Genomic DNA, 124,276 nt, shown 5'->3' on the forward strand with positions numbered 1-124,276 from the left:
AACTGAATTGTAACTAACAATAAATTCATTTATTTTAGCTTCATTCATTACATACGCATTTTTATACACATTGTATTGTTGATACACTTTTATTTAATTAATGTGTTGAATAAATAAAGCAAAAGCAAACCAAACAAATCAAAATGTCGTGATTTATTTATTTATATGCATTTGTTAATATAACATTTACTCGGTCAGCATGCACCGCTGCATACATGCAATAAATAAACTTTTGTTGAGTTCAGTTTGGAGACGGCAGGGAGGGAGGGGGGATGTTGGGGGGCGTGCCGAGTCCTCTGATGTGTGCGTGTGTGTGTGTTTTGGGGGGTGTCCTATGGAGAGCCAAGGAGCGAAAAAAATCCCGTTGGCACCGCACAGTGCAGCGCGCGCACACACGGGCGAGTTGAGAGAGAGCCGGGCGCGCGGTATGAGTGAATCCGCGCGGATGTGCGTGTGTTAACGGCATGACGGCGGATCGTGCGAGCTGCTGTTGAAGGAGAAGAGCCGGTAAGGAGAGAGAGAGAGAGAGAAAGAGAGAGAGAGAGAGAGAACGCGAGAAAGCGGCGGGGGAATCATGCGGTGTCCTGCGCTCCGGCTGCTGGGTCTCGTGTGCCATCTCTCCGCGCTTTTACGCACCGCGCACACTCACAAACTACACCCGAAACAAGGTAACAACTTACCGGACACATCAATAATACAGACTTACACTTTATAGCAAAAACGCGCGCGCGTTGCGAACGTTTGCAGGCGTTTTAGTTGTAATGTGAATCTAAACCGATTGGCTTGACGTTTAAATAAATAGTGTGTATATATATATATATATATATATATATATATATATATATATATATATATATATATACATACACAATGCATAAAGTGTGTAGATTGTGCATGTTAAATACTATAATGTTTATAAAGGTCTGTACATATTGTGTTTTATATTTATGCATGTTGTGTAGATTGTGCATGATATTCTGTACCTATACAGGGTGTCTTATATTTAAATTCACATTTAAAATGTCATTCTGTCAGTCAAAAAAAGAACACATGGACACTTTTAAACCTGGTTATTTAACAACAAAACAATAGATGTAGTATAAATGTATTGTGACAGTCTGTGGTTGTTACATATTAATGAATCATGTCCATAGTTAATATAGTGATCCACACCTGTGCCTACCTGTGTCAAAACTCACCTGGACATCAGTTGATTAAGTAATTGTAAAAATGCCTCCCAGATGACATAAAGTATGACTAAAGGTTCCAAATGCACTGTAAGCTGAATTATAACTATGCATTGATGTGTCTGAACTCTCTGTCATGCGTTTCAGAGAGCTTCATCCGACAGCTGTCATCATACGAGATCATTACTCCAGTGCGATTGAATGAGTTCGGAGAGTCCATCCCGCACCGGCTGCATTACCGCAGAAGAAAACGCAGCGCCGACACAGAGGTCTCGGATTTGAAGGCTCATTACCGAATCGAGGCGTTCGGTCAGAGGTTTCATCTGAACCTGACTGCTGATTCTGGATTTATCGCTCCGACCTACACGGTGGTTCATCTGGGAGAGGAAGAGCATCAGGCCGCAGACCTTCGGCACTGTTTCTATAAAGGACACGTAAACGCTCTGCAGGAACATCAGGCCGTCTTCAGCCTCTGCACTGGACTCGTGAGTTCATCTTCATACACACATCTTCATCTTCAACAGCATAGAGTATAAAAACATGAGACATCAGGCCTGGTGATCTCCAGAATTCTGTCCACAGATGGGGTGATGGGACCATGTCACAAACAGATATATAAACCGCCCTCTCGGTTATTTTAGATGTACTCTGGCAGAAATGGCAAGGGTGGGACAGATGGATTATTTGGGTGTGATTTGAGTTCACATGATCTCCAGCTGTCCAGCACCATCTAGTCTTTCAAATATAGTCCATTTGCTGTCCAACTTTCTAACTGGTTTAAAGTGTCCTACTGTATGCTGGACAATCCAGTTAAAGCTGATAGCTGTGTTTTTGGATAAGGTTTCCAAACTTAAGCTAGTTTAACTAGATCATTTGATGACCAGCTATCATCATGTTTCCGTCGTAAACCAGCAGGGTTCTGTGAATGGATTTCTCGGAACAGTTTAAACCAGTATCTTCTTGCTGGTTTGCCTCAGGTTCTTGTCTTTATCTGCAGTTTTTTGAGGATGTACTCTTGTCCCATTAGCATACGGTCATTTGTTAATGAGGTATGTTAGATGATGTGATTACTCCAGCAGTCTGTACCCGGGGGTGATTTAATGTCTGATGAGGTCATCAGGTCATGCATCATCACATGGTGGTCTTTAACAGCAGGATCAGACCAGTGCAGTGGTTGTATTATTATAGTTGCACATGAAACATCTTTAAAGGCTTTGTACTACAGTTAGGTTGTTGTAGTGGACACAAATACATTTAGTTATTCATTTCAAGAGCACACCATTGCACTATAAATTCAAGTATTCATTCCCATAGGGCTGGACAATATGGGTAAAATTCCTATCGCAAATATACTTTTACATTTCAGTCGATATGGTATAAATCCAATAACGGTATGAATGTTGAAAAAGCCTTGGGATAAACTGTAAAGAATGTCCACAACGAATGTCTGTACCTACAAACTTCTGAACAAATGACCTGTACTATGGCGTTTTGGTCAGTAAAAAGTCAGAATCATTATGATTCGGAGTCGTTTATAACATGCGTTTAAGCTAAACAAAAAATCATTCAAAATATTCTTTATTATCATGAAAATACCTGAAACAATTTGAAGAATGGCGAAATAAATATTCTTCTATACATTTCCTGGAATAGCGTTTGTAATGCTGCTTCTTCTGTGGCACAATTGGAGTTTTTGCATAAGAGCGCCCTCTGGCTTTTGGATGTGCCCGGATTTCACCGTAATTCATTCAAATTCTTTCATTGAGAAAACACGCATTTGCACGATTAATCGTTACACCCCTAGGTTCTCATCCATAGTTCAGTTTGTGTTCATTTCCGTTCTCTTTTTCTATATGGTGTCACCATTGGAAATTGTGACTTGATGCGAACTAACCCTGCACCTCCTTCTTGTACTTTTGAGTGACACTCCAAAGTCCTTATCAGATGAATTGATCTAATAGTGACAATCCTCGCCGTCCTCATGGTTGCTTAGCTACGAAAGATGCCACGGGAGCACGCTTTGGAAGGAAGAAGCGTCTTGACCTGCATTAAACACACGTTTTTAGATGTGAGATGTGAACAGCCATGGGACGCTGTAATGTAGATCGAAAATGTGTTTGGAAACCATATCACCATTCAGCCCTAGATACCACCATCATATCTGATGTGGTCACATGACTCACGTCAGTCCTTCAGGTGTACAGATGTTACTCTTAATTACTGGACATCAGTCATATATTACAGGTGATGATGTCAGAGATACCTCAGATGATTCTCAGTCTAGATGTTTATAAATCTTTTACTTTAATAGATGCTCCTGTATAAATCAGTGGTGGAGCATTGCATTATCAGTGCAAAAGTCGTGGGTTTGAACCCAAGGAACACACACGCAAAAAAAATTACTGTATACCTTCCTTGTGATGCACTTTACGTCACTTTGAATAAAAACATCTGCAAATGCAAAAATGTAAATGCAAATTATGATCTCAACCTGGATCAGTGTAGACAGAAATTGTATTGTGCTTAATGACTCATATAAGTTACCAGTTACCATTTCATAGCATTGATCAGTGTTGTGGGGAAGCCACCTTAGTAGTTTTTTTTTTGTAAGTCATGTACGAGCACCCGCATGCGCATGTGTGTACATGTCAACCAGTACTGTATTCATAAAGATACACGTGTTAAAGGAAAGTTATGTCATTTTCCATCCCCAAGGCGAGGCTGTACGTGGATGTGTCAGAAACCTGCTGTAATTCTCTCCGTTCTTATTGAAGTTTCCCCGCCTGTAACGTCCAGATAAACTGAGTTTGATGAGTGCTATTGTTGTGTGATGAGTGACGTTATGTCATTATGATGGCTGCAGACTGATGCTTTCATCACTGCTGTCAATCACGTATGCCTGTACCCTGTCAATCATTTCGAAGGGTTTACACGCATCATGTGACCTGGTTCACGCACTCATAAAGCATAATAACAGGATGTTGGGTATTCATTGATGTGATTTAGTAGCTGTTGGCTGACAGATCCTCAACATTAGCTCAATATTTGTAGAGTTTGCTTCATGAAGAGTGTTGAAAGACAATGTTTAACCAGTCAAGGTCACGCTGGGGGAAACATTACAGTGGGCAAAATGAACACCAGGCCGTGGATGTTTGTGATTGACACAGATTGTAATCTAGAGACTCTCAGCGTGTGACATCTTAAGAAAAGCCTTGCATGATATTTCCACTCGTGTCAGGTTTATTGAGCGTAGATTGAAATGAGGGATAGCGGTGGGTCTGTTAGACATGCCTCACGACGTGTGCTACATGCTTTTCTTTGAGGCCAGCAGTGGAAAATTAATTTAGCGCATTTATTTAAAACGTTCTGTTTATAAGACTTCTGTTCTCTTGTAACATTTTTGAATGTATGCAAGTTTTTTCAAGTCTTTTGTAAGTCACTTTGGATAAAATCATCTGTTAAAGGTGCAGTGTGTACATTTTAGCAGGATCTAGTGGTGAGGTAGTGAATTGCAAGGTTGTGAAACATGGCGGCACAAAATGGCAACTTCCATGTAAGGGGACCCTCGGTGTATGTAGATTAAAAGGTCTCGTTCTAAGGTAATAAACACATAACTGGTAAAATCAAGCGGATATGCATACTTCAAATTTCTCTATGTCTGGTTGTGTTAACTAATTACATTTTAGTGAACTCACAAATGCAACCAAAATATAAAACATGAATGTTAAAGGGGACATGTCACAAAAAATGTTTAAGATGTCAAATAAATCTTTGGTGTCCCCAGAGAACATATGTGAAGTTTTAGCTCAAAATACCATACAGATAATTTATTATAACATGTTAAAATTGCCACTTTGTAGGTGTGTGCAAAAATGTGCCGTTTTGGGTGTGTCGTTTAAAATGCAAATGAGCTGATGAAGTGCAAACACTGATCACCATAATGGTGGTTTGATGCAATTCAAACTCAATTGTGCTGTGAATTATTTTTTTCTCTCTGCACTAAATGGCAGTGCTGTGGTTGGATAGTGCAGATTAAGGGGCGGTATTATTATAATAAGAGCTCCTTATGACATCATAAGGAGAGCCAAATTTCAATGACATATTTTTTCACATGCTTGTAGAGAATGGTTTACCAAAACTAAGTTACTGGGATGATCTTTTTTACATTTTCTAGGTTGATAGAAGCACTGGGGACCCAATTATTGCACTTAAACGAAAGGTCAGATTTTTATGCCATGGCCCCTTTAAATTAAACTATTTGGAAATTGCATACCCTGTATAACAACTAGGGGATTTACAACAACAAAAAATACACTTGTTGCATTGCACAGGTGGACAATAATTTCAATAAAGGTCAACAGTAAATAGACTTATTTTATGTGTGGCATCAATGCATCGCATGGTTCAACATTTAACCATTTAATTTCATTGTTACACCCCTACTAATAACCATGAGTTACCAGTTTATTTATGGCAAGCAGTGCTTTGACTGATTGTGTGATTGTGTGTTTGTTCCTGCAGATCGGTACGTTTACGACACAGAGCGGTCAGTTTTTTCTGGAGCCCCTGCTGAGCGCTGATGGAGAATACGAAGAGGAACATAACAAACCTCATCTTGTCTACAAACACGACGCGCACAGAAAATCACCTGACACGCAGCCGTGCACAGCCTCAGGTGAGAGCGTCAGGTGTCCGCTGCGAAGTCTGATGGATATAGACGTGTAAGATACTGTATGTTTTAGGGCTGAGGAAAGAGATGTTAAGCAAACAGGACATTCAGTGCATGCATATTGCAAAATAAAACAAGTTGAGTTGTGTGTAATTCAGTAGTGTTGTCAGATTTGCCAGGGTCAGCGTGTTCCCGTGTCTCAGCTGGATCATTTTAAGTGTCGTTTAGACGTGCTGTGCTCTGGTGTGCGCTTTGGCATCGGTGTTATTGTGAGGATTAGTGTCTTCATTATGAGCCCAGTTATTGAAATTCTTCATTTAATGAAAGTAAATCAAGTCCAGAGACTCGGACGTTCCTCAGCTCTGAGCTACAGGATTCATCGTCTTTACTGTTAAACACATGCAAACCAACAACTTTAGGAAAAACACCAACAGGTTATAAATCTGGTGCTTGTGTTCATTGTGTTTCAGAATCAGATGTGTTTATTATCTGTGAAGGACAGCATGACTCCTCTTAAAATCTCTCTTTATATTTTGCAAGAGTCCATGTGTATTGGCATAAAGTTTGTTCTATTAGGGTTTGAACAGGTTGAGGTCTGTCGACAGTATTTATGCAACAGAAAATAATTGATTTTATAATTCAATCAAATCATGTCTGAGCTATGAAGTGTTTAATAATATTGCTCATTGTCAATGCCAAACCTTTTGCATGCTGGGATGCGTCTTGCATTTGTGACGTTAAATCTGGGTCATGATTCAAAGAGTTGAACAGATATAAAATTGGTGAGGATTAAAAGAGTCACGGCTTCACAGCTTGGATCTGATAAGAGCATGCAATGATACAGATGCTCAGATACTGAACGCTTTGAAGAACCACTGCTATACCTGTAGTGATGGTACGGGTTACGCTTGTTGCCGTTTATGAATAATAATAATAATAAATGTTTTACATTTTCTCTTTTGATTGATTGCTTTCTTGTGCAAACCCTGCTACAATTATAGGGTGTTAGGATTGTTGATGTGGCTAGTTGCTATGGTGTTGCTAGATGTTCTCCAAAGTTGTTATAGTGTTAATAGGTATTCTCAAAAGTTGTTATGGTGTTGCTAGCTGTTCTGGGGGATTGCCATGGCATTTCTAGGTCTTCTGGAGGGTTGGCATGGCATTGTTAGGTGCTCTGGTAGGTTCCTATGGCATTGCTAGGTGCCCTTGGTGAGAGTTAAGGTGTTCCTCTTTGTTCTGGAGGGTTGCCATGACATTTATAGGTGTTATGGAGGGTTGTCATGGGATTGCTAGATGTTCTGAACTTCTGGTAGGTTGCCATGGCATTGCTGGGTGCCCTGAGTGAGAGTTAAGGTGTTGCTTGGTGATCTGGAGGGTTGGCATGGCATTGTTAGGTGCTCTGGTAGGTTGCTATGGCATTGCTAGGTGCCCTGAGTGAGAGTTTAGGTGTTCCCCTGTGTTCTGGAGGGTTGCCATGACATTTATAGGTGTTCTGGAGGGTTACTATGGCATTTCTAGGTGCCCTGGGTGGTAGTTAGGGTTTTGCTAGGTGTTATGGAGGGTTGTCATGGTATTGTTAGGGTTCTGGTGGATGGTAGTTACTGTGTGTTGGTAGTTGTTCTGCAGGGTTACCATGGTGTTGCTAGGGGTTCTGGTGGGTTGCTATGGCATATGTGGCCTGAGTGGTAATTATGGTGTTGCTAGGTGTTCTGGAGGGTTGCTATGGCATTGCTAGGGGCCCTGGGGGTAGTTATGGTGTGTTGGTAGTTGTTCTGCAGGGTTACCATGGTGTTGCTAGAGGCTCTGGTGGGTTGTTATGGCATATGTGGCCTGGGTGGTAGTTATGGTGTTGCTAGGTGTTCTGGAGGGTTGCCATGGCATTGCTAGGCTTTCTGGTGGGTTGCTATGGCATTTCTAGGTGCCCTGGGTGGTAGTTATGTTGTGTTGGTAGGTAATCTGCAGGGTTACCATGGTGTTGCTAGGAATTCTGGTGGGTTGTTATGGCATATGTGGCCTGGATGGTAGTTATGGTGTTGCTAGGTGTTCTGGAGGGTTGCCATGGCATTGCTAGGCCTTCTGGTCAGTTGCTATGGCATTTTTAGGTGCCCTGGGTGGTAGGTATTGTGTCTTGGTAGTTGTTCTGCAGGGTTACCATGGTGTTGCTAGGGGTTCTGGTGGGTTGCTATGGCATATGTGGTCTGAGTGGTAATTATGGTGTTGCTAGGTGTTCTGGAGGGTTGCCAATGCATTGCTAGGTGCCCTGGGTGGTAGTTATGGTGTGTTGGTAAGTGTTCTGCAGGGTTACCATGGTGTTGCTAGGGGTTCTGGTGGGTTGTTATGGCATATGTGGCCTGGGTGGTAGTTATGGTGTTGCTAGATGTTCTGGAGGGTTGTCATGCCATTGCTATGCTTTCTGGTGGGTTGCTATGGCATTTCTAGGTGCCCTGGGTGGTTGGAAAGCCTGTGATGTGGTAGTATCTCAGTAAGCATGGCACTTTAAAACATAATTGGTTAGAAAAGCACATAAAGGTAATGTATTTTAAATCCAGGGTGTTGTCTGAAAATATTTCCAAAGCTTTGCGTGTTATGGCTGGACAAGTGAGTCATGCTTTCTATTCACAGATACGTCTGTTGTTCATCTCAGTTTCTCAAACATCATCTCAGATACTCAAGCTCAGCAGTTTTATTGCTCATAGACTGATCTTTGATAGCTGAATTAGTAAAGTTTTTTGTTATATTGTTAGCTGTTTATCATTCGATTTCATTATTATTATGAATTATATGCAGTTAGACACCTCAACTGATTCCTAATTCTCAACTATTGACATACTTTTAAAATGAATGTGGACAACTTAGCTCAAATAATTTGGACTTGGAAAAATTTGATGAGAGATGTTTGAGCTCATATATCATGATTGTAGACTTTGGTATCTTAGCAAATCTGAGCAAAGCTTTAAACATTGTTGAGATCTTTCATTAAACTGTAGAGAGATGTGTGTGATGAGAAACTTTTTCCTTTATTAATCACCATGTTGCGTAAGAGATTCAGATATTACATTTGTGTGAATTTATGTCTTTCCTATTTGTGCATGTAACAGCCATCTTAAAACAAGTGACATGTCTTTATATAAGCAACATTTAATAATTTATTTATATAATCAGTTATATCATGATAATGCTATTGCATTAGTTTTGCATCGGGATCAAGAGTTTACCGTGAATGGGTCTGGTCTTGTATTCACAAATGAGTCGTGTGTTTGGCTTTGATTCTGTCAGTTTCATCCAGTTAATCGCTGTGTCTTGTTGTAGCAGTGTAATCACCTGTAAGCTGTTACACCTGTCTCCCCGAGCGAATCGCCCGCCCGCCTGCCCGCCCGCTCTCCGCCCCTCCTTCTGCCGCTGGCAGCGTGCGAGTGCCAGAGATCCGAGCCAGAGTCTTTAAGGGCGAGAGTGAGGCGGTGTGGTCACGACACGCACCCATCAGCCCGAGCCAGCGGCGCTTCAATATGGAGCTGCTTAGTATCTGGACTCAATTTTTGGGCCTTCAAAAAGCAATGATGCCAGAAAAGCTCAGTTACAGATTGAAACTGTTTCACATTTGATGTGTGCCAGGACTGCGGATAGACATGGTGATGGCCATGGGATTAACTGTGATCTTGGGTTTTTACATGTTGGTTTGTAATTGTTGCTCTCTATGACATAAAGCTGTCAGATATAATTAAGTTGTGTGTGTTTGAGACAATCCAGAATGAAAACAGCCCGGTGTTAATTGTTTTTAGGAACATTTCCTGCTTGGACTGTTGTGTTTGCGTCATTTATGAGGCGTTCAATACAGAACGATCTGTACAGCTTCAGTGAACATTAAACGTAGCGGGAAGTTTTCATAAAAAAATAAATACTTTTAACTAGTCTCTTATTGCTTTAACCTGTCCTCCTTAACCGTAAACACATTTCAAGTTCAGCAGTGACCCATGTTCATCAAAATCACTCCGTCTTTAACCGATCTCTATCTTTTGCTGATGTCCTTTCAGTGCATATATTTACAGCAAGTGCTGCATTCAAAGTCTTTGTGCCCGGATAACCGAGGGGGCCGAATTTGGGAGATTCCTCCCACTTCAGTTCCCCACAGCAGGTTGTACGGTGACATAAAGGGCGTCTTTGTGAGGGTCAGTGATGTCACGGTCCTGGGACACATGAAAGGGAAGATGGGACGTGTTTGGATTGTGCCAACTGTCCCAGTTTTCTGAACTTGGGGAAATGCCAAGTGGCCTCAAGATCAGACAGCTTTCTCACGAGTGGGTCAGCGTGCAAATGTAATTTACTGGAGATCAAACTAAAATCATATCGCTCCTTTATAGCTCTGCAATAAAACTGGTTTGTTGTACAATAACAATAAATGTACTCTGCATAGCTCAGATACTTTTGGGTTTGGAAAAAACTTTTTATGAGAGGAGTTTGATATCTTGGCAGTCCTGTGTACAATATGTTAAGATTTCTTTTTAATCTTTAAAGGAGACATATGTGAGAAGTTTATTTGGTGTATGATCACATTGTGTTTATCTCTCAAATGCTCGGTATGGGTGAATATTTTCTGCTCTTTAGTGTTTCAGTTTTTGCTCTGAGAAATGATGCTGAAGACATCAACCGCAGATGTTTTGATTATCATGGACATTTCATTTTAATTCACTCCAGAAATTCTGTCGAGATGCCAACAACCTTTCGATTTTGCTCACAAATCATTCCAGTTTTATAATTAACCTCCCCGTCAATAGGAAGTCACGATTGACTTTACTTCCGTATTGAAGTTTTTCTGAGTGAAATGGAAAATTACACAAGGACAATAGAGGGTGTGGTTTGTGTATTCCACTGTAAATTGATTGGATATAAAAAAGTAGGCGTTTCATTTAGAAATGGAACTTGCAACATACTGACACTTGGAGGGGGTGGAGTTAACAGATGCCCCGCCCAAACTGTCTAGTTGACATCATCAGGGAAGTATGTACATTTTTAGATGATTTATGAGGGCACATGAATAAAAAAAAAATATGACCCACACGGATAAATAGTTTATAATGAACCCTGTAATATTTCAGTAACAAATACGAATAGTCAGTTTGGATTTCATGGGGACTTTAAGAAATTAAAAGACTTTTTTAAGATGTCAAATAAATCTTTGGTGTTCCCAGAGTACATATGTGAAGTTTTAGCTCAAAATACCATATAAATAATTTATTATAACATGTTAAAATTGCCACTTTGTAGGTGTGTGCGAAAATGTGCCGTTGTGGGTGTGTACTTAAAAATGCAAATGAGCTGATGATAAAGCAAACACTGATCACAATGATGGTGGTTTGTTGCCATTAAAACTCAATTGTGCTTTTCTCTGCACTAAATGACAGTGCTGTGGTTGGATAGTACAGATTAAGGGGTGGTATTATATCATTACATCATAAGGAGAGCCAAATTTCAATGACCTATTTTTTAATGCGCTTGTAGAGAATGGTTTACCAAAACTAAGTTACTGGGTTGATCTTTTTCACATTTTCTAGGTTGATAAAAGCACTGGGGAACCAATTATAGCACTTAAAGATGGAAAAAGTCAGATTTTCATGCCATGGCCCCTTTAAGCTCTCAGGTGTGCGCTATAATATCGTCACAGCTTAAATTTTTGTTAGGTTCAGGGACTTAACATGCTGGAAGTTACATATGGGACTAAAATATTTCTGCATTGACAGAAAGTAGAAAGTATGCGTGTCCAAATGCATGCAGCATATTAATGGCACTCTTAAAAATAAAGATGCTTAAGGTTCTTACAGATTCTTAGAGAAGTTAAAGTTTCTATATAGGACCATGCATCCAAAAATTGTTCTTTTATGGTTCTTCTTCATGAAGCACCTTTATTTATTCTTTCCTTTATTTCATGAACGGGTTGTTTCCATTACAGCTGTACTGGTGTATTTTTTCATGACCGGATCAGCAATCAGGACTACAGCGATCTGTTTTATAATCAAATAGATATTCAATATTTGAGCCACATGTACAATAAGAGCTTGAAATGGTGATGCGTGTCTGCATTCGTCTGTGGTTTCGTTTTACAGTCCTGAACGCTCTGTCAGTGATCTCAGTTCTGGCTCGTCTCAAGTTGAGAGATGTGTTTCAATAATAAGGGCTGTTACAGTCGATGTCTCGGTTTATCTCAACACCTGCAGGTGGATCCATTTACATCTGTCATTGTACAAAGCACTTCGGTCCTGTTAAGTACCTCCGGTAATGATGTGGACATTTTTGTTATAGTACAGAAACCTCACTGTTGAAGTCTTACAGCTGAATCTCTCAAATCAAATCTGATTTAGACCTCACTTGCCATAGAAATCCATGCCAAAGAATGTCAGTGAAGTATTAAAGAAGAGGGCTGCCCAGACAGCAAACGACTCCAGGCCAGAACCACACTGAAGTCAGCTAAATGCTGGTTAACGCTATATGCTAGCGTTTAGTCTGAAGTTCTACTATTGACGTTGCAGTTACGTTTTGCAGGTCCATACTGAAAAAAACACAAACTTACCACTCAGAAACGTCCATTAACAATCTCCAAACAATTGATTGTTCCTCAAAATCTGATACAGACACAAACATAAGATCTATTTACACACACACAGAGCTACTGAAGGAGAAACAGCCAATCAGAGCAGAGCTCAACATTATTATTCATGACCCTTTTAAATAAGATAATAATAGACCACTTCATTCTAAAGGCAAATCCTATGGTTGTAAATGGACATGTAAAACTGACTCTGGATCATTTTCCGTCTATATAGATATCAGAGAATAATTTACCAGATTATTACAATGCATTCTTTGGCACCTTTAAGGATAATTCTGTCCGTCTTTATATTCTGTAAGTTGTTATGATTTTACCAGCGTGTATGTGTGTGGTGTGTGTCTGTGTTCCTCACGCTCACATGGCAGGTCTCTGAACAGCCGCTAATGACAATGCTGGCGTTTATCTCTTTCTTTTGCTCAGCATGCGTTTGGCTTTGTTGTGCTGGTGGTCAAAGGAAAGAGATGAGGGTTGAGGAGGATACGGGCCACTTCATGTCATTCATCTGAATGTAGATCATCTGTGTGTGTGCGTGCATGTGAAGAACGAGTTTTACAAGCTGAGGTCTCTGTTACCAGGAGAAAGTTTGAACCGATTCATTATTACACTTTCTGACTGCATTGCTCTCTCGAGATCTCAAAGAAATGTCCAGTCACGTGTCCTGGCGCCCAGATCGATTGGACGTGGGGATGCGACTTGTCTTCGTAAAGGTCGAGGTTGTGGTCAGAAAACGGCTTCTTATGAAATCAGCTCACCAAATTCTCGACCTTTCGGCTTTTGTACGAGACAACAGAATTGTGACGGGGCTGTCTCACAGAGAGACGCTTGTACTGATTCATCCACCCACCCACCCACTGTAGAGAGCGCTCAAACTGCGGGTTAATGGTACCAAAGATTTCGGCTAAAGGTTCAAACCCTGGCAGTTTCATGACAGCCAGGGATTTGCTGTGTGTTAGATGAAGAAATCTTGCATTGTGTTGCCGTCCTCCGTTGTTCACCTCTGAATATTGAATGATGTCACGTTATTGAAGTGAAGTTTATTCTTTCCTCTGTGTGAAACTGGAGGGCTGATCCGTCACGTTAAGAGCCTGCTGTCGACCCTCAGAGCTGTTTACTGAAGAACTTCCTGCTCGTATGTTTGCTCAGGGATTTCTGCCTTTCACCACGAGCTAAAGATGTGAACACAACTCAAAGATTCACCAGAAAGAATCGAGTTTCACAAAAAAAACATCCATTCTGTTAAAGACAACAAAAGAGAAGAGTCAGCTGTGTGTTTGTGTGCCACACCTGCAGTGGAGAATAAAGACATTTGTAATAAAATAACATGAATCAATCAATAGTGCTCATTTTTGTGTGATTTATAGTGTTATTTACTGGGGGTTTAATGGTTGTGAAGTGTTGATTTTTAAGTGTTTAGTGTGTTTGGTCTGTACACTGATGAGGTCACAGGTCAAAGGTTATGGAGACACACACTGACAGCTCAGAGTTTATAGTAGGACTGAACACGCTGAAAGAGACATCTGAACGATGCTGTATGTGTGTCAGGGCATTCAACTTTCATCTGTTGTGTTTTTGTGTATGTTAACTTGCTCCTAATAAACTCTGTAGATGTTCGGTGGTCACCTCCACGTCTGTGTGACGTATCTCTGCATAGGACCTGCGTCATAGCCGCCACTTAAACTTCTGCATCGTTGTTCCCATCGACACATGCAGATAGCTAGAAGGCAGTGTCCACGGGGATGTTACACAGGGTGAAAGTTTGTGAATCTGGGGGAAATAATGCAAGGCCCTGGGAAGTGTTTGAAAATATAAATGCATAGATACAGGTCATTGAAAGTGCTTGAATCTATTTTATGCAATATTTTTTTTCCATGTTATTCCCTGTGTATTGTAGGATAATATCATAAAAATGTTAGACTTTTTAAGCACACGTGCTAAACTGTTGGCTTTAAATGCTTATATCTCCTGTATGCCAATGTTGATTCATACCAAAATGCTTTTTTGCATAGTTGTGTTTGACACATGAAAACGTCTCGGGTTACGTATGTAACTGTTGTTCCCTGAGAAGGGAACGAGACGCTGCGTCTCCCTTGCCATACTTCCTGTGTCCCTGTAACGCTGTCTTTGGCAATATTTCAGATAGCGATATACTTCCTGGCTCCCGCGTCACCCTGTCTTTGTCATTAAGCTTCACCATTGGTTAAATTTGATATACACATTCAGACGCACTTACCCCTGGAGGCGTCCCCGAAGTGTCACCGCAGTGACGCAGCACGAGTTCCCTCGAAAGGGAACTGTAACAATGTATCTTTAAAGGTAACACGATGTAACCTTGCTCTCACTTGAAATGTGTCCCAACATTTAATCCTTGAATTTGAGGGTATTGGACATGGAAAGACATTGAAAGGTCCTTGAATTTGAAGTTTTCTAAGGTGTGGGAATCCTGGTTACAGTATAAAGGCAAAAGCACCTTAGTAGACTTTCGTTTTAGATTGAATTGCTAAAAATTATTTTCATAATCGATATTTCAGGCGATTAATCATCGACTAATCAGATAAAAATATGTAAAGAATAATTGATGATGGGCCATTGAATTATAAGAAATAATGCACACCCAAGGTGGTGCGGCACAACGTGAATCAGAATTTTGAATAATTAATTTTGAATAAACCAGAGTCAATTATTCTTTACATATTTTTATCTGATTAGTCGATTAATCGCCTGATACCACGGTTACCAAAAACATTGCTCTGGTGCCTATTTTTAAGACAATTTAAAGGTTAGGTGTGCAGTTATTGAAAAATAATCAACACCCATGCAACATTTCTCAGCCAATCAGAATAAAGTATTCAACAGTCCCGCGGTATAAGATTTGATATATCAATTAGTTATCATTATTTTGTAAAAATGTTTTGCAGACGTGATGTCCAAACCCTCCCACTTAGCCATATCACAGAAATACACATTTACATTAACAATAGGCCCACACAAGTTTTTTTTCACACTATACTTTGAGTAACAAACACTGTACTGAGAAATCATAAATGTGTGCATAAAATGCTCATGAACTAAACAATGCACAGTACTGTAAAATAACTAAACATTGTAAATGTGCAACAGTGAAATTCATTTACAACTTAAAACAGTTTTCAATGTTCAAATGGTTAAAAATGGCCCATAAAGTCGTATCCAAAAAAGCATATACAAAATATTGTATCATCTTTAAGAAGAGAGGAAAAGTATAGATATTATTCACTTCTTATGAAGTAAAGCACGTTTTGTAAGAATTGCTTCAGATGTTGTTTCATTCGATTAAAATAGAAAAAAAACACAGTACTTTCTACATGTGATGTGCAGAAACCGAAATCATTACTAAAACGGCGAATAATATCTAGTTTAAATGTTTGTAAAGCCCTCTCGTGGTCTGAAAGAAATCCCCGGTTTCTACAAATGATCTCAATGTTTAGTTCACAGCAAACTTTGTGTTGAAGTCTGTGTTTGTGTGGTAAAGGTTGTGTCAACATCTTATCATCATTGACCCACTGCTCTCAAACCAAACACATGTGATGATTGTACAGTAGTTTACACTAAAGTTTGCTTGGATTGTGTGCTTGTGTATTAGTGAGAATAAACACACTTACAGATGGCAGCGTTAAGAGTTTGGAAGCCGTTCTTCAGGAAAAGCTTTAGGTCACGGCTTAACCCAACACAAGCGCTGTGTCCTGCGGTTCAAACTGTGTTATTTTAATTTGCCGGAGTTTCCTGTGGTGAATGCTGGGGTTTGTTCAAAGCGCTCGACTTGATGATGCTGATGAGAAATGGCCTGAACCGACCTCAGATGGGACATTAAAGCCAATTTAATCCAGGAGACGTTTGCTCTGTACGGTCTAAAATAAAGACAGACGATGATGTCACATAATTAGCTTATTACTCGCAAGCCTCACATCTTACAATCTGATGCGACAGGATTCTGTGATCTGTGTTAAGAAAACACACAGTTTAGTGTTTAAAGAAAGCCTGTAAACGTTTCACACGATGCACACTGTATGTACCGTGGTATTTTTAAAGTACCTTAAAGTATTTTGTAGCGTGTTATGGTTATGTTACAGTACTGTAAGGGTTTACATTCACCAGCGTTCCTCTGCTGAGGTGGATTTCTGCTGTGGGCTGGAGTTTCGTCACACGTGGCTTTATTCCAGCACGATCCGCTCTGACATAATCCCACATGTGGCTGTATATCAGAGCGCAGACGTGTCTGCAGACAGCTGCGCATGCCAGAGATTACATCAGAACGTTCAATGCATGGATACCCTGCAATGAAACATCTCTCTGTGTTAAAGGATTGGTGCAATTCACCTACAAATGTGCTCTCATGTGTATGAATAAATACGTAAATGTAAATTTTTATGTTTCTATTAAGTATTTTTATGCCAATTTTGGATAACGCATTAAAATAATTCTGAATGGAAACACCAAGACGCGCATTAATACTAAAAATGTGTTTAAAAACTAATTTGCTCAATGGAGTCAGATACATTTCTTATTTGATAAGAAAACGCAAAACTACAATGGGGACAATTTAACCATAGTTTTGTGTAAAAAAAATAATTAAACTAACCAGCGGACTGATCTTATTGCATGGTTATCTAAGTAGTCTAACTTGCTTATTTGACTAGGCTGCATTCTCAAACAGCAGGAATATTCTTCTGAAGCACAAAATAAAAAAAAAAATTGAGCAATTCCAGCGTTATGGATGTGACATTTGCAGTCAAAACTTGATATATAATTTCTCAGAGAATGTATTTATTACCAATATATTAAACCATCTGTTTATATTTCCTCTGATGATAGAGTCCAGACATCAGAAAAATATCCATCTTTACTCATGTATATTTCTCTTATCTAAAATAGAAACCATGTGTTATGGATGTGACAAAGAATAGCACAAGGAGACAACCACTGATCTATATAAATGACTGTGTGCATGATGTCATAATTATGAAGCCACTACGCCGCCATATTGGTATGCCCAAACATTATATTAAATTAATAGGACTTTTAATGATAAATGTCTCCGTTTTTATGTCTGAAGTCTCCCTGTACATTATTACAATGCAAACGTCCTAAGCATGTACATAGGTATTATACGTAATATACATTCATCTTCATTACAATAGCGAACATTATTATTACATTATTAATGGCAATCATTCTGATATGTAAATAATAAATAAATAATCATGCTTTAAGTATCGTATGTGCATGCAATCATTTGCTGGTTAGGGTTACAATGATTTTGTTCTCTTCGACTCACTGGGTGAACTTTCTGCTTTACTGGCAGATATTTTATGCAATATTAAACTTTTGCACATACGCAACTTTGGATAGAAACGTAGCTAATGAATCGTTTATTATTTCCCCACAGAACATCATACCAGCAGACACATCAATCTCCATAGCAACAGAACTTTGAAAGAGGAAGTGACATCAATAGAGGAAACGATGCACAAACGCGTGATTCACACCAAAGATGATTCCAGCGATCCCCATTCCCGTAAGAAGAGGTTCCTGTCGTACCCGCGCTTCGTAGAGCTGATGGTGACGGCCGACACCAAGATGGTGCGACATCACGGACGAAACCTTGAACACTACATACTAACAATCATGTCAGTAGTAAGTGAAGTATTCATTTATTACTTTCTCTATCTTATACAGTCCACTGGGGCGGCAGTGGTTGAGTGGTTCATGTAGGTTGTCTACAAATCGAAAGGTTGGTGGTTCAATCCCCGGCTCCACCTGACCAAGTGTCGAGGTGTCCTTGAGCAAGACACCTAACCCCAGCTGCCTCCGACGAGCTGAATGGCGCCTTGCATGGCTGACACCGCCGTCGGTGTATGAATGTGTGAATGAATGGGTGAATGTGAGGCAAAATTGTAAAGCGCTTTGGATGGCCATTGGTCTATGAAAGCGCTATATAAATGCAGTCCATTTACCAGTCAAGGTTAAACCAGTTAAAGACAGCAATGAGGGTTTGAATAGTGACTTGATCTGTGCTCCTGCATTAGCAGCGCAAAAGTCATGGGTTTGAACCCAGGGAACATGTTTACTAATAAAAAAAAAACATCTGCCAGATGCATAAATGTAATGTAAGTCCTGTTACTCAGATGCTTCCTGAGGAAAAAGCCTCCTGGTTTTCTTCAAGTTTCCAACTGTGCCAAATTGCCTGTAATCCTCTGAAAACAAATTTTGTAATTTGTCATTGTTTTATGTTCTTATGTATAAGCTCATAAAATCTGCTGTTGGTCTTATTAATGTCTCATAAATCTTTCTGAAAGGATTTCAAGGGTTTTATTGCTTGATCAAAAATTAATCCCATGTCTTGTGTGTGATATACTTGTTTACTTCAGCGTAGACTTGGCTGGATTTATACCACATGGCTGATCCATGATATGAAGCATTAGGGGATCTCTATACCGTCTGCATTTCTTCAATTCATTTGTATTGTGGTGCCGTTTTGGGTTCATATTTATTGTAAAATAAATATTTATGTTTTGTTCCATAGGACAGTTATTTCTGTGTAACTATTGCTGTCAGCAGAGAACTAGCATGGTATAATGATGGATGGTTATTGTTCAGAAAAGCATACTAACATACTTACTTAGGAGTAAGTATGCATGCTATAAAAAGATTGCACAATTTGCATGAATATATTTCATAGCAATGCATGCGGAACTATCCCACAATGCAGTGCATTTAGCAGATGCTTTTACAAAAAGCGAGGTAATGAAGTTTGCACGCCGAGTCTGAAATTCTTGTAAAAAATAAATATGACCTCACATTGTTTACACATAGCCCCCAAAACTTTCGTCCATCATAAATGCTGCAGACGCACTTTCGCAACCTGATTCATGAATTTCCATGGGATAGTCACCAAATTTTTTCTTTTTCGTGGCATTCTCACGGATTGTTTACTCAAATGTTTTGTCCTATTTTCTTGTCGCTTTGGTTTAGGGTTAGATTTACATGAAATGACATCCTTACCCAAACCCAACTCTAACCCCAACACCAGACAACAATTTTTTAAAGTTGATAAAAGAATACATCAGAAAAAATAGTATAAACCAATACTTAAAGTTGCATACTACACAAACGCCAAATCTAACTCTAAATCGAAGCGACAATGGTTTGAAAATAGGACAAAACAGTTGAGTAACCAATCCATGAGAATGCCACAGAAAAGAAAGTCTGTGCTAAGGCCATGGAAAAATGTGGAGATCCGTGAGAATGCCACGGAAAAATTAGCAAAAATTCCATGACGGAACTTTGTGAGATCATGTTGCACTTTCGGAAACCCGAGTTCGATTCCCGCTCAAGGTCCTTTGCCGATCCCGTACCCCTCTCATATACATTGTCTGTCAAATAAAGGCTAAATGTCTCAAATAAATAACTTAAAAGAAAAGAGTCTTGATGATGTCATGGTGGTGTGTGTGCTTTAGGCGTGTTTTCTGGGCCAATCAGAAGACTCCATTGGTTTGTTGAACATTGACAGTGAGTTATTGTCAGGATGTCTCATCCTGGCTTCCATATGTGATGCGTCTGGCAGCTGGCTGTCTATCTCGGTGTATCTGCCTCTTTTATAGCAGTCTTGTTGAGCTCGTCCCTTCGGCTTCTTTTAAACACTGAATGTTTATAGTCGCTTAATGACTTCCTGACAGACTTTTAGGGTTTGCCCTTAGGAGTTTAGTGACTGAAGCAACATGTTATAATATTACTGGCATTATGTTGTAGTGAGAGGGATGCACATATGCCAGATGTTGTTGTGTTGTTGTATGATATATAACTAATCTTTGCTTTACTTTTTTTGTGGTTTTAGGTTGCTGCGATCTACAGAGACCCCAGTGTAGGAAATCTCATAAACATCATGATTGTCAAACTCATTGTTGTACATAATGAACAGGTAATCTCACATTTAAAGTCTTCTCAGAAGAGAGCAAGAAACAGAGTCTTTTGAAATTCCTCCACTTTTCCACTCCCAAAAAAACCTTTGGAGGAAACATCTGAGACAAAGTTGCAAAGCATGCGTTATTTCTCCTGAGCTACACCAGAGAAACCTGTGCACATTTTTGTCTTCTCAGGAAGGGCCGAACATAAATTTCTCTGCAACCTCGACGCTGCATAACTTCTGCGTCTGGCAACAAAGTCACAATGTTTTGGACGACAGTCACCCGAATCATCATGACACGGCCCTTCTCATAACCAGGTGACCTCACCTTTGACCTCATGACCAGGCCCAAACGGAATCCGCTCCCACACATTTCTAAGGAAAAATTTAGTGTCCGTCATTGACAAACACACATACCCAGCGCTTGAGTGTGTTTGTAAGCAGTAGCCGTAAAAAGCAATTCCAAATTAACAGCAATTCCAAATTAACAGCAATTCCAAATTAAGGGAAGTGAAGGATGCTATTTTTAAGGATCTGTAAAGAAAATATTTTTTTGACGCCACTACAGACACGTGGTCCAGTACTAATATGACCTTAGTAGGATTGGCTACTATTTAAGGCCTGTTCTGGAATAGTCAGTTTATTTTAATTGCATTTTTATTTTCAGTTATTTTTCAGACACTGTGTGTTTTATTCCTATTAAGAATTTTCCGTTTTTGAAAGATATATTCATGAAATAATTACTTTTAAATATGTGTTATGTGTATTAATATTTACTGCCAGGTAAACCTTGCAAAAACATTTTTTTTTAAATAATCACAAAAATGATTTATTGAACAAAAAAAAAATATATGAAAATTAAATGTCAAAGCAATAAAACAGGCAATTAATCGTCATAATCGTCAAAATTTCATAACCGTGTCAGCCCTGAATATAATTTAATTTTAGGTGTATTGGTCTCCAAATGCAATAAAATATTTTTTTATAAATTTTAATTATTGTTATTGAATGATTGATTTTATTTCTTAAATACGTGGAGGAAAAATTATGAACTGAAGAATATTCATGATGTTATTAAACTATTTGACAGTTTGAGTCCTTTTAATGACAAATTATATTTGTACCACTGTAGTTGAGGTCAAGAAAAATATTCATGACGCTGGTTTGAAACTATATGACCACTTAATGACATTTTGATAACAAATTAAATTACTGTATTACTGTAAATATTGTTTTGGTAATGTCAAGTTGTCATGAAATGTTATGATGTATTGGTTAATGTCAAATTGTCATAACAAAGACATTTCTAGCAATGTCATCTCTGCATTAAAAATGACATAATTGAATGAATGACACTTAATGACAGCTGTCATAAATGTGCATTCAATCTCCTTCATGTTCATAGCACGTGTCATGTCAGTCTTATGAACACCCCTTCAAGTAAAGTGTTACGAAATATGAAATTGTTTTGATACTGTATGTGTGAGAACTAATTAAACACAAGCTTTTTTATTCTGCTATAATATATAAAACTTTAAACAACAATATATGTCATTTAATATACAAATATAATTTTATCTTGACATGCACATTATCTGGTTCATGTTTATCCAGTTTAATTCAGAGGACTCACTGGTTTGATGTATTCATTTTTTATAGTAAGCCTTTAAAAGGTCATTATTTTACATGCACTTTTGTTATATTTACAGCTTAAATTCTCTCTTTTAAAAACATCATTCCACAGATTTTCCCCAAAAAATTTCGCAGAAAATTTGCACAGATTCCGTCTGGCCCTGAGATACGAAAGATGTATTTTTTTACATGCAAGATGCCATTTTGCCGTAGATTGTACGTTGATGTGTGTTTGTGTCGCAGGGAGGATATCTGCCGAGCAAAAGACAAGTGTGAAACGCTAGGTAAATAATCTTCTGGTAGATTTCTGAAGTATGTGAATTTTCTGTGTACAATATTTGCATGATTTATAAAACTGGAGGTGGCTGGACGTACTGTATAACTGTATGATATTGGTTTCAGCCTATATTTAGTTTAACATAAATGAGAACGTGTGCAGGAAAGCTGTCAGCTGTGTCGGCGGTGTAAGAGCAGCTGTGTGTTGGTGAATGACTTCTCTTTAAACGTCAAACCTGCTGACCTGAGCCGGGCCTCTGCGCAGGTGTTCAGAGCTCGTGATCTTTCATCCATGCAATTTTAAAGAGGGCTCAATCAGGGCTAAGAGGGTTAAAGTAGCTCTCAATGTAATAAACTCTCACATGTTTGCGTGTGTGTGTTTGAAGGTTTGGCGGAGTTGGGGACGATGTGCGATCCGTACCGCAGTTGCTCCATCAGCGAGGAGAACGGACTGAGCACTTCCTTCACTATCGCCCATGAGCTCGGACACGTGTAAGTTACTCCAAACTCGCTCATGAGTTGAACGCAGGTGCAGATCGTAATGAAGTCATACCACCGCTGTAATAACAGATCAGAGGTCATACTGTAGCTGCTTTCATTCATAAATAATAACACATGTCTGCTTCTATAGTAGTCTTTTTTGTAGTTCTTGAAATGTTATTTTTTGTAATAATAATTTGGGACAATCATGCCAAAAATGTCACAATTCCAAAAATCATTATCATAACAATTCGCCTCATTCAGTCCACTGCCATGTTGAGGCTGTGAGGGATGGACATCCAGTTTGTATAGATCAAGAGTTTGTTGCATGTTATATTTTTCAAGACATGAACATTCACTTAATAACGTGCGATTGACTTGATTAAAAGCTATGTACGTGATGGTTTGTTGTGCAAGTATTGTTAGAGTTTAATACCAAAGTTGTGTCCAAAAGTTTTTAGTTAGAAATAACTGTTGATTCCGGTCAATGTGCTTAAAAATCTTACTGGAGAGAAGTTTTTAACATACAGTATTCATGCCTTGCGTAGTTTTTTGTAATCTGTATGAATTTGATATATGTACTTAGTTATAGGACTGTGTTTTAATAACACAGTCTCACCCCATGGCGTCAATATTTGACGACACTTGACCATGCGTCAATATGTTGACGCGGAGGGTATACCTTTCGCGTCATTTTTTGACGAACTGGGGACTTCAATACTATTAAGTCCATTGCATTCTCTTTCCTATTTTCTTACCATTTTCGCGTCGGTTTAGGGTTAGATTACGCAAAATTAAACAGTGTACGCGAAATTAAACAGTTGTCACCTGGCGTTGGGGTTAGAGTTAGGTTTGGGTAGGGATGTCATTATGTAAATCTAACCCTAAACCGACGCGAAAATGGTAAGAAAATAGGAAAGAGAATGCAACGGACTTAATAGTATTGAAGTCCCCAGTTCGTCAAAAAATGACGCGAAAGGTATACCCTCCGCGTCAACATATTGACGCATGGTCAAGTGTCGTCAAATATTGACGCCATGGGGTGAGACTGGGTTGGTTTTAAAGAAAAGTAAGCAGGCTTACAACATTAGAAATTAGCGATTAGCCAACAATGCATTGCTCTTATCTCAAAATTAGTTCATATGTCGCTTCTCATTTTAACAATCCATGATTTCTGAGGTCCTTTGTCCTGTGGCAATTTATAAAACGCTATATTTTCTGTGTTTTAATGGCTGAATGACCAGACTTCTGGTACAAAACGCCCAGGACATCCATCCCTCACAGCCTCGGTTTGGAATCAACATGGCGGCGGACTGAATAAGGCTTATAGGGTTTAATGTTGAATCAACAGGTCAGAGTAAAGAACAGATATTGTGCACTGTTTTTATTATGTATAATGGACAATGCAATGCTCAATATGGCGGCGCTGGCAAGGAAAGTCCCGCCTTCTATTTAAAAGAACCGATCATCAATCGGTAAAGACTGATGATTCTATGTGAGGTGTTGACAACTAGGCATGGGCTGGTATGAGATTTTGGCGGTATGATAACCTTAAATAAAAATACCACGGTTTCACAGTATTGCAGTTTTGCCATTGCAGCACTAAAATGTGTTATTTTCAGATACAAACAACAACTTTTTAACTGAACACAATACACTTTATTTTTAAGCAACATACAACATGTATGCTGGGTGAAAATAATGTCTTTAAATTATAATTTTCATACAAAAATATATATTTTATATATATATAATTAAATGTAAATTAAATAACTGTATGATTTATTTAATTTTGTGTAAACCCAGCTCACACCTTGCAAGAAATGTTTACAGAAACCTCGACCGTTTAAAACCTTGGTATACCTTGAAACCGGTAACCGAAAAAAATTTCGTAGTATTTTTGTCTTGTTTTCAGTAAAAATATCTAAAAATTCTTAAATTAAGAAGCTTTTTTCTTGTTAAGCAAAACGACCCAAGAAAATAAGTCTAGTTTTTAGACCAAAAATATCAAATTTAAGTGATTTTGTGCATAAAACAAGCAAAACAATATGCCAATGGGGGTTAGGCAAATTTTTCTTGAATTTAGTGTTTAAGAAAAATGTTCAAGATTTTTTTGCTTACCCCATTGGCAGATTTTTTGCTTGTTTTATGCACAAAATCACTTAAATTTTATATTTTTGGTCTTATTTTCGTGGGTCATTTTGCTCATCAAGAAAAAGCAACTTTAGTTAAGAATTTTTTGATATTTTTACTGAAATGACTACAAAAATACTAATAAATATTTTTCTTGAAAATAATTTTTTGCAGTGTATAACCTTTGTGCATGCACAGTAGCCAAAACAATCTCAAATAAAGGTGTTTTTGCGCAATTTGGTGTAGTTGATGTCAGGTTAATTTCGGTGTTCTTTAATTTATCACATGATTTTAGAGATATCTTTTTTCTATTCAAGTAGATAGGACTTTAGTTTTGCATGGCTAAAATAACTGCCTGGAGGCATTGCAAACATGGCACAAATTCCCTTAAGAGACTTCCCTTTGTTACAGGTTTTACTGGATTTCTCCAGTTAGTTAAGAATGGTAGATTTCCGTCTGTTTTGGTGCTGTATAAATGAGTTCAGTGTGAATCAGTGTATGACAGATATTTCATCCTCCCACCATCCGAGGAAATTCCTTCCACTACACAGTGGGCTGAAGTTTTATGCGTTCATCTCATTGTAAATGAGTTGCTTTCAAATCTATCAAAATTTTTCCAAAACCACCGCCAGCATGCAAAGAAAGCATTTCACGGTCTGTCAAATAACATGCATGTGTTGTTGGTCAGATGCAATTTTGAGGGTTTTTAGACAGAGAGTTTTGACTGTGGTGCCCTTGGGTAAAGCACCTGTTCCCTCCCAATGTTTCTTGGGCGCTGCGGTCCGGGTGTGCGAATGTGTTCATGTTTGATAATGAATCGCACAAAGCTGCTGATGTCTGTAAGTTTTGTGTTGATGTTTTGGTCTGTCTTTGAGGATCAGCATGTGGTTTCAGTCCGACTCCTACGATCGCTGTTGAGGATGCGTAACAGCTGGATTTAGGACTGTGACCTCAGCGGATGTTCAATGCTATTTTGGAAAGATTTATTCCAGTGCAACTCGGCTCAAAGCCGTTTTATTTAACACAAATTAATTTTAGGAAACTTCCACTCTGTCATAAAAGGATGTTTGGTTTTCTTAGATTTTTTTATTGTCTTTTAAAGAATAATTTGATCATTGGTATTGACAGGGTACAGGTAAGGCAGCTGTTAGGGTTTATTGTTGATTTATTTGACATCAATGATCTTTAAGCAGTTTGAAAGCATGCACTGACCTGATCTCCTCTACATGATTGTAGGAAATCAGTCTTATAGGAAACCAACAATCTTGTGTTGTTGTAGGTTTAACATGCCTCACGATGACAGCCCGAAGTGCCGAGAGGCCGGCGTCAAGTACCAGTATCACGTCATGGCTCCGACCCTGAACTACGACACCAGTCCCTGGTCCTGGTCCAAATGTAGCCGAAAACACATCACAGATTTTCTTGAGTAAGTACCGTTTTTTGTGTTTGTAAATTTCAGATGTTTCTAGCAGGTTTAAGCTGTCCAGTTAGGTACAGGTCACGCTCCCTAAGAGTTTAAAATCGCACTTCCCCTTTGTAAAGACGCTCTTTCTGTCTGACTCCTGTCTGCTTGCTCTCGGGGTGCCGGACAAACAGTCATTTAGTCGCCGGCGTGGTTGGGCCCTCGGCAACGCGGCCCATAGCAACGCTTCATTGAGGGCTTCTCAGAGCATCAGCGCAGCTGAAGGGTTCCTTCAAGACAGGAAATGTCATTTCTAATTAGATTTTCTCCGGACGCGACCCTTTGATCTTCTGCTCTAGTAGATCCCGAGTGTTTGACAAAAGAAAGTGTTGTTGGTAAGAGATTCACTGTGGAGTTTGTAGTACATCATGTCCCGTATGAGCAGGTTATGTGGATAGTATGTTTTTATGTTTCGTTACAGAATCTGAAGTCTAATAAAAATACAAATGAATATGTATATATAAAGTGTTATTAATAAGCATCTTAAGCATCATAGGTGCTCAATGGTAGAGCGTTGAGCAGTGCAAAAGGTCATAGGTTTCAACCCAGTGAACACACATACATAAGGATAATAAATAATAATGTGTGTATGCAAAGCCAGGAATTTTGACGCATGTATGTATTAAAGGCCAATAAAGTGGGAAAAATGCTCACGAGCTTAACTTATTCCCCGCCATTGACGATTTATCTCGTCATTAAGAGAAAATGTTTGCATTAAAAAAGGTGTTCCTGATAAGTTTTTATGGAAATCTGTAATACCGCGATTATCCACTAGATGGTTACCCAATTTATAAAAAACTGAAGCAATTTTTTTATTTTAAACTCTGTGTATGTTTTGATAATCATCAAAAATGCAATTATTTTAGCTTTTCCCTCAAAATTTTGTATTCTTTGTAGAGTTTATAAACATAGAAAAAAATTAAGATAGGATGAACATTTTTCCAATTTTGATATATGTGTATGTTTATATATTTTTAGAAGAACATTTTCCTGTAAAGAATTTTGTGAAACTTTTGTGAAAATCACAAAAATGCTGACGTGCAAATAAAAAAAAGGGCTGGCGGTGAATGAGTAAATGAGCAACGGATTTGTGGCTTGCGCGCTCCTCTCACACAGAAGCAGTGCACACATTTAGCACTGTTGTTTGTGTTTCAATGGCTTAAAATCACTGCAGTGCTTAAATATGTGTACAAACGTTACGCACAGCAATGTGACGATAGTCCAAAATCTCTACTGTTCACAAATTTCTTTATCGCCCACCCCATGTCCACTTAAAGATGCAGTTTGTATAATTTTCGCCGCTAGATGGCGCCAGATCAAACAATAACAATGATGTTGTTTACTGACGCTCTGAAGCAGCGTGGAATTATGGGACTTGTAGTCTTTAACTCAACCACTGATGGCCATCAATCAGACGCGAATGAGAAATCACGTAAGGTAATCAAGTCTTATAAATGTTGCGTTTGATGACATCGTTTATTTCATTATGTAAGTTTATATGTGATGTTCAAAACGAAATTGTTAGTCATATTGATATTACAGTATTTGTCCAAATTCGATGGTAAACACAGCACAGAATTAAGTTTTCAACTTACAATCTACAATGATTTTTGACATAATGTATTGACAGTACAAATCTTATTGTGAAGTGTCTTAAAATGACCATTTATATTGCTGTACAATACCTTTGATGTGCATATCGTCCGCGGGAAGACGCGCTGATTACAATCTACACACTAATGTTGTGATCAATATAATAGCATACGTTTTTTGAAGGGTTACGAATCAAAACAACTCACCCATCGCGTAAAACACAAGCAGGATCAGAATCTCGGTCTAGTTAAATGTTGTCGTGAAGCTCTCTCCATCCAGATAATGCAACAAATTGATCCTCCCTTGTTTTGTTCCAAACTCTTCTTGGGTCGTTTGGTTGGCCCGTACGCTTACAGGAGCTGACACAACCAGCGGCAGACGGTACAGAGATATCCATAAGTTCATAAGCAAGCGCGTAGCCCGACAGGCGCTATCGCATAGTTCCGCATTTGTCCACAACACTGGCTCGCTGCGTCCGAAAACTCAAGGCAGTGAGGACTTGTTGCCTCGCTGCCTCATGAGGAAATGACTTCGGCCTCGGAGGCCTGAAGGCCGCTCAGAGAAAGGCTTTCCGACGCACTTCAAAGGCAGCGTGTTTGAAATATAAACAGAGAGCGCCTTTGTGATAACTAATCACATATTTGAAAACTACTATACTAATTTCTCGCCAGAAATGCAATTAAAATGCTTAAAAAGTGAAAATATACGTTTATTTTCACTAAATTTGTGCTCCAGCTGATTCCTTGGCCGCCATTTTATTTGTTCGAGCTCGACCACTGTTGTCATGTGGTTTACGTCAGTAAAGGCGGTGACAAAGGGTCACATGGATATTAACGTCATTGACAGGAGACTGCACTGCCCCGTGTCAATGTTTTGAATGGAAATTTTCTCATGATTTACAAGTAGTTGAAAACATTACAGATATTGATAGTAATCAGCTGGACAAAATATATAACACTGGCCTAGTGGTTTTTGGACATTTTACTGCAAATATCTTACAAATTGCACCTTTAATCCAGTTCCTAAATTCTCAAGTGCTGTTTCCAGCAACTTGTGTTGTGTGATGTAAAATTCTCCTATTGGTCTCATGAATGATCGTGTTTCACTATGCGTGATGGAAACTTCATGTTGTCTTTAAGGAGAACACTTAAATGATTGGTGATGTTTGTGGAGATGTTTTGATTTAGACAAGAGCTCTTGTTCTGCTCTTTTCATTGGTGGAAAGCCTGTTTGAAGTCTCCAGAGCTTGAGAGCTCCTCAATGATGACTGAGACTCTTCACATGTGGAGATGCAGTTAAGTTATTGTGCTTCACTCTCAAGAGCACTTTACAATGCACTCTCCTGTCAGATTAAAGACAAGCAAGCAAGAACACACACAGACTCAAACAGATGCTAATACTATGGCACAAACATACTGGATATGCACAGACCATGCAACTGAATGATTCATACTGTATATTTATATTCAAAATACTTAAAGGATTACTCCACTTTCATAAAAAAATCAGATAATTTACTCAACCCCATGTCATCCAAGTTGTTTATGTCTTTCTTTGTTCACTCGATAAGAAAGGACTTTTCTACATATAGTGGACTTTAGTTTAGAGTTTCAATGCAGCTTCAAAGGGTTTTAAACATTCCCAACCAAGACATAAGGGTTGTGTTTTTTTTTGGTGAAAATGACGATGGTTTGGTTAGATAATGCTGGGTACGCACCACAAGATAATCGGGCTGATTTTGGGCCGATTTCCCCCCTTCCGACAATCCTAGCTATGTCCTTGATGGTTCTACAGGATGATCTTATCAGATTTCCCCTTGGTGTGAGGCGTGTTAAGAGTGTCCAAACTTGATCGGAGGAACGTCAGAGGACTCTCATTAGGACCTCAACACAAGCATCATGCAGATTCGACTTCCTCACACTTAAAACACTTCTTTCATTTTGAAATCTGAAACATACAACATTTTTGCCTTGTTAAAAAGATTTTCCGATAGCTTTGATCCATTGTAATTTTATTTTTTCCAGCAGGAGACGAACATGTCTTAACTACAACAGCAACCAAATCATCTGTGATTGTATGAAACAGGTGTTTTACTTCGCTGCCAAATACAAATTGCACAAGCAAGAACAACGATTGTCATAATTACACATCATGCCGTTTCTCCAGCCGCAGATTTCCTGTGCGCACACGGCAGGCAAACGCAAAACGAACTTTGCTTTGTTGAACGGCTCTCTGGTAGCGTCAACTCAAAGACCTATTGAGGGATTTTAAGCCCGACGATTCAATGAACATTCAATGAGTTCCTCTCAAAACAGCTGTTCTTTTGTGCCTCATATATTTGTTTCAAAGGAAGGGTGTGGTATGATGAGATATACAGTATGTCATTACAGAGCAGGAAAGACCGCTAGCTGAAGGCGTCTTGGGCCAATGTGATAAAGCTGGCGCTGGTTTTTGGCACATGCTTGGAAAGCCACCAGCTTTGTGCATTGTAAAGAAGGAAAAGTGTGTCTTTTCCCACGTTGAAATGCCGCCTTTTGTGGAGTCTGGAGGTCTAAGTCCAGTCAATCATTTATCAGCAGGTAACAAAGCAGACCACCCACCGTTGACTCGACTAGGATCTTACACGGGACCTACACACACACAGGTGAAATTAAAAAGACTGCGTTCGTATTGTCCATTGATAAAAAATGAAACAAAGCAACAGGTGCTATTCAATAAAACCTTGGTTTTTACAGTGCTCCCGAAGGCAAAAAAAACCTTAAATGGCTTAAATAATGCAAAATCCAGTTTGGATATAAATGTATTTTGGCAGTGTGTGAACACAACCACCATACAAATGAAAATCATTAAATCAAAGCAGTCTCATTAGATATGCGTTATCTTGTTAATGTGATGTCACACTGATAAAGCCCCACCCACAGCCACTGACGGACTGGTTTTACCCAAAAGAAATGTTTCTAAATGTGTTTTACAACTATATTAACTTCCCAGACTGTATTCACAGGAATCAGATCTATTTTTGACCGGAACTGTAGCTCATTTGCATTTAAAGGTACAGACACGAAAACAGCGCATTTTTGCTTCCTCCCAAATCGGACATGCTATAATAAATGATCTGTGGGGTATCTTCATAGACACATTCTGGACACACCTGAGACTTGTATTACATCTTGTAAAAATGGCCATAATATTGGTCTACAGCTACAGTATCACTGATAGTTGTCCTACAGTCGTCCGATTATGTGTGTTAATATCTGTTGTTTGTTCTTTACCAGCACCGGTTATGGTGAATGTCTACTGGACGAGCCTCCGGGCAGAACCTATAACCTTCCTGCCCAGCTCCCAGGTCAACTATACAACGCCAACCGACAGTGTGAACTCATGTTTGGTCCCGGCACTCAAGCCTGCCCGTATTTGGTACGACATCTGTCAACGTCAGCTCATAACACCAGTTAGATGAGGATTTCAATGGTTAAGATAATGTAAATGTACGTATAGATCCCTGGCAAGTTTTAATAAGCAACCCGTCTGCCGTGAGGTAACACAGTGGATCCATTCAACCCAAATGTTGTGGTGGTGATGTCATAAACTTAATGACTCATGTCTGTTAATGAGATATCAAGAAACATTGTGGCATTGTGTCCATGTGAGACGTGGTTTGCTAACGTCTGATATCTTCAAAGAACCTATTTGTGGTGAGATTCTCACAACTTCTTCCAAGTTTGTTGTAGCTCATTAAACCGTCCACAAACTTTTCAATGCATCTCTTGTCTTTTTCATTGAATGCAAGCTGCGGTCACAATGATTGATACCCAAGTAATTGAAAAGAAAGCTTTGGTCAGGATTAACCGAGCAGAAGTTTGGACTGAAATGTCTCTTGTGTATTTCAGAATCACTGTAAACGTCTGTGGTGCACCAGCGCTGACCGCGAAGGTTGTCGCACTCAACACATGCCTTTCGCTGATGGGACTAACTGCGGTTATGGGATGGTAAGACGCTTTTCTTAAACCTTAGATCCTTTGTTTGTGTTCGACGGTCAGCCGTGCATTAAACTGAAATGTCAGCGTTGATGAGGGGGAAATTTGAGCTTGCCGTATTCCAGTCTGTGACATTAAATCTTTAACACGGAGTCAAATTAATTTCGTGTCTTTAATCCAACACGATTGTAAAAATGTCACAAGCTGGAACCAAGTGACCTACAGGCCAGCGTGTAAAAGTAAACCCTGAAGTTTGTCAGATACTCCCAGGATACTTGGCAGTACAATAAGAATTCAATATGCTGAGCGTGTAAGTGTTGTACTGTTAGCGTCTGTATCTCAACTCTGAGATGTTAACGTAAATCAGAACCGTTTGAGAAGTGCCTCTTTAAAACTCAGTCTAGTCACCTTGTTTTGAACCCTTGACCCCCAAACCTCTTCACAACACGGGTGAGTGGGTCACTGGTCAGTAACAGCCTTTGGGTTCAGACACAATAGACCCCAGGTTCAGATTCAAAGAAGAGGGTCACTGGCTAGAGAAGGGGGCTTTTTCTCTTTCTTCTCAACCCTTGAAAAACTTCAAAAACGTTGTGTGCGGTATTGGATCACCTCATGCCAACGTTGGAGGCGCATGAAGGGTGGCTGTTCATTGAGTGAACAAACCATTGAGTTAACCGAGGTGGGGAGAATCTTAATCCAACCAAATCAACTGCACTCAGGTTGCTGGGAACACAGAAAACATTTTGGATTTCATTAACCATGCGGGACGTGCAGCCCTGCAGGTGAAGGAGGGCGTGGGGACGGGCGTTTGTTGGCCCATCACTAAAGCCAGAAGAGCATGAAGGAGTTCATCTGTGTTAAACTTATAATCATTAATCATTATGAACAGTTTTACCAGTCATTTGAGGGGAAGGATTTAGTGGTCCCAACCTAATCTCACGATCATTCGTATGAATGTTACGATGTGACATGGGTATGAATTCGTAAGAAATTAATTGTAAGAAAAACAACAAATATTATGGTGCGTTCCCATCAGACGTGAATAAAGCGAATAAATTGTGCTATTTCCGTGTAGTGGGACGCTTGAGCATTTTGAGTTAACTTGTTTCATTTGCGTCATTTACACATGACATTTGCGTCATTAGCATTTAAAAATTGCGTAATTCGCACATGAAATTTGCGTCATTAGCGTGTGAAATTTTCGCCATTCGCGCATGAAATTTGCGTCATTAGCGTGTGAAATTTGCGTCATTCGCGCATGAAATTTGCGTCATTTGCGCATGAAATTTGCGTCATTAGCGTGTGAAATTAACATCATTCGCGCATGAAATTAGTGTCATTCGCGCATAACATTTGTGCCATTTGTGCGTGAAATTTAGATGCAAAGACTTTCTTCCAAGCATGATCCTTTTTATTCCTGTTTTAATAAAATAAAATAAAATAAAATAAAAAAAAAAAAATAAAATAAAATAAAATAAAATAAAATAAAATAAAATAAAATAAAATAAAATAAAGCGTATCGTACAGCTCGGGGTGTCCACATACAGTGACAATGATTTTGTCCTCAATTTGTTGTTTTTTAATTCCTCATTCGCGCGAATCATGCCGCAGGATGCCTATCGCCTCTTTGCATTGACTTAACATGTAAATTACTCGCACTTAATGATTCATTCGTGTCTGGTGGGAACACACCATTTGGAAAAAGCATAAATTAATAAATATAAATATCATAAAATATGTATGAATTGTCATGTGTTGGAAATTTTCCAGCGCATTGTATTTGTTTATTTATTCAATTTAAACTTCTATATTACATTTGAAAGCTATTAAAATACTTTCTTGTTTTTATTTCATCTCATTTTTCTTTCACTGTTTGTAGTTTTGCTCATGGGTTTTGAAGATAAAGAAAATGGCTTGAGAAATGGTGCAGGTCGAATTCAGTCTAATCTTGTACCAGCCAACAGATTACTGGAATTTTGTGCCAGAAAGAGTTTGATTAAACAAGCAGCCTTTGATGTAAACAAAGATGTGCCATACATTTTAAAAGTTGACACGACGATTTATTAATAAAGCCCAATTATACGTCTCGCCTTTCATTATTAACACGAGCGCGGTTTTTTTTTACCCGCTAGCCGAGGCACTTTTATATACCGTGACGAGCAGAATAGTTACTGCGTGAATGTCCGTGACTATTCAACAAAAACAGGGACACAAAGGGTCTTTTTTCTTTGGATTCTCCCCCTCTCGGCCCCTGCACCTTTGTTTGTGGTGCTGAGGGCCGGGTGTCACCTCCTCACGATGCCGTTTGAAGTGGCAGAAGTTAAAAGCAGAAGAGACTCTTGTCTCGACTCACCTGCCCGTCTCCAGCTCTTTAATGTGGGAAAGGTACTCACGAAACATCTCTGTCTCGGTCTTCTCTCTCATCTGTCTCAAAACATCATGCGTTTGATCCCTTTTGAGGTCGGGCTGGTGCATAAATGGGCCGCTATGGTGAGAAATTCCAATGTACTGTTGTTGCACAGTGTTAGTCAGTGAATGTGGAGGGTCAACTTGACAAGACCAAAGTAAGAATCATGAGCGTAATTGCTTTGATTCTTTGTGACCCCCTAAACTATCCCTCCATTATTTTTGGCCTCTGTCCTCAATTCCCTCTCTACCCGTTTCTCTCGTGGGCGCTGGTGCGAGTAATGCGGTCACATGACCCCAGTGGTCGCTCTCTCATTCGGTTCAATAAGTCTGAGATTAACAACAGCATCACGTCACTTGCTGTCTATAAATACAAACATTTACCACCCTGCTCGCAGATTTGTCTTCTCAAGGGTCTGAATACAGCAGGATGGTTTGAGTGGCCTGTAGACCAGCACAAACTGCCATAGACCAGCATTGAAAGGAATGCTGGTCTTTTTAGCCGAGTATCTGCTTCTTTGAAGATAACAGTAAAGTTTGTGTTTATAAGCAGTATAAAGTGAAGTATGTAGTTAATGGAGTCATAAAAGTATTTCAATAAAGATGGTTGTAAATGAGAGAAAATTCAATAAACATCATTTCCACTTGTTTCCTGTAACTTTACGATAAATGATGAGACATTTTATAGTTTTACATCTTGAGAACTTCAGTCCACTTTAACAGAACCAAACCCGACCTCTTAAAATGGACAGAAACCTAATCGACACAACCCCAACTTTGATCCTAGAAAATTTCCATTAAATTATCAGAGAGGCTTCTGTGTGAACATAAACACGTCCCATAATGTTTTGGGATCGCTCCCGCAAAGGTGACTTAGTAACATTGCCGTAACATTTACGGAAAGTGCTGTGTTTGAACAAAGACAGAAAAAATGCTGTAAGGGGCGTGCCATCGCAACAAAAAATATGGTTCAGCTCTTTAAAACAGAGGTTTTTTAAATGCACATTAAAGGGGACAGAGAATGAAAAATCATTTTTACCTTGTCTTTGTTGAATAATGGTAGTCTACCCGCATTCACGAACATACAAAAAGTGCTAGACATGCTAAACATCTCAGTCTCAGAGAAATCCCTCTTTTAGAAATGTCAGCCAGAAAACGGCCCAATCTGAAAAACTGATGCTTATGACATCACAGGCATCTCACTGCCCCTCCACTTTAAAATAATTGGCTACATTTTTTGAGTGGCAGCAAAGTCAGCCAATCAGTAATGAGATTGCAAGTTAAGCCAGTAGGAGGAGCCAAATAGCTGCAAAACCACTTGTTTAAAATCCCCCACCCTAATAGAGCTATCTGAGAGAGGTTTTTAGGAAGCTTCTAAGGCATTACAGACTCAAACAAAAACATTTTTGTCTACATGTCACATCACAGAACAAGGATAAATACTCCGTTCAATCATTCTCTGTCACCTTTAACATTCACAAGAAATGTTTGCAAACTGTCTGATTGGGAACTCCTCACTATCCGCGCTGTCCAAGATGCGTCTCCATCCGCATGCACATCTGACATTTTGGTTTCGGTTTTAAAACGTGCAAAAATAAAAAAAATACATAAATACTAGTGCTGGGAAAATAATACATTTTTTGCATAATATGTGTGTGTGTGTACTGAGTGTAATTATTATGTATATTCAACCACACACACACATATAGTCATTTCAGATTTTTTTATTTATATATAATTTTTATTTATTTATGTATAATATAGAATATATAAAAATTTAAATAAATATATATACAAATGTAAATGTTTCTTAAATACGTACATGAATGTGTGTGTATTTATATATACATAATAATTACACACCACACACACTTATATATTATGTAAAAATCACTTTTATTTTGAATGCGATTAATCACGATTAATCTTTTCCCAGCACTAATAAATACATAAAATTTTACACAAAATAAAATCATTGTTTTTAGCAATGTAATAGGTGCTCTTTAAGAGTAACAAAACTTGAAAATGAATCTTCCTCGCGCTGACTGACACATCTGAAGCAGAATATATATAAACTGTATATATAATCCTATAGATATCGTTTTTGATTTTGTGCGTGTCAAATCTATTACTTTTACAGTGATTTTGTTTTTGAACCTGATGCGATCATTACAGGCGCAGTCTGGAGCCCTAAGCGCGTGTGTTTGTTGAGATGTTGAAGTCTGTCATTAAGATGTAAAGGGATTTACAGAATCAGCAGATACAGTACAGTGATATTTGTTATGTCATTTGTCAACATGCATTGAAGGACTGACAAAAAGCCATCAGGGTATGTGTGTCTTATACTGTTACAGGAGTTTTAGTTTTTAATGCAGTCCCGATTGCTTGGCCAAAGCATTGCATTACACAACCCACTTTTCACAATGCAATGCAGACAGCATGTGAACCGTCCAATCTTTTGTTGTCTTTGTATCACATATGTTTGTGTCAAACCCTCTTGTGAAGTTGAGCTGTGAGCTATCCTGCATGTAATGCGATGAACGGTTTGTAGATGAGCGTGTGAAAATGAGAGAGAGAGAGGTGTTTAAAGCAGTGGTTGTACTCTATCATTCATGCGTTGATGGATGCACGCTGACTGCAGATTTACACAATTACAGGCTGCTTTAACTATACAGCTTCACACAGCAGATGCTAAGAGCATTTTTCTTTCTCGAGCGGTTTTGAGTTTCAAGTCAGGTTCTGTAGGTCAGTGTTTCTCAACCCTGGTCCTCAAGGACCCCCTTCCAGAAAGTTTTAGATGTCTCCCAATTTAAAACACCTGAACTAACTCATCAGCCTCCTTCCAGAATGTCTCCCTAACAAGCTAATAATTTAAATCAGGTGTGTTAATTAAGGAGACATCTAAAACATTCTGGAAGGGGGTCCTTGAGGACCAGGGTTGAGAAACACTGCGTAGGTCACACATACATCAGTGCTAGTTCTCATAGACTTTGTTTTCATTTAGACTAGTGATAGTTTCTGTAATCTATCCTGTGGATATCACAGAAATATGATTTGGATGATTAAGCAGTGTTTTAACTCGTATAACTCAAATGCAGTATAGCCAAATCTACACACACACACAATTCACACTTTTAACAAAAACTTTAAATGTAACTGTAATGATACCTATATTCGCATCCACATCGCCGGGCAATAACGATAACTATATAAGCGTCCACATCACCAGACGATTACGATAACTATATTAGCACCCACATCGACAGACGATAACAATGTTAGCGCCCAAGTCGCCGGACGATGAAGATATTCACGAGAGACAGCTGGTGACACTTGAGTAGCTTATTTGACATGTGCCTCGCGAACTACGTCAATAAAACATAATTTAGCGTCCACATCGCAGGACATTAACGATAACTATATTAGCATCCACATCGCCAAACGATAACTATTATTAGCGTCCACATTGGCAGACGATAACTATATTAGCATCCACATCGCCAAACAATAACTATATTAGCGTCCACATCGGCAGACGATAACTGTATTAGCATCCACATCGCCAAACGATAACTATATTAGCGTCCACATCGGCAGACGATAACTGTATTAGCATCCACATCGCCAAACGATAACTATTATTAGCGTCCACATTGGCAGACGATAACTATATTAGCATCCACATCGCCAAACAATAACTATATTAGCGTCCACATCGGCAGACGATAACTGTATTAGCATCCACATCGCCAAACGATAACTATTATTAGCGTCCACATTGGCAGACGATAACTATATTAGCATCCACATCGCCAAACAATAACTATATTAGCGTCCACATCGGAAGAAGATAACTGTATTAGCATCCACATCGCCAAACGATAACTATATTAGCATCCACGTCGCCAAACAATAACTATATTAGCGTCCACATCGGCAGACGATAACTGTATTAGCATCCACATCGCCAAACGATAACTATATTAGCATCCACATCGCCAAACAATAACTATATTAGCGTCCACATCGGCAGACGATAACTGTATTAGCATCCACATCGCCAAACAATAACTATATTAGCGTCCACATCGGCAGACGATAACTGTATTAGCATCCACATCGCCAAACGATAACTATATTAGCATCCACGTCGCCAAACGATAACTATATTAGCATCCACGTCGCCAAACGATAACTATATTAGCGTCCACATCGGCAGACGATAACTAGATTAGCATCCACATTGCCAAACAATAACTATATTAGCATCCACATTGCCAAACGATAACTATATTAGTGTCCACATCGCCAGACGATAACTTTTGCTATTTGAGTGTCCGGTGATGTGGACACTAATATAGCAAAAGTTATCGTCTGGCGATGTGGAACATAATATAGTTATAGTTATTGTCCGACGATGTGGACACTAATATAGTTATCGTTTGGCAATGTGGATGCTAATATAGTTATTGTTTGGCGATGTGGATGCTAATCTAGTTATCATCTGCCGATGACAATAACATCACATGACAATAACGATAACTATATTAGCGTCCACATCGCCGGACAGTAACTATATTAGCGTCCACATCGCCAGACAATAATGATATTAGTGTCCACATCATTTGACAATACCGATAACTATATTAGCGGCCACATCGCCAGCTATTAAATGGTTTGCAATTGTTTACCTGTCACTGAATGTATAAATATGCTGTTTTGTTGCATTTACAGCAGGTATAACCAGCAGATGTCCTCAACATGCTGAGTTTCGCGTATATCTCTAAACAGTGAATCTAGTAGTTTGTGTAATCTAATATTACCTTTTGGTGTAGTCAATTTCACAGCAACTGTATCAGCGCTGGATACCTGAGGTCATTTTATGTTATAGACTCAGCAATGAGCTTCTCCACAGAGTCATCTGTTTTTTTCAAATGCACGTGCGCTTGAAGTTCAAATAGATTTGATTGGCTGTCAATGGTTTATCCTTCATCAGTTGGAAATTAATTGCTCAGAAAGTGATCCCAACAATATTGTTCTTGTATCTTTATTCTTATAGTTCTTTATTCTTATCCTATTCTTCTTAATATATAAAGCAATTAAAAAAATTTTTTTAAATAGTTTTGTTATTGTTGAATGGCCGTTTATACTTCTGCGCCGGCTGTCACACAGCTTTTCAAAAATGTATTACGTCAAAATATGTCAATTCTACATTGACAGCGAGTGCTATGATTAGTCTACTAGAACCCCTCCCTCAGGTCAAAATATATGCATTGCATTTCCTTATAATGTCTAAACAAAATCGTTGAAGTTGAGGAGCATCAATAATTAAAAACTCAAACTCAAAAGTCACTGTCTGATTACAGCCACCTATGCTGATGCTTCTTCAACAACGTAAACAATAGTTTTTTCTTGATACTGTAACATTCCCCTGACACCGCCTACTAGTGGTCTGCATGTGTAATTGCATGTCGACGCGAACAATGCAAAATTATAAATAAAAACTGACGTGTAGCCTGTGCCATAGAGTCTACTGTGTAGGTTCGACACAGAAGTATAAAATAGCCTTAAATCGCTTTGGATTAAAGCATCTGCCAAATGCATAAATGTACATGTAAATAAATGTGCATCATCAAACCGAGGACATGCGGCAGCTGTCTATACGGCAGTCCAGTCTTTACGCAATACACCTGTTCAGCCAGCTAATGTGTGTATTACAATATAACACAATTTAATTTGATCTAATAATAACATATTATATAAGGACTTCATTACAGGTGCTTTAGCTATAACTCACTTCAGGGCACAACAGACGGTCTATGAGAGCTGATGTTCATCCAGGTTTCAGAAGTGTGTGTGTGTGTGTGTGTGTGTTAATCTCACAAATGTGAAACATGTGTCGGCAGCTTTTTCTCACTCCACCTCAAAATATCTCACTGGATTCTCAATTAAGAGTAAATCTTGACAGTCTCACAGACACCTCAGCATATCTCTGTCTGTCTCTCTGCTTCACCTCGGGCTGTTTCCACACTTTCCAGGGTCTAATTGAAGGTCACGACGGATCCAGATGCTTCTATTGGCTGAACAAACAGTGCATACATATGGCAAATGTGTGTGTGTGTGGTTTGTAACAGCGCACTATTTTTCTTCTTCTTTTCTCTTCTGAGCTCTTTTAAGCTTTTTTCCTTGCTCACTGCACCTTTTCAATCTGAACAAAAGCCCTGTAAACATGTAAATGGCAGCTCCGAGCAGAATGTCAGAGGAACTCGGGTCTCACCGGTGGTCCTGCTCGCTTTTCAAAACCCTTGTACACACATGCATTCACAATTAACCTGACACACACAGACACACATACACACACACTTGCTGAGCTTTCTACCATATACAGCTAATTATAATAATTGTAAACCCAAACTTAAGTTATTTGTTACTTTATTTTAGTACATTGTTCTCAAAGGATCTGGTATACATACACACACAGCAGTTAATGCATGTGTGATATATTTTAACATATCTTCTGTTTGATCTGCATGCTGTGATTTTGTATTCATGCCCCGCGGTGTCAGTGTGTCGAGTTGCTTGCCGTGTTTTTTCCAACTCAAGTGTAAATGGGTTTGTCAGCGCCGGGCCTGTGAGGTCGCTCCAGCCAAGCGTTTGCATTTGTTTAACTGCGACTTGGACCAAATCACCTGCATGTAAGCCGTTCGACTCCATTTTTAGCTCTCCCTTAGAAACATCAGACGAAACCACAGTCGCACCAGACCGGCAATATTCACATCTGCCCACTCTCACAGTGAATCGAGAGGAATAATTCATCTAAACATGATGGATCTGTCAGCATTTCTCACACTTGTGTCCCTCAGGACACACGCATGTCTTCTGTACAACATAAAAGTAGTTAGACCAGCGCTTTTCAAACTTTTTATCAGCCGAACCCCCTTGACCTAAATTAAAATTTTAAGTTAATATTTCAATAATTTAATAGCACATTTGCATGTTAAAACATTTATTTTTCATTCGTTTTGAGTTTTTATGTTACCTTATTACACGGCTCTCTGGAATGCTTGATTCTGATTGGTCAGTTGAGACATTTGCAGGTTCGTTCTTTTCAAATAATAACCGATCCAAAGTAATAACGCATAGCCGGTACTACTTGTACGAGTAAAATTGCTCCGCGCCAATAAAGATCAATGAAGATTACTGTTTGGCGCCATCTTGTGACAAACACTGGACAACCACGACAAGACACAGACAGCTTACTGAGACTGAACTTGACAAAATAGAGCATGACAGCTACGAAGCCAACACACAAAAAAATACAGAATGGGCATTAAAACTTCTCAAAGACTGGCTAAAAGAGAACAAATGGAGACAGACAAGTATGAAGCAGAGGATCTTAATAAGGTATTACGATCATTTTATGCATCTGTGCAAAGTTTCGCGGAAGGATAAAAATGTTAATTTAAAACAAATATGCCAATAAAATGTTTCAAATTCATATTCATGTCCGGTTTTTTTCTTATGTGACAAGTAGTCGTGTAATAAGCGGGATAATGTAGAGGCAGCCGGTAGTTATCGGGAAATAAGCCCCTTCAGTGTGATACAAGACCCTCCGCTTCGCGTCGGGTCCTGATCACGCTGTCGGGGGTTATTTCCCGATAACTACCAGCTGCCTCTACATTATCCCTTACATAACTTAACATTAATTATGTCAACTTATCACAAGTCAAAACTTAAAATATTAAGTTGAATTGACTTAATAAAAGAGTGTCTCTTTTATCATAAACCCCTTTGAAGCGTCTACAGCAGGCATGTATTTTGACATGACACGTGATGCACATAGGTTCACATGACGTGTTGAACACATATTTTGACATGACCATGATGCACATTGGTTCACATGACATACCGAACATATATTTTGACATGAAGCGTGACGCACATAGGTTAACATGACGTGTTGAACACATATTTTGACATGAAGCATGATGCAGATAGGTTCACATGACACGTTGAACACACCTTTTGACATGATGCACATGGTTAACATGATGTGTTGAACACACCTTTTGACATGATGCATGATGCACATGGTTAACATGACGCGTTGAACACATATTTTGACATGACGGATGATGCACATAGGTTCACATGATTCGCCGAACACATTTTGACATGACGTGTGATGCACATAGGTTTACATGACGTGCCTAAACACATATTTTGACATGAAACGTGATGTAAATAGGTTCACATGATGCACCAAACACATATTTTGACACGACGTGTGATGCACATGGTTCACATGACGTGCCTAACACATATTTTGACATGACACGTGATGTAAATAGGTTCACGACGTGCCTAACACATATTTTGACATGAAGCATGATGCAGATAGGTTCACATGACACGTTGAACACATCTTTTGACATGACGGATGATGCACATAGGTTCACATGGCTCGCCGAACACATTTTGACATGACGTGTGATGCACATAGGTTCACATGACGTGCCTAAACACATATTTTGACATGACACGTGATGCAAATAGGTTCACATGACACACCAAACACACATTTTGACACGACGTGTGATGCACATGGTTCACATGACGTGCCTAAACACATATTTTGACATGACACGTGATGCACATAGGTTCACATGACGTGCCTAAACACATATTTTGACATGACACGTGATGCAAATAGGTTCACATGATGTGCCTAACACATATTTTGACATGACACGTGATGTAAATAGGTTCACATGACGTGCCTAACACATATTTTGACATGAAGCATGATGCAGATAGGTTCACATGACACGTTGAACACATATTTTGACATGACGTGTGATGCACATAGGTTCACATGACACACCAAACACACATTTTGACATGATGTGTGATGCACATAGGTTCACATGACGTGCCTAAACACATATTTTGACATGACGTGTGATGCACATAGGTTCACATGACGTGCCTAACACATATTTTGACATGACAAGTAATGCAAATAGGTTCACATGACACACCAAACACATATTTTGACACGACGTATGATGCACATGGTTCACATGACGTGCCTAACACATATTTTGACACGACGTATGATGCACATGGTTCACATGACGTGCCTAACACATATTTTGACATGACGTGTGATGCACATGGTTCACATGACGTGCCTAACACATATTTTGACACGACGGCCCACACATGATGGGGTAAATACATGTTTTGACAAGCTTTGCATCGTGCACCCTCGAAAAATAAGTCACCGGCTGCCACTGGATAACAGTGACCACTTGTTAATATGAATAAAAAATAAATAGAATATTACAAATCTAGTGATTCACGTCCACCATGTTCTGTGTTTATTTTCTGTGTCCGGCTAGCGGCCGCAGGAAAGACGATACTCTAGACTCAGAGACGAGGTCTGTTTTCTTTGTCGTTTTAAAATCCCTTATTCCTTTTTCCCACACTAAGGTGTATCGTGTTCCTCATCACGCTGCCCTTTGAACCCCTGCCCAGCTTTAGGATAATCCTTCTCTTCAGGCCTTTCTACCGCGGAAACACGGGCGAGTTTGTACGGTCATTAGTAAAACATTCAGTCACCGATGAGCAAATAAAGGCTTTTGGTTCAGGACAAATGTTAACCGAGTGAAATGAGCGTAATTGAAAATTCCATTGGAAGAGTGCAGTTCCCTGCCATTATTATTAACAGAGGAAGAGAAACTGTAAACCCAGATGTATATCACAGACTGAGTTTCATGATTTCCTCTAACATTATGAATGACTCTGTGTCTGTGAGACTCTCAGCTGTCAACACACAGATTTATTTTATTTTCTTGTCTAATTTCCTTTCCTGTTTAAAGAAACAAAGACTATAGGTAGGAATACGATCATAGTACTTTACCATGGTACACTGATGATTATATTACAGCATTCAACTTTTATCCATGGCATTTTTAATGATACTTTGGTATTTTTTTTTAAGAGGATGGTTCTGGATGTGTACCATTATAATGTCATGACAGAGGTAGAAACGTGGTGAGAATCTTAAAGAGAGAGAGAGAGTCTGTAATGGGTTCTGTCGCTCTTATCTTCACTCTTGGGTTTCTTATCGCGGTAACACCCGAGTACCTCGGTCTCGTCCGCGTGTGTGTGCCAGCGACAGGCCAGCGCAGCGCTGGGAGACAGACGCCAGGCAGTCGTGCATTCCACCATCGCGAGCGCTTCAGTGCGGAGGGATTTGGTTACGGCACATAGAAAGATTTTGTTCCTGGAGAGCAGTCGAGAGCTGCCAGCAGATCTGGCCATGTTAACACCGATGACAGTGAACAGAGATGAGACTTCAGAGCATGTGTACTGTCAGATACTACGGTAATATTAGCACACGGGCTGATAGTATTATTGCTGGCAAACATTTGTAAGAGAATCATATTCTCACCAGACATTGTAACAGAGATGCTCAAAATACAGTAACACTCATCCAACGTGATCTCCTGAGAATACATGTATATTTTAAAGTAAAGCGTGTATGTACCCCTCATACGATTATATGTTTATTTTTTTTGCATTAAAAGTGTTTGGGTTTAGGGTAAGGTTTGGGTTAGGGTGGTAACATTATAAATAATTATGGTATAAAAGATTTACATTTTGTAACTATAAAAACTTAATAATGCTACGATTAAATGTTGCAAATACATCTAAATTGTGCGCTTCAGCATCTATTTAAACGTAAATAAAAGTATGTTTGGTGTTTTTGAAAGTTGTGCAATAATACTAACTGTGAGACCATGCTGGATGATGACTCTGTCAGAGATATTAATGCTGTCATTTTGAGACTGGTCGTGTTTCAGATTGAAGACATTACAGTGTTTTTACAATGTGTATTGTGTGTTTGTAGCATTGCAGGCATGGGATGTGTGTGAATAAGGAAATAGATCTGAAGCCGGTACACGGTGAATGGGGTCCCTGGGGGCCTTACAGTGTTTGTTCGAGAACCTGCGGTGGAGGGACACGCAGCACAACACGAGACTGCAATAAACCTGAGTAAGGACACACAAACACTTTTACATTCATGTTCATGAGGCTTATCATAGAAATAATACCTTAAAGGCGGAGTGCACAATGTTTGAATGTTGACATTTGAAATCATCTAAACAAACACGCCCCTACCCCAGTAGAATCTGGACCTTCTTTTGATAGACCCGTCCCACACATACGCAAACCAAGCAACAATGTCATTTAGTAGACACGCCCCTTACTGCTGATTGGCTACAAGTGTGTTTTGGTAGTCGGCAGGACTCCCTTTTTAAAAGCATTTTTCAAACATTGTGCACTCCACCTTTAATAATAACTGAATTATATGAAAATTAGGCTTTGTTTTCTGTATAAGATTTTGTCTTTTAAAGTTTTTGTGTGTTATATTATCAAATAAACTATTAAAATTACCACTAACAGTTTTTTTTTCAAAAGTGATCACCTTTTAGGTTTTTTGCATGTAGACATAATTAGTCATTGGGGAGGAAAAAGTTATCTTGTCAATTAAGAGAAAACGCTTCCCTGCCAATGATTTGGGTGCCAGGGTTTTTACTGCAATTTATATTTCCACTATTATCCACTAGGTGTCACTGTTATACAACTTATAAAAGACTGAAGCATCAACTTATCCAAAAACAGTTCAAACTCTGTGTATGTTTTGATCATCGCTCTGTGTACAAAAGCCTCAGTTGTCTTTAAGTTGTCTGAATCTGATCTCTAACAAAAGTCCTTCACAAAAATGCAATTATTTAAACTTTTTGCTCTTTAATTGTTTTTTTTAAGAAACCTACCTATTTGAGAGGTGATAAAAGAGAACAAATAAAGATAGGAGGAAATGTTTTTTTTTAAGCAGAGGTCTGTTCTTTTATGTTTATATATTTAAATAAGAACATTTTTTGGAAGACATTAAACTTTTGTGAAAATTAGAAAAAAAATGCTGGTGCTGGCTCGCAACTTTATTTTTTTAAATCCTGGCGGGGAAAGAGTTAAATGATCCAATATTGAAATCAATATTTAAAGCTGCAATCCAAAACTTTTTGGCTTAAAATGAACTCAAATCAGTTATTGTGCAAGTTAATATCTGTATCTCCTTATCTTACCATGATTCACAACACACTATAAAACCTTTTTGCACTTACATTTTTGAGTTTAATCAACTAGGATTTAAAAGTAATTTCAACTATCTTAAAATGCGATGAGTTGCTGTAACTTATTAAATGAAGTTGAATTTGCTTTAGTTATGTTAACTTTATTTTATAAGTTACTGCAACTCATCACTAGTCAATATAGTTCAAGTTAAGCCCCATTCAGACTGGCAACGACTAACAGTAGCAGAGCGACATGATTTAATTTTATCAATGGAAGCTTGCCGACTTCTGGTGACACGAGCGACAATGACCATTGGCAAAAGGCAGTGGGCGTGTCAATGCAAGAAAGTTAAGAAAATGTAAACTTTATGCAAATGAGGAGCAACTTTCGGGAGCAACTACCAATAAGAGTAAAGCAATTGAGTTCAAGTCATCTCTCATCAGTTACTGCAGTGGACGGTAGACATTTATTGATGACAACCAGAATTAAATACACACCACATTAAAAGAGACGGGTGGTCTAAACGGGGCATTATAAAAATAATTTATTCGTTGAGTTCTTGGGTCGGATTTTGTAGAAATGTTGTTGTTTTTCATTATACTTAAATAAAAATATGAAAAGTAACCAGTAACCTTTTGTGTTTCAAACAAAGATGCCAAAAGAGAGGCAAAAGTTAGGGATTGCTTTCAGAGCTGACAGTGTAGTTGGACGGTGCTCCGACATATGGTGCAGATGCACTTCCCGACATCGAATCCCAGCGTGAGGTCCTTTGCAGATCCCATACCCCTCTCTGCACCTTGTACTTTCCTGTCGTCTCTTAATTACGGTTTATCAAATAAAAGGAAAATGCCCCCCCCCCCAAAAAAAACTTAAAAGTTAAGGATTGCTGCTTTAAGAGCATATATGTAAATCTGTCTGTGAAGTCAAATCAAAGTTAGATTTTTTTCTTTTATCTTACTCAGTCAATATTAAAGGTATATCAAGATTATATTTTTACAGAACTCTACAACTTGACTTCATATGCTTAGGTGATCGATCCACATCTTTTATGCTTTGCTCTTCTCAGGCCGAGGAACGGAGGGCGTTTTTGTGTGGGTCGCAGGATGAAGTTTCGCTCGTGTAATACAGATCCGTGTCCCCGCGGCCAGAGAGACTTCAGAGAGGAGCAGTGTGCGCAGTTTGATGGGAAACACTTCAATATCAATGGACTGCCACCATCTGTCCGCTGGGTACCCAAGTACAGTGGCAGTAAGAGATTTCATCCTACAGTATTGTTCAAAATAATAGCAGTACAATGTGACTAACCAGAATAATCAAGGTTTTTAGTATATTTTTATTGCTACGTGGCAAACAAGTTACCAGTAGGTTCAGTAGATTCTCAGAAAACAAACGAGACCCAGCATTCATGATATGCACGCTCTTAAGGCTGTGCAATTGGGAAATTAGTTGAATTAGTTGAAAGGGTTGTGTTCAAAAAAATAGCAGTGTGGCATTCAATCACTGAGGTCATCAATTTTGTGAAGAAACAGGTGTGAATCAGGTGGCCCCTATTTAAGGATGAAGCCAACACTTGTTGAACATGCATTTGAAAGCTGAGGAAAATGGGTCGTTCAAGACATTGTTCAGAAGAACAGCGTACTTTGATTAAAAAGTTGATTGGAGAGGGGAAAACCTATAAAGAGGTGCAAAAAATGATAGGCTGTTCAGCTAAAATGATCTCCAATGCCTTAAAATGGAGAGCAAAACCAGAGAGACGTGGAAGAAAACGGAAGACAACCATCAAAATGGATAGAAGAATAACCAGAATGGCAAAGGCTCAGCCAATGATCACCTCCAGGATGATCAAAGACAGTCTGGAGTTACCTGTAAGTACTGTAACAGTTAGAAGACGTCTGTGTGAAGCTAATCTATTTTCAAGAATCCCCCGCAAAGTCCCTCTGTTAAAAAAAGGCATGTGCAGAAGAGGTTACAATTTGCCAAAGAACACATCAACTGGCCTAAAGAGAAATGGAGGAACATTTTGTGGACTGATGAGAGTAAAATTGTTCTTTTTGGGTCCAAGGGCCACAGGCAGTTTGTGAGACGACCCCCAAACTCTGAATTCAAGCCACAGTACACAGTGAAGACAGTGAAGCATGGAGCATGATATGGGCATGTTTCTCCTACTATGGTGTTGGGCATATTTATCGCATACCAGGGATCATGGATCAGTTTGCATATGTTAAAATACTTGAAGAGGTCATGTTGCCCTATGCTGAAGAGGACATGTCCTTGAAATGGTTGTTTCAACAAGACAATGACCCAAAACACACTAGTAAACGGGCAAAGTCTTGGTTCCAAACCAACAAAATTAATGTTATGGAGTGGCCAGCCCAATCTCCAGACCTTAATCCAATTGAGAACTTGTGGGGTGATATCAAAAATGCTGTTTCTGAAGCAAAACCAAGAAATGTGAATGAATTGTTAAAGAATCATGGAGTGGAATAACAGCTGAGAGGTGCCACAAGTTGGTTGACTCCATGCCACACAGATGTCAAGCAGTTTTAAAAAACTGTGGTCATACAACTAAATATTAGTTTAGTGATTCACAGGATTGCTAAATCCCAGAAAAAAAAATGTTTGTACAAAATAGTTTTGAGTTTGTACAGTCAAAGTTAGACACTGCTATTTTTTTGAACACACCCCGTTCAACTAATTGCCCAATTGCACAGCCTTAAGAGCGTGCATATCATGAATGCTGGGTCTCGTTTGTTTTCTGAGAATCTACTGAACCTACTGGTAACTTGTTTGCCACGTAGCAATAAAAAATATACTAAAAACCTTGATTATTCTGGTTAGTCACATTGTACTGCTATTATTTTGAACAAGACTGTATGTGTTTTACATGTAAACATCTACCTGAACTTATTATGAACAGTTTGGTTGAATAGCACGCTTATATTGTTTCACAGTTCTGATGAAGGATCGATGTAAGCTCTTCTGTCGCGTCGCCGGGACCATGGCTTACTATCAGCTGAGGGATCGGGTTGTAGACGGAACGCCGTGTGGTCCAGATACATACGACATCTGTGTCCAAGGCCTCTGCCGGGTATGTAAGAACATCATGGTACTTTGATTTGAATAACGCATGCTAAGTTATGATTACCATATTTATATATCCTGCTATGTACGTACTGTAGTAGTCCACAGTACTTCCGAGAACACCATGGTATCCGCTAGGGCTGGGACGATTAATCACGATTCATACTAATAATACCTGTCTGGTATCGATATTATGATATTATGCACAGCTCTTTCACTTATCCCTGCTGAAAAAAACAGCATCAGACCAGCATGGGAATTATGCTGGTCTATGCTGGTTTAGCTGGTGGTCTCAGCATACCAGCACCAAAACACAACATATGCTGGTATGACCAGCATGGGATGCTGGTGCTAATGCTGGTTTGTTGCTGGTTTAGCTGGTGCCAATGCAGGTGCTGATGCTGGTTTGATGCTGGTTTAGCTGGTGTTCACTAGCAAACCAGCACCAAAACACAACATATGCTGGTCTTGCTGGTATGCTGTTTTTTTCAGCAGGGATTATGGCTCTTAGATCAGTAGGAAGTCCTTATCAATCTAAAATCACTTTGAGTCGTTTATAACATGAATTTGAAAAAGCAAACATAATTATTATACTCTTCATTATCATGAAAACACCTAAAAAGGTTTGAAGAAAAGCGATATAAATATGCTCAGAGGCGTTTCCTGGAGCTGCGTGTGTTAATGGTACTGCGGTGCATATGGAGTTTCTGCACGAGAGCGCCCTCTGGCTTTTGGATGTAGTTGCATTTCACCGTAATTCATTAGGAAAGCAAATTGCTCGATTAATCGTCCAAGCCCTAATATCCTCAAAACTTAATGCCTAACTGTATGGTAGTTTTTATTATAATGTTGATGTTTCACGAATGCTCAACTGATCAGCCTTTATTTGAAATGTAAATATACACCATATGTATGTACTGTACTATATCTAAACACGTGTGTGTTTATGTGTGATCTTAGCAAGCAGGTTGTGACCACATTTTGAACTCTAAGGCCAGAAATGATAAATGTGGAGTTTGTGGTGGAGATAATTCCTCATGTAAAACGCTCGCAGGAACCTTCAACAACGCACAATACGGTAAGATTAACTTTCATAGTAGCTATAATTCATTCATGCACCGCAAATCCCATAATGCACTGGTGTTTTATTTACCGCAGGTCAGTTGCATGTAGAAGTGTCCGTGAGAATGAGCTGTTGAAGTTATGTTTGGTTTGAGCTTTAATGATCAATAGCATTTAAAACAGCAGACCAGCAGTGCTGCCCTCTACAGATCAGCAGATCTCTGGTCTCATCTCTTTTCTCATGAGATGATGGATTCTCTGATGAACAGAAGTAACTATTAAGCTTTGTTTTAGTCGCAGCTCGCTCCGTGATGAGGCATTTATACTTGACGCGCTCACTGTTGCAATATTCATTGAAACCATAGGGGGCGACTCGAGTAAACGAGTCCAAAACCAACATAAAGTAAAAGATAGAAGTTTACTAGAAAAACCCTTGCACTTGAGCGAAATATATAAATACGAATCAACACAACAAATAAAAAAATTATTTCATTAATGTGTTTATGAAACAAACAATACAGAAATCATGAGGTCTATTTTTTCATTCCTCATCCAGCGGTACGGTCGATAACCAGCAAACTTTCCAACGTGTCAGAGAAAGATTGTTTCATGTGGATTGATCAAAGAGATAAGGCACAGACATTCCTGTTCGGCCAGAATCGCCTGGAGGTCGGTCAAAGCTGTTAAAAATGCCTTGCACTAGGGATGCACTGATACCACTTTTTTGGAATACGAGTACGAGTACGAGTACTTGCATTTCAGTAATTGCCGATATACCGATACCGAGACCTTAATAAAAAACATGATTTAAATTTACAGGTAACAGCTTTAGTCTTATAATTTAACAAAAAAACAAAGGACTAGTTTTACAGTTTGTTGTAAACTATGCCTCTTTGGACAACATGAGGCATTAACCCCTTACACGCCACTCAAACATAGACATTTCTCAGACCATGGTATCGATTCCAGGTATCGGGAGACTTTTAACGAGAACGAGTACTTTAGAAAATGTGGTATCGAGGCCGATACCCGATACCAGTATCGGTATCGGTGCATCCCTACCTTGCACATTTCCAAAGAAATGCACCCAACCCGAAATGGTCGGAATAATTTTTACCCCAACCCGACGTGCATCATTAAAAAAAAAAGAAAAATTAAGAGACGAACCCTAGAAAATTATACCAGATTCTGACCCAAACTAGTGGAAGTTTTTTTTAATCCGAATGTAAACGGCACTGAACAGTGTGTAGTCTGCAGCCCCACTCGCAACAAATTTGGCCTGCCGCTTCATTTATTTTTATTTGTTATCTGATGACGACACCAAGGTAATCGTGAAAATGTGCATTCAAAATTGATTGACAGGGGTGTCTCAACGTAAATGAACCCACCACCAGCCATGTGATATCGCAAGCGCTCTTGGCAAATAGAGGTTGGAAAAGGACTTGATGCACACACGCAAGATAGTTTGTGTCGTCCCGTGTGCAAAACACTTTCATTTTAATTGACCTGAGACCTGATGCTGCTACTATTATTCCCGAGGTGTCCAAGGCACACGTGAAACTTATAAACCTGAACCCACTCGAGTCTGCGGTCGGACCTCGGGTTCTTTTTTAGATCTAAGTGGACCCTTGAAGACCTCTAGTGCATACTGCCACGCAAATTGGGGTCTTACGCACTTTATGCGCACGACCGCCCACTCCACTATGATGTCATTTTCACCACTCATCCAGACGCGTCAAGTATAAACAAGGCATTACTCTGCACACAATGTCATTTCTCTGCGGCTCATCACTTTTTTGTGTCTTAGGTTATAATGTCGTGGTGCGGATTCCTGCTGGTGCGACTAACATTGAGATTAAACAGGTCAGCTACTCAGGGACACCAGATGACGATAACTACCTCGGTGAGTCATGAACTGTATTTGATCTCAAGCTGAATTTAGATCAAAGCAGAAAATAATATTTTATTGAAGAACTTCTACTTTCCTTAAGTTTCTCTTCATCATTTAATATCTAAGCAAAATACTTTAGTAGAGATGTACTAAAAATGGCCAAAAAGCATCTTTCTCTGAAACTTTTTAAAGACTGTGTAAAGTCATTTCAGAGAATTGTTTCTAAACACATTATAAATGTATTGCTAAAAGACTGTAAACTGTGTAACACTGAATTGTGGAGTCACACCGTTAAACAGTTTTTCCACATTTCTGAGTTCAGGGTTATTTGGGCGGGGCTGAAACTGTGGCTTGATGACACACTGGAGCCACAGAGCATGGCCCCGCCCCTAACACAATCACGAGCATACATTCAGGTGGTAGCGGTATTTGAAAATTAATAGAGATGGCAGCTTTTTCCCCGCTAGGGGGCGTGGTTTCAGCACCGACTGCGGACACGCCCCCTGCGTTTAAGAGCAGAGAATGCAGCTTATCAAATTTGACTGGGTGGTTAATAACACATTTTGTAAGACTTTACACAGATTTTTTGCTGTAGTTTTCTTCTTCATGCTGCTTTGTGTGTTGTTTTGCATGGATCTCGGTTTATTGTTCTGTAAGTGATTCATGGATACTCATTAGGTACGTTTACATGCAACCTAATAATCCGTTTGCAATCGTATTGATGGATTAAAAAGTCTTCATGTAAACACCTTAATCAATATGATTAAGGGTGATCGGAGTCCGATCATCAGGAGAAAAGTACGCATGTAAGCACGTGAATCGTAGTATATTTTCAATCGGATGCCAAAATACCTTGTGCACATGTGCAGAAGAATTGTGCTTAAGTTCTCGTCTTATATTTAACTCTTATTTACATATCACATGATTCTCATCACAGAAAGATGCAATAACAAGGAATGGCAACACTGTTTATTAAGGTAATGAGGTCACACGCTGTATTCTGCAGGGTTTCTGTGTACTTTTATAACATTTAGGGTACATAAAGCAATAAAATAGCATAGTGCCTGTCGAAAATTGTGTTTTCATTGCCTGTATATGAAAACATCCTAAAAACAACTTTCTCCAACTTAACTTTGACTTGACTTTATACATAGTGCATGAACTTGAGTTTCAGATTTGGGCTACTTTTAAACTTTTTCCGCGAGTGGATTTTTTTCTGCGAGATCTATTTCGCTGATTAATTATTGGTATTTGGTTGAATAGTGATTAGTTTTAAATGTCCATTGGGCTGGTTTTAATACACAAATCTGGCAACCCTGGTTGTGCGTTTGTGCAGACGTTTGGTTCGGATTATGTACATGTAAACAAACATTTTAATCAAATTGCAATGTTTAGGTTACATGTAAACTGTATTGTCGTAACCTTCAATCAGATTAAATTCAGTCGGATTGACAAAATTTTGTGCATGTAAACATAGATCTGACGGTTTCATCTTCTCATGTGTTTTCTTTCAGCTCTGTCTGATGGACACTCCAACTCCCTTCTCAACGGGAACTTCGTGGTGTCCATGTTTAAAAGGGAAATTACATTTAAGGGAGTCGAGATCGAGTACAGCGGATCAAACACTACAGTGGAACGCATCAACTGCACGGAGCGCATCGAGGAAGAGCTCGTGCTACAGGCAAGAACAAAAATAAAAAACATTCAGCACGTGTACCTGCATCCACTGAAGTACATGAGATGTCCTGATGGGACAACATCATCTTCAGGGGTTTTAGGGGTTCAGTTTACTACAATTTTTGGGGTGGTTTCCTAGACAGGGCTTAAGTCTAGTCCAAGACTAAAATGCATGTTTGAGATGTCTTAACTGAAACAGCTTTCACTGACATATCTTAAAATATATCAGCGCCATCGTTTTGTGCACACCAGTAATGTTTTTTTGTAAAGGTATGTTTGTAAAAACTACTTAAATGTCCTAATATAACTAAGGCATAGTTCTGGATTAATCTAAACCTTGTCCATGAAACCACTGTTAGCCATCATTTCACTGTCTCGGTTTTTGCTTGCTGGGTTTCATCAGAATGTGCGTTCCCTGGGATCAAACCCATGACACATTTTTACTTTAAAACAAGATGAAAATGACTTGATCTTGTCCAAAACGCCTACTTTAAGAAATATGTGTCACAGGTTCTGTGTGTGGGAAACCTCTACAATCCAGACGTGCGATATTCCTTCAGCATTCCCATTGAACCTGATAGGGAAGCATTTGTGTGGGATGTGTCCGGACCCTGGCAGGAATGCAGTCGCATGTGTCAAGGTGAAATGCCTTTACTGATCTCAGTACAGTCCATTTCTTTGTAAACTGAAGTCTTCAGATGGAAATAACCTGCGTTTTTTGTGTGTGTGTGTGTGTGTATGTACAGGAGAGCGTCGGCGGAAGGCAGTGTGTGTTCGCAAGAGCGACCATTTGGTGGTTTCCGAGCAGAGGTGCGAATATCTGCCTCGGCCCCGGGGCACAACCGAGTCCTGCGAAACAGAATGTGAACTCAGGTACTGATGCACACTTTGTTTGACTTTTTGTAGTATGGGAACTTTATAAATCATGCATGGCATGGCTGTTCTTCATAAACAATACAACAACAAAGTAAACAGTCAAAATGAAAAATTAATTCAATGCACTCATGTGCCTGTCATATAAATCAAACCCAATCTCAAGTCGTGGTATAGTCATGAAATATTTGATTTATTTGTGTTCATAGATGTCACGAATGTCTTTTTCGTTTAACGAGACATTTTTGCTTTTGCCCTTTTCGTCCTGTATCTGTCTCTTTTTTAAACCAGAGTTGAAGGTTATAGAGATTTTTTTATTATGATTGTGTTTTGATTTTTACCGAGCCCCTAAGGTGACATTGGAGTAAAAAAAAACTAAAGTTTAGTTTCATGTGCTCACGTGAAACCTTCATTTGCAGATTTTTTTTGAAGTGTAGTTTCGAGCGCGCACGTGAAAATATTGCGAGTGCGCACGTAACACTTTTGCGTGCACACATGAAACTTTCGCTTTCGCAAAACTAAACGCGATAGTTTCACGTGCCCTTGCGAAACTGAACGTGATAGCTTCACGTGCACACGCGATAGTTTCACATGCATGCGCAAAACTAAACGCGGTAATTTCAAGTGCGCGCGCAAAACTAAACGTGGTAGTTTCATGTTCCCGCGCGTAACTAAACGCGATAGCTTCACGTGCACACGCGATAGCTTCACGTGCACACGCGATAGCTTCACGTGCACACGCGATAGCTTCACGTCCGCACACGATAGTTTCACATGCATGCGCAAAACTAAACGCGGTAGTTTCATGTTCCAGCGCGAAACTAAACGCGATAGTTTCACGTGTGCATGCGAAACTAAACTTTCTTTAATTTTTTCTCCATGTCCCCTTAGGGGCTCCGTAGATTTGACATTTCTTTGATAATTTTTTCCCTATTCTTATCCCAAATATGATGTTTTAAAGTGTACCTGTGCCTGAGCCAGCCTACGAATCATTCAGTTCCCCTAATCTAACCCAAACCCCAAGCGACATAGATTTAAAAATAGAAAAAAAGCAAGAAAACAATACATTAAATGACACGAAAAAGAAAGGAAAATCATGTTGAACACGAATTAATCAATCAAATATTTTGTGACTATACCACTATATCACTGTGTTAACTCTCTTTGTGCCCTCTTCAGGTGGCATATAGCGGGCAGAAGCGATTGCTCTAGTAAATGTGGACCCGGGTACCGTACGCTGGATGTGCTGTGTATGCGCTACAGTCAGAATAAGAGGCATAGCGAACGCGTGGAGACAAGAGCCTGCGCAGACCTGCCCAAACCACAGACACGAGAGGTTTGCCATGGAGACTGTCTCCTGAAAAGCTGGCAGTACAGCGCCTGGTCTCAGGTATCACACACCCCTGTTTACATCTTTTCTTTTAAAGGGTTGATCATAGTCTGCAGCATGTGTGTTGTCATTATGGCAGTGCTCTACGACATGTGGTCACGGCGTCAGGACACGGCAGGCCTTCTGCATGAACAATCTGGGCCGCAGACTTGTGGACCGAGAGTGTAGCGAACAGCAGAGGATTTTGACCGAACCTTGTAATGATGTGTCCTGTCCTGATTGGTCCACCGGCGAGTGGAGTGAGGTAATCACTGGAGCTTAACTCGCACAGAAAACATGACACAAAGATCAAGTAAATCAGGTTGTTCTTTGTGTCTCTGTAGTGTTTGGTGACCTGTGGTAAAGGTGTTAGACACAGGCAGGTGCTATGCATTCTGGGAGATGAGAAACTCAACGAGCAGCGCTGTGATCCAAACACTAAACCTTCATCTGTTGGCAGCTGTGAACTTCCTGAGTGTGCATCCTGGCAAGTCGGAGTCTGGAGTTCGGTACGAATCTGTGTGTTTGTGTCTCTTTAAATGCAAATGAGATGCTGCTTCCCACCCTGTTTACATACACCAAACATACACCATTTTGAATAAGTAAATCACTTTACCTCATTGTTCATAATGAACATGCAGTAATGAATTATGTAAAAACGATTTAAAATGGAAATGAGGATCTAATGGGTCACACCAGCCTCGTTTGAGGCGGCAAAATTGCGTCTACTGCGCCTAGTTTGCCGCTTGAACAGTTTAATTTTTCTCGCTTCATTTGCATGTGAAAGCCGCACATGAAATTGTAGTCATCGAGACATTCACGTGAAAAATTCACGTCATGGGAGGGGCTTCTGCCGCTTTCTGTAATCACGTCACTACTAGAGCAAGCTCCTGATTGGTTAACGCGGCGAGTTTTTCCGCCAAAGTTCAAATTTTTCAACTCAGGCGTTTGGCGCGGCAACGCTCAATTCGCATGAACTAGAGGCGCGAATGAGGCGGAATCGCGTCTACCGCGCCACGAGACTTCCAGACGCGCGTCTTTACATTGACTTAACATTAAATTTCTAGCATATTGAAAGGGGTGGTGTAGTCTTCAAGAGAAAACAACGCGTGAATCGTGGTTTTTTCTTAATCGGATGCAAAAATACCTCGCAGAAGAATTGTGCTTAAGTTCACGACTTATATTTACCACTTATATCACATGATTCTCATCACAAAAACATGCAATGGCAACATGCGTTATTAATGCAATGATGTCACGCGCTGTATTCTGCCACGTTTACTTTCATAACATTACATAAAAGTTAATGTTATGAAGTTAAACGTCAAAACCGTTTTTATGATTAAAAAGATACTCACATTCACAAAATACACGGATTAAGCATGAGATTATACGAGATTATACGAGTATCTGGCAAACGCGAGCGTCTCTTTTATCATAAACCCTTTAGACGCGTCTGCAGCAGGCACTTAATTTGACAAGACACGTGATGCACACAGGTTTACTCAACGCGCTAAACACATATTTTAAAATTACAAGCACACACATGACGGGCTACATATATGTTGTTACGAACTTCGCATCGTGCGCCTCGAAAAATCTGGCAACCCTGGTTGTGCGCTTGCGCAGATGTTTGGTTTGGTTTGGATTATATAGAATGTAAACGAACATTTTAATCAGATTGCAATGTTTAGGGTACATGTAAACTGTATTGTTGTAACCTGCAATTGGATTAAGTCTTTCCCCGCCAGCGTTTAAAAAAAGTTGCCAACCAGCGCCAGCATTTTTTGGATTTTTACAAAAGTTTATTGCTTTCCATAAAATGTTCTTCTTTAAATATATAAACATACAGACCCTCTGCTTTAACAAAAAAAAAAAAACTGTTTCATCCTACCTTTCAAATATGGGTAGGTTTCTTTAAAAATAACAAGTTTTGTGCAAAAAGCTGAGATAATTGCTTTTGTGAAAGACTTCTGATAGAAATCCTATTCAGTGCTATGATCAAAACATACACTGTGTCTGAACAGGTTTGACGTGAGCGGTTGCTTCTGGGTTATATAGATGGTTTCGGCAGTAACAACATAAACAAGCGGCTTTCATGGTCAACACGTAACTTCCGGTAAACTCAGCTAAAAATGAATAACAACAAAGTACTTTAAACGTAGTTTATTTATATAATAAGCAAAATAAACAACACATAGATTACCTAGGAAACCAAAACATTTGTTATTTTCAACGAGGTATTTGTTCAAGAGTTCAGTTTAGCAACTAGTCAGACCATAAAAAAAAACTGAAACCGGAAGTAAAGTTCTGACCAGATGCGTATTGCATCACCGCACGTGTGTCCAATGAAACCGTCTATAAATTGGGTAAGATCTGCCATCTGGTGGATAAAAGCGGTACTGTGGATTGCAGGAAAATTTCGTCTTTGGCATGGAAGCTTTTTTTTCTTAATTGACAAGTTATCTCGTTAATGGCGGGGAAAGAGTAAACAAGTTAAGGATTAACAAAATGTTGTGCATGTAAATATAGCCACTGTGAGGTCTGACAGTTTCCTCTGCTGATGTGTTTTGCTTCAGCTCTGTCTGTGAAAAATAAATTTGTCACATTAGATGTCCTTTAATTGAAAACCGAAATAATCTTCAAACAAAACATCAAACTTTTTTGTAATATCAGTGAGATGTGTGTGTTGTTGTGTAGTGAATGTTTAGCTTGTGTGTGTGTGTTTGTAGTGTACTGTGAGCTGTGGGCAGGGATATCAGATGAGAGCGGTGAGGTGTGTATCAGGAGATTACCCACAGACGGTGGATGACAGGGAGTGTAATGCAGCCGCCAGACCCCGAGACAGCCAGGTAAACATTAACACACACTGCCGACTTCTCCGTTCTTTACCAGACTTGTAATGTTTTCTATACTAACTTGCAGGACTGTGAGATGTCAGCTTGTCCACGCACAGCATCGGTGTTTAACACACCAGGACCACCAGACCACCAGTCAGCTCAAACAAACACACAGTGGAGATTCGGCTCATGGACAACAGTGAGGGACACCCAGACACAACACTCATTTTATATAAAACTAAAGACTAAGCCAAGCGTCCGCTTGATGAACAACTGACAGCCATCTCAGAATAAAAAGAAAATATTTATTTTAGCCTGTGAGTGAGTTCTTCTCTCTCTCGTGTTTGTTTCAGTGCTCTGTGTCGTGTGGCGAGGGCAGAAGAGGACGTTACGTCAGCTGTAGAGATGCTCAGGGGGGCGTGGCCGATGAGTCTTACTGTGCCAATCTGCCTCGACCCCCAGACTCATCGACGTGTTTCAGCTCCTGCGGCCAATGGAGAGAGAGCGAGTGGTCCACAGTGAGTAAAAACACACAAACCAATGTCACTTTATATTATGAACCCTGATCTCAAAAACAGCTGAATGCGAAATTATGCAATTTATGGTAGGTTTGCCTCATAGTGAGATCATCCTATCATCAGCCTGTGAGGTCACGATATACGATAGTATCAGGGGGCGGAGCAATAGTTTACTCATTTATTTATTTGTTCATTTGTTTTTTACTCATTTATGGCAAGCCACTGAATTGGTGAACAAAAAACAGAAGCTGCTTTACTCTAATTGTGCGTTCACACCAGACGTGAATGAAGCGAATAAATCGAATGAATGGACGCTTCAACATTTTGAGTTAACTTCATTTCATGCTTCATTTGCACATGAAATTTATGTCATTCGCTTGTGAAATTCAGACACAAATACACTCAATTTTGGCGGCTTTAGCTATCTTGTAGTCTCAAGTGAGGCATATACAGTGTCGTGGAAAAATAATACTAATACGTAGGATCTGTCCATCAGAGATGATTTATTTACTTGTACAAGGACTCAACACATAACGACAGTGAAACGATATGTGAAGAAGTGAAGAATCTCAAATCCTTCTTTCATTATATACTGACATTGAGTTTGTACCACCCCCCCCCATGCTATTCGATCAAAACAACTCCTTATTAGGTGTAGTTTAGACACTTCTGGGTGGTTATATTTACTCTACTTGTATCCAGGCAGACGATACATATGTTTTTTAAGCACATCATCACACAAACAAAAACCACACTTGCACCTTGCCATACTTCCTATCCCGAGCTCTATCGAGCTAGACTTCCTGTCCTAGACTTCACCCCACGCAGATTAAAATGTCATGACTGACATAAATCATACACTGAAGAGTACAAAAATAATATAAATGCATAAAGAATAAATTTCCATTACAATTCCACCCCAATGTCCAAATGACATTTTTATCCAGACTTCCCTGCAGGCTTTTACGCTGCTCTCAGAAGCCCTTCGTTTAAACATTGATTGTAATACTTTAAGGAACTCAGCCAGTTCAAAATCATCCTTCCCCATTTGATCCTCTTCCTCTAATTTACAGTCATAATTACCATAAAAAGCGATCACCTTGGTTGTTATTAGATTGTTAATGCACTTTAAAACAACATTTTTAAAGTAGCAATTTACTCATCCCTTGTGAGCTTGCCTTAGGTTTTCAACACATTATTAATGCAATAACACAAGTGACAAACCACACATCAAAAAAAACATAGATTTCTAAAAAAACAACATTAAAGATAAAATGATACATCAACACACCAAAGCTTACAGGCTGGCCAGTGTAAACATTTCTATATCATGAATCAGCATTTGAGCAATCTCACTGTGAGTATGTTATGCAAATCACTAGTGAGCTAAACATAGTTAATTACATTCCTATATGTGTATGTGTAAAATTGTGTAAGCATGCAGATCCTCTTCAACCCAGGCAGCCCATCTTTAGCCGTAGAGGGTCGTGTGAGGGGCGAGGTTCCACTAGCACCTCCTCATTTGCAGAGCCCTCCCACAACTATCATCCTCATTTTGCTCCTCAATTTTATTCTCAATTTCCTCCTGTTCAATGCGTTGGTACATCATTTTAGTCATACCTTTATCAATTGTTTTCTCGATGAGACCTCTTAATAAATGGTATGCAACACCATCCACACCAATTCAAAATAGCAATCATTACACCTATTGACAACAACACAGATGAAATCTACACACTCCATTTACCAAACCACTTTTTTAACATGGAATTGAAAGGATGATCTACATACAGTTCCACGCCCTCCAGGAAAATACTCATAGAAATAAAAAAAATAGAAACAGGTGTGGAGGAAGGGAATTGCCCTCGAATGCGCATGCTCAATAGAACATTTTGGCTATTTTGTGTCATTTTACTTAAATTGGTTCAGTTGTGTGAACTTTACGTTTTAACTTATAAACAACAAGTAGCTATTTTAAGCAAACTCAACATTTTAATTAAAAATAAGTAAACAGCATTTTCATAGTAAGGTATACTTTTTGATTTTACAGATTGTGTTCTGAGCTTTACCTTTACCAACATATTGTAACAAAGTCAACCCATCTGGGAGGTTTAGGGTGGACAGGCTTTTTGCCAGGGCTTAGTGGTATATTATAGTACTCACGATAGCCCCGGCAAAGGTTAGTGAACATGAATCTGCGGCTGGCGAACATAAACGCAACCCAAAACTGGCTGTCCAGATGTACTGGCACTGAATAAAACACATTGGAAATGTCCACGGTCATGTAAAATGCGGTGCTCTGTGATATTTGTAACAGGATGGTATAAGGGTTGGGCACGTTCGGAGCCCTTGCTTCTACAGCCGCATTTACTGCCTGTAGATCTTGTACAAATCTCCACTCAGTGGGCTCAACTTTTCCTCTAATTTTCTTTACCGGAAATATTGGTGTATTTTCCGGTTACTACGAGCATGGAATAATAATTCCTTTTGCGAACAACGAATCAAAAACAGGTTTGATACAGTCCTCTGCTTCTTTTTTGAGAGGATCTTATGGTTTTCACTGGCGAAAATCACTCTTTGGTGTGATCTTTACGGACCCACATTATACTTATCTGTGGCCCACTGATGGAGTGGCATCGTGGACCGATCCACCCCATGTGTGCTGCCAACTGTCGCTGCGCTGCTATTCCCTGCGCTTTCGCAGAGAATAGCTCTGGTATGCGGTTCTCCGCACACCTAAGGATGGAAAATAAGACATGTCATCATTTTACATATGCCAATTTGCGGCATTTGTGCATGCACTTACTATAGGGCCCACATACTCCCTTTCATATCAGTAGCTTTGGCCAGTGATATGTAAGGACCAGCATTTGCAACATCATACAACATAGAAGCACATTTAGGAAGCATCACACTCAATGCAGCCCAGGCCCCATTCCAGTACAACCAATTTGTGGTCAACTGATCACCAGACTGCTGTGCCCACGCCGCTTGGTAATCTGCTTCGATTTCCCAGGTGACATGAGCTGTGCAGTGCAAATCTTCTGGTGACATAAAATCTGAGGATGGGCGTGTACATTAGTGTGTTTTCAAACCAGCATCACTCTCAGGCCTCTCCCCCACAAACACACTGAGGCACACTTCCTTACACAGAGTCACATTCAACCCAGTCACTTCATCACACCATACCGTCATGTGCAGTTTACACATGATGTCTTTACCGAGCAAGTTATATGGGCAAGTTCTGCTAATTAGAAAAGAGGTAAAAAAAAGAAGTTTGATTATGTTCATATATACATTGTAAAGGTTGAGAAAAAGTTTCTTTAACAACATGCCCTGTGGCACTGAGGGAACATTTTTCATTTTTTTTTATCATCTGTACAGATTTGGGCATATAATCAGCAATATTGAAGTGGGGGCCCCTGAATCTACAATAAAAAGAATCTTTTTGCCTGAGATAGACAATAAAACATATTGTAAACTTTCAAATGGTTTTCTTGCGAAAGATTATTTAGTATCACAGAGTAAAGTAGGAAAAATACTTCTTACCCCGGCCAAGCATTCTTCATTGCGACAGAGCATAAAAGAACCTACTTCAGTCTCCTCTCCACCGGCCCCCTCCCCGCTATTTAGCACATTTCAGTCTGCATGAGGTTTTTGAACTTTTAGTTCGGGGCATTGATCTTTCCAATGATCCATTGAATCACAGTTGAAACATCCGCGTTGATTCCACCGGCCGTTCCCTCGTCCCCGTCCTCTGCCTTTACCCCTGCCCCTTCCTCTGTGGCCGCCTCTCCCCTGTGGGTTAAGTGTTGGAAAACCGGAGTTACGATCCTGTTGTTGTCGATCGTTAAGGGTGCATTGCATCATGGTGAAATTCATATCTTGTGCCTCCCTGTTCTTTTTGAGGCGTTCTTGTTTAAGTCTCTTCTCGTGGTGTTCCGCATGTCTCACCACTTCCTCCAATGTGGCCATTTTCTCCCCGTCCAGGGTAGCTTTGATAGGTTCAGACAGTTCAATATCTAGATTTCTCATGAAGTACATTGGTAAGTGCCTACTGTACGCTGGGTGGGGTTCATTATTGGGCATTTTTGCAGTTATGCCAGAATGTCTCTCAAAGTCTTTTTCTAATCTTGCCAGGAAATTACTCACGGTCTCTCCATCTTGTTGTTTGCACGTAGGAGTCCCGTGCAGCCACAGCGTTGACATAGAGATCGGCAGGGGGTATCGGTGTAGTTGGCAGCACGGGGCTCCTCCGACTGCTCCATTTTGATGTTCATCGTATGGGGGTGATGTCGGCTTCTGAGGTAATTGATTGTTTTCGGAGAGGGTTTGGGTGTACAGGAGACTGGAAGTGCGACCCACATTGCCAGGTCCACTCAGGTCACATACATCACAGGAGGAAAAAGAAGAAGAGTCACTATAAGGCATTATTTTAAAATATTGCTTATTCAATCTTTCTTCAGATTCTCTAATGAACATATCCATTACTGTTAACGATCTACCTTTATTCTTAGAATGATCTTTCTGTATTATTTTGTCTCTGAGCTCTTTATTTTTTAGTTACACTGAAACTTATTTCCCCATATTTTTGTATCAGAGGTATGGTTTCTATCCATCCTCTCCCATAAGTTCTTATTAAACCGGTTTCATCTCTGACAGACAATCCACTTTCCGTGTTCCATTTCGGACGGGGAGCGCTACTTCCCGTGTTTTCCATTATCTACAGGCGGGTACAATTCCGTCAGTAATTTTAGAAGAGACTTACTCTTCAGTGATTACAATTTCACGCAGTGATTTTCCGGGAGAGACCACTCTCCAGTGTTTACTCACTTAAACCCCTTTCTAGAGGTGATTTTCCGGGAGAGAATTACTCTCCAGTGTTTACTCACTTAAACCCCTTTCTAGAGGTGATTTTCCGGGAGAGAATTACTCTCCAGTGTTTACTCACTTAAACCCCTTTCTAGAGGTGATTTTCCGGGAGAGAATTACTCTCCAGTGTTTACTCACTTAAACCCCTTTCTAGAGGTGATTTTCCGGGAGAGAATTACTCTCCAGTGTTTACTCACTTAAACCCCTTTCTAGATAACGTATTTTTATTTACCGTATTATCTCCACTGGTTCGTCTGGATCCCGTCACCTTCGGATCAGAGTCAACGCCCACGTCCCTTCAGCTGGGGGTTTGGGTCACCTCTCCTATCTATGGTGAGTTGATCAAACCGTTGACCCTTTCCTCGGGTTATTGGGATGCCATCCTCGTCGCCAAATTGTCGTGGAAAAATAATACTAATACGTAGGATCTGTCCATCAGAGATGATTTATTTACTTGTACAAGGACTCAACACATAACGACAGTGAAACGATATGTGAAGAAGTGAAGAATCTCAAATCCTTCTTTCATTATATACTGACATTGAGTTTGTACCACCCCCCCCCATGCTATTCGATCAAAACAACTCCTTATTAGGTGTAGTTTAGACACTTCTGGGTGGTTATATTTACTCTACTTGTATCCAGGCAGACGATACATATGTTTTTTAAGCACATCATCACACAAACAAAAACCACACTTGCACCTTGCCATACTTCCTATCCCGAGCTCTATCGAGCTAGACTTCCTGTCCTAGACTTCACCCCACGCAGATTAAAATGTCATGACTGACATAAATCATACACTGAAGAGTACAAAAATAATATAAATGCATAAAGAATAAATTTCCATTACAACAGATATTGAGTAAAGAGCGTTTTTTACAACATTTGTTTGTGTACTACAATTTTTTTTACAATTGGTTAACGCCACGCGAATATCCACCAAAATTCAGATTTTTCACTTGGTGCAAATCACACGTAACATGTGTCAAATTGATGTCATTCATGCGAAACAATCCACAGGATGTCTAGCGCGTCTTCGTTTTGACTTAACATGTAAATTCGCGTCTGGTGTGAACACACCATAAGGGTAGCTGACAACACTGTCACGACTGCAACCTTCTACGACATATTCTGAGCACCTCAGTGGCTTATCTTTACATGCACAAAATTTTGTCAATCCGACTGAATTTAATCTGATTGAAGGTTACGACGATACAGTTTACATGCACCCTAAACATTGCAATCTGATTTAAATGTTCGTTTACTTGCACATTATATAGAATCCGAACCGATAGTCTGTGCAAGTGCACAGCCAGGGTTGCCAGATTCGCGTATCAAAACCATCCGAATGTATGTTCAAAACTCGCCCAAAAGCATCCCAATGACTATTCAGAGCCCAAATAGCAATAATAAAGCAACAAAATAATTTAATCTTTAACCCGCTTAAAAAAAAACAGCGGGTGGAAACATTTCAAACATGCCAAATCTAACTTGGCAACGCTACAGAACACTATTGTTTTACTTTAAGTAGCCTAATGTTTTAATACTTACATAAACGCTGCTGAATGTACATTTTTTTTCCTTATATGAGGTTGTCTGGGAAAAGAAATCAACACTTTATCTCACCAGTCTTTCTTCTAGTTGCACCAACCTAAAACTTTCCTGAAAAAGTTAAGCATTGTCAGTTTTTGCAAACCATTGCTGAATGTATATTATGATATACCAAAATGATGGAAATGTTGCAAATGCGCAGCTCTTGCTTGCCTAATTTTTGAGTATACATGATACAGTTACGACAAGACGCGTGATTGGTCTAATTACAGTTATGGCAAATTAAACAACCTTTTTTTCTCAATGCATTACGGGTTTTCATTTTCCATTAAACATGCATCCAATGCTGCCTTTTGAATTTTCGTAGAATTGCATCATTTTGCATTTTTAATTTTAATTGCGTACAATAGAATTGCAACATTTTTAGTGTGCTACAGTAAATACAGCAGAGCCTAACTAGTCAGCTTACTACATGTTGAACAAAACTAGTAAGTCTATAGTAGTCTAACAAGTCAGTTAACATGTCACAAATAAATGCATTTCTCTCTAGTGTTCGGTATCGTGTGGCGTGGGTCGGTCAACACGCCAGGTGGTGTGCATGAACTATCACCATCAGCTGGACGATTCCTTCTGTCACCCAGATGAGAAACCCAGCACTGAGCAGGAGTGTACTGCCACCCCTTGTCAATCTTCCTACCAGTGGCCCAACAATCAGCCCCATTTACCCTATGACCCGGGCAGCCACCCCGGACATCACAGCTGGAACGTCCCATCGGCCGACAACCAATGGAGGACGGGACCATGGGGAGGGGTACGTCGTCTAAAGTGTTCCTTTAGTCACGTGACATTTCTGGCTCATGCGATGCATGTATCTGTAACTTCTCCACGGTCCCCTTGAGAAAAGAAAAGATGGCAGCAACTTTGTGTTGTGTGCACATGTTCATGAATGTTTGTTTTCTTTTATATTTTACACTCATCATAAACATTTCTATCATCTGACTGCAATTTACTTCATTAGCACATGTGCCCATTAGCTTTGATCCGTTGCAATAGCACTGATGCATGCTGGGATTGGACGGTTTCCAGACTGTGTGTGTTATTGTAGGTTTAACATACAGGATTTTAATGGTGTATAAATGGATTATATGGGTGAGTGTGTATGTATAGCCGTAACAACACGGGCAGCCAAAAGTGCTGTCAGACTCATGCTGGTCTTTATGTGAGAAAATGAGCTTATTAAAGTTGTTTAATGACTTTCAGTGTAATAAGCAGGTTTATGGTAGTAAAAGTTCACAATACATGATGCACCACTGTAAATGTGTTTTAGTGCATGATGGGTGAATCTCGTGAAATCTCGTTTTAGGTATATTTTCCCTCAAAAATCGAACTAAACATGAAGTTGTGTGTTCGTATGTGTTTACAGTGTTCCAGTACATGTGAAGGAGGCTTTCAGAGGAGAGTGGTTGTCTGTCAGGACGCAGATGGACGCAGCACCAATTACTGCGATGAAAGAGTCAAACCCAGCGAATCAAAGAGCTGCAACTCTGGACCCTGTCCACACTGGAACTACGGCGTCTGGGGAGAGGTGAGACAGACCGAAAGATGGACCGATACGGCGAATTATCGCAATGTTTTTGTATCCATATCCAACCTGTAGTCTCGATACTTTTTGGAGCAGTGGTTCTCAACGTTTTTACTTTAAGGCCTCCTATTGACCACAACAATATTTGAGGCACAAATATTGTGTCCACCAAAAAAGTATAAAATTAACCAAACAATAAGAAAGGTGTTGATTTTTTTTACGCTTGTTGGGTCTTATTATGAATAAACTTGAGTCATCTTAAGGCCCTCTTGGAAATTTGTTGAGGCCCCCTGTTGGCCCCGGCCCCATTTACATTCAAAGAATAAGTGGATAACTATCAAAAATCTGCTTATTATAGAAAACTGTTTACAGTCGTTTACATGCAAATCAATAAATTGGCTATGCAGAAAACTAAATTTACATGGGATTTAGAGATTTGTCAGGTTTCTCGCAGGCAGTGACGTCACCGCCTATAGTATAGTCGTTCAAAAAGCAGACGGAAGTTATTCTGTAAATGTAACATGAGCTTTTATTTTTTGCAATTTCTCTGCCAACCGCATGAGTCAAGACTTTTAACTCTTTCCCTGCCATTGACAAGTTATCTTGTCAATTAAGAGAAAAAAAACTGTTCCTGATAAATTTATATGGTAATCTGTAATACTGCGATTATCCAATAGATGCCGCACTTACCCAGTTTATAAAAAAAACTGAAGCCAAAATGTTATTTATTAATTTTAAACTCTGTGTATGTTTTGATAATCGTTCTGAATCTGATCTCTAACAACATTCCTTCACAATCAGCTTTTTGCTAAAAAATATGTATTTATGAAGAAAACTGTCCATATTTATAAGCAGAGTTAGGATGAAACGTTTTTTCCCCTTTTTTTGTTTGTTTGTTTGTTTGAAAGCAGAGTGTCTGTTCTTTTATTTAATATTTTTGTATGTTTATATATTTTTAGAAGAAAATTTTCCTGGTAGGCATTTTGTAAAACGTTTTTGAAAATCACAAAAAATGCTTGTGGCCAACTTGTCAAAAAAGGCTAGTGGGGAATGAGTTAATACGTTACTTACTTTGCGCTTACTTACTTTGCTCTAAGTACCTTGATGTTTATTTTTCACACGGCGAGAAAGCCTGTTAAGGTGTTTACAGTACATGCAACGCGAAATCAGGGTAATGAGCAAAAAACTATTTATGCTGATAGTTTTTTTGCTTACGCTGTTTATGGGCTTTCCCCAATAAAAGAAAACCGTTAAGCATAATCAGCCTAAGACTGTGCATGTACATAGTGCATACTGACTTTTAAGGTTTTTTGAATCCTCTTTATTTTTTATTTACAACATACTGACTTTCAGTCGTATTACTTTTTTGCACTTTATTTTTATATAATTTTTTGTAGTGTCAGTGACACAATATGCACTTTATGCAAGTTTCAGTGTGTTTACTGTTCAGCGATATTGTGCAACGCAAATACCTTTGCTAATATTGAACTTTTTATTTGCCATCAATATAATGTGATACACATTTCAGAATACCTCAGGTGGTGCACAGTAATTTATTTATTTATTGTAACTTTTAGCATTCCAACAGCGCGATACACAGCAATATGCATTGGCACAACATATTGCAGCATACCATGTAATATGGATAATGATATGTGTTGTATTGTATTGTATCGTGAGGCCCTTGCCATTACACAGCCCTTCAGACAGAAAGACCCCAATGTACTTCACAATTTGTGTAAGACTTGTATAAGACACAGACTTGCTGACTGTCTAATGCATAACATTCTGTCAGTCTGGAGGTTTTAGCACAGACAGACAGATGGACTGATTTTTTCATTGTAATGTAAATGTTGAATGTGTCCCTGTTGTTTGTCAGCATCAGCGTCTAGCGTCTGTAGAGATGATAGTTTGGACCCCCACACTGACATGTTGACAACACTAATAAACAGATGATTAGAGGAGAACAAATGTGTCTCTGTTTAACAGACATGCTGAACTTACATTAAACATCTGTAGGGTTATTTCATCCTATTTTTGTTTCAGACGTTTCATTTATACATGTGGCATATAGGGTATCAGTATGTAAGCTTCCTGGCGATCAAGTCCTTGTGTGCTCCAAGCTCAAGACATCTTAAACATATATTGAATCTGTTCAAATGCTTTTGTTTTTCTGTCCTTCAGTGCTCGCGGTCTTGCGGTGGCGGTCAGCGGACGCGTCTGGTGGTGTGTCAGCGTCCGAACGGGCAGCGGTTAAACCCACATAACTGTGACGTGCTTGAGAAACCGCCCGATGAGGAGCCGTGTAACACCCGACCCTGCCCCGGCTCCGCTTCCTGGCACAGACAAGCGTGGAAGCCGGTACGATAGCCGTTGTCTCTGTCTCTCTGTGTCTGTCCTCACACACGCTTGTCCCATAAGCCACTTGACCTGTTGCCCAGGTTCAAGGCTGGAGACGTTGGTGAATTCAATGCTAGATGCTGTTTTAATGTATTTCAAATATTTTTTTAAACACTGAAAGTCCAAATTGCATCTGGCTGCACTCCGTCGCTGCAGGCAGATCAGGGCAGCTTAGCACCTCAGTCTAAAAAAAAGATGTTTGTCGTTTACAATAATGCGATTTTTCATGTTTGGGTGAAGATCATTTAGCACACAGCTCGAGTGATTGACAGAAAAGATGTCGTAAGGGAACGAATTGTTCGTAAAACAACTCGAGTTTCACCCGCATTTGTGTATATTTGTGCATAAGAGTTGAATATTATAATTATTATGTTATATTTACCCATTATTGTATATGTATCGTTGTACAGAATGATTCTTAGTTGATCAGTCTTATAGCATTAGTATTATTTAAGAATTGGCCTGCGTTGGCTTGTACAGACGAAAATAATTGTATGTGTTGTTTATTTGTATCATTATTTTAATTTGTTGAGTACACCTGACATGCAGTGCGTTCTATATTATATAATATTTATATAATATTATGTAGTATTATAATATTATTTCATTATACATAGTGTGGCTGTCGTGTATAAACATATCAAAAATTACATAACCACACTTTACAGTTTACAATACTTTTGACAAATACCTCATCATAGCTTTGCACTTGGGAAAATACGAAACGTAAATGCAAAAACACCAAAGATTTCAGCACGTCAAAAAGATCAACAACAACGGTTAAATGCTGATAAAGTCAGTCGTCACGATCAGGGTTCACATTAAGTATGGTGCTTATTAGGATTCAATCACTTATTACTTAAACGTTGTGTGAGTGTTATAACATTATTTTTGTATCAAATTTTTTTTAATGCAGTCATTAATAAGAACATGTGTTAAAGTTGCAGCCGATGTCTGTAAACGAGACTTTAAGAGCATTTTAGCTCTTCTGTGATCATTTAAGAGACAAACATCAGTAATAAATGTCTATAAGCTTGTTCAGATTGGAGACATGATGTCATTTCCTCCTCTACAGGTGCTAGTCTGTGTTTTTACTATGAACATTTTAAATGTTTATGTTTTTCTTTCATTACCCAGGAGAAAATCTGGGCTAAACCTACTGTTTTTGTTTTATTACAAACTCCAGGGTCGTGCGGTAATTTAATCATTTTGAAAATGTTTACAAAGAGAACCAATCAGCCGATTATTATAAATGCTGAAAAGTCAACATGATATTATGACAATATAAGCGAATGTAGTAGCTTTGCCCCAAATAAAATTCAGAAATATTTAAAATACATGTTTAGTGTTACTTTAACAGAGGTGTGACCGATCACGTGTGACCAGTGTTTGGGGTAATGCATTACAAGTAATGGGCATTATATAAAAATATTACTTTTCTGAAGTAATGAGTAAAGTAACGCATTACTTTTTAAATGTACACGTTAATATTTAAGTTACTATTTTAAAAAGTAATGCAAGTTACTTTCAGTTTAATTAATTTGATAAAAAAACTAAATGTAGTCACATTATGCACTCTATGCGTACACGCCTGTGTGGGAACCGTTTGTGTAAAAAATTGAGATGGCAGGCCAGAGCTCGACATTTTTGTGATGAAATATGCAATTTCTGAATGCAGAACGTGTCAGCCAAGAAAAAGTAACGCAAAAGTAACTAAAAAGTAACATAGGCATTACTTTCCATGAAAAGTAATTAAGTAACACAATTAGTTACTTTGTAATGCATTACTTTTAAAAGCAACTTTCCCAACACTGCGTGTGACACAAACATGACATAGTTTCTCTTTACTTTTCTTCACTAAATGATTTGCCGTCTGAATGCAAAACTTTTATTTTTGAATCCGTTTTTGTACACGAGGCAATATCTGTCTAAGGGGCTGTTTACACTTGGTATTAAGATGTGTTTTCATCGATCGGATCACAAGTGGACGAGAGAGACACATTGCGTTTACACCTGGTATTTAAATCCGTCTCTTTTGTCCACTTTCGACCGCATCTGTCCTGAATACTGTGAGGGGGTGGTCTGTGAGACGGAGGGCGAGTCTCTCTGCTGTCATTCAAACGCGAGCGGGAGTAATTATGAGTTTATATGGACGCGAACTTATATTATGTCGGAGCCCGCTGCTTGTTTAGTAAGTAAACATGCTGCACAGTGTTTTGTACGTTTATTTGTTGGAGCTTTCTCTGAATTTTCAGCGCAATTGATGAAATAGGATCGCGCAACTTTCACGCTTTCAAAACGAAACTACGGAGAACACCCCGCAGTAGTTTTATCAATGAAAGGCTAAAAATAGCGCTGTTCACCGTATGTTCACGGCAGAAGTCAAAAAAGACGTAAAATTAGTGTTTAATACCTCAGATTAGATAAATGGGCGGAGAGAAGGCGGTCGCATGTGGCAGTTCGAACGCATTCAACCACATTGCGTTCCGCAACTCCAAAGCGATCCGATCGAAAGTGGTTTCGACTACCTCTGAATGTGGTTGAAAGTGGTCGAAAGTGGACGCGTTCAAAACGTTTTGAACACCGTTTACACCTGGCATTAACGTCGTCCACTTGTGATCCGATCGACGAAAACGCATGTTAATGCCAAGTGTAAACAGCCTCTAAATGTGGTCCGTGCTGGCAAAATGAATCTGAATATGCACGGTGTAATTTTGAGCTACAGGCAAATGAAAGTATAAATGTCGATTTTATATCAAACAATATAAGAAAGAAAAAAAGTTGATGTATTTTTTCTATAGTATTGTTTTTGTCGTGTGTGCTAAATCTATTAGTTTTATAATCATTTTGAAGTGATTTCTCTTTTGAACCTTCAAAAATCTTTAACTCGATTTTTCTCAAAACTGACTTTGCCGACTGTATTAACACGTGTTAAAGGAACAGTATGTAGGATTGCGGCCAAAACTGGTACTGCAATCACACAACTGGTGGCTAATACACAAAATGACAACATAAACATCAGTTGAGGGCTGCAAATCCACTTTTTAAATGACAATATCCTGGCCAGACCACTGTTGTGAGTGATATAAGTATTTAACATGAAAATGATTTCTTAATGTCTAGGGACATATCAGGGCCATTTTATGATTAATTGATATCAATTTCTTACATACTGTTCCTTTAATGCAAACTTCAAACACGTGTAGCTCTGTCATTATTTGTCAGATTCCACAAAATTATACATCGTTTTGAAGGTTTTTTTTTAAAGAGAATGACAAAATATCGAGAACTCATTTTTGAAAATGTGCTCATTCCGACTCATTTTTCCAGCATGGGTCACATAAGAGCCCTTATTATTAGAAATGCACCAATATATCGGCCTATAATCTGTTTCGGCAGATTAAAGCTTATTTCCCACTATCAGACATCGGACAATTATCTAAAAATGATCTGGGCAGATTATATTCTGACAATCAAAAGGAACAGAAAACACATCAGAACTCAAACTGTGTGATTCTTTTGAATTGGGTCACGATGACAAAAGTTGCAGTTTGTACGCTCTGCACTTTTAGGATTTTATGACATAATCATTTGAAACAAGGAGTAAAAAGCAAAACTATCTGTATTTATCGCTAAAGTTAGTTGTCATTCTAAGTATTCGAATGTCTGCATCAGCACGTTATTCATATTATTCATTTCATTTGTCATACAGTACACAGTGTAGCTCTTTTCTGCTGGATGTTTGGCTGCTCATTGGGCATTTCTAAATAATTTTGAAGGATTTGCTAGTCCTTACATTTGTATTTATTTGTTTACAACTGAAACGTAATAATATGATGTGTTTTTGTTACATGAAATAATGGCAGTGTATTTGACTCAACATACGTATAAAACTCATCTATCAGTTTGTTTCCCATCCAGCTCATATTCATTCTGATTTCTTTCCTTCTTTTCGTGTTGGCCCTCGTGACTTCATCATCATCATCATCATGTGTTTTTTGTTTTCATTTGTGTTTAATCCCATAAATATTTTCAAATGTGCAACGTTTGTTCCAAACTTATTTCACACTGCAAAAATGATTAAAAGTACATAAAGGTTGTGAAAGTTTGTGTTGTTTTTTTAATCATTTGGCCATGTGAGCCTCATATACAGTACTGTATATATCTAAAACAAAGCTTATTGTAAGCATCCATTGTGTTGACCTTAAAGTGCTTAACATTCAGTGTTTATTATTGTAAAGAAACTGTTTGTAAGATGCAGCTTAAGATTGAGAGATGCAGTCTTGTGTCTCATAACTTTGTTCCTTATACACATACACACGTTTATATTAGAGTAAAACAGACGGCGTCCAAATCAGTGTTTGGCACCAGCTGGTTAGTGCATATGGGAATGATTTGTCTAATGGCTCTGCCGTAATGCATTTGGCCAGAGACTCAAGCATTTTGCTTTTACAACAACATTCACTGATAATAATCAAAGTTGGCAAGAGCTCTTCATTTGAGGAGGCTGTTGAGTTTAAACAGTGTTTATATACGTGAAGAACACTTTGTAATCATTGCTGCGCTTGAAAAATCAAATCCAGGTTTCACATTTCTGCTAAAAGCATCTTTAGATTTTACTCGAGGACTGTCACAGCTGTAAATGTTGCTTTGATGTTTATGAAAACCTCTCTGACAGGTTTTGTGAAGAACTGCATGCATCCTAAAATGCTTCGATAGTCACTATTTATGCAGAATAATAATTGCCAAATTATATTGACATTACAAATATTGAAGCATCTGAGGAAACATAAAAGTGCAAACGCCTCTAATCGACTGTTTCAGGCTTCGTGCGATTGCTCAAATTCATTTCGAGTCGGTCGTCGTGCTTGCATTTGCACGAGTGTTTTTTAGGGTTTATTTGTAAAGGGGAGGGGTGTTACACTGCCTAATAAATCAACATGTCAGCGCTCTTTAACAGTGTATAATATAGCTGAATAATACATCTATTAGCCACAGGCTGCAGATATTTACCCAGCATGCTGTGGGGTAGCACATGAAAACAAACCTCATCACGTCGTCATGATTATTGGAGATTTATGGTCTGTCTGGCACAAGAGGAAATCATTTGGCTTTTGTGTATGTGCTTGTGTAACATAAACTGAGATGTTTGACATGGTGTTGATTTAGAGACCCTTATGGTAGACCCCTGTCCCTTACTGGTTTATAACCTAAACAGTCATGTCATCTTTGTGACAAAGTAAGATTTTTTAAAGACATCAACTCATAGATCCATTGCAGTATTAATATGTTGCTTATAAATACATGGTTTGACAACTTGCACTCCTTAAAATAGAGGTGCTTCAAAGGTTCTTAACAGAGATGCCATAGAAGAACCATTTTTGGTATTGGTTCATAATTATCCAATATATCATTAAAGTGATGCTCTTTCACAATACCACGTTTTAGTTTGATTAGTAAAACTAAGACCTGCTAACATTAAGTCTAATTATAAAAATAAATTGTCTACATTATAGAAGAAAAAACGTTTGCTCAATACATTTTTTTAATAACCAAGACTTACCAGAAAACGCATCAGGCCTTTGTTGTGATCTTGAAGACGTTCCAACATTGTAAACTTAGTTTTATTTGTAATAATAATGTAAATTTATTTTTTAACATTGAATAAAGCAAATAAATCTCATGCTGTGAATGAATCTGACTACTTTATGTGGATTTTTGTTGTGTACAAGTAATTATAACATAACTGAGTGCTTTATGCAGAATGAAATCATTATAATAAAATCCATCTGGTGACTGTGAGAGGTCACATTCCCCAAACGCTCGACCGCAAGGTTACATGACTGCTGACATCATTTCACTTTTGCTTCCTGTTTCTCATCAAATATCAGAAGTTTTAATCAAAACATCATGAAAATAAATAACAGATGTGTAAGAGCCATCAATATTTTTTTTAATGCACACTCTTAAAAATAAATGTGCTTAAAAGTTTGTTCACAGCGATGCCATAGAAGAAACATTTTTGGTTCTTGAAAGAATCATTCAGTCAAAGCTTTTTATAATCTAAAGAACTTTCTGTGAATCAGAAAGGTTGTTCAGATGTTTAAGGTTATTTAGAAATTGTTCTTCAATGACATCATGAAGCACCTTTATTTTGAAGAGTACATATGAAGAGTTTCTTTGCAAAACGAGATAACTCCATTTTTAGCATTTTTGTCAAAACATGTTTATTATTATGTTATCATGTTATTCTTTTGTTTTATGGTGCTTCTAAGCTGTATTTTTTAAGTTATGAAGGTTTAAATCAAAACAAACCAACTGCAGTTGAATTGATATTAATTGTAATGCACAACCAAAAAACGAGATTTCTGAAAAATAAGAAAAAAACGGAGTTATCTCGTTTTGCAACGAAACTCTTCATATTTAGGGAGTTTGTAAACTTTAATAAAGCCAAAGAGACTTTAATGATGTATACTTATTAATTGATTTCCAGTGAAAGTCTTACCTTATTGTAAATTATTCGTCCCCCAAATTTGGTTTTCACTGTGTTGTTTAGTAAAATTCGTCAGACCTGTAACTCCGCTGAATTCGGATTATAAAATAAACAGGTCTATCAGCTCCCGTAGGCCGTTTGTTCAACCCCGCTTCATTTTGAACACTGCCTCTCTTTTCTGCCTCTTTAACTTTCACCTTTCGACACCGTCGAAGCTGTTGTGTTGACTTTCTTTGACTCTTTTGAAACATTATAATAATTCACTGAAATAATGATTGATTGAAGACAATTATGATCCGAGACCTTTGGCACAATCGCAGTCACAGAACTCTGAGGTGAAGTTGGAAAAACAGAGAGAGGCCAGAAGGCAGATAGTTTTTCCCAGACGCTGCATCTGGATATTAACAGCTGGAATGAGAGGAGGAGATGAAGATCTGGATGTGTTTAAGTTCTTTGACCCTTCGATCGACAGCCGGTCTCGAGTGTGTTGCCAAGCATTTCAGGCTTTAGACTAAATCCCCCATTTATCGTTTTACCCCTTGATGATTTCTGTATCAGGACTTCAGATAGGTTGCAGTTGATGGATCAGACATGCACAATGTTCTGGGATCAGTTGACGTCTCTTTTTGTTAAGTTTTATGTGCTTGTGTGTGTTTGTCAGATCTGGGATATGAGATTCAACTAAAGTTCATGATGGGCCATTTATATGAATTCCCTGTTAAAACAATACAAAACACAGCAGTAGTGTAGGGAACTGGAAACAGTGTTAAACATTGACCTGTAAGTGAGATCTAGTGTTCTGTGTGTGAATGTGATCTCTTGTGCTGACGTCAGTCACAGATTTATTCCAGCTGCTTCACAGATGGGAAGGAAATACAAACAGACCTGTCTGAAAACACTCATCTGCTGTCTGTAATGATCTTTGCGAGTCATTAGTGAATGTTTTAATTTAAAAAAATTCAGTCCTCTCACACCATCTGCAAAATGTTTCTATTTAAGAAAAGAGGGATCATACAGAACGCATTTAGTTTTTATTTAGGACCTTCATGAACAAACTACATAACAGATGTTTAGTGTATAGTCCTTTGATACTTAATACTGTATAATGTTACCTGTACAGTCAATGACATTTTTGTTCTTTGATCTGAGTCTTTAACTCATTGCTTGCCAGTGTTTTTTAAAAAAGTTGCCACAACTTGATTTTCACAAAAATTCGAAAAATTTCAGGAAAAATTTCATCTACAGTATAAACATATAAACATAAAAATATATCAAATGAAAGAACAGACCCTCTGCTTTCAAACAAACAAACAAAACATTTGTTTTCTTTTTATAACCTCTTAAATATGGGTAGGTTTCTTCAAAAATACCAAATTTTGAGTAAAAACCTGAAATATTGCATTTATATAAAGGAATTTTGTTAGAGATCAGATTCAGAATGATTATCAAAACATAAATGGAGTTTAAAATTAATTCAATTAGTTTTTGCTTCAGTTTTTAGAAATTGGGTACAATTTTTCTAGTGGATAATAGCGGAATTACAGATTACCGTAAAAACTCATCAGGAAAACTTCATTGGCAGGGAAATGTTTTCTCTTAATTGTCGAGATAATTCATCAATGGCGGGGAAAGAGTCAAACTGTCCCATATGGAAAAAAATTATTTTTAAATATAATTTTAAATATATTTAAAAATATACAAAAAATGGCCGAAAAATATATGTGCTGAAATTCTTTACAAAAATTTATTTTTCACCAATATATTTTTGGGCCATTTTTTGTATGTTTTAAATAAAAAATATTTTAATATATTTAATACATTTTAAAGCATTTATATTCATGTCTCATTTGGGGGGGGGGGGTTGTATGTTACAATAACATTACAGTTGTAAAAAGAAAGTTAAAAATAAATATATTTTCAACAGCAACAATATATTTATAATTTATGTATGTTAAAACTAAATATATATGAACAAATTCAAAAAAGTTATTTAATTAAGCTTAACTTTCTACAAAATGTATTTAGCATATATTTTAAACATATTTTAGGCCAGATGCATTTATTTTTTTGGCTGTATGGGGTTCTCTGGTCTTCAGAACTTCATTATTTGCTTTTCCAGCAGATTTTACACTTTTCAAACAGTGACTACATAATGTTTACATTTATCTTTTCATCCAAAAAAATTAATTGGTGGTGGTTGAGGAGATTCCCCCGTTCATATGGAAAGCGCTTTGAGTACTGAGAAAAGCGCTATATAAATGTAAAGAATTATTATTATTATTGTGTGATCCCTTAGATTTTTTCTTAAATCCTAACATTTTCCAGATTCTGCAGCCGTTATGTAAACTCGTGAGCTCAACTCTATATGTAAATATTTAGATGGTATAAAAATGTTTAGAAGTCTGTCAATAATGCTGATTTTAATATAGGAACATAAACTTGACAAGCTGCAAAAATAACTTGTCTTTTGCACCGACATACAATTTATTCGTCTCTAAACCGAGTCCACATGTAGACTAGATAGATTATGTTACATATAATTGCAACAGAATGGACCGAAAGGAAATTCGTCTCCATACCGTAAACGACTGTGGTCGGGACTTTAAAAACGTAATAAACTCAAGATACACAGATTTTCCCACCGGACAAATAAGGTCGAACAGAAACGGCGTCTTTCTGCTGTCCGGAGACTTTTGTAAAACGGTGAACAGAGAGGCACTGTTGTGTGAATGCATTAATAACACACTGAAGCGACAGGTGTTTGGCTTTAACACGCTTTAATGTCCCACTGTGGTGAAAATCACATTTTACTGTTGTTTATATGTCTATGTGGTGTTTTTTATATGCTTTAAGACAAACCATGTGCAAATTCATTAATCAACACCATTGCCGAGTATTTTATTCATAATATTTTGAGTTTTCCAAAGACATCTCATTCCCATGGTTTGAAATCACTTTGGTTGCTGCGTCACACAGATGTAACCAATCACATTGTCACATTTGATCTCACACGTGCTAAACTAGCTTGCAATGTGTAATAGTCCAATGCTATTTTGTTGCAATTCATACGTATTTTACAAGGTGGATAATTTGTATTAATTCGTACAACCACATTCATTGTACATTGTGTACAATTTGCCTTGACCCATGTGACGTTGGAGTTAGGGGTGGGGTTTCATTTTTGTTATTTTATGATGATTGTAAAAACTCGATCATTGATCTTTGTACAAATTGATACGAATTAGCCAACTCAATATTTTTATGAATTCTCGTGAGATCAGGCTTAACTCATTCGCCGCCAGCCTTTTTTTTTTTAAGTTGCCCACCAGCATTTTTTTGTGATTTTCACAAGTTTCCAAAAAAACTTCCAGGAAAATTGTCATCTAAAAATATATAAACATACAAATGTATCAAATGAAAGACCAGACTCTCTGCTTTCAAACAAACAATAAACAAACAAACAAAACGGGAAAAAAACTTTTCATTCTATCTATATTTTTTCTCTGCTTATAAACTCTTAAATATACGGAGCCCCGACGGGACATCGAGCAAAAATTAAATAAAGTTTAGTTTTGCGTGTGCACGTGATACTTTTGCGTGCGGACGTGAAACTTTCGCTTTCACGTGTGCTCACGATAGTTTCACGTGGGCACGCGATAGTTTCGCGAGAGCACATGAAACGAAACTTTAGATTTTTTTACTCCAATGTCACCTTAGGGGCTCGGTATAAATATGGGTTTTTTTCTTAAAAAAAATAAAAATTGCCAAGAAGCTGAAGTAATTGCATTTTTGTAAAGGAATTTTGTTAGAGATTAGATTTAGAATGATTATCAAAACTTAAACGCAGTGTAAAATTAATACATTTTTTGCTTTAGTTTTTTTTATAAATTAGGGAAGTGCGCCATCTAGTGGTTAATCGCAGTATTACAGATAACCCTAGAACCTCTTCAGTAACACGTTTTTTTACTGCAAATGTTTTCTCTTAAATGACGAGATATCTCGTCAATGGCGGGGAAAGAGTTAATAGTCAGCACAATTAGTAATGCAAACGCGCAGTTCAAGTATGCATTGCGAAACTTGGTAGTTATGTGTCTGAAACTAGCAAAATTAGCATCTATTTATGCGTGGGACTAATTCACATATTTTTAGATATGGTCCGAGCTGTGCGATTGATTAGAGGCGGAGACTAATTTGCATATTCATAGATTCGCATATACTAAATGTGGGAATAAAATCCGAGCTGTAGAAATTAAATCATGCAGAAATTACTGTCACAGGAAAAACATTTACATATTCTATTATGATGCTCAAATATGAGTTAAAAAGTTATAAAATGACCGACCACAAGGAGACTTCAAAACTAGCGATAATGTCAAGGCTATCTCACGACAATTTGTACCTAATTTAGAAAGTGTTTAATTCGTATTAATTCTAATGACCATATTTGTACGTTTTTGTACAATTTGCTTTTGCCCCGTGTTTGTGGGGTTTGGGAATGTTTTTTTTTATGATCTTACGTTTTTGTTTGATTCACTTTGTACGAATTCATACCAACTCATAAAATATGTACAAATTCCCGTGAGATCAAGCTGGATGATGTTTACAGAATAATAATGATTAAGACTTGTCAGTTATGAAGATATGTTGAAAATCTTAGCTCTAAATTGAATGATAAATGATGATTTGAAAGTCTTGTATTAAGTTTTTCGAACAAGTTGAATTTGATGGTACTTACCTCAAAGTTTAACCGTTTAACTGAGAAATAACGAAGTTAACTTGTAAAAGCTTATGAGATAGATTGAATCATATCATGTAGATTGTTTTGAAACTCTTTACGTGAACACAAACTCACAAAATTACCCAGTAACTGGAGCAGATTCTGCCTCACTGTTCCCCCAGACTATTTTATGTGTTTGGTAATTTATTGACTCTTGTCGGCATTCCTGAAGTCCAGATCTGAGCAGCTGTATCCCGGCTGGCATCTGCAGTGAAGATGGACCCTGCAAAAATCCTTGAGAAAGATAAAGAGCGTTTTTAATCAAGTCAAACCTGTACATCTTGTTCTCATTGGATACATTTAGTTTTTCTTTATTAGATGATGATATTTCTGTAATAACTTTGTATTAGTCGGTACTGTGTGTTTGATATGATCATGGCCGTCTTTGTCATTTTTCTGGGTGTTTGTTTGAGGTTCTGCCAGTGTTCATGATTGACGGGTCCAGATCTTTGAAGAGTCCATGTGTTTTCCATAAACAGACGGGGAATGTTATTCAACTTTGACACTTATTCTTAAATGTGGTTTTACTTCAGGGCTGAATTATAATTCTATTGTACTTTATAATGCATTTGTATATTTTGCATTGTGGTATCACTTTACCGTGGTACTGCCACGAGTCACGTCGATTATAAAGCAGTAGATACATCCAGATTTTCTTTTAGTTAAATTCTCCACAGACGCTGTGATCTTACTGTGATCTCAATTGGCAAACACGTGTTTTATGAAATTGTCTGTCAGTCTCATTCTGGGACGGATGTGAATTCCTCTGTCCAGAATCTGAATCTGACACACATCTCTGTTCACACACAAAAGATTCACAACAGATCTTCAGGACCAAAATATTCTAATTCCACTTTAACCAAACATGTTTGCAAAAATCTGATTTTGTTTAAAATCTCAAACCGCAAAAAATGTGTTTTGGATTGGGTTTGTAAAACGTGCGTACGTTTTTTTAGCACAAACATCTGAGTTAGATGTCTGATGTCTGACTAAAACCACACACAGCTGAATTGATTCAAAGTTCAGCAAGTTTACAGAGATGAGATTTTTCCACTCAGTGATTTAGTTTTGTATTAAACAAACTGTTATGTGCTGGTTCGCTTCAGGCAGATGAATGTTTATGTTAAATAATCGAGGTCATGATCCATAAACTTTCTTTAGATCCACGTGTGTTAGTTTGCTTTACATTAGACTTCATCTTACACTCCAATGGATCAAATTACTGCGCAACATAAACCGTATATGTTAAGTGATGTCACAGAAATATTATTCACTTCAATATAAAAAGAAATAAATTACTACCATGAAGAACATGATAAATACAACAACTGACCTTACTTTCAAGATTTCTCAACTTTTTCTCCAAATTCTCCACCCCAATTTTGTTTTTGTTATAATAAGAATGAATTTACAAAATCATTTAGTTAGATAATTAATGCACTTTTGTTTTAAATAGCAGCATATATCTCTACAAACTTTTCAACATTAACAGAGGTCAGTGAGAAATAACTTGTGCATTCAACAAACTCATCATGATTACTGTATCTTATCAAATACATCATCTTAAAATATTATCTCCTACATTACCGCGGTATTTCGCCTTATCCCTCTCAGATTTAAAGTTTAGTCAGCACATCTGTACAGCATCTATCGGTCTTACCTCACTGTAACAGATCTGATGTGTGACGAGATCTCTTCACTTCTCATATCATGTGTGTCCTCTGATGAAGACGACTCGATCAGTTGCGTGTGCTGGTAAAGTTTGACTAACTGTTAACTAGCAGCAGACGTGAGAGTTTAAGATGAATTCTCTCTGTGTTTCTCCTCCTCTTCTGCTCTCGAGGTTTGAGGAGTGGTTTATCCAAATGCATTTCCTCATCCTGTACGACCCTGTGTGTGTGTGTGTGTGTGTGTGTGTGTGTGTGTGTGTGTGTGTGTGTGTGTGTGTGTGTGTACCAGCATGCTGATAGTGGGTGAGTTATCTGTGTCTCTTTGATGTGCGTCTCTGGCAGACTTCAGCCCTGTGTTTAAAATACCTCTGTAATTACTGTGTTTATGACTGCTCATTGTGTGTGTGTGTGTGTAACCTATTGCTTTTATTCTGCATGATGTTCAGAGGTCTCCTGAGAGATTTTTACTGAACTCAGATCAGGAAAGATGAATATCTGTGGGTTTTCATGAGTTGTGTGTGTAATGCATCTGTAGATTAGGATTATTTGTCTTTTAAAATATTTTATAACAAATTAAACATTTCCACATTCAAATTATTAAAGAAAAAGTATTTTTCTTGAAATGCCTTTTTTATTGTTCCATTGTAGGGCTGGGCAAAAAATTGATTTTTCAATTAATCGTTTTTTTTTTTTTGGTCGATTCAAAATCGATTCTTAAAGCCCACAAATCGATTTTTTTCCCATATTTATTTCCGCAGACATTGAAAGTAAGATTAACGTTAATCTAATTACTAGTCTTCACCTTCTTTTTTTCCTTGCACGATGTTACCAAGGAGCGAGAGGCGAGCCTGTCATTCATTCATTCATTCATTCAGTCAGTCAGTCAGTCAGTCAGTCAGTCAGTCAGTCTTTATTCTGATATAATATAATATTATATTATATATAATCTATATTCATTGACTTAAATCGAAAATTGAGTATAAAAATCAGCCCGAGAATTGGAATTGAATTGAGAAGCAAAATCGAATCGATTTGATAGCTTGTGAATCGAAATCGAATCGATCTGGAACATCTGAATCGATACCCAGCCCTATTCCATTGGTCCAAAAATACATAATATATCCAGTAGTTACAGCTACGGTTGTAAAGGGGCAGAGAGTTTTCGATAAATTTCTGGAAACTTTTCATGGTAACTTAATCTGGGGAATTTTGTAAAATTCCAAATTGGAAACTTAAATTCTCATAAATTTCCATTAAGGAAATTATTTACTGGAATTTATGGAAATTATTTGGAAATCATATACAAACATGAATAAACATTTTGTTTGGTCATAAGCAGACATGCATGCAAGTACATACAAATTTTGAAGAATCCTTACGCTCATTAAGATAGGATTTTATTTAATTAAAAACATCATTTTAATATGAACGCACAGCACAAGGAAGTTTAAGCAGATGTATGTAATTTACGTGAATACATGCAAATATGGACATTTTGACATTATTTTATGTGCAGGATTCAAGGAATGAGGAGGAATGTGCAGGGTAGAAATTCAACTTAAATTGCATTGAATCTTGTTGTTTTAAACAAAATTATGCTGCAAGATGTTTTTTAACTACATTTAAGTTCCCTATTATATTTTTTCAATTTCCGGTTTATTCCCATTAATTCCCATATATTACCTATAATTCCCATGGAAAGTTTCCAGCCTTGACAATTCTTGGAATTTTGCAACAGTTACAGCTATGTGTGATCTATGGTAATCCAACCCATGACCTCTTGCGCTGCTAACGCAATGTTTTCTACCAGTTGAGCTACATGAATACAATGCAAAAAAAATGTATTGATCTTAAAATAGACTCTTTTTTTCTTGCTAATTATAATTCCTCATTTCTTTCTTACTGTGGGTTCACACCAGATGCGAGTTCAACGATTTACACGAGTAGATTACATACAAAGTCAATGCAAAGACGCAATCAGACCCTTCTCGCATGGGGCGATATGGGTTGCGCGTTTGCAGAAAAAAAACGCTCTATTCACCTCAAAAACGCGTGCTATTCGCCTTAAAAAAAACGCGCTATTCGCTTTGAAAACAGACGCTATTCGCCTCAAACGCGTCTTTATCCAAGTAAAAAATATTCAACTCCAGCAAAAAATTCGCATGACACAAAGTTAAATCCTGCGAGTAATCTATAGCGAGTAACACGATGCCCCGTGTTTGGTGTGTATGTAGCATTATACCTATTGTTGAGTAAAACACAAACCACACATTTTGTTGTCAGTTCTCTAGCCTTTGAAGAACATCTTTGGTGAATATCTGTAAGCAAAATCTCATCCATACATCAAACTCACAACAATAGACGCGTGAGCTATACGGGTTGTGTGGTTACGTAACATCTCAGGATGGTAATTAATGAACAAAAGCAATATTATGTTTATTATCTGGGCTGGAAAATACACTAGAGCTCCATTCATGCCTTTGAACGTTTGGTTTTGTGGCCCACATCCACAGATGGATCAGATCTAATCATTAATGAGCGTGTCTCATCTCATGAAGGTTCAGGCTGAGGATCTTCATTTGATACGATGTTAAAGTTTCTCAACATAGCGTGTTCATTGATTCCAGATGATTGTGAATGGTTTGAGTTTAAAGCAGAGCCACAAATGTTGTCGTGGCGTTTGCTTCTCCTGGAGGAGATGATAAATAAAACCATAAATAATACGATGAAGTAAACTTGTATGTAATTTTTCCTCATATCTGTGTCTCTGTTTGATCTTCCTGTCACTGGTATGATAATTGTGACATCTGTCTTGTGTCTGTAGTGCTCTGTGTCCTGTGGGAAAGGATTGAAAGAAAGACAGATCGTATGTGTTGACCAGAACCGAACCCAGATTGAAGATGAGCGCTGTGTCCATCTGGACCGACCCAGAACACAGAAGATCTGTAGAGCAGGACCCTGTCCCAGCTGGAGGACCAATCAGTGGACAGCGGTATGTGATGTCATTTCCTGTTGATGTTGTGAATGTTTTTATTCAGATCGGACACTTTTATAAAAAATTTGGGCAGAGAATGGTGGTGCTTTTTGCACTGCTGTTTGTCTGTATGTAATGTCAAAACCCTAACTGTGGGTTTATACCATGTGCAAATTCAACAATTTGTGCAAGTAGATTACATAAAAAAAAATTTGCATGACACGAAGTTGAATCCCGCGAGTAATCTAAAGTGAGCAACGCGTTGCCCCGCGTTTGGTGTGTACGTAGCATAATGAGGCATACACACCAAACGCGAGTTCAACGATTTGCGCGAGTAGATTACATACAAAGTCAATGCAAAGACGCGATCAGATGCGTCCTCTCGCAGGGGCGTTGCGAATGATGCGAATTGGGAAGCGCGATTGCCGCAAAAACATGTGCTATTTGCCTAAAACGCGCCTTTGCGCAAGTTGAAAATATTCAACTCGAGCTAAAAATTTGCAAGCACGAAGTTAAATCCTGCGAGTAATCTAGAGCAAGTAATGGGATGCTGCACGTTTGGTGTGTACGTAGCATAATGGGGCATACACACCAAACACGAGTTTAGCGATTTGCGTGAGTAGATTACATACAAATCAATGCAAAGATGCGATCAGATGCGACCTCGCGCGTGGGAGGAGCATTGCAAATTGGGCAGTGCGATTGCCGCGAAAACGCGCTATTCACCTCAAACGAGCCTTCGCGCAAGTTGAAAATATTAAATTCCATCGAAAAATCACGAAGTTAAATCCTGCGAGTAATCTTGAGCGAGTAACGCGATGCTATGCGTTTGGTGTGTACGTAGCATAAGTGTCATTTATCATATTAACTGACTTAATGTCAGATAGTCAACGAAAAAGTCTATACTTAATCATTTATGAGGTCAATAAAATCTGCAATAATACCATACATTCTATTCTATATATACAATATATTTAATAGGGCTGCATAACGATTAATCACAACTAATAAAAGTTTTGTATATAAATAATATAATATTATAATGTGCATATACATTTTTTATTTTTATATATTATTTACATGTAAATATTTCTTAAAATTATACATGCATGTGTGTATATTTATTTTTACATCATTATTATACACACACACATATAAGATGTAAACTTTTATTCTGCATAGGATTAGTTGCGATTAATCGTTAAGCAGCCCTAATATTTTCCTAATAATTTTCCTGTTTTCTGTGGTGTTTTTTCTTTGTCTTTCATGGGAAGCTGCTTTAAAACAATCCAAAAGTGCTATAAGAATTTAATTTAAGATTATGTCATTGCTTTTAAACAGTGAAATATTATTTCCACTTGTTTTAAAGTATACTGTGAATAATCCTAAAATTGATTTTATGTTTATACAAAATTTCTTTCGATTGTTTGAGATAATTGGGCAGCAAAAAAAAAAAAAACGAAAATCAAGCATTGCTTTTATCAATCAAATCACCAGATTAATCCATGATCAGAATACACTGCAAAAAATGATTTTCAAGAAAAAAAATTCTTAGTATTTTCATGTTTTCAGTAAAAATGTCAAAAAATTCTTAAATGAAGATGCTTTTTCTTGATAAGCAAAAGACCCAAGAAAATAAGTCTAGTTTTTAGACCAAAAATATAAAATTTAAGTGATTTTGTGCATGAAACAAGCAAAAAAATCTGCCAATGGGGTAAGCAAATCAATTCTTGAATAGAATCTTCTGTGTTTAAGAAAAATTTTCAAGATTTTTTGCTTGTTTTATGCACAAAATCACTAAAAATTTATATTTTTTGTCTAAAAACTAGACTTACTTTCTTGGGTCATTTTGCTCATCAAGAAAAAGCATCTTAATTTAAGAATTCTTAGATATTTTTACTGAAAACAAGACAAAAATACTAAGAATTTTTTATCTTAAATATTTTTTTGCAGTGCACATACCTTCATACGACATCAATTCAGACATGTTTTATATCTTAACATCACTGTGTGTGACAACCAAACTGTTTTTAGTCACGTGTGTAGAATATGTTAGAGACTTAAGAACAGCATTTACCGTGGTAAAATTACTGACATGCACTGTATCTCAGGGCTTATTGCAGGGCTTACAGATTAAATTCAGCTCAACCTATCAGACTGTTATCGTCTATGGTGTTTAGTAGTCCGATTGGTCATGAAGTGTCGTGTGTGTGTGTGTTTCAGTGTTCTGCCAGTTGTGGTGTTGGCGTTCAGACCCGTGAGGTGTTCTGCAGAGTAAAGGTCAGAGGTCGAGTCAGCGATGATCTGTGTGACACGCGTGTTCGTCCTGATCAGATCCAGTCCTGCTTGCACACGGAGTGTCAGACGTACAGATGGACGACACACGAGTGGCAGAGAGTAAGTAAAGCCGTTCGTTTCTCTGTCTGTCTGCCTGACTCACCAGTCAGCAGCTGTGGGAACCTTAAGCTCCTCGTGTAGATTTTGGGAGGTCTTTGTGTGGAAATTCCTTCTAAAGGTTTGCATTAAATCTTCACTTTGTATTTTCATTAGCACAAACCTTTAAAGTTCATTAAGTGAGTCGGCATGAATCCACCGTGAGAAACTGAACTTCACACTTTGCTTTTATTGCTGCAGTAAGGAGCAGACGGATCTACTGTACATGTTTAATGAATGAGCCGTCAGGGTGCGGATGAATGAGAGCTTTCAGAGAGAGAGAGAGAGAAAGAGTTATTATAGAGAAAAAGAGGGAGGATTTACAGAAGCTCTTGAAGATGAAAATGTGTTTTATCGTCTTGAAAAAATATTTTTCTTTTGAACCGGATGTGTTTTTTAGTTTTAACGGAGATGAATCTGCGTCTGTGTGTGTGTGTGTGTGTGTGTGTGTGTGTGTACTGTGGAGATGCAGAGGGGTTTCAGTGATATCATCATCATCATCCTCATCATCTCTAGTGACATCACACAACAGTTTAACTCTCATCTCTCTCTTACTGTCTCTCTCTTTTATCCCTGAAAAAAACAGATTTAGTACAAGCGTCTCTTGGCACATTGTTCTCTTGTTTGAAATCTTTTCAGTTCATGCTTTCTGCTTTATTGGTTTGATGTTTTCATCAGAAAGACGGTCTTTAAGATTTGTTTCTCTTTTGTACTTTATCTCTCCAAACATTTAAGCATGTATAAGAAACACAGTCAAATCTGGTTCTTGTTTATGTGTGATGACTCTGATGTCAAACTCTGCCCTCTAATGGCCGTATGTAGACATTGCAGAAATCACTGAAACACAATATTCAGGGTTCCCACACCTTGGTCAACTTCAAAATCAAGGACCTTTCAAGTGCAATCATTTGAATAAAAAATGTGTTTCTGAAGAATTTTTATGTTAATCTGCAATACCGTGATTATCCACTAGAGATTATCGCACTTACCCAATTATGAAATAAAAAACTGAAGCCAAAACATTATTTACTTATTTTAAACTCTGTGTATGTTTTGATAATCGTTCTGAATCTGATCTCTAACAAAATTCCTTCACAAAATGCGATTATTTCAGCTTTTTGCTAAAAATTTTTTACTTTTAAAGAAAAATACCCATATTTAAGAGTTTATAAGCAGAGAAAAAATATAGATAGGATGAAACGTTTTTTTTCTGTTTTGTTTGTTTGTTTGTTTGTTTGAAAGCAGAGGGTCTGTTCTTTCATTTGATATATTTGTATGTTTATATATTTTTAGAAGAACATTTTTTCCTGGAAGGCATTTTGTGAAAATCACAAAAAATGCTGGTGGGCAACTTTTCAAAAAATGGCTGGCGAGGATTGAGTTAATTTGGACCATCATTCCACGTGAGATAAGGAAACAGAAATGTGAACAAATGCGTCAATGACATCTATACAAATTAAACATTTTCTAAAATATAAAATGTTTTGTTTGTAATTGTAAATTGAAATTAAATAATTTTGAAAAAAAGTAGGTACATGCATACTTGAAGGTGTATAGCAGGCATCACGAAACTCAACAAACTCAGGTACTATAAGCTAATAATGGAGAGGTCGAGGCAGTGGCACACAGACAAAAGAATATGTAAAAATTATTATTTTTTTCTCACAACAGTTACCTTTAAAAATAAAACTGCATTAGTTATGCATAAACAGAGTAATGTTTGCTTATTTATTGTTTAAATATTAGAAAATTATACATTTTAATTTTAATATAACACAGCAACATTTACTTTTGGCTCACGGCCCTCAGTTTGGTTTGATTTTTGGCCCTTGATAGGAAAAAGTTTGGGCACCAGACTTTTAATGCCATCATCCTACACTACACAGAGAATAAAATTGATTTTTTTTCCCAGAAAACTTCTTACACAAAATAGATTCAAGCACTTTGAATGACCTGTATCTGTCTATGTTTATTTTTAAAAACCTTCCAGGGCCTTGAATTGTTTTTCCCAGATTCACAGACTTTTGAAGAATTCAAGGACCTGTGGGAACCCTGCATATAAATTTTTTGCATGCACAGCTTTATTTTCATGTAATTTTTAGAGTCTTTTCAAAAAGTTAAAATATTTACTAATATTTTACAACCTCGATAAAATGTACGCAGTAGGGCAGCAACAGTTTTCATAAAAGTAAATATTGGGTGACACGTTTTGTTTGTATGTTTATGTGTAGTGTAACACGACCTGTGGTCAAGGTTTGAGATCCAGAGCCGTCTTCTGTTCGGATAAAGATACGAACGTCGTTTCTGATAGCATGTGTGATGCTTTGAACAAACCTGAGGTGCAACAGATCTGTCACAGCGCCCCCTGTCAGCATATGTGGAGCACTACAGACTGGACTCAGGTACACATACACATACAATCCTTTCTTGCTTGTGTAATGATGATCATTTGTGTTTGTATTTGTAATGATGTGCGTGTGTGTGTTTCAGTGTTCAGTCACCTGTGGTTTTGGACTTCAGCGTCGGATGGTCCTCTGCACTGTTGTGCCCTTTGACCCCAGTCTGGGACCGTTTAATGCACAGTTATATTCTCAGGCTGAATGCCCTGAACCCCGGCCACCCGACACCAGACCGTGCCAACTCTCTGAGTGCCCGTTACCCGTGTACTGGAAAGTGGGACCATGGGGGGAGGTGTGTAGTATGTAGTGTGCTAACATAAGCAGGAATATTTAAAGGTTAAAGTGATAGATTTTTCTCTGGTCTGTTGTCCTTCAGTGTTCTCAGACATGTGGAGCTGGAGTGATGGAGAGAAAGGTGGAGTGTGTAAGCACTGATGATGTCACATCTAATGTGTGTTCACCGTCCACACGACCCGAGTCTCACGCCACCTGCCGCCAGACAGACTGTGAGTCTGAACTGATGCTGGAGATTTACATTAAACATACAGCACATTTTATTCTCATGTTTCTTTTTTTGGAGTAGCACAAAACCTTTGACCCTGTCTGTGAAATCCAGGTTAACTCTGTACCTGCCATTGATGAGTTATCTCGTCAATTAAGAGAAAACACTTCCCTGCCATTGACGAGTTTTTACTGCAATCCATATTTCCGCTATTATTCGCTAGGTGGCGCCCTTACACAACTTATAAAACACTAAAACATCCACTGATCCAGATACAGTAAAAACTCTGTGTATGTTTTGATCATCGCTCTGAATCTGATTTCTAACATTATCTCAGTTTTTGCTCAAAACTCATTCCCCGCCAACTTTTTAAATCATTTTCACAAAAGTTTCACAAAATATTCTTCTTTAAATATATAAACATACAAATATATCAAATGAAAGAACAGACCCTCTGCTTTTAAACAAACAAAACGAAAAAAAAAAACTTTTCATCCTATCTTAATTTGTTCTCTTTTTATAACCTCTTTAATATGGGTAGATTTCTTCAAAAATACATAATTTTGAGTAAAATCCTGAAATAATTGCATTTTTGTAAAGGAATTTTGTTAGAGATCAGATTCAGAACAATTATCAAAACATACACAGAGTTTAAAATGTTAATGATATTAGTTTTTGCTTTAGTTTTTTATAAATTGGGTAATCTAGTGCACTGCAAAAAATACTTTGCTGCCTTAAATTTTTTTGTTAAATCAACTCAAATTTACAAGTCATCTCAACAGAGATGAGTTGTCACAACTTATAAAATTAAGTTGACTTTCTGTAGTTATAACAACTCATCTCTAGTCAAGATAAATAATAGTAAGTTAAAATAACTTGTAAATCTGAGTTGATTCAACAAAATTTTTAAGGGAGCCAAGTATTACTGAAAGTGTGGACAATACAGATTACTGTAAAAACTCGTCAGGAAAGCATCATTGGCAGGGAAATGTTTTCTCTTAATTGATAAGATAACTCATCAATGAAAGGGAAAATCATAAAAAATGTTAAACCTGGCAACTTTTTATTAAATGATGGCAGGTAAAGAGTTAAAGTCTCATAATCTAATGATGAGATTTGGAGCATTAAAGTTTGATTTCAATCTTTGTCATGATCTTACTCAGTCAATATTAAATATATCAAGATGATATTTTCACAGAATGTATGTAGGATGATTTTAACTCTTTCCCTGCCAATGACGAGTTTTTCTTGCAATCCATATTTCCGCTATTATCCACCGGGTGGCGCTCTTACCTAACTTATAAAACCTGGAAGTAGTCCCTTACGCCAAACAGTTCAAACTCTGTGTATGTTTTGATCATCGGTCTGAGTATGTTCTCTATCAAAAGTCTTTCACAAAAATGCAATTATTTCAGCTTTTTGCTCAAAATTGTTTTTGCAGAGGGTCTGTTCTTTCATTTGATATATTGCTTGTCTATATATTTAAAGAAGAAAATTTTCTGGAAGGCATTAAACTTCATAAAAAGTTTTTTTTTAAAGCGCTTGTGTGGAAAGAGTTAAAGTCTCGTAATCTAATGATGAGATGTGGAACTTTGAAGTTTGATTTCAATCTTTGTCATGATCTTACTCAGTCAATAATAAAAATATCATGATAATATTTTTACAGAATGAATGTAGGATGATTTAAACTCTTTCCTCCCAATGACGAGTTTTTCCTGCAATCTATTTTTCTGCTATTATCCACCAGGTGGTGCTCATACCTAACTTATAAAACCTGGAAATATTCCCTATAGGGCAAACAGTTCAAACTCCGTGTATGTTTTGAGGATCGTTCTGAATCTGATCTCTAACAATCTCCTTCATAAAAATGCAATTATTTCAGCTTTTTGCTTTAAAAATTTGGTATTTTTTGAAGAAACCTACCCATATTTAAGAGGTGATAAAAATGAATATGGGATGAAAGTTTTTTGTTTGAGAGCAGAGGGTCTGCTCTTTCATTTCATATGTTGTATGTTTATATATTTAAAGAAGAACATTTTCTGGAAGGCATTAAACTTTTGTGAAGATCATAAAAATTTTAAACCTGGCAACTTTTAAAAAAAAACTCTTGCATGGAAAGAGCTAAAGAGCTAAGCTATTTTTACAGAATATATGTAGGATGATTTGAAGTAGAAAACAGTAAATCACACAAACAACTTCTTCATGTCTCCTAACCAGGTGAACTGTACACGACCTGTAGAGAGGTTCAGATGAAAGGCGGCATTAGAGAAGATGGAGAGCATTATCTCAAAATCCAATCAAAGATCCTGCAGATCTACTGTGCTGAAATGCAGACCGGCAACCCAAAAGAGTACGTGACCCTGCGCAGCGGCCAAACAGACAATTACTCTGAGATCTATGGATACAGGTACAATTCAACACATATACATCTTCATTTAACTTAGAAGTCTGAGCGCTAGTTTAAAAAACGAGTGTTTATGTTGACAGACTTCAGAAGCCATTTGAATGTCCATTTAATGGCAGCAGAAGACAGGACTGTGACTGTAGGAATGATTATTTGGCCGCTGGTTACACCGTCTTTCAGCGGGTACGACTGGATCTTCTGACAATGCGAATCATCAGTGAGTTCACATCATTCTAATAAACATCATTTATTTCTCATTATCACTGCGTGAGAGATGATTTCATGTTGATTATATTTCAGCGACTGATGTGAGGTTTAGTGAAACACTGTTTGGTCGCTCCGTCCCGTTCGCTTCAGCTGGAGATTGTTACAGTGCTGCTAAATGTCCTCAGGTAAGACTCCAAGGTTTATTAAGCTGCTATTGGTTATTATTTTTGTCACTTTTGTGTTATTGTAGTTTTGAAAAATGTTTTATACTTAATGAACGTTCCTGCATTGAAAAATGCTTCAAGTTTTGATTTTACTTGAACTTAACAAATTAAGTTAAACAATTTCAACTTGTTTATAAGTTATTTCAACTAAACACTGAAAAAAATCTGGACATTGGTCGCACATGATTAATTTAGGTTTTCTTAAAATTAAATTAACATTAATAAAAATACATTTCATCTAAAGAAAACTTGATTAAATCAAGTTGAACTGGTGTACATAATAAAATTATGTATTTCAAAAATGTACTTTAAGAAAAATCATTTTAACTTAATTCAATCATGTGCAACCGGATATCTTTAAAAAAAAAAAATTTTTTGTAAAAAGCATGCATGAGGTTTATTTCAATGCACATAGTGTATTTATGTAAAATTTATGCAAATTATAGTGTCATGAATAATTAAGAGATTGTCTTCTCATTGGATAAAAAACTCAGTCTCGTTAATAATTATGAGACAACGATGAGTCATCAAGTTACTATCTGTGCTCTGCCCCGTCACAGCCTGTGACGTGAACTGGATGAAGATTTTAAACCCGGAAGACGAAAATAGCGTATAAAAACTAAAATTTAACCATTTCCCCCCTACTATTAAATCTAACAGCTGCTAACATTGTCTTCAGTGGTGTTCAACACACATACCTCTGTTAAAATCTCAGAAATTTTGGTTCAGGGGTTTCATGACTCTTTAAGACTGAGTGGACCTGAAAATGTCAAATGGTGTAACTACTAATTGTACCAAAAAATGAGAAATATTAAATATGTTATCCACCTTGATGGCATGTAAGTGTAATCATAAAAAAAAAAAAAATTTATTAGTTATTTCTAAATGTAAATTTTAATGCGTTTTTGTAATATTTGTCCTGACATATGCTAAGAACAGCTCTGTTATCTAAATAATCTTTCACAAATTATGTAAAAATGTATGTAAAAAAATTATATTACACTAAACAAGATGATTATATTTTATTCCACATTTTTTATGAATATATTTATATTTATAATACTAGTTACACCAATTGACACAGACCGGTTAAACCACATTGACGTTTTTGCAATTATCCCCCAAATATTCTTTCAAAATAATATAAATGCAGAAATTTTAGACTTGATCCTCAAAAAAGAGAAAGTATGCAAGTAATCTGCATTATTAAAATTTGTTTTAATTTTTTACATTTAATTAAACCATACAGACACAAAATAATTAACGTCATGTCATTGACCCATAAACCGTTTGATTAAAATTTTGTAAAATAAAATAACATGTTTGCCATCATGTGATAAAAATGCAACAATAATAACAAAAATAACGATTGTATTAATGATTTCCGTTTCTTACTGGTTTAGGGTCAGTTTAGTATCAACCTCGCTGGCACCGGGTTAAAGGTTGCAGGTTCGACTAAATGGGTTTCTCAGGGGAATTATGTGACACTTAAAGTTCATCGTTCACAGGTGAGGACAAATGATTTCTGATTTGATTCGACTTTTTCTTCCACTCTATAAATATATTTCATGTTGTGCTTAATTGACAGGATGGCAGCAGAATTTACGGTCGGTGTGGAGGATTTTGTGGTAAATGTCTCCCTCATCCACACACCGGCCTTCTTGTTCACATTTAGTGAGAGAGACTTCAAATAAATCTGTTGAGCTCTTCCAGAGATGTAAACGTCTCTCCATCATGGCAGCAGGTGTGAAACTGATCTTCATGTGAGTCACAAATACTGTGAACGAGGACATTTGGAAAATTAATTTCGTTTATTGGAAAGAATTGTGGGAGAAATGATTGTAATGTTTTTAGGTTCAGCAGGGTAACAGCATGAGGCAAAAGATTTCATCTTGTTCAGTCAGCATCCAATCTCGCCTGTTATACAATCACATTTTTATTTTTACCAAACAATCATACAAAACTACTGGGGTAATAGCATGGTACGGTTATAATATCAGATGGTACCTGAGGTATTGGATAATACCATCATGGTATATACAGTGCATTATGCTGATGGGTAGTTGTAGTACATTTCAAAGAGATTACTGTGGTATTATCATGGTACATTTAAAGTATTGCATTTTTTTATGTAAAAACTATTCAAGCACCAAATGAGATTAACAAAGTAAAACTACTGAAGACGTTTGTCCCAGATGGACATGAACTTCACTATGTATTAAACTTGGGTTGCTAATAGATTTTAGATGAGAGATGAGGTTATGACCACAGCAGGCAGCTGTATATATTTCAGTGTTGTGTATATTTGCATGCTTTAACTCACAGATTAAGGTTGAAAACACTGTACAGTAGATCAGCTTTACTAAAGTCCTGCTGTCTCCGTCAGAAATATTTATCTGTCACACCGTTATAGCAGTTTGATGATGATGATGATGATGATGATGATGATGATATGTGACCCTGAACCACAACACCAGTCATAAGTCACACAGCTATATTTGTAGCAATAGCCAACAATACATTGTATCGGTCAAAATTATACAATTTTATGCAAATATCATTAGGATATTAAGGAAAGATCATATATGGAACTAAGCTTATCCCATCATGCATTATGTTCTGGATGTAAAGATATTTTGTACATTTTCTACCGTACATAATATCAAAACTTTATTTATTATTAGTAATGTGTGCTAAGGATTTCATTTGGACAACGTTAAAGGCGAATTCTAGCAAACCATACATTAATGGAAAGCGTATTTATTAAACTTTCAAGTTAATTTATTTATATAGCACAACTGAAACACAACCATCGTTGATTCAGAGTGCTTTACAATAAAAGGTTACTTAAAAAGCAACAGGGATAAAAAATTTGAGAGAAGGAGATTAAAAAACATATATACACATATAAAAACATCAAAAGTACCGTACACGCCGTCACTCAAATGCAAGGGTGTAAAAATGTGTCTTTAGGTTGGATTTAAAAACACTATACACTAAAGTGATGGAGAAGCCCTGATCTTAATGGCCTAGAGGTTGTATATAAGTTCACAGATATAATCCGAGGTTGACTTTTGCAATGCCTTGTATACAAAAAGAAGGATCTTAAAATCAATGCAGAGCCAATGCAATGAAGCAGGAACAGGTCCATCTTTTTTGTTCCTGTCAGCAATCTGGTTGCTGCATTTTGAACAATTTAAAGTCAAAATTGAGATTTATATATCACCTCAAGGCTCTCTATTAAAAAATAATGACCCTTATGGTTTTGTGGTATAGGGTCACATATATATGCTCATATTTAATAGCATGAGACCATTTACACCGGTTAAAACTACTAAACCATTCATCAAATGTGGATTAGCACTGTTTTTAAAGGGCACATATCATGAAAATCTGTCTTTTCCATATTTAAGTGCTATATTTGGGTCCCCAGTGCTTCTATCCATTCTTGGCAAGCATGGGAAAAAATAGGGCATTAAAATTTGGCTCTCCTTGTGATGTCAGAAGGGGATCTTATTATAATCATACTGCCCCTTAATCTGCACTATCCAACCACAGCACTGCCATTTAGTGCAGAGATCAGATCATTTGCATTTTAAAGGACACACACAAGAACGGCACATTTTTGCTCACACCTACAAAGTGTAAATTTTAACATGCTTTTGGGGCAGTTTCTCGGACAGAGATTAGCTTAAACCAGGACTAGGCCTTAGTTTAATTAGGAAATATAACTAGTTTTAACAAACAGGCTTAATAAAAACATTACTTAGGCAAAACAAAGGGCACTGATGTATTTTAAAATATGTCTGTGCAAGTTGTTTTCGGTTTGGACTGCTCTTACATTTATTTTAGTCTAGGACTAGTCTAATCCCTGTCCGGGAAACCACCCCATAATAAATCATCTATGTGATATTTTGAGATAAAACTTCACATACGTACTCTGGGGACACCAAAGATTTATTTGACATCTTAAAGTACTGTGAAGTATTACAAAATGTCCCCTTTAAAGGTACTAAACTGATAAAAAAAGAAAACGTGAAGCATTACTTGTTAAACTTGGTATTGCTGGTCTTCAGTTAGTCCTGTAACCATTAAGAATTGTGCCCAATATCTCTTTAAAACCACCTGGAGACCAGCTCAGACCAGTACTTTGGTTTATGTTGCTTTAAAATCAGAATACGTCCTGCATTTCACTTAAAATATTTCATTAGTTGCTATTTAAAATGTCAGACAGATGAATACAGTTTTATTAGAAGGGAACATCATAGACGATCAAATTAATGTTTGTCTGACTACCTCTCATACTCGTGTTTGATTCTTTATTATTTATGATTAACAGTATTTATTTTGTAGAAAAATGTGCATACTTCTTACCTGCATTTATTGAGAATCTGTTTTTAAATTAGACATTGATCATTTTGTGTTGGGGTATTAATACTGAAGAGTGTAACGGTGCCTATTTTACTACTAAAATGACTTCTGAAAAACGGTGCTGGATTTAGTTTTTATGTTTTATATGTTGCTTTTACAATTGTTTTGTAAATATCTGAATTATATTTTGAATGTTTGTTGGCATGTGTAATGTAGTATATATGACAAGCTTGAGGATTAATATTTTAACCAATCTAATATTTTCAAACGTCTTTCTGATTTTATATGCCCTCCATTTTCAACCAAAGTAAAGCTATGTTTAATGATTGTTAAGATGACACAACCTGAAGGATATTAAGCCTGTTTTAGGTTTAATGTACAAACTAACAGATAACAAATGTTTTTGACTATCATTGTGTTGATAGATGACTGAACTATAAGGTCTGTATCAGAAATGAACTGAATATTTAATGCACTGTGTGCCGGGAATAATGTAGACATTTAAACCTGTATGTGTTTGTATATTAACATTGAAGCTTTGTGAATGTTTGTTTATAATATTCATACTTGAAGTGAAAAGATTGATTGATTGATCAGAGGTTTTGCATTAATTGGAGTATTACCCAAAGATATTTTATTGAGCTATTTACCCATAAATATCACGTCCAGTGCTTTTTTATAAGACAAAAATGTTCTTTGGTGCTACAATAAAAATATGTTTGTAATGTCAATGAGATACAGCACAATACTAACATTAATCAAAGAATTATAATAAAATGATGGGATTGTATTTGGTTTGGTTTCTTTGGATTTTTATTTTCTAAAATATTTTATGGGAAAATTATTTTGCTTAATTTTGATATTTGTTCTGTCTCTTGATGGATTACTGTTCTGGTACAGTTTGTTTTTATTTGTTTGCTTTTGTCCCGACCACACGGTGGCAGCAGAGATCTTTTGGCATCTTCAAAATTACATTTTTGGTTATCTGTGGGTGCATCCCAATTCGAAGGCTGCGTCCTTTTTTTTATTAAATAACGTCTTTGAATTAAAAAAATCAAATTTTAATGCCACGTAAACAAGATGTAATAATCACAAATGTTTCCAGAGAAGAAAAGAAGAGAGAAAGAGAAAAAAGATTTACAGAAAAATTGAGTACTTACAGTACATGTTATAAATATGACATGTTTTCAGACCTTATTTGTTTTTTACTTTTTCCAAAGGGGTGCTGTATAAGTTAAAATCATTCATAAAATGTGACAGAATTGGTTTACAAAGGGCCTATTTTGTTTTGTATATGGTACTTTCCTAATACAATAAATAACTGCAATATTTTGTTCATAACTATACAAATTATCTCTCTTAAAATAATTAAAAAAAAACACATGGAATACACCAATTTCTTCAGACACATTACACCGTCAACAGACATAGTTTAAATATTAAATTACAAAGAAGTGTAAGGAATTAAACAAATATAAATAATAATTAATCAAACAGAAGAAAAATAAATCATCAATAATAAAATTAAATAAATAATACATTTCAATAAAATATTGATAATATAAAATAGTCCTTCGTTTCCCATAAAATAAAGGATACATCAGAAGGATCCTTCATCATATCCCAACCCTACGAAAATTAACCATAGTTACTGTAGTAAAACTATATGGTTACCACAAAATAACCATGGCTTTGTAAACCATAGTTTTCAAAAATCATAGTTAAACCATGGTTTTGCTAATAGTATTCAATACACCAAAAAACATGGTTACTACACCTTTACCACAAAAAACATGGTTTATTTCCGTAAGGGAAGATTCAATGCCTGTGACATCTGGGTATTTTTAAATAAAACTGTATATTTTGCTAATTAAAGCTCCTTGTTGCAGTTTTACTTTTATAAATGATGTTTTATTGATGTGAATTAATTATATTGATAATACTGTATGCATTTTACTTTTGTATATTTCTAAGGTTGGTAAATTTAATAAACTGTTTTTAATTTGCATCAATGCATCATATTTTCTAAAATGAAGTTAAAAAATATCTCATGCTATCCATAGGCTAGACCAGTGATTCTCAAACTGGGGGCCCTGAGATTGTGCCGGGGGGCCCCAGCTTATGACATTTTAAAAAACATACATTTATCATGAATTCTGTGTAATTAAACCCGAGACAAATAGGGCTACTAACCAACAGCACTACATTGTATATTTTAATACATTTTACAATGTTTTATGGCATACATTTTCTTTGGGGGGAGCACAAGTGGGGGCCACCGTACACCGGCTGCATCTTTTGAAGACAGAGGCCCAGCTTAGGATGCACCTGAAATGTCCTGCGCATGACAGAGATCTTGAGGTGAATGACCAGCAGGTGGTGCTATTGGATCGGTAGAGTCTCTTACACAATAAATCAACAGGTTCTCCAGATGTGTGTCTGCGCATTTATCAACATGACATAACCATGTGTACAATGATCTACTGTATGTACAAATTATGCATTTACATCCATGCATTTGGCATATAGTGCATTACAAGCTATACTATTTTAATCAGTATGTGTGTTCCCTGGGTTCAAACCCATGACCTTTTGCACTGAGCTACACAGGAACAGTAGACGTAATGATGCCAAAAAATGTGTTGTCGTGTTTTGACTTTACACCAAAACAACATGGTGTCTCTTTATAAGCCTGTCTCTCTCCCTTACTCACAGATCAAAGAAACCAAATGCTCGTTTTACCTCCAGCATTCGTGACCTCTTTGAGAATGAATGACAGATGAGCGTAAACAGTTGTGCAATGTCTGCTTACCGCCCGTGAGATCCACAGCATGTGTCAGGTAGCACAGATGTGATGCTTTGAGAAATGTTTGCCAATGCCAATGAAATGCACACACAAAGAAAGCGAGAGATGGGATTTCTGGATCCGGTTGGTATGAGACATCCAGCTGGATATTTGTGGCCAGAATCCAATATCAGAAGATGGATATCAGTAATATCTTTAATCTGTAAAGCCATCGGGATGTGGGAGGTCATTAAACGAAGCTAAATGAGCACCTTGGGATATAATAAAAAAGTTGAAGGAATAAAGTTCACATAAAGTATTTACTCTTATGTTATTCCAGACCCAGACCCTGCTGTTTATTCTGTTGTACACTAAAGAGAAGAAATAAAAACATATTTTCCAGATAACAAGTTTAATGTGACTACAGTATGTCTGTTAAACTTCAAGATAGACAAACACAAAACAGACGTGTCATAAAAGTTGTGTCTCATGCACTAAATCAAGATAATAACTCATACAGTATGGGATTATGGTGCTTTATTTGTTTTTAGGCCTATGTGCAAACTTTTCTAAATGTATTGTTAGTCTCCCACTTTCTCATTTTTAAAGGTGTCATTTTATCAAGAGGATAATCAAGACTCATCTTTGAACACATGACCTACTCTCTTTATAAAAGTCCTGTCAGTTTAACAGCTATAAAAACGCTCAACAGCAGTGAACCAGAACATTACAGTCTGATCTTCAGAGTTAATGCAATCACAGACTATTATATTCCTGTAATCCGTTCCCGTCTCTGTAGAAGATGTCCTAATGTCTTTGTAATGGGTTTGTGAGATTTCACTATGAGACCGGGTCAGTATAATGGCTTTATCAGATGTACGGGACAAAATTAAACTATAATGTTCATGCATAAGTACACGGAGGGTCCTCAATTTTGTCTGCAAGGGTGAAATGAGTTTGAAGAGTGACGGGTGAGGTTATGGCCCGTGTATTCGTGATCTCTTTGTCTTATATGAGACTGTTTGCTTTCATTCAGAGGAGGGAATGTTAAAGGAGCGTCATTAGACGTTAATGACCGGACAGGCTGATGCATTGCATCATGGGAAATTGTTCAGTCTGGGCTAGGCGACATAATTGGAGTTATAAGCTTTGGTAAACATCGGTCACCAATCGTAGCAGGAAAGATTTATGTTATCTCAGTGCTGGGGAAAAGCATTCGCCTTAATGATACATGAAGAGAATTTAAATGTTTCTTACATGAATAAATTATTAAACAGCAAATGAAACCCTAATATCCTACATTCTGTTATTGTTTAAATATATGAAACTCATTGCTTTAAACAGATGTGATCACTTTGAACGATTGTGCGATGGAAAATCACTGAAGAGTCTTTAAAAGGTTTTGTCTTATGGAGAAATAACCGCATACAGGTATAAAGGTAAGGAAGAGTTTGTATTTTTTTAATAATTATTTAAACAAGTCTTTCAGAGTTTTGAATTGCAGATTGTCTCATTAATGTTAAGAAGGTTCATTTGCACATTGACATCATCTGATGAAATAATAACAGATGTCTAGATTGATTATAATGATCTCATATTTATCTTTGTTGATTTGCTCTGCTATTACTGTTAAGTACCATCTGAAAAACACTCATTTCATAAATTATTTTAGTTGAAGAAGCACATAAATAAGATTTTCAGGAGCCACATTGATGTATTTTCTTGGTAATGAATCTTTGGACTGACCTTTGCATTTATGTTTTGCTTTTTTGTGTTGTGTAGGCGTAATTTTGTGCTTCACATGAACAAAATACTGAAGTGTTTTGCATGTGAATATAGTACAGTGCATTTACTGGTAAACACAACAGTGATGTGGTTTTAATGGGAAGTGAGCGTTTCATGAGGTCAACATTTCCTTTGCCATAAAAAAAGTCGTTTTCCTGTTTATTTCACTTCCCCCCTCTCTCTCTCTCTCTCTTCAGGTCACACAGTGTGAATATACATCATCATTTCATCCTGTTTCACAGGTTTAAGAAGTCATTTATTTAAAGGGGAAATCTGACTTTTTTCATGTATAAGTGCTATAATTGGTTCCCCAGTGCTTCTATTAAGCAGTCCTTCCAGAAAAACAGAGAGTTTTTTATGATTGTTGCAAGCAAAAATCCTTGATCTAGTGACACGTTTTTTTTTAAAAATGGGATGGAATATGTGGGATATTTTGCAATTTTATGCAATGAAATTGCGGGAACTGCCAAAATTGCGTGAACTTGCAAAAACTGTTTGCAGCTTTTGCAGCTTTTCATTGATGTTCACGTCACATAATCATATTCCCATGACACCAGGGGAAATGGCTGCACGTGTGTGAAGTAAATGCAACATTTTTCAACTTTCTGCTAAGATATATATGACATTTTGCTACACTGTAAAAAAATACTTTGCTGCTTTAACATTTTTTGTTAAATCAACTCAGATTTACAAGTCATGTCAACAGAGATGAGTTGTCACAACTTATTAAATATAGTTGAGAAAAGTCAACTTAATTTTATAAGTTATAACAACTCACCTGTAGTTATAACAACTCATCTCTAGTCAAGATAAATAATAGTAAGTTGAAATGATTTGTAAATCCCAGTTGATTCAACAAAAATTTATAAAGCAGCAAAGAATTTTTTACAGTGTACAAAAAATGCGGGGATTATGAAATCATGCAAGCCCCACATATTTTTCAAGCAGAAATCTGCAATTTATGCTGCAAAAGTGTGGCGTATTTAAAAAATGCGGACTTTGCTGCTTGTGCATTTAATCATGCACTGTAAAAAAAAACTTTGCTGCCTTAAAATTTTTTGTTAAATCAACTCAGATTTACAAGTCATGTCAACAGAAATTAGTTGTCACAACTTATAAAATATAGTTGAGAAAAGTCAACTTAAATGTATAAGTTATAACAACTCACCTGTAGTTAGCTCATCTCTAGTAAAGATAAATAATAGTAAGTTGATCTGACTTGTAAATCCAAGTTGATTCAACAAAAAATTTTAAGGCAGCAAAGTATTTTTTACAGTGTGTGATTGCATAATCATGTTTTTCTGGAAGGACTGATTAACCTAGAAAATGTGAAAAAGATCAACCCAGTAACTTAGTTTTGCTAAACCATTCTTTGCAAGCATGTGAAAAATATCTCAATTAAATTTGGCTCCCCTTGTGATGTCAGAAGGGGATCTGATTATAATAATCTGGAATATCCAACCACGGCACTGCCATTTATTACAGAGAGAGAGAAAGAGAGAGAGAGAGAGAGGATAATTGACAGCACAATTGAATTTCAATTTCAACAGTTCAATTGACTTGTTAAATCAGCAGCCAAGCTTTGGTTTGAGTTTTTTTTCAGATTTCTTCCAGCTATTTTGGGGTTAGGAAGAACCATAAATATAATAACCAAATGTTTTTCTTTGAACATGAAGCAGTGTATTTGTCCATGTTTGTGTACAACAGCTTTCAGTTACACGAATTAAGTATTATGGTGCACACATCAAAAAAATGTGGACATCCAGGTCTTAGTTGGTTAAAGGTGAAATATTTCACATTGGATGAACAGGACGTGCGGTCAGAAATAACTCTCTTCCAGGCATTGTGTTTATTTTAAACAAAAGAATCTATGGAAGGATGACCTATTAAACATCAATTAAAGTTCATACGGTGCAAACTTTGTCCTGTACGACTTCTGTGATTCTGTTTGAACTTTTAATTGAAAGCTTTTATTATGTATAATCTGTCCATACTCTCTGAACTTGATTATGTGTATTTAATGCTTCAACGAATCTTATGAGAAATGTCTTTTTACTGTTTTTGCTATAGATTACAGCGGTTATGTAAAATATGAATTTATCTAATATTCATCATTGCAGTTCAGTCTGTACTGACTGGATGGTGTCGTTTCTGATCTCAGTAGACTTTACCTCATTCTGGTACGAAATATAAGTTCATGGGGAAAAATTAAACTGTTAAATATTTTAAAGGACTAATTCATTTTTTACAGTTCATGACACAAGGCTAAACTGTGTTTTACTAGATTTATTCTCACTATATGTTAACCCAAATTCATACTGAGATGAAACATCTGCATTTAAACAATAATACAGATGTTTATGAACATAGGTACAAAGATTTTTTATTGGATTTTACAAGTTGGCTAATAAAATAAAGTGATTACTAGAATAATAATAATAATAATAAAGCTTTGCTTTGGTGTGGATCCGGCCCAAAGTTGTCTGAGCAAAATGTACAAATGTGGTTATATTAATATAAATTAGCCAGCTCATAAAATAAAATACAAATTGCCATAAGATTGTATTGGATTTTCATACTTTAAAAGAGATCATTTGTTATTTAAAACTGTGATAAACATTATATTAGAAAAGGGTTTTATAGGAAGAGACAAAGTTTTTGCCCAGAAAAAGCTCATAATTTCCAGAAGAATTTGAGTTTTAAAAGTTAGTGTTTTCATGAACCGTTTGAGTCAGAAAACATTAAGGAAAATGACATTTATCATGATGAAAAGTTGATTTTGTGTTTATGTTAACATGTGTAATTGCTGTTACAAATCACATTTGACTTTATGCTTAATGGGATGTGAATGTGCACAGCTTGGTTTTAGATTACAGTCTGCAAAATTCATAAACAACAACAATATATCGTCTGGTGACTGTAGAGTTGATTCCTGAAAAATGAAATAATCTCACCTCGGGCTATAGCTGTGATTTATAGATGTGTCGTGTGTTTGGGGATCTGTGATTTTAGATTTAGTTTCACATGCAGATGCCGTTTTGCCCGTAGGAAAATGACAGCGGGCACAAGAGAGCTTCTGTTCATCACAGCTGTGCCACGACAAAGTGAGATCCCGTCCACAAAAACCTCTTACTGCAAAACTTCATGTTATTATTTCTCATAGAAAATCAATTCTGAGGATTCATTTTAACAGCAGCTGCTGTGCGTTAACAAACATCTAAATTATTTACAAACAATAATGACTAATTCATTAAATCTGATCTGCTGTGATAGTTTGGTGTCGGATCATCAGATTTTGAAACTGATATATTATCATTTTTCATCAAATGGTGGAGATTTCTTAAGTGAATTTTCTGGATCATCCTCAGTCTATTGAGCCCTTAGAGGTTTTCAAGGGCAAATGCAGTCAATGGAAAAGTTACAAATCTTGATATAAATTGAGACGGACAGATAAACAAAGCCGTGCGTCCTCTCTCATTGAACTGTGTAATGAAACGATGAAGCTCTGATTTTCTCATTCACTATGTTTCCCTTCTTGCTTTACTAATGGGCATGTGAAGAAGCACATAAACCAGCAACACCTGGAAAGGTCAATGTTTCCCATGGAGTCAGCGTGGCATGCTGGGATAGTGTAGATGTGCGGCCATGAATATTAACAACTGCATCTGACAACCATGTGGAGTTCCCAGAATCCCCATCAACAGACTAAAGTAATTCAGACCCAACATCTGCACAATAGTTACCAGCGTTTAAACGTCTACAGATGTGTAAAGAGCCAGAGACAAGTAACTTCAAACTATCTGAAAAACAAAACAGTTAAGGTCAAAATTGAATATAAAGATGAAAACAAAATGTTTCCAAGTGCCATTTTTAATGCATATACATTATGATATCATTATACATATTATAAATACTAAACACATAGACTAAATATATGTGTTTATATCATAGACTGTAAAAATATAGACGCAGTGTTTGTGACGTCACCCATAGGATTGTGAAGATCTTTTTTAAAGGTAATAGTTGGCGGGGGCTTGTCTTCGCCATTTTGGTATTGCGTCTCTCGTGGATAACCAAAAATGGGTAAAGAGGCAGAACGTGGGGAAAGTTGCTGAAACCACCCCTCCCTAGCTCGACTCTAGTGAAAGCAATGGCAATTCACCTGTCATTCAAGTGGCCACGCCCTTAATTATGCAGAACTTTCGGGCTTAACATAATTTAAACAGATGACTTACAAAAAAATGCATCCCCTCACAGTTGTTATGAAGGGTAAAATTACCTATATACAGTGATGGGGGTAACACATTACAAGTAACGTGCATTACATAATAATATTACTTTTCTGAAGTAACGAGTTAAAAAAAAATTGCTGAATTAAGCTATGTGTGCATGCCTGAGCGATAACAGTTTGAGTCAGAAACGAAAATGGTAGGCCAGAACTTGACATTTTCGCAATGAAATATGCCAACTTCTCATTCATAATAAAAAGCATGCAAGTCCTGAAAGAGATCAAGCCTCAGCCAAGTTAGAAAAAGTAACGCAAAAGTAATTTAAAAGTAACGCAAGTATTACTTTCCATTAAAGTAACTAAGTAACGCAAAAGTAATTTGAAAGTAACGCAAGAATTACTTTCCATGAAAAGTTACAAAGTAACGCAAAAGTAATTTGAAAGTAACGCAAGAATTACTTTCCATGAAAAGTTACAAAGTAACGCAAAAGTAATTAAAAGTAACGCAAGTATTACTTTCCATTAAAGTAACTAAGTACCGCAAAAGTAATTTAAAAGTAACGCAAGTATTACTTTCCATGAAAAGTAACTAAGTACCGCAAAAGTAATTTAAAAGTAACGCAAGTATTACTTTCCATGAAAAGTAACTAAGTAACGCAAAAGTAATTTAAAAGTAACGCAAGTATTACTTTCCATTAAAGTAACGCAAAAGTAATTTAAAAGTAACGCAAGTATTACTTTCCATTAAAGTAACGCAAAAGTAATTTAAAAGTAACGCAAGAATTACTTTCCATGAAAAGTTACAAAGTAACGCAAAAGTAATTAAAAGTAACGCAAGTATTACTTTCCATTAAAGTAACTAAGTACCGCAAAAGTAATTTAAAAGTAACGCAAGTATTACTTTCCATGAAAAGTAACTAAGTACCGCAAAAGTAATTTAAAAGTAACGCAAGTATTACTTTCCATGAAAAGTAACTAAGTAACGCAAAAGTAATTTAAAAGTAACGCAAGTATTACTTTCCATTAAAGTAACGCAAAAGTAATTTAAAAGTAACGCAAGTATTACTTTCCATTAAAGTAACGCAAAAGTAATTTAAAAGTAACGCAAGTATTACTTTCCATGAAAAGTAACTAAGTAACGCAAAAGTAATTTAAAAGTAACGCAAGTATTACTTTCCATTAAAGTAACGCAAAAGTAATTTAAAAGTAACGCAAGTATTACTTTCCATTAAAGTAACGCAAAAGTAATTTAAAAGTAACGCAAGTATTACTTTCCATGAAACGTAACTAAGTAACGCAAAAGTAATTTAAAAGTAACGCAAGAATTACTTTCCATGAAAAGTTACAAAGTAACGCAAAAGTAATTTGAAAGTAACGCAAGAATTACTTTCCATGAAAAGTTACAAAGTAATGCAAAAGTAATTAAAAGTAACGCAAGTATTACTTTCCATGAAAAGTAACTAAGTACCGCAAAAGTAATTTAAAAGTAACGCAAGTATTACTTTCCATGAAAAGTAACTAAGTAACGCAAAAGTAATTTAAAAGTAACGCAAGTATTACTTTCCATTAAAGTAACGCAAAAGTAATTTAAAAGTAACGCAAGTATTACTTTCCATTAAAGTAACGCAAAAGTAATTTAAAAGTAACGCAAGTATTACTTTCCATGAAAAGTAACTAAGTAACACAATTAGTTACTTTTTTGGGGAGTAACTTAATATTGTAATGCATTACTTTTAAAAGTAACTTCCCCAACACTGCCTATATAGACAAAAACACTTTTTGTACCAGGCTGTAAACATGCTATTTTCTGCTATAAAGTTTGGCATTTTAACATGGTGGTCTATGGGGATTTACTTCCTTTCGGAGCCTCTAGTGGCCAGTCATGGAATTGCAGTTTAAGTCACTTCCGTGTTGGTTTTAAGATAGAAATCGTAAGGTTGCCCTTTGGTTTATATATGTAATAAATATAGGATGTATGACATTGTGTGTTTTTAATATACAGTAGCTTGATCAATGACATGATGCACTGATGCAGCAGACCATAAATGCATTCATGCACCTGCCAAACATTGATATGGATACAAATATTAATAAAATGGTTTCTTTGTTTCTGCAGGTTATTTTAAAACAGCATTTGTGCAAGACAAAAAAACTTTGTGAATGAATTTTCCTCATCAAAACAAATGTACAATGTGAAAAAATAATAAATTATCACTATTTATAATATAGGCTACTAGACATCATGCAAGTAGGCCTACATAACTTTATCAAGAACCATAATATAATATAAAACAATATGTTCCCAAATATTTAATATAGGCTATAGGGAATTGCATGGAACATACAAGGTTATGAGATGACCTGCGTAGGGCTACCCTAGGTTAACCAATTTTGGTTTTGTCAGCAGACAGGTTTATGAAATCAAGTCAGATGCTTCAACACCATAAACATCTTTACCTTGACAGTCTGGGGATGTTTAAGCATAAAATTACACACGTTGGCTTATTAATCATAAAGTTGAGTTCCTTTGGGAAATTTAAGTATGCAGTCATTTTTCAGTCTGGCTCTCCATTTGTTTGTCAAGATATAATATATGATACTGTTAAAAGTGTGTGCGTGTGTGTGTGTGTGCGTGCGTGCGTGCGTGTGTGTGTGTGTGTGTGTGTGTGTGTGTGTGTGTGTGTGTGTGTGTGTGTGTGTGTGTGTGTGTGTGTGGATTTGCAAATGTGGTTTGTGTGTGTGTGTGTGTGTGTGTTTAAGCATAACAAAATGTTCCTGAGATTGCCTGAATGAATTTATTGTGAGCTTTTCACCGACTCCTTTGTGATGTTAAACAAGCTGTCCATGCAAAACAAAATCTAATGGTTCTTGACAGATAGTTGACCTGACCGCAAGCATTTACACAGAGAGGAGCACAGAAAAGCTTTTAAAGTCATTTCTGGTGTTATCAGATGACTCCCATGTGAATATTCCTCTTAGATTGTCATTACTTAATGGATTCTTTTATCATCCAGTGCATCTGTCTGTTGTATGTAAGCATCACATGTTAAACATTGTCATTAACCTGTTGATTTTTTCTTGTAGTCTTTCATTCAGCTGCTTTTGTTTCAAACACCTTTCAGACATCTTTTTTGAAGCAGATACAGTACTAACAACAGGGTTTGACACATGATGATGTTGGTGAAAATGATCTCAACTTAATCCCAGTATGTCTTTCCAGTATGTATCCACACATGTACACTGAATGTTTTTTTTTTGTTTTTGTTTTTTTGTTTTTGTTTTTTTATTTATTTAATATGGACATAACAACAGCATTGGACGCACCAGATACTTTGTTTTTAGTGTTATAGCAAAACTGCTAATTTACAACACCTGTCCATGGAAGCCTACATATTTCATAAAACACAACAATGCAATATACAAAACATAGTGCAAAACAGTATAACATTTAAAAATGTAAACAATACGCATCATCAATATTCATTTCATATAGTGCTTTCATGTGTGCAGATTTGACTTGCCTTCAGCCATTGTTTCAGACCTCTGTTAAAAGTAATCATGTCTGTCTGCAGTTTTAAGTCAGTGGGCAGAGAGTTCCATAGTCTCGATCCATTAAAGGACAGACTGGACTGACCAAAAGATTTAGTAAATCTTGGAAGAACACAGTCCCCACTGACTGAGGCTCGGGTGGAGGGTCTAATTGAGCCTTGACGTCTAATAACGAGAGCTGAAAACAGCGGCGACACATGATTATTCAAACATTTAAAAACCAATTTCAAAGTACTAAAATGTATAAAATTTTCAAAAGTAAAAAAATTATGTCTACTAATGATGTTACAGTGATGCGATCTCATAGGTTTTCCGGCATATACCTTGACTGTCTGATTGTACACTGAAACAGCCGGCTTGAGTATGGACACAGAAGTTTGTGACCAAGATGTGACACAGTAAGACAAATGTGATAGAATCATTGAGTGCAAGTACAACATGGCGGCCTGATAAGACAGATCCCTCCTAATAAAGCGAAAACAGTTCAAATTGGATTTGACCTTTTTACAAAAATACTTGACTTGACTTCGAAATTTAAGGTTATTGTCTAAAATAATTCCAAGATATTTGGTCTCTTTTACTTCTTGAATAATTTCATTATTTATATTTACTTCAAAGGTTCTGTCAGAAGGTCTTGTTTTAATTGAAAAACAGACAGCAATGGTTTTCTTCACATTTAAGGTTAAGTGAGATAACTCTAACCATTTAGAGATGTTTACTAGGGCAAGTGTCAACTGCTGTGCTGCCAGTGCTGGTGTTTTGGCAGATAGATGGATGACTGTATCATCTGCGTACAACTGGCAGTTGGCTCCCTTACAACTATCAGGAAGGTCATTGATGTACATCGTGAACAACAGTGGCCCCAGTACAGATCCCTGAGGAACCCCCATATTAATAGGGCAAAGATCTGACATCACCCCATTAACCTTAACGCACTGTTGCCTGCCCTCCATGATTGTAACCAGGCCAAAGAGTCCGATGACATTTTAAATGACTGGAGTTTGTTAGTTAGCACCTTGTGATCCACAGTATCAAAGGCCTTTTTAGGTCTAAAAATACAGAACCAACTACCTGCCCTTTGTCTAAAGGCCCCTTGATTTTCTCTAGCAAGTAACAATTAGCCGTTTCAGTGCTGTGTTTGCGCCTGAAACCAAACTGTTGAGGATGCAGCAACTGGTTTGACTCAAGATGTTCAATGAGTTGTTCTGCAATTACCTTCTCCAAGATTTTAGACACAACAGGTAGAATTGAAATAGGCCTGTAATTGTTTGGTGTGTCCTTTACATCTGACTTGTGAATTGGTGTTATAACAGCGGGCTTCCAACACCGTGGAAATGTATTTGTTCGAATTGAAAGATTAACTAAGTATGTAATTGGTTGTAGCAAACTGTCCTGATGTTTTTTGATCAAGGTCATATTTAAATTATGTATATCTTTTGCCGCAGAGTTGTTCATATTTGTAATTATCTTTTTAACTTGATCAGAAGAGACCTCTTGGATTTTAAACATACCTACGTTAACTAAGTTATCATCTTCAACACATATCACCTTACTTTTAAAATTATTTGCTAATTCCTGCACAGAGTTTATAAAAAAATTATTAAAAACATTTGCCATTGACTCATTGTTATTAACAAGAGTACCATCCACTTTGATGGACTCTATTATGTTGCGCTTTTTCTTTGCAGGGTTGGTTAAATGGTTTATGTGTTGCCATAATTTTAGACTACTACCATTGGCTTCTTCTATCTTTTAGTAAAAAAGTTTGTTTTGGCTTTACGCAGTTTGCTTATGACTTGATTTCTAAGTGCAGTGTAGATTAGATGATCTGTTCCGTTTCTAGATTTCAGAGACTTTTTGCGTGCGGCGTCACGTTTTTTCATAATGTGCCAAATATCGGTATTAAACCAGGGAAGGGAATGTTTTTTTGGTTTACTTGTCCATGTTTTAGTGAACTTTTTTATCGTATTACTCAGTGTAGTGACAAAGATTTCAGCACTTTTGTTCACATTAGACTCTTTTATAATGTTATCCCAATTTATTTGGTTCAGTTCTTCTTCAAAGTTATTTTGCTTTGCTTTAGGAATTCCTATTTTCTGTAGTTTTGTTTCTTGGTTATAATAAGTTAGTCGTTTTTTACCCAATTTCCTAACAATTAAGGTCATGTTATGATCCGAGAGCCCAGTAATGAGGTTATAGGTTTTTGTTATTCTTTCAGGCCTATTTGTAAAAATCAGATCAATCAACGTTTTACTACTTGTAGTGATTCTGGTAGGTTTATCTATGAGCTGTTTATATTTAAATTTATCCACTATAGCTTTTAATTTAATTTTACTACTTTTTTCCATCCAGTTTATATTGAAATCGCCCAATATTATGCTTTCAGAGCAATCCATATTTGAAAGAAATTTCTTAAATTCATTGTAGAAGTGCACATTGTATGAAGGTGGATTGTAAAGAACACATAGATTAAATTACATAGTTGTAGACAAAGTAATTCGTAATGCAAGGCCCTCCAGTTTCACATTAGTGTTAACCTCTTCACATTGAAATTGATCTCTGATGTATATTAACACCCCCCGCCCCTTCCTTGTTCCCGATCTCTTCTAAAGCACTTGTAGCCAAGTATATTAATTAAATTTGTTGAGGTACATTGATTTAACCAGCTTTCAGAAATACATAAGAAATCCAAATTAGAGTCAGTTAATAAGTTATGTATTTGGTCTATTTTTGGTAGAATGCTTCTGACGTTGAGGTGTCCACCTAATATTCCTTTGGGTTTTGTTTGCGGGTTCCATATAACTTGCGCATGATTTACAGTCTGAAAAAACTTGAGCTGCCTCTGCTTGACTGTCGCGCAATTTAAAATTTTGACTCCTGCGGGACACCGTCTTTGTGTACTTTCTGCATCTGTCATAGCTGCATAGCAGGGTGCTTGAGTCTCAAGAATATGATCATTGGATGGATTTAAAGAGCACCAATTATGCTAATAAATTAGCACGTTAGCACGTTATTGTAATATCCCATATTACATACATGTTATTAAAACTTGAACTAATGCACTGAGAGTCTTATAAATTGCTTACATACCTCACCGATTTCTGCATGTCTGGAAAACGCTCGGATTTAGTTCCTGTCTCCGCCTCCCAAAATGTCTAGTGTATTCGGATTGGTCAGATGACTACTCAACTGTTATTGGTCAACTGGGTTCGGCGTGTGTTTGAAAGGTTACGCCCCTGACTACGCGTGGGTTTTCCGGTTCTGACTGAGAGTCACAGGCAACGTAAACAAGCGCTATATTTCTCTATAAACGATGGTGTCTGTACTGCCTTACCACTTCGAGCTCGATCCAGAGAGTTCAGACGGCCGTTACGGTATAAAAGATCTCCGTCAATGAACGCGATTGGATTTAACTTTTTTAGGTGTCCTTAGCTCTGCCAAAATGCTAAACGAAGACGAAAATGTGTTGCAAAGACATCCAAAAGGTAATTATAACGTACTACATTACTTTGCAAACTATATGGAAACACCAAATGTAGCACATAGAAAGTATTTTTTGAAATGATTATAAAACTATTTCACTTATTAACATTATTTTACTATAGTAAACTTTATTATAAAAGCCTGCTTACATACTATATTACTGTGCAAACTATATGGAAACACCAAATGTAGCACATAGAAAGTATTTGTTGAAATGATTATAAAACTATTTCATTTGTTAACATTATTTTACTATAGTAAACTGTATTATAAAAGACTGCTTACATACTATATCACTGTGCAAACTATATGGAAACACCAAATGTAGCACAAAAAAAGTATTAATTGCAATGAATGTTAGTTCTACATTATTTTACTATGGTAAACTTTATTATGAAAAACCGCTTACTTATAAGTGCTATGCTTTTACTTATTAGGTTTTAAGGAGAATGCAACATGTTCCAGGGCCTTACCTGCGTTATTCATCATCCAGGTTTTGCACAAATTGTCTAAATCCCTACACACAGAACATTTATTGTACCGACTATAAGCCTTTGAGGTGAAGGACTAGAATAAGTTTTATTACATTTTTAAACCAATAACACTAAAGTATCATTATAGTAACAAAGTACCCAAAAGAACAAAAGATGCAACTTTAAAGAAAATATTATAGTCAGTCAAAAGTTTTTTTTATTTATTACAAATATATATTTAAATGTTAAACAATATACAAATAAACATACTTTAGTAACCATATTGTGCTCTTGTTTCAAAAATTGTTCAATTCATTTCTTACAGCTATCTATTCAGATAAATGGCATATCAAAGCTTTGTCAGCTGGTGCTATTTAAGACGACACTATAAGGTTATCATCCTGTCGTGTGTTGTTCTCCAGATACGCTTGGAGCTTCCTGATCAGATCGGTCACAATTTTGGCTTTCGACGACCCCTGCACTGAAGATGGCATGCAATCATGTCCTCCTTTGAAGGTCTCTCAAACTGTGATGCCAGGTCCATTGGAATCAGGGCTTCCTTCAGCTTATCTTCAAATACCTCATCAAACACAAGCCTGATCACATCCTCCACATAACTGTAGAAATATTGCAGTCAATAAATCTTTTGTTTTGATCATTTATTTCCCTGCTTCATACATTAAGTTTTTAATTATGAATGTATTTGAAATAAAACATTACTGCTTACGGTATGTCACTTGTGTGTTTTGGGAACATAGCCTTGTACTTTTCCTCTCCTGCTTTTGTTACGGCTTGGTGACATTGTAATGGATGGCTGCAAGGTGCAAATACCTGTAAAATATAAACAAGCAATTAATTTATTGTAAAAGTAAATACTACTTTATTTAACAAAGTTACTAAAATACTTAAATACCTGCACAGCATTCCAATAAATGAGAAAATCTAAATTTTTTTGCTGCAAATCTGAAATCTCAGGCTACGGACGGCAAAGGCATCCACTGATGATGGTGATGGAAACATTGTGAAACGATGCTACTGCCTGGGTTCCTATTATTATGCAGAGAAAAAAAACTTTGTCATCATCAGTTATACATCTAAGACTGGTAGTGGTTTCACTAGCTAAATACATCATATGTGTTACACACCTTTGCTCCTCATATGCCAGTCTGACTCCTTGTACTGTGTGTAATGATGTTGCATGTTTGCATACAGTGTAGAAGGATGTGTACAGCTGCGAATCTATGATATGGACAAATAAAACAAACATGTATTCAGTCAAAAAGACATTATAACAACAGAGTACAACGACTATAAATCGTTAGACAATTCATTAAAACGTAAATGTATTACATATTACATGGCCCAACATTAGCAACACACATTACGTGTTTACTTCGTTTCAAAATCTAAGAAAGCTTCAAGTAAATACAACAGTAAAATACATATAACTTTAAACAAATCATCTGTACTTAGAGTTTCTTGAGTTTGATCATGAGAACAAATTTTACTGGTAACAGTTTAGCTGGCATTTGTATTTGTATTTATCTTAGCAAGTTTGTAAACATGTCTAAACCAACATCGATAAAAAAAACGATAGTCTGCATAATTCAACATACACGTGTGTAAATATGGTACGTTGTTTATGAAATACAATATTACAAAACAAGACAATTAGCTTGCAAGCTTAGCTCTACACGCACATTATGTTAATCTCCGGTTACCGGTTACGTAACATACAGTAAAAGGCAAATAATAAACGTGAATACTTACAGCCTGTGATCCAAAAGTGCACAGTAATCCAACTTTCAAGAGGAGACGTCGCGCAAATCCAGCTTCGGTTCATGAGAAGCAGTTATTGTGAAAACTCCGTGAACAACTTCTGACTGGATTTTTCCGGAACCGTATTAAACATGATGTCCTCTGTGGAAGTCCATAAAGTGCTATTTTTCCCTCGCATCTAAAGAGACAGCGTCTACTCGAGAGATTTAATCGCTTAAACAATGAAACAAGAGTTTGCAAACAGAGTCAAAGCAGGGACTCACAACCTCCGCCATTTTAGCTCTCTTCTGACTCGGCGCTCCCCACCCTCGTCTTTGAGGGCGTACCCAAGCAAAGCAGAGAGGGCTGAACTATGATAATGTTGGTCTTATCTACGTCACTAATCCCAGGAAGTAAACTGTTGCCTACAATCCGAGTGTTTTTTGTAGTCCTCGAACGTTAGAGACGATAACTCGCGTCATCGTTTTCTTTGAGGTATGTACTTTTTGAATATCGTTAGCATGTACTAATGCACACTTACACACAAAAGGATGTTTAAAAACGTGTATCCCATAATAGGTGCTCTTTAAACTCACCGGCATAGCGAGACAAACGGTGTCCGATGTGTCCCGCAGCTCCGTTGTATCAGGAGACATTAGGTGGTATGGGCCGACACACGTTTCTTCGTTCGCGATTTGGACAGCTAACTGCCGCCTAACCACGGAGGCAGAAGCCCCAGCTGTTTCAGCGAACCCACAGATAGACTTGGCAGGTTTCACCCGACTGGATCTTGTAACAACGACAGGCGAAACCCATTCATTCGCTGTAGCGGCCTCTGATATACACGGTAAGCTCCAGTGAGACAGCGATCCACGGCAATCCTGGGATGCTACATCCTCGTTCAAATAACTAATTGACGAGGGCGTCCCGCGCGGTGGAGAGGGCAGTGCAGCCGAGCCGGTAAACTCGCCGCTACTCCTTGATGGGCCCGTCCAACTGTTCACTGGTGCCGCCGCGCTCTCCGAAGAAACAGAAGAGTCGAGGTGGGTGTTAAGCTCAAATGTATGACGTAAAGTAAAAGTGCGTACCTGTAAGTTTCCTGCTGTACTCTTGCTGTGATATGATGCGATGATATCGGGGCAATCTGATGTTGGACACGTTGTCGGACCGGGGCATTGGTGGATGTCCCCGGACAGTAAAAGACCGATGGTAATTATTAGAGCAAGGCTCTGCTGCGATTTTAGTACCGTTTTGGAGTACTTTCTTGCTTTAGTGTGCAAGTGTGGATAAATGAAAGTAACGGCCAGAACGTATCTTCCAAGTCCAAAATGTTTGGTGGCTTTGATTATTGCAGTGTCCCCTGGTATAAGCTTAATGCTATTAGCACTATAGGAGTCATTCAAAATTTGATCAGTATCTATGTAGAGAAAGTTATTTGCAAGGAGTGCATAAGCAAAGAGCGCCGCAGCTATACCTGCCAAAGTTGGCGCCGCCATCTTGCCGACCGTTTGGAGAATGTTTAGTATCAGCTGATAAAGATACTGTTCATACGGTGTGGTATATTTGTTATATGTGGTCTTACTTTGTAGACTACATTTAATAGTTTGCAAGATCACTGTAGTTGATCTCTTTTGTTATAAATTCAAGTAGCACATAATTTGAATCTGATTTCCCATTCAGTTACAAAATATGTTTTCAGACATAATTTTAAATATAATTTTTTTGGCTGTGTGTATATTTTGAAATATACTGTATGTATTGAAATATATTTTGAAATGTGTTAACAAAAATGTATTTCACACAAATATATATATTGCCAATTTTTTGCATATTTTTAAATACATTTTAGAGCATTTCGTATGTGACAAACCTGAAAACATAACAGGTTTAAAAATATAAACATTTAATATATTTGGATGTGTAAAAATATACTTATAAAATATATAAGGTGGATAAAATATGAAATTTTACTAAAATTGTAAACATTTTATACAAACTTTTATATTTTGGCAGGAAAAAATATATACTTTTTGCCATATGGGTTGATAAATGAGAAGTATTTTGTTTCTACGGAAATAAATTCCGTATTATATGTTAATATATGAATGTGAAAACAAAAGATATATAATTTTTTAAAATTCAATAATATAAATTATTAAGTTTTACTTTCCACAAAATTTATTTCCCATATATTTAAAACATATTTTTGCCCAAAGAAATTATTTTTGCCGTATGGGTTTGCACTGATAACATATTGGTTTTTAATAAAATATTGTGTTGGCTTGTGTGCAGTATGGTAAAATAAATAAAAAATGAAATTGTAATTGTTCATTTGTGAATTATATGACATTTATATTTTTGCAGATGATTTTTTCCAAAGTGGCTTACAAAAATAAGAAAAAAACAGAGCCTCTGTTTCATTTCAATGCAGCCCACCTCCTCCCCAGCACCACCTGCCTTTAATCTTTTATGTGGGTTCTCCCTATTTCCTTGCAGCAGCATGTATACCGTATCTATCTTCTGTAATAATGTACAAGATTCAGCAAAAGCCTTTATTCATGCCAGCAGCAGTGAGATTTACTATGGTATAAATTCACTACAATTACATAAAACCATAATGTTTTAGTTGGCAACGACTAATGCTCATAAATTAATATTACCTTAATTTGTAACAAAATGCAATGCATTATCTTTTCCCACACTAGAGCTTGATATTTACGCCTCAGTTCTTTTATGAAATCATTGTGATAACTATTAGTCAGTCTTCAACGCACAGCACTAATAGACTTGTATTTAGTATTAATGGTGTGAAGGTCACATGAAAGTCTCTGTTACATCCGTATGTCGTCTGGTTGTGTTTTCCTGAAGCTCTCAGAATTAAAACAGACAGACAGAATGAAACGTCATAGATTAAACCCTAATCATTCTTCAAACTAATCCACTCATTTTCTGATGATATAATAAAGGATGTTTACTTTTACAAAAGTCAATGCAATGTTGTCATTGATTTGCTATGTGGTGGCTAATTCTTTATTTTCCTCAGATTAGGTTTCTTCTGGTATTTCTTACGGATGCTGTCAGTGTTATGTGCCAGGAGCACACGCACGAAACATTACATCACAGATCTGACCAGATTTCTAATGAAATTGAGTTATTTGGTGCACGTGCTTTTCGCATGGATCTGACTGGATGTGGTCATCCCCTTCAGTATTTCCACACGAGAGAATGATTCCATGTGAGACGCAGATGGAAGGTCCGGGTTGAAAACATGTTTACCAGATGGAAATGACAGCAGCAATGTGAACTTCATCTGGACCATCAAGCTATACTGGAGAAATGAGAAGGTCTTCAGCAGACAGACAGAGAGGTTTGATTTATTATAGTTTCGGTTTAAAAGTGAATGAATGTACTATATGTGAAATGAAGAGGACACCCTTGACTGATTTCAACAAAGGTCAAGGTCCTGTACCTGTCAAACAAATAAAAATGAAGAAATAACATACTGCATGAAGAAAATTAATCAAAAAATTAATTAAAAAAGTGATTTTTTAAGTATAGGCTACTGGTTGATCAATAGACAGATTAATAAATCAACAATTGGATCAAGCAATGAATTTTTTTATAAAAACTGTAACAAATGTTGTTAAATGTTCAATCTTATTTTTCAGTAGTTTCTCAAAGACATCACTATACTAAAAAAGAATTCTGACACTAATTCAATTTAACATAATTAAAATGAGCTCATTTAATCCATTACAATATAGTTTTTGGTTTTAATGAAAATTATGAAGTGGTTTATGTGTGTATCACATGTGTTTTAAATCAACCTGTGAACTTTTGAACTACTTGAACAATTATGTTGTATTAAAGCAATTGTACTAAAACTGGGTGGGGTTTTCCAGTTCTCATCATGCTTTGCATAAAACTGAATAATGAGAGTAAATGTCAAAATAACAGATAATTTTATGCATTTTTAATTAAGATAATGTTTAGTATATTGTTATATTAGTATTTGGAAGTGTTTCTGTTTTGTTGTTGTGTTTTTAAATGATTACATTCTGCAGACGAGTCAAGCATTTGCTTTAGATGTCAGGAGTGTTAGTTATTGTTACAGTAGCTTGCAAATGTGGGCTGTTGCTCTAGTTTAATTATATTTTAAACCGTAAGTAGAACTAACATGATTAGATAATAGTAGCATTGCTGAATTTTACAGATTTTTAACAACTTTTTACTTATTTTTACTCAGATCAACTCAATTTAACTCTTTTCCCGACATTGACGAGTTATTTCGTCAATTAAGAAAAAAACATTTGCATGAAAAAACGTGTTCCTGAGGAGTTTTTATGTTTATCTGTAATACCACAATTATCAACATGATCTCACAAAGTTCCGTGGGATAGTCACAGAATTTTGTGCTCATTTTTCCGTGGCATTCTCACGGATCTCCGCATTTTTCCGTGGCCCTGCTACAGACTGTCTTTTTCCGTGGCATTCTCACGGATCTCCGCATTTTTCCGTGGCCCTGCTACGGACTGTCTTTTTCCGTGGCATTCTCACGGATTGGTTACTCAACTGCTTTTTCCTATTTTCAAACCATTTTCGCTTCGGTTTAGGGTTAGATTTGGTGTTTGCGTTAGTATGTCACTTTAACTATTGGTTTATACATTTTTTTCTGATTTATTATTTTATATTTCTAAACTTTAAAAATTGTCGCCTGGCGTTGGGGTTAGAGTTGGATTTGGGTAGGGATGTCATTTCATGTAAATCTATCCCTAAACCAAAGCGAAAATGGAAAGAAAATAGGACAAAACAGTTGAGTAACCAATCCGCGAGAATGCCACGGAAAAAGACGGTCCGTAGCAGGGCCACGGAAAAATGCGGAGATCCGTGAGAATGCCACGGAAAAATGAGCACAAAATTCCGTGACTATGCCACGGAAATTCGTGAGTTCAGGTTGGCATTTATCCAGATGCCAATTTAAACTAAAGCTAAATTTTTTTTTTAAACTGTTAATTTTTTGATAATTGTTCTGAATCTGCAATTATTTCAGCTTTTTGCTATTTTTTTTTGTATTTTTGAAGAAAAATACCCATATTAAAGCAGAGAAAATATATAGATAGGATGAAATGTTTTTTTTCATGGTTTGTTTGTTTGTTTGATTGAAAGCAGAGAGTTTGTTCTTTAAATTTGATATATTTGTATGTTTATATATTTTTAGAAGGACATTTTTCTGGAAGGTATTTTGTGAAACTTTTTTGAAAAGTTCAAAAAAAGTCTGGCGGGAATTAGTTATTTGTGCTAAGGTAACTAAAAACAATTGAGAAATTTCAACTAAATGCATATATCTAATTAAGTTGCATGCACCTCTTACCTTATAAAAATTGAGCGAATTCAATGAATATTTTCTTTAAGTGTGCAGAGTAAACAAAGATTATTGTTGAAATCCTCTGCATTTCGGTTTCTTGTACTATTCTTCTGTCTCTGTGTCCATATTTGTCATGATACCAAAAACTCTCAACATTTATCAACAAATTCCTTCAGGACCAAAGTATCTGAGCTATGACATCCACATATGAATAATTTTACATTCAAAACCTTGCTCCTTACAGCTGTGCTCTTAGGGGAAATATTTATTCAGTAAACACGTTGTTTGCTTCAGGCTGTATGGTGACAGAATGAGCCGTTCAGTTTCTCTCTGTAGACCCCAAAATAACAAACCTGACATGCACATGTAATCTAAAGGAATAACATTTGAGCGTTGGTAAAGTTTATTTGGTTTTTGTCAGGATGTCGTGCCAGCACAGAGCGTTTATCCGCTCCAAACTGACACCCAACGGATTCAGACGAGACATGAACTCACTTCTGTTTCAGCTCAGATAGAAAAACACACAGAAAATCTGTTTATATGTCAGACCTAAAGTGTTTGTTTAAATGTGTTTGAAATCTTATTTGGTGAAACACACCAACAGTTTATGAAACCATAACTTACAGCATCTTATATTGTTGTTTCAGATGGATAAATGGGTTGTCAGCTTTGTTGACTTGGACACGTAGACGTTACAAATCAATGCGTCCACACAACCAGTTTTACTGCCATAATAACAGTCTGTGAAATGAGATGTTGATAACAGGTGTCTGTATGACAGCAGCTTAAAAAAAACAGAAATCAAGAGGATCACTGATGTCAGCCAAGATAATAACATCTATCACAGACGATTACATTCTGATGAAAGATTACAAAGACAAACTTCATAGAATGACAATGAATCACGCACAATAAAACCATCAGGCACATCAGAGTCGGTTTTGTTTTTATATTGATATTGAAGTTGATTTGCATCATTAAACTAGAGTAGACTTTTATATTTTCTGATGAATATATGATTGATTGCTTTTTTAGCACAATGACATTCTTCTCTCCAGATGCAGGACCGGATTAGATGGGATTGGGCACCAAGGGCTGCATTTAGTTTTTGAGAGAGCACTTCTGCAAATTTGGTCTTTTCCTCTAGTTGCACCGTGGGCACTACATTGTGTTAAGTCCAGATGTACTCAGGTTTAGTGAATGTCTATGGGATGTTTGCCATGTGCTGTAATATTGACTGAAAGATTTCCGCTCACTCCAGAACCTCTATGTTTTCTTTCCTCAGAGATCTTTGTGAATTTCAGCAGTTTTAGACAGAATCTCTGTATAAAATTCATCCTCTGGGACGTAGAGGAAAAGTGCTGTGAAAGTCGAATGTTTGGGAACAATGTTAGGATTATATATTAACGTGTGAATATTAAACAGCAGTGAAGAGATGAAATCCAGATGGGGAGTTAATATTTATTCTTCAACAGAACACTGACAATTAAATATGTAAACATATCATTATATATTTAATACTGTAGCTGTGTGGTCACATTCACAACATAACACTGAACTGCTGTGAACATCAATCTATCATCCTCAAATATCTCAGCTGTTAATATACAGTACATCATTTCACACGTACACCAAAGTATCATTAAATATGAATGTTCGTCTTTAAACAAACCCATACAGTAAAAAAATATATTTTCAAATATACAAAAATGGCCAATACAAATACTTTTTTGTGGTCATTTTTTGTATATTCTAAAAATAGATATATTTTAATTAAGGCATTTATATTCATGTCACACTGGAAGAAAAACTTTGTATGTTACAAAAACAACAAGTTTGAAAAGATTCAAATTAAATATATTTCTAACTGCAAAAATATACTTATAATTGTATATTTTAAACTTACTTATACATTTTATACTTTATAAATTTTATACAACTTTTACATTTTGTTCAGGATAAATATATTTTTTGCCGTAAATTCAGAAATATTTGAACAGTTATTTGTTAAAACGTCATATTTATTGGATTAATATTGAGCTTGTGATCAGAATTGTCAGTAAGAATTTAATTCAGAAAGTTTCTGTTTTGTTCATCAGATAGTTTTGGCGTTTAAGGTGGAATTATTTCTTCACGTCAGAAATGAGACACGTTTGAAGTCTGATGTGCAAAGTTACA

The 124,276-nt window shown here is 37.2% G+C and overlaps 1 protein-coding gene and 1 long non-coding RNA gene across 2 annotated transcripts; one reads left to right on the plus strand and one right to left on the minus strand.

The window, feature by feature from the left end:
* The first annotated feature begins 389 nt into the window (after positions 1 to 389).
* Positions 390 to 99,453, plus strand: LOC135768181 (A disintegrin and metalloproteinase with thrombospondin motifs 20). Its single transcript, XM_065277357.2, has 38 exons — positions 390 to 668; positions 1,335 to 1,672; positions 5,709 to 5,862; positions 17,880 to 18,127; positions 20,328 to 20,411; positions 20,590 to 20,714; positions 22,272 to 22,312; positions 22,691 to 22,796; positions 26,197 to 26,343; positions 31,248 to 31,389; positions 31,863 to 31,961; positions 45,274 to 45,419; positions 47,566 to 47,747; positions 49,451 to 49,587; positions 50,541 to 50,658; positions 52,450 to 52,545; positions 54,048 to 54,214; positions 54,721 to 54,850; positions 54,957 to 55,083; positions 56,263 to 56,473; positions 56,553 to 56,717; positions 56,797 to 56,961; positions 59,185 to 59,304; positions 59,378 to 59,491; positions 59,646 to 59,810; positions 66,787 to 67,047; positions 67,660 to 67,821; positions 70,003 to 70,179; positions 85,983 to 86,150; positions 88,356 to 88,529; positions 90,797 to 90,967; positions 91,056 to 91,256; positions 91,341 to 91,470; positions 93,684 to 93,873; positions 93,954 to 94,087; positions 94,171 to 94,262; positions 95,705 to 95,809; positions 95,890 to 99,453. The coding sequence occupies exons 1-38, from the start codon at positions 575 to 577 to the stop codon at positions 95,974 to 95,976; spliced, it is 5,673 nt and encodes a 1,890-aa protein (XP_065133429.1). The 5' UTR covers positions 390 to 574; the 3' UTR covers positions 95,977 to 99,453.
* A 16,447-nt stretch (positions 99,454 to 115,900) lies between these two features.
* On the minus strand, positions 115,901 to 117,318 carry LOC135768197 (uncharacterized). The gene is made up of 3 exons (XR_010542100.2): positions 116,746 to 117,318; positions 116,121 to 116,214; positions 115,901 to 116,022 (listed from the first exon to the last, which is right to left on the minus strand). It is a non-coding gene; the product is annotated as an uncharacterized lncRNA (long non-coding RNA).
* Positions 117,319 to 124,276: the final 6,958 nt, after the last annotated feature.

The sequence above is a fragment of the Paramisgurnus dabryanus genome, chromosome 23 (genome assembly GCF_030506205.2).
Source record: "Paramisgurnus dabryanus chromosome 23, PD_genome_1.1, whole genome shotgun sequence".
NCBI lineage: Eukaryota > Metazoa > Chordata > Actinopteri > Cypriniformes > Cobitidae > Paramisgurnus > Paramisgurnus dabryanus.

What these genes read in the sequence shown, in the direction of transcription:
- LOC135768181 (XM_065277357.2), top strand. Translation starts at nt 575, where the DNA reads ATGCGGTGTCCTGCGCTCCGGCTGCTGGGTCTCGTGTGCCATCTCTCC. An exon ending in ACGGCCCTTCTCATAACCAG is followed by an intron (nt 20,715 to 22,271) that starts GTGACCTCACCT and finishes TTTGTGTCGCAG; the next exon opens with GGAGGATATCTGCCGAGCAA. An exon ending in ACTACGGCGTCTGGGGAGAG is followed by an intron (nt 67,822 to 70,002) that starts GTGAGACAGACC and finishes TCTGTCCTTCAG; the next exon opens with TGCTCGCGGTCTTGCGGTGG.